Source organism: Melospiza melodia, chromosome 2, assembly GCF_035770615.1.
Source record: "Melospiza melodia melodia isolate bMelMel2 chromosome 2, bMelMel2.pri, whole genome shotgun sequence".
Classification (NCBI taxonomy): domain Eukaryota; kingdom Metazoa; phylum Chordata; class Aves; order Passeriformes; family Passerellidae; genus Melospiza; species Melospiza melodia.
The window spans coordinates 79,318,472-79,440,700 of record NC_086195.1 but is presented as its reverse complement, the minus strand read 5'-3'; the positions used below and the strand labels follow the sequence as shown (position 1 = coordinate 79,440,700).

General features: G+C 40.5%; 2 protein-coding genes across 4 annotated transcripts; one reads left to right on the top strand and one right to left on the bottom strand.

The window, feature by feature from the left end:
• The first annotated feature begins 17,571 nt into the window (after nt 1-17,571).
• Nucleotides 17,572-62,167, top strand: RDX (radixin). 3 transcript variants are annotated; one of them, XR_010026725.1, is made up of 16 exons: nt 17,572-17,667; nt 25,744-25,815; nt 34,532-34,615; nt 39,509-39,604; nt 40,894-41,168; nt 42,417-42,500; nt 42,946-43,092; nt 44,551-44,647; nt 45,259-45,422; nt 46,039-46,169; nt 48,263-48,423; nt 49,383-49,475; nt 50,323-50,565; nt 51,536-51,696; nt 56,502-56,658; nt 61,472-62,167. XR_010026725.1 is itself a non-coding variant. In XM_063148981.1 (15 exons), the coding sequence occupies exons 2-15, from the start codon at nt 25,804-25,806 to the stop codon at nt 61,506-61,508; spliced, it is 1,785 nt and encodes a 594-aa protein (XP_063005051.1). In that variant the 5' UTR covers nt 17,572-17,667; nt 25,744-25,803; the 3' UTR covers nt 61,509-62,167. The 3 variants fall into 3 exon arrangements, 2 of the variants coding, with proteins under 2 accessions (XP_063005051.1, XP_063005052.1); XM_063148981.1 differs by lacking the exon at nt 56,502-56,658; XM_063148982.1 differs by lacking the exons at nt 17,572-17,667; nt 25,744-25,815; nt 39,509-39,604; ... (1 more) ...; nt 56,502-56,658; nt 61,472-62,167 and having other exon boundaries at nt 34,557-34,615; nt 51,536-53,968.
• A 7,409-nt stretch (nt 62,168-69,576) lies between these two features.
• ZC3H12C (zinc finger CCCH-type containing 12C) lies at nt 69,577-112,822 on the bottom strand. Its single transcript, XM_063148979.1, has 6 exons — nt 112,739-112,822; nt 92,839-93,605; nt 81,349-81,488; nt 78,438-78,672; nt 77,455-77,561; nt 69,577-76,706 (listed from the first exon to the last, which is right to left on the bottom strand). The coding sequence occupies exons 2-6, from the start codon at nt 93,531-93,533 to the stop codon at nt 75,307-75,309; spliced, it is 2,577 nt and encodes an 858-aa protein (XP_063005049.1). The 5' UTR covers nt 93,534-93,605; nt 112,739-112,822; the 3' UTR covers nt 69,577-75,306.
• Between the last annotated feature and the right edge of the window lie 9,407 nt (nt 112,823-122,229).

The following is a 122,229-nucleotide window of genomic DNA, read 5'->3' as shown; positions in this document are numbered from 1 at the left end:
GAACTTTGCTTCGGTCTACTTTCATGTGGGGTTTTCACTCATGCTCCATTTTAACACAAAAGGCCAATTCCATGAACCTGCTTCCCCTGTGCTGGGTATGTTCCACAGCTCTGTTCTAGCCCTCTGACTGCCGTGGCCCCGAGCACGTTGCCCCTTTGCAGAAGTTTAGTTGGCAGAGTCCAAGGTCAGTTTCTTCACTGATAAGAGCAGCTGTGAAAAAAGCCAGCAGCAGGGCCTGGCTGTCCCTCGAGAGCCACTTTTAAGCTGTGGCTTTGTGCCAGCCCTCACCTGTGCCACAGGGCAGCTGTGCAGCAGCTCTGCTCGCACCAGCTTGCACCTCCATGGGTCTGGCCCCCATCCAGACTTGCTGGCTTGGCATCCTGGCTTGGCCTCGCACCTGCCTTGCCACTGCAGCCCTGCTGGGTGACCATATGGGCTGTGTCTGACCCTGACCACTGTCTGTCAACCTAATCTTGGCCCTGGATTGCTGCTCTACATCCTGGCTCCTTGTTGATGAAGTGACTGCTTTCACCTGCCTTGGTATTGTCCTTAGTTGCAAAGCAGCCAAATCTTGCTGCTTCCTGACATCCACCACCCCTAAACACAGACACCGCCCCCCAATTTTCTCATAATTTCTATATAATTTTGCCCACACTATAATAATTGCCCACAATTTTGGGTGGGCAAGCTTGAAGAAAATGGTGGAGCAATTTAGGTCAGGACTTTTCAATGAAATAAGAGTAGCAGAGTGAAATAAAGAGGAAAATTAAGAACCATGTGTACCTATTGTCTCTGTGAATCTCAGTTGTGTGCAAGTCTCTTTTCCTTGTTTCTGTGGGGTATTCATTCTAATGGCAAACACTTTGCAAGAGGCACTTCATAATTTCTTGTAATTTTTTTGTTTTGGCATAAGTTCTTGCACATTGGGGAACTTTTTTTATTTGCAATTATATCCTCCAAGTCTTCACCATTTTTAAGATTTTATTTATAGGAGGCAAACAAACCACTAGATGGCAAACAGTTTCAGCAAGAGAATTAATGCATGGGTATTGATACAACCTTCTGTTCTCAGCCTCATCATTCCTTTTCTTATCCAGCTTTGTGAGTTGGACCTGGGAAATCTGGGTTGATACTGACATAGTCCTTCTTCTCCCTGCCTATCCCTCTCTTTTGCTGTTGTAGGATTCATGAGTCAGGTGTGTGGAGGATTCATACAGGTGATTTTTGCAGAGACTAAAAAGAATAAAAAAAAAACCTGTCCAGGTAGGACTATGGAGAAATTCACAGTTCCTCATTATGTTAGGAAAAGAAGGAAAAAGACGAAAGCAAGCAGTTTCCAGGCATTTCACTTCCATCAGCCAGCCTGGAGATCCACTGAACAAGATGTATCCTGGGAGAAAATCAGTCCCAGCTTGGGTTGTTTTATGCTGCTAAGCAAAGTACCCCATATTCTTTTTTTTTTTGGACATAGAATTTCAAGATTCAGGATGATACAAACATTAAACATGTGTATCATTATCAGTAGATAATTTGCATAAATTACAACAGAGGGTCTCTCTGAGTGCTGTTTTTCTATCTGAAAGAAACATGGCAGGAATGCATATTTACAAAATAGAAATCCAACTTTTTTTTTTTTTTAGAGATTTTGAAAATGAAAAATAATCCACCAAGTAATCAGACTTCTATATACCATTAGCTTTCCTGGTCGCTATCAAGTTCTCTGTGAACATGTATTTTAACCAGGATTTTCTTGGAAGTAAAATTGTGTCAAATTATTCCTTTCACTTAAAATATTCAGGGAGATCCAGAGAAAGGAAAGAATCCATCCAACTGTAAACCCGTGGAGTGTCCATCTGTAGCTGAATGAGTGGGACGCAGGCTCTGTTACCCTCAACCCAAGAGCACAGGACTTTAAAGCTGTGAGGTCTGAAGTAACCCATGCTTGAGAAAAGGCAGGAATGTGAAGGAGAGATCATCAACCAAAGAAAGATTAATGGACAAGCACAATGCTTACGGGGTGGTTGTTTTTAATTTGAGAATTATTGTGGCTTGTAAGCCTTTCTGTAAAGGGCAGGGAGTCCAAGGATCAGGAAAGTGTCTGTAGCTGCCAAGTGATTCTGGAGCTAAAGGGAGATCTGGGAATTTTGGCACTTTGTTGTTGAGGATCTGGTAACTGCGATGCAGGAGGGTGGAAGCGTGTTCTGTTTGCAATTGCTTTATCTTTGCTGGTTTCTCTATAGCACCTGAAATACAGCTGGAAACAGATAGAAATGTTTGGAGTTTTGTCTTTCAAAGAGGTGGCACTCCAGGAATAAGCCAGAGAGCCTGCTGTTTGTTATCCACTCAGAGGGGAAAGCTGAGGAGGTGTGTCTATCTTATGACAGGAAGGTGAATTACTGCCAAGAAATTCTGCTAAACTGTAAATAATCCATTGCTTCAAAGCCATGGTTCTGTCATACATAATAGACTGTGAAATTTGTGTGAGAATTTGCATCTCTGATTTTAAAATTAGTTGCCTGAAAGTCTTGATACTCTTTAATAGAAAGATATGTGAGTTTTTCCATAGGAAAACTTTCTTTATGCTTTTGAATTTCTGAAATTCTTCAACATCATGTTACGCATAACATTTCATAGCAACAGTTTCTTCCTATGATAAGATGAAAAAGTACACGGACAGTGTAATGTGAAATTTTCAAAACAAACAAGAATTTATCGGCACTGAGCTAGAGCCACATTTCCATTGTGATTATTTGTCTCCATCAATAGGGGACCTTGAAGTGTGTTCAAAATGTAACCATACACTGTCATGGGAAGGGAAAACCACTATGAAATACAAGAGCACCATGTCTAGCTCATGTCTGAAATCCTTCACCTGCATGTTGTTGGTAGATGGGAAGGTATTCTGGGGAAACCAATGCTTGCTTCATTCTTAGTTTCTTTCTCAGGTGGCAACTTTTAGAGTTGCTGCAGACAAAATATGGGGCTTGAGGGACCTGGGTCTAACATAAAACAGACTGTTCTTTTGGTCTGATGCTTTCCTAATTTTCATATGTATAATAACACCCTGAAGTTGAACTTGTTGTTACTGGAGGACAGGACTTGAGGACAAAAATCCATGACAATTTCCCTAGTAAATTTTGGCTGGGCCAATCTTTTCCACTACTACCAATGTCATAAATCATGATCAGGACAGTAATTAGAGTCTCCAATTAAATAAAAAAAACCTTTCCAGCTGCCTAAGTTTGGTGTTGGCAATGAATTACAGCCTGACATGCAGTCCTCTTGTCTGCTGCTACCCATTTTTCTTCTCTGGATAATGCTGTTATGAATTCTCAGTTACACATTTCCACTCTCTTCCCAGCAGTCCATACAGTTGTTTTGTCAGAACATGTGTAACAAAGTGTTAGTAAAATCTCTCCATCAAGCAAGGATGTCAATTTCTCTAGATGCTGCAAGACCTGCTGTGCTAGTAGTAACAAGTGAATGAGTGATGTATAAGGTCCTGCAATGCTGATCTTTCCTACCTTTGGAAAATACCTCTTCGTATAAACCTCTGTGAAGGAGTTAATTTCCTCCTAGTGGCAGTCTGTTGGTTTGGAATGGGCAATTACACATGAGAAAGGCTTTAGTGTAATGTTCTTAGAGAAAGAGGCTGGTCAAAGGTGGCGAGTGCACTGAGGCAGGGGGTTGTGTGTCCACCAGGAGGCACAGCGAGCTCGGGCTCAGTTTCATTCGCAGTCCTGGACATGCAGCGCCTACCAGGAGTAAAGAGGAGCAAAAGTGTTCACCTGATTTTTACAGACGGAGGTAGAAAATGTGAAGAATTGGCAAGAGGCTGAATGAAATGCATACATGTAAAAATTTTGTCTGGTCAAAGGCTATAATTTCAAATAAACTTTGCTGCTGTTCACAGTCACTGGAAGTCATAAGCGATATGACAAAAATAAAAATGCTAATCAGTGTGTAAGGCAATATTGGGGCTGAGCTTCTTGAAGTACACACCAGCAGCTGTGTGAGAGGCCAGATTAGATACTTCCATGTATTTGATGGATACGTGGAGAAGGACAGGGTTAGAATTATTGAATCATAGAATATCTGGAGTTAGAAGAGACCCATAAGATCATTGATCCTGGCCCTCCACAGGACTGCCCCGGGAATCACACCATGTGATGATGCAAACATTTATGGGTGTGAATGGTCATATCTGTTACATCTTAACAATATAAAAGAGGTTGCAAAACCAGCTGGAAGTTCACCAGTAAGTACTTGTGCATTTGGGACTTCATGGGTAAACAGGCTGTGATAAGCTTATCAGTTATGTTTCTCCTCTGACAGTGTAACTGGAATTGCAAACAAAGATCCTTCTCTCTGATCCTAGAAGCATGTATAGCACATCAGGAATATAATCAGCAGTGTTTTCAAAGTTGCTAAATTTTGTGATTTTTAAAGTACTGTAGTAAAATTCTTTTCTGTATTTCAAAACCTGGTCATTAGCTAAGAATTGAAAATCTGAACCCAAGCAAGTAAGTTCTCTTCCCAGGGCCTGAAGAGAGACCTGAATATAAGAATGTCGAAAAGAAATAAAGAGAACCCCAAACTATTATTAAGGCCTCGTGAGTCTTGGTTTTATAATGCCAGCCTCATGACTTTCTGGGAAGCAACTTATTGAAAGCCTTGGTTTGACAATTCTGTACTTGGCTAGCTTGGGCTTGACCCAAGTTCCCTTTTTTCTTGGCAGCACTTAAAACAGTTGAGATGTAGCCTATGCCCCTTTGTAATCCAAGATTGCTGTGTGCAGTCAAGAACCTTTAAGCATGGGAAATGAATAAAATGATCCAAAGCCGTGGGGCCCAGCTGGTGGTGTGGGCCAGCAGGACTGGGATGAGGAGCCAAGGGCCACTCTGCTTCCATGAGACCAACTTCTATATGGATTCAGCCCTGCTGACACACTCTGGAGTAGAAATTCTGTTTGACTTTTAAATTGTGCTAGTTTAGCTGGCACTAGTCCAGCTGCTGGGAACTCGGTTGCATAGAGAGAACTCTGCTGATATTTCCAGTTCTTCAGCATTCACACGAGCTGCTGCTGCACTCCAAAGAGACGCAGTGTGCAGCCATCTCCTGCAGCAGGTCACGTCCTGCCGGAGCAGTGCGGCAGCAGCGCCAGGCCTTTTCGTGACCGCTCAGCAATCTCAGCAGTAAAGCAGCAATAAAACAATGCTTCCAATGTCCTCCACTGGCTTTGCCTGTCGGCTCTTATTTCAAGGCAGAGCGCTGTGCTGGCGTGTACACAGCATGCAGTAGGTTTCTCCCGCGCCGCTCCGAGGGCTGCTAGCCAAAGTGCAGGCACAAGGTTGGAGTCAGCAACCCATAGCTGTGGTACTGCTGTGGTTCCACACTGCTGAGGGAGTGTCCTACCCTGTCACTCTTTTATACACTTCTGCTCTCTGTGTGGGAGCAAGGGTAACAGAGCCATGCAGCTCTCAGGTCTTAAGCCAGGCCAAATTCTGTGATATTAACAGGCACGGCTGTGCAGTTAGCAGGGTCCTGCTGTGCTGCACCAGCTCGGAGCTAGGCTTACAGTCCTGCTGTGGAGGCCTCTGCAAAGACAAGTAAATGAGTGTCTAGCTCCAGATTTTATGCCCTCTGGAATTAATTGTGATACTTTTTTTAGTAACCTTAAAAGCAAATGCCTGTCAAAGTTTCCTTGTAACATCTTGGTCTCACTGAGTTGCTTGCAGTTGTGATTTCAGGATGGGTGTTTTTTGCACTTGTCAGCTTTTATTTGTAGACTGCTGTCTTGCTAAGGTGGGAGAAATTTGAACTATGCCATCATATAATGTAAAAGCAAGTGCTTTTCAGAAATTACTGTTTGTTTATTGAGGGAGGGTAGGAGTGCATGGGCTGTTTCCTGGGGCTCCGTTGTCGCAGCCATGTTTGTGTCTCTACTATTTTCTAGCTGGGACACCCAATTAATTGGACTGAATTTGTTTCCCTTTGTATCTACCTATTCTAGGTTAATAGTTTAGAGGTGAGAAAGATGGAAGTTTCTAAGACTAGTCTAACTGCATGAAAGACCAGGTTGTAGCACAACAGCTACAGGAAAAATACTTTTGTTTTTACATCTGTTTTATTACAAACACTCAGATTTTACTGACGCTAAAATACTTCAGTTCAAACACAAGGCTCCAGAGTTCCTTGCTTTTATTTGAGAGTATCATATTTTAGTGGGAGTAAACAGAAGTTAGCATTAGAACAGCACTCACCCTCCAGCACCACTCTGGAACACAACCTATATCAAGATGTGTCTGTCCTTCATGGAGATGTCAGCCCATGTGACACCTGCAGAAATGTTCACAGACAGCCCATGGGCATCCTGTCTCTCTACTGAGGCAGAGTGGTAGCCAAGGCTGAGCTGTACTTACTGAGAACCAGCCTCTGAGGTTCTCTGAGGCTCTCTCTCATGCTGCATGGCCAGGTTTATGCATGACAGAATACATTTCTTCTACAGGACAAGTGTGGAGCATGCCTCAAAAGGCAGCTGAGGTACAGCCCCCCAGATAAAATATGAAACCAGAATTACCCACTTCTTTCCCCACACGATCAATGTCTTAAGTTTATTTGCCTCCGCTTCACAAGGAAAAAACTCTAGGGAAAGTCCTGGGTTCTTTTCTCAGACTTTTGCTATAGCTCTGATATATTGTGTAAAGAAATATAACAGTCATAGCTAAATTTAGGATAAGCAATATCTTTTAATTAATCTTTCCTTGACTTGCTGAATTATCTTTTTTCCCCCAGAGATTTCTTTCTGGCTTTGCCTATTTTGTAGGAAAAATACCAGTCCAGTGGTTTAGATTTCACTAAAAATGGAAAAATTTACATCACGAGTTTTGCAAACCAAAATGCATATGAGCAGTTCTTTGACTAAAATGATCAGTACTATTAATGAGACTCATAGCTCCTTTGAGACATACTTTATTCTGTATTTTATCTTACTGCAATAGAACATAGTGGGCTTTTAAGTAATAGATACCATTCCTTATTACACAAATATTTTTGTAACTGATATATCTGAATATATTAAGATGCAGATGAGCACATTGAGTATCTTAAACTGGTGAACAAAAGTGTTAGCAATTAAAAATCTCTTCCAGGGATTTTGAAAATGTAATGCAAAGCAAATAGCATCTCATTATGCTAACATCTTGAAGAAGGCCTGAACCTTCTGTAAAGCATTGCTCTGAAGGCTTTAGCTTTGATGAAGAAATTTCAGCAGCCGTTCAGCAGAAGTGAAGAAGTGGGCAGAGAATGTGCCTACATGTGCATGTGACAGTACTGCTGCTGGTTTTACTCACAATATCTGGATTAAAAGCCCTTATGCAGACTTCAGGCATATCTTGATTTTGCTTGTAAAACCACCTTAACAATACAGCCTTCCTTGCTATATTTTGCAGGATGTGGTGTTTCTGTTTTATCATATAACTACTAATGAAAAAGATGCATAAGCAAAAATGTTGTGCTCTGCTCAGCTACCATTGGCACTAATATTGTGACCACACTGCTAACTGAAAGAAAAGCAGGTTACAGCGAGAGCTGGACTCTCTTCTTCCATACAGCTGTAAAGCAGGACTACTGCCATCAGATTTTGGATATCTGGGAGAATGAATATCAAAATGAGCCTTTGCAAATACTGTGAACTATAAAGAATCTTGGGTGGAACCACGATAAACGCTTCCACAGGGAATGGTAGCACTTTTGAGGATCTTAATAGTTGGCTATTGCAGTTTAACTTAAAAGTTTAAATTTCTTAGAAGAGCTATACCCAGAAATCCACCTCACCATTTTCATGGTCTGTTGCATTTGTGAACAAGGTTTTCCAAGCCCAAATAGTTGTATAGTAACATCTGAAATGGATCTCTGAATAAATGAATTTCCCAAAAGCCTAAGTAGCCTAAAAGAACTGACTTCCTACGGTAATGAAGGATTTTCTGAACAGTTCTGTAACATATATTTCTTACATTCCCCTAAAGGGTACATGCTCCTAAAGGGAACTGAAAAATGACCTTTCAGAAAAAGGGAGTTTGGAGCAATTACTTGCTCTTCAGCAGTCTCTTTGAAATTTTGCTTTACAGAATTAAACCTTAGAGATTCCTTCCTCTGCTTTTCCTTGAGGCATGTATAGTTTGATCACTGACATGCTCTCTCTGTGGGCTAAACCTAGTTTCATTTCTAAGAAAATGTTGAGCTCACTGAAGCATGTAACTTGCCATACTGCATTATGCTCATTTAGCCCAGCTGTGTATCCGTAACTGTTGTCGATTCCCAGTGCTTTTGAGAAGATGCAAAACCGAAGCAAACTCAAACATATTTTTGACAGAATTGGGGTGATGGAGACTTCATCCTAACTACTAACTTGTTTAAACTTTGTGTTTCAAGCTGCTTTTTTTCTTTTAGTACCTCTTATGTAAATAACAAGAATATCCAAAAATACAGTAATCCGGGACAAGAGAATATTGTCCTCCCTCTTAGACTCCTGCTGTGTGTTTTGACTTTAATAACATCCTGGAGCAGCGAGTTTTGCAGTGTATTTCATTATTTGATGAAAAGACAACACTCAGAGTTGTCAGCTATGCAGCCTGCCTCCTCTTGTACTACAAGACTGAGAAAATGAAAGCTCTCAGACCAGGTTCTCTATGCTATTTTTGTTTGCAATCTGTTTGCTAGACCTTGAAGAAGAATCTATAAGGGAATTTTACTAAAAAGTAACCTTAAAATACTGCATTTCCTATTCACAAACAGCTTAATCAAACAGGACTTAGAAAGGAGAAAAGTAAAGGAAGGGAACCAGGATAGCAATTACACTTTCCTTTAAAGACAGCAGTCGTAACTTAGAGTGGTACCCTGATTTCTTAGCGCAGGTGACAGCTACTTACCCCCTTAGGTAAATACTTTGTTCATTGACACTAAAGCTCAAGTCCAGTGTATCCACCACCAGCCTCAATCCAGGCTGGATTGTGTGTTGAAGCAACACCATGTAATTTGGGTTGGTTGATCCAAATCCTTTGCTGTCCTTTACTACTTACCATCCTGATGGCTGTTGCTTTCTCTTAGTCACTTGTTAGAGATTTTGTGTTTTTTCATAGGAGATAACACATAAAGACACAAATAACCCTTGTTGCTCCAGGAAGATTGTTTTTTAGTCTTCCCTTCTAGGAGCTGCTGCAACCCCAGGCCTAAAGCTAGGTTTTAGAGTCAGATGACTGCTAGCCCTGAGCACATTTACACTGACTTAGTTTGCCCAGGCTTTTCACACATTACTGCAATTACACCACAATTCTAAATTTATACCATGTTTTCTTGCAGTGTCTGACTTGTTAACAGAAATGCAACAAAGCATATCCTTCCAAAAGAAGGTTTCAAGCCTGCTCCTTTCTGCTCAGCTCCTATTGTATCCACAGAATGCAAATGGAGCACTCACCCCCTCTTGATTTTCCATTCCTCCACATTGCTCAGAGAAGGGTTGGCTTTGTTTTTTCAAGGGTTTTTGTTTGTTTGTTTTGTCCTCTCCTAAGCCTCAGGCCTGCATATTTGAATCTCTTCTTATTTATTTAATTTCTTAGGCAAAATATTCTGATTCAGTCACAGGCCTTTATTCCATGCCAATTCTGTATCCAAATATCTCCTAATTCTGTAGCCTTCCAGACTGCCACAGCTGAGATTATATCATTTGTTCATATTATGAATCTTAAACATTTTCTTGATCATAACTGAGTACTGCACTGTCTACATTGACAGCTCTGTCTTTTTCTGGAAACAATATTTTTAATATATAATGCACACAATTAATTTTTTTATCTTCTCTACCTTGTGCAAACTTAAGTTGACACGCTCCCTCTACACAAACACTGAAGAAATTTCCCCATTTAAGTTTCAGATTGACAACAGAAATGAAGTTTGCTGGCACCACTGAAGCAATGAAGGAAAAAAAAAATCTCAACTGTACTTAAATCAAAGGAATTATGTAAACAAACAAGAAAGGGCAGATCTTCAAGGTACTAAACCTTTATTTTCATGCAAAACCTCAATGATTTTGACTGGCTTCATGTAGAATAAACTCCATATAGAAGATGATGAGCAATCAGGAGGGCAGCCAGAGTAACTCTCCTCTTGATCTGTTAAGTGGGTGCAAGGAACATATTTTGTTTTAAAAGAAACAAAAAGTGAGCAAACCAGACATCTTTGCAGGAGAAATGCTCCATCTCATCTAATTAAACTCAAAAGATGAACAGTTGGGCTACAGAGATGCATGCACTAGACAGATGTTCAACTTATTCCCAGAATTCAAGTTTGGGATGTAACAAAATATTGAAGTTTCAGATGGAAAAGGGTGTAACCAAAGAATGTAGGCTGCAAGTAGCATGTAATGCCAAATATCAGATTTAATAATGTGTTATCTACAGTCTAATCAGACCATTAGTTCAGGGTATAGGAAAAAAACCTGTTCATTGTTTAACAAGGTAAATAGCTGGGATTGGTATTTCTTCTACCTTCATAGGGGATCTCAGTTTTATAACTTTATTTTCAGCCCAGATTTTGTCATCAAAGTAGGCTTCTCTGCAAGTTTACTTGATAACTTCAAAACCTGCTAGCCAAATTAAAACCAAATGCAATAAAGGTAGGAGCCTTGAAAAAAATTAATATCCTAGAAATGTTATGTAAATATACATCAGGAAAGAAGAAAAAGGCAACTGAGGTGTTGCCAGCTGGGAAGGACTGACTGAGCAATCCAGTAACTTGGCTCAGAGGGAATCCACACCAGGCAGAGCTCTCAAGTTTGCCTCAGCCACAGGACAGAATCACAGCTACTCCAAGTCAGTCAGTCACAGGGCTCTGTTTCCAAGCACACACAACCTAAGTCAGCCTAGTTTTGTGCAGAAACTTCAATATTTTGTAATTTCAACTTCAGCAGCACCTGCAGTCTCAAGTCTGCCCTTATGTACCATCCTTTCAATCTCTGTTCACCAGGTAACAGAAAACCATTAGCAGAATTTAAATTCTTAGGGGGATTAATTTCCTGTTTCTGTTTAATCATATGTCATAGTTTTGGTACTTGTTATATTGTAGCCCACCTAGTTCTTCAAATGCCTTTGAGGTATCCTTAAGGGTAGTCAAAGACTGCATCTTTTAGTATTTATTTCCTAAGGCAAATAAATACTCTAAAGTCTTTCAGACCTTTGTACACAGTGAAATGAAAAAGAAGCATCCTTTAAAAATACACTGGGAGACACAGCACATTGAAGATCTGAGCACCCTTATCTAGCATTATCTTACCTTTCTCCTTTTCCTGCCTTGTTTCTCTTTGATGAACTCCAGTGAAGGGTGATTTGATCTGATAAGTTTTGATGGCAACATAGCTGCTGCAAAAGCATGTGCCCTCTTAAGACTAAATTACCTTCATGCCTCCAAATTACATCTTTGTAGGTGTGCTGATGATAAAGTTCTGTGGTATTCTGGTTCAGCAAGTGAAGTGCCTTGATACATTCCTCGCTTTTTATGCTTGTGAGGTGGAAAAAATTAATCTGGGGGATATCTGCTTCAGCAATAGAGCTGTAGCTGGTTTTAATGACGCATGCTTTTGGTAATATCAGCTCAGCCTTCTTGTTCCTAAATTCCCTCAGAAGTGTAGAATGTCTGTGCAGTTAAAACCTTGTACTCAGTACTGGCAGATTAACTCTGAAATAAGCCAGTGATTTCGGTGGAGGCATAGAACATTTAAAATAAGAGAGGAATTGTATTCAGTCTCTTGCTATCTCTTTACATAATGTTAATGTTGAGACCTTTTTGGGGTTTTTGCTATTTTTTAAAGCAGTTTCATGACTAAGGTTTAGCTGAAAACAGCTTTGGCAAAAATGGGTTGAGGAAACTGTTGTGGAACATCCCCTTTAAAGAAGCAACGGAGTGTTTCCTCCAGGCCTTTTTGCATCTTTTGTGATGCTACTGGAATGCCATCAAAAATGTCCCATATCCGGAAAACACAAACCTATTTAAATTTTCACTATTCCCCCTCCCTCAATACATACAAGTATGTATGTACATACATACTTGTATTCAAATACAAGTATTCAAAAAAAAAATTCCCATACTTAAAAGAGGCTGGATTTGGGGAAAAAAAATGTACTTCTATTTTGAGGTTTTGACATCTATATTTTTGTAAAACTGGGAGATGACAAAACATTGAGAATATATTTTGCCTGAAAAGTTGTAACACTCCTTCTATGGTTTTGCTTATTTCTACTTGTTAATAAAGAAGCAAGCAAATGCAGTAAAATTAGAAGGGACTAGGACCTTAAAATAGTCCACTGATGGATTCCTAGTAAAAAGCTCTACTTTTTATTATGATTTTATTTATTCACAAAGTTTCTGGCTGTCTCTCAGAACAGTGTACACTCACGTTAGAAGAAACAAGCAAAAAACCCCACAAAACACAAACCCAACAATAACACAACCCCTGAAAGCATTTGCTTTGGCTCGAACAGGTGTATACATTTTTCAAGTTTTCAAACCCTTGCATTCAATTCCCTGGTAATCATATTAATTTTTTAGGTTTTTTTGCCCGCAGATATAGATTCTTCAAAAAAGTCATCTGGATTGGTGCCCTTAAGTGCTTAGTACCTTACATACTATTTTATTTTGTTATAACATTATTTTGCTGAAGTGCATATGGTTATCAATGACTTTGATTTGCAGTGCTATGGACATGACACAGCTCCTGCCACAATCTATCTAAATAAACACCACCACTAAAAAAACAGTGCTGTCACTACAGAACAACTTGTACTTGTCATAATAATTATAACTATGAATGAGATAAAAATATTAAGTGGACGCAAGCAGGAAGTGCAGCTAAGTGTCAGCTGTTAGATGACAACCTTATGTAGCAGTGAAGGCATGTTTGGGTGACCTGACACAAGAAATCAGACAGCTTGCCCCAGCCTTAACTGTAAGCAGCTTTATTTGTTAACCTGTCTCTTGTGCAATTACCGAGTTGCAAAAAACAAAAAAAAATCATAACATTATAAAGGTGATTGAAATAATAGATGGAATGTAAGTGCTGCATAATACACACTTTGTAATGAGCAAATTATTGCCAAGTGATATGAATACTGATTTACTTAGAATGAATTGCTGATTGCTGAGATCCATATTTGGCACTTAAATAAACACAGTCTTCTACAAGTGATTCTGCTACTCCCTGTGCATTAAGATTTGACTCTGTGATAGGTGGACACCACTATGTTATGTTTGCTGTAGTACCAGAGACTAAATACCAGGGAAAAGCCAAAAATCTCTTGGTGGAAGAAGTCACCACGTGTGACAGACCATCAGCGATAAAGCCTTTGGGCTTCTTACTCACCTGGGTCTTAGGCTTCTGGTGAGCACAGTCAGCAAGAGAAACAATGTTCTTAAATTGTACACCGGCAGGAATTGATTGGGCTGCTGGACAAAGCTTTTCAACAAACCCTTTGGATTTTCCATGGGAAAGGTGTGTGCTGGCCAGCCAGGCTTCACAGTCAATAATAGAGGCTGTCTCCTCAGCCAGGTGATCAGATCAATGGGTGAAAGACAGAGCCAGCTGCCAACACTGCAGTAGATTACCCTGCCCACTGTTGTCCACGTGCTTTGTCCAGGCTTTCAGGTGCTGATTTATCCTTTCTGTCCACTGAGTGTCTCCGAAGAGGGAGCATCCCCCTTCCATATGGCTTTTGGTACACTAGGTCTGTCCTCCCTCATTCCAACACTCGTGCAGGGGATTATCCTGGACATGGACTCCTGGACTTCTTCACTGGAGCTGAGGATTCTGGAGGTGCTGCCCAAGTGCAGGATCTTGGCCCTGGGGAACACCTAAATAAGCTTCACACCCCCATGGTATTTCAGAGAGAGAAAATCCAAATTCCCCAGGATCATGCCACATTTTGCCTTTTGAACTTGATCAAAGCTAACACTGTACATATGCATGCAACAAAGGCAATTTGGAATTCTCAGTGTTGCTACTGGAACCTTTTCATTCTTATTGAAATCTGGTATGTTAATACCATGCATGAAAAATATTTTTTGGAATTAGATACATTTAGTTTTAAATGACAGGCAAATTTAACAAGAGACATAAAAACTATTACTTTAGACATTTATTGTAATTTCACCAAATATTTGAAGTATCTGTGAACTGGATTCATCTGATGACCACAAAATGCTTTGAATTCCATTTGTTTCTAGCAAAGACTTTAAGGGGTAATCTTACATACCTTTTTGGAAAAATTATTACTATTAATGTCCATTAACGCAATGTATCCTTTTATTGTTATTCAAAAACTAGCAAAAGAAAAAGCAATTTGGTTTCAGACCATGCAATTAGTAAGAGTAAAATTACCCTGCAATAATTTTAGACAATGTCAGGTCTGCTTCTGTAAACATATTAATAGCTGAGTATGTGTGTGTGTTGAGTCATATGTATAATTATTCCCAGAATGGCTGCCTTCCAGGCGTGGAGGCTGAGTCCGTGTATAACGCTTCATGTTATGGGCATGGCATGGGCAGCACTACACTTCTGTCCAGGCTGCTGGCATAAATCATAATTGAATTAGGTAAGGTCAAGGTGTTTTGCATACTGTTTGAAAATAAAAAAAAAGAAAATCAGAAATTTCTCATGGTGGTTTTTTGTTTTAGTTCTCCTTTCCAAAAATGCCTTTTCTAGTAAATGTCCCTTAAACTGTACATTTGGCTTTAATAAAAGTAGAGTCTAACACACAACTGGGTATTTACTGACTGATGCTTTATGCTTTTGCAGGTGCACTGAAGAAGAGAAACCTTGGCCCAAAAAACATTACTTTCTAAAAGGATTCTAGGATTGATTGCTCAGATCAAGCAATAGAAGTTTAAAATCTGTTTTTTAATGAAGAGCTGGGTTTTGGCATTACTGCTGAAAGACAAACTTTTATGTCTTGCACTTAGGGCATTCTTATCATTAGCTTTATCTTTATAACCTACCTCTTAAAGAACTGTGTAATTTAAGTTGATACGGGTATCTGAAAGCTCTCTTTATTGCCTGTAGTTCTTTCTGTAGTTTCAGTTTCATGGCTACAAAGAATATGATCTCTAACTACACTTCTGTTTTTACTGCCCTGTTTTATCAGACAAACTGCAATTTTACACCTTGTTAAGGAAGCAAGGTGAGAAGAAAACCACATTATACTGTTGACAAGGAAGATAAGACTATTATTTACCTTGACATTTCTGAGCAATAATATTCTTCATGTAACAGGATAAGAGATAGAGCATATCCTGCAGTGATAATGCACAAACTGAAAGGAACTGGCTTCCACATGCTATCAACACCAGTAATGAAACTGAGCCCTAGTGCAATAATCCTACATTTGAGCCAGTTCAGAACGGACTATTTGAGAAGAAAGCAAGCCTTTAATTCGGTCAACTAAAGTAAACACATTTTATCTGTGCACTGCAGTGAATCATAGCCAATTTATTTAAGTGGCTGAATGAAACAGGGTTTGTTTTTCTGCATTTTGTTTGTTTGTTTCATTTGCCTTGCTCTGACCTGCAGGTAAAGGCCATCTGAAGGGGGAACAGTACAATGCACACTAACGGGGGCTCATCTGTGAAACTGTGTATCTGCAGACACTGCAAGATGCCTTAGAAGTTTAATGTACTGCAAGATACTGTTTCACACGAGGATGTTCTTCACAATGAAGAACAACAGAGACAACAAGGAATTAGCCACTGTCACTTCTTCGTTGGAGCAAAACGGCACAGACAAAGCTGGAAGTGAAATTTTAGCGCATGTGAGGAAATTAAACATACCTTTAATGGACTGAGATGTTCAGATTCTGTGATGATGACTTAAGATAAATGCCGGTTTGAAATAGTCAACAAAATGAATAAAAATGTCACCAAATTAAACTAAAGGTCTCCCAAAAAAGTAATTATGTTCAAGCTTCTATCAATATTTAATTTTACAATAGTTTGTATTATGTGGTCATTTACCTTATCAGAATGTTCTTTAAATTTTGTTAAAAAATTTTTAAAATATTTAGTCAGTGAGGCTCCCACAAATTCTCTGGGAGATTATTCCCTCTTTGCCAGGCTGCTTTCCTTCTCTTCCCCATCTCAACTTCACCACAGAATGTTCTTTTTATTCTTCTTGAAGCAGCTTTAAATTGAAAATTCCTCATAGTTCTTCCCCCAACCTCTCTTTATCAGACAGCCAGAGGGTGAGGTGTATTAATAGCAGCTGCATGACTCAGAGTTGGTAGCTCGAGTGGATCCCTTTGCACTGAGCTTTGCTGCTTGGCCTCCCTGCTTGGGTTGCCACTGAGCTCCGGGAGCACCTTCGCTTCCTTGCAAACAAAAATAAACTGAGAAAGCACAGTGGGGGCTGGGATTGCCTCAACCTCTCTGTCCTTCAAAAGGATTCTCCTCACTGCTATTTTCTTCTACATTCCCATTGTGACTGTATACAAAAAAAAGGAGAAAAATATCAAAAAAAAAAGGTGTGATCCGGTCCACCAGCGTGACTGTTTCACACGACTGAGTGATGGAAAAAAGAGAGAACGCCCATCACTGCGATGATACGAAGGAGATGAAGAGGGTCAGTGCTCTCCACTCAGACTGCATTCCACGCTCTTTCCCTGAAGGCATCCCTGTTCTCGTGAGCCATCACAGCCCGACCCTTCCCAGCCCTGGCTCACCGCTCACCCACCCCGGTGCTGCCCGCCGCACCGCGGGGCGGTGCCATCGCCAGCTCCGAGCCCCCCTATCTGCCGAGACACCCGGCCTCCCGCCGCGCCCGGAGCACACGCCTGCCTAAAAGGCGGCACGATGCCTGGCGGGGCTTTGGACGGAAAAAACCCCCAAACCACGCCGCCAACTCCCCCTCGCTGGCTGAAGCCTTTTTTGAGATTGTCCTTTCCCGCCCGCGCTAACGGGAGAGCGGCTCCTCCTCATGCCCTCCTCACTCGAGCGAGCAGGGGGTTTCTGGCGGGCGGCTCTGCCGCCGCAGCAGCTGCCACAGGCTCTCACGACACGGGCAGGGCTGCGCTCGGCTGGGCTGCGCGGGGTCCCCGAGCACCGGCTCCGCCGGAGCGCGCGGAGGGGCGCGTAACCCGTACGGAGAGGACTGCGGTCTCTGAAGCAAAGCGCTCGCCCCGCCGTCCCCTCACGGGAGCTCCGTCCCCCGCCGCCAGGAGCCGCGCTCCCCAAGCCATCCCCGAGCCGTCCCCGTCCCTCACGGGAGCCCCTCGCGGCCGCCGCCCCCGCGCCCCTCCGGGCAGCGGCTTCGCGCCGCGCGCCGCGCATGCCCGCCCGCCCGCGCCGCGCGTGCGCAGTGCTTGCGCCGGAGCCACATCTGATAGGGGGGAAAATCCGAACGGCGGCGGCGGCCGCCATATTGCGGAGCTGTCACAGAGCCCGCCGCGCTCCGCGCCGTATCCCCGGCGAGCAGCGCGGGGCGGCCCCGCAGCGCCTCCTGCCCCGCTGCGAGGGGGCGGCGGGGGGGACACACCGCCCCGCCAGGAGCGGAGAGCGCCGCGCCACGAGCACCCTGCCCCGGGGGCTCGGCGCCCCCCTCCGCTCGGCGCCGCGGAGGGAGCGGAGTCCCAGGTGAGGCGGGGGCGCTGGGGGTGCGCGGGCGGCCGCCGGCGGGGCCCCGGGAGGGCAGCGCGGGGGCGGCAACGAGAGGCGTGAGCCCGCCCGCAGCCCTCGCTGGGCGGGGGGCACCGGGCGACTTGTTGCGGCGGCGGGGGCGCGGCACCGCGCCGCTCGTGTGCGGGACACCACCTCCGGCCGGGAGCGGGACCCGGCTCGCCGAGCCCCGGCTCGCCCCGCTGTGTCGGGGGGCCCCGGGAGCGCGCCCCCGGCGTGCCCGCGCAGCCTCCGCTGCATTATTCATGTCCCCGAGCGGCGCGGCTCGGCAGGTTACACCGTAGTAGACATGTGGCAGTCGGGTCGGGCCAGCTGAGTGCGGCGGTGTGGGAGAATAATAAGGAATTACTTCATAAACAAGTGCTGTGGAGCATCTGTTGCTGTCTATTGTTTTCGACAAATGCGCGTTTTTAAGAGTCCTTAAGTACTGACCGACGTAATGGGCGCAGCGGCCCTGAATGAGCCTTTGTGCATTGTTTTTTTGAATGGATTAATGTTTTGTACAAGTCGTGGGCATTTGTAATTAACCTTGTCGCTTAAAGTTTAGCGCAGATAAGGGGTTTTAGTTTCAACTTTGTGGAATTCGCTTGTCTTTTGTCAGTTTCTTAATCTGAACGCGAAAAAAAAAAATCTCTTTGGACTCCATGCCAGCACAACTAATCACTTTGGTTGTAAGGTGCTGTTAAGCTGTCTTTTCCAGTCTGTCTAACACCCTAGACAAGTATTTCGTGTTCCTCTTTCTAGTACAGGCTTTTAAAAAAGATTCAGTTTTTCAAACTGAGTTACGGGAGTGGCATTTTCTGAGTTTCAAGGAGTTCAGCCTCTGTGGCCGGTTCGTGCCAGGCTTCAGGTGTCTCGCTGCAGTCGCTCCGGTTGGTTTCCCTCGGCGGTGCCTGTGCCACGGGAGCGGGTTTGGGGCCGCGTGTGCCTGCGCAGCGCCTGGCACATGGGGGAGATTGTGGAGATGCGGTTGTTGCTGTCAGCTCCGGGTGCGTTGGCACAGCGCTGCTGGGCAACGTGTGCTCCCGGGGAACATGCGGAGTTGGCGTACAGTAACGTGATGGCTACTGCCGTGAAGTTGTTTTTTAATCCTTAAAGATGGCACAAATAGCAACTGTTTGTTGGATTGTAAGACTTACCTCTACTGATCTATTGATTTAGCATGAGGGACTGTGAGAAAAATAAACTGCGAGTCAGTGCAGTGTTCCCAGATAAGCAGCCTCCCAGCAAATGGCAATTGCAAGGCAGTGGCGTATTTCCAAGCTTTGTACTCAAGTGACACAGTTGTTGTACTAGCTTGGGAAACTGGAAAAAGCGAAACATCTTTAGAAAATGCCTGAAAAAATGACTTGGTGTGACATGTCTGGAGCTGTCCAGAGAGTTTTTGTTGAATGCTGACTCAAAGAGAAGGGGTGAAAGTGTGTGTAGAGATGACAAAAAGAGTTCTGCTCTGACTGTTTCTGCCATTGCAGGGCTATGGTAATAGTACTGCCAGAAAAAGCTTGTTTCACAGAAAATTGGGTAAAGCTGTAAAGAGAGTGAGGATTTAGATCCACCTACGAGCTGCAAAACCAGGAGGGTAAGGCATGTAGATGTTATGACGTGAGAAGGCAGTTCCTGGCAGAGTTCCTGTAGCCTTTGCCAGGATAGGTGAACGGCCTTTCTTCTTCAGCAGCCTCGCTCCACTTTTTGAGAAGGGCTGCCTCTGTTGCCAGAGGTGAAGAGGAAAGTTGTTGTAGGCATGACGTCTATCTGTTGGATGTGTTAAATACATCAAAGCTGTCCTATCGCTTTATGTTGCATTAGAAGTCTGTGGGAGTAGAGGAGAGGGAGGATTTTCAAGTTTGTAAATGTAAACAAAGCTTTTATACAAACTGGAGAAAGAACTGATTGTGGAAAGATACTGATCCATTAAAGCAGCAGCCAGTGTATCCTGCATGCTCAGCAAGTTTACTCCAGAGCTGAAGGAGCCTAGGTGAATTCCTTCCTTTCAACACCAAAGAACTGCATTTATTTGTTGGCTAACTGTACCAATAGGCTAATACTTAGATGTACTTTGAATATAAAAAATGTTTTTTTCCTTTCTGCTTTAGATATTTATTAATCACTCTGTGAAGTGAAACCTTCAAGTCATGTAGTAAAAAGAAATATGACATTGACCCAAAAAGGCAGTTAATCTTTACATGAGTACATTGCAGTTTAAGAACTCTAGCTAGTTCATATGGGGAATGGTGAGTGGCCAGTTCATAGCTTTCCTTTATTTAATGGAACTGCTTGTGAGAGACTTAACAACATTATTCAGAAAATACAGTACTTTGAGATGAGATATAACCAAAATTCTGGGTACATGTCCTATTTCTTTGCTAACTGTATGTTTAGAGAGAGAAATATTGCTCTTGGAAGCTACAGTACTTCTTTCAGTTTCTATTCGTGATTTCCATTTTTGATGGTGCATTCAATGGTAAGATTGGCCTTTCTATCATTGTAGAACTCTTCAGAATCTTTGAATTATTTCCTGTAGTGCATTGGGGTACTTGAAGTTAAGGTTACTACACTTAATAAATATTAAGTTATGTAAATCGTGTATCATGTCTAAAACATACCAGTTTATGAACTGGCAAAACTGCAAGTAGTGCAGAGATATTCTTTGACTGGTATGAAGTTGCTTTTAATTGAATACTGTGTTGGCAACTGCCAGGTTTTCATTTTACTTTTCAAGTTGACAGGAAGTCCAGTTTAGAAGAACAGCTAACTCTTCAAAATGTATTTTCCTATAGATACATTGAATACATAAGTTGTACTAGTTCTATTGCAGTTATTTTTCAGACACAGCAAGCCTATTTTGGGTGTTTCAGGGAGGGGAGGGTTGGGGGAAATAGTGGGTTTAAGAAGGGAAAGATACAGTATATAAAAAAAAGTGTGTAAAACTCTGCATGTGGTGTCTGGCACTGATCAAATCTCAATTTTTGCATATTAGGTGTACAATTCAGGATTGGATTTTTGGTTGAGTTTTTTTTTGTTTGTTTGGTTTTTTTTTTTTTTTTTTTTTTTGGGTGAGATAAATGTCTTGTTTTAGTTCCCGCCCTGGTTTGCTTATATTGCAGACAACTGTGTAGGCGGTCGCTCTGTCCGTCTGAAAAAGATGTATGCAGAAGTAAAGTCTGTGGCAAATGAACTTCTTTATTGGATTGCAGCAAGTGTGTCATTAGGGAGCTGTTAGTGTGAAAGATGATTGCCCTGCAGACATTCACAGACTGCTTTGGAGAGGAGAATCTGAGGAATTTTTGTAGGAATCTGAGACCAGTTAGTCAGGTCCAATGGTCTGTGACTTGCCTATTGCTTCCCCCGCAAAGATCTAACACTTTTAGGTACCACAAAAAATGGAATGGGATAAGACTTTGAAAAGAAAAAGTATATTAATTTTAAATAAGCTTCTGTTAATAAATGAGTGAATCATATTGCTGTGAGTAAAGCTCTGTGGTCCCTGACATCTATCTGTATTTAGGGAAACAGATGGCAAACCTCTTGCTCAAGCTTAGGAGGGATGCTGCTGGAGGGGCTGCTTCAGAGAGAGGGCCCTAAGCTTTCAGACAGGGATCCTGCTTTTGAGTGTTGCTTCCCTACCAGCCAAGCATCCTGCTCGAGCTTTCTGCCTGCTGTCCCATCCTCACCTGACCTCAGAGCCACGGCTGTGTCTATGAATGTTTCTTTTGAAAACAGCTGCTGCATAAATTATTTGACAGAATTTTGGCATCAGGCATTTTATGCACCATCATTTTTTGAAGAAAGCTTTCATTGTCATCTTTCAACAATTGCTTTATTTGTTGCTTTCTGTGGCATAACTCAAAACTTGAATAATACTGATTTAAAAATCTCAACTGCCTTGTGGTAAAACTAATTGAAATCACAGCTTTTCATTTCAAGAGAGTTCTTGACATTCTGGATGACTTTATCTGTTTGTGCTGTGGAGCCTGCAGATACTTTTGTTGTTTTGGTCCAGAGTCCAGATTACTGCATATACTTCTGAAGGTCCTGAGTGTTATAGCAGTAGGAAGTCTGCAGAGTCACAGCCCACTTAATCCTGACTTGGAAGAGGGACCTTTAGGATTTTAAATGCTGAAGTGGTGAGCCTTTATGCCTTGTAGGTCACAAGCTGCTTTCAGAATGCAGGAATCAAAAGGAATATCATTCCCAATCCCAGCTGGCTGGGGTCTTTTTTGCTAGGGCTTTTTTTCCCCCCACTATTTGCAATGCCATTTCCCATGAGTGTTAAGATTAAAGTAAGTGTAAGTAATTAGTTGCTTCAAAGTTAAGAATTTGGCATCTGCTAAATATAAATTTATCTGAACTAGCATTAGTAGCAAAAGTGAACTGCCACTCCAGTAATAACAGTGGAGATACACAATATTTTGCCTGGCTGCAATTTTTGGTTTCTTTTGGCCCAGTGTTTCCCTCATGTTTGTTTTGTTTTTAATGTTAGCTGGTGCCAATGCTTGGGAAAGATAGGGTGATTTTCAGTTTTTATTCAGTGCTTATTTGATGTCAATGTTTGCATTTTTAAGATCTGTGAACTTCTTGATTTGTACATAAATATAATAGTTACAATGCATTTGTGTGATTGCAATTTTTTCAAAATTGCACAGTGTTTTGAATATGAAAGCATATTCAGGCTGACACAGGCTGTTTTTTGTATTATATATTGTAAGACTGACACAGGTTGGTTTTTTGTGTTATATATAAAATGAAAACAATGGAAATAAGTTCAGCACAGTTGGCTATAAATTTATACTTGGCTAAATTTTTAAAAAAGAAATTATAGATTTTTTTTACATTTATAAAAGATACTGCAAGCAGACACTTCAACAAAAATACATGGGATGCTGTTTGTTTTGCAGAGTTTTTATTTTTTTCTGTTGCTTTTATACTGTAATAAAAATTTCTCAGGCCCATGAGGTCTGTGGGACTAACAGTGAGACTTTATTTCTATTGAGTTTTACTTAAGAGGATTCTTGCTTTTTGCTGATAACTTTGTTCTCTTGCATGTGAAAACATGTCTCCAGTTGTGGTTTGATGAGAGGATTAACCTGTAAAACTTTGTACTCACATTTCTGATTTTAAAAGTTACCTTAAGGTTTTAAAGTAAGTTTTCAAATAAATAATTTTTGGTTTGTTGGTAGTATTATAGCAAAATGTTTGAGTAAATCCCAAAGCAAAAATCTGGGACATGTTTATGAATGAATTTGTGGTGATACAATGTATGAGGGCTTGACGGTCATTGTAGAAATTGCTAGACACGTTGTCTCTTAGAAAGACCTCAGAAAGGAATCATTTGATAACACAGATCTTGGTCCTGTGCCATGTGCTGTCGTTGCTCTCCTGGAGACTGGACTCCCTTATCAGTCATCTTACCATAGCCCTTCTTTTCAGTGCTCTGTAACTAAAGGCACAGGAAGGTAGCTGTGCTACTTTCTGTTCCTTTTGGTACTGTCGAGTTGGCACGCTCTCAAAATGGTGGATGAGAATCTAATTTAGCTTTTGCATCCTTAATTAACTGAGTGTGACTCTAGGGCTTCAATCTGCCTTCATTTTTTCAAGCATTGAGCCTCTGCTGTCAGAGGTGAGCACAGGGATTACTGCGGCTTGGAATCCTCCTAACTGTTAGCAGATATCGGAGCCAAGCTTGTTTTGGTTTCTGTTATTCTCTTGAATTTTTCCAAGGTGTACATTAGGGAAAGAAGGGAGAACAGGAGGCAGTCTCTTCTCTGAAAGGGAAACATGCTGTTGAATTTTTATCAAAAGCCAGAGTTTATCAAAAGCCAATCTTTTCTTCCTCCCCAGGAAACTTTTGTGTTTAAAAGCAGAGGGGGGGAATAGAGGAAAAGTCTGTTCTTAATGTTCAAGGATATACTTAACAGTATCTTAGAACAGTAGTCTTACTGCTGATGTCCAGGTGTTAGAAAGATAAATGACTTGTCAGTAGAATTGCCTTGTTAAAGTTTGGGGCCTGACACTCTTCAGCCATCTCAGACCCAGGGGAAAGTTAGCAAAGTTTGGAAGAAGGATGTTCCATTGACAGTGGGCACAGGGAATGTAGAATTCACGAGCCACAAGGACGTTTGGCAGAACTTCCAAGATAAGGAAAAAACAAACAAAGCCAACTCAGCAACTGTGCTGAATCACCTCCAAGTGGAGAAAAAGTAATTCTGGCAGGTGTGACTGTGACCACAGCTCAGGGCCCGCTGGCTCCCTAAGCCCATGACTCCAGAGGGAATGGCTGAGCATGTGGAGTGATTGGCAGAAGTGAGAGAATCATTGAACCAGTAGAAGGTAAAATGTTGATCAAGAAGAGAGCCATGTGACCTGTAACCAATAAAATGTGACTTCTTTGCTTGCTAAAATGTATGAAAGGCATGAAGTTTGGATGATGGGGTGCCAGCCTTTGGTGGGTTCGTGCCCAGCTCCCTGCTCTGAGCAGATCAGAATCAAGCGATGGAAATGCCTTGGCTCAGTGCGTGAATTGGCACTGCGCATCAGGCAGCGAGCCTGCATTTGGGACATGGCTGATACTGTCCAGTTCTCTAGAGTATCTTCTGTAATTAAAAAAATCTACTAGAATGTAATTGTCTTTATGCTAGGCAAACAGAGTATTATTATACCTTTAGAGTTGGGCTGGATTGGTTATAGCGGAGTTAATGCAACTTCAGATAGTGTTTTTATGTTTCCAGGACGATTTTTCATTAAACACCAGTTTTGTTCCATATCTGAATTATGCCATTAGATCTGTTTCTGTAATCTTTAGTCTTAACGTTTATTTTCTTTACCAGCCAACAGCAATTATGCTTCTTAAATTCTGTTTTCATCCTTTATCTGTTTTTTTTAGTCCATTTTCAAACGTATCTCTACAGATTAGAAGAAGAAATAAAAAATAAAGGGCTAATGCACCTTAAATTGCTGTGCAAATGTTTCTAATATTAACTGTATTTTTATTGCCAAGAAGCAGGGAAAATTTTCTTCTTTAATTTTTTTGTAAAAATACTTTATTTTTTTCATTTTTCCTTATGAATGAAAGATCAGTTATACAAAAGCTTGGTTTTGATAACTGGATCGCTCTCAAGTATTCTGTTTTTCTCTTGCTTTCTTTTAAGCACTTCTAAAGATTTTATTCATCTGTTATAGCTGTGGAGTTACAATACTGAAATCTCAGATTATTCTGACTAGCATGTCACAGTCATTTTTCTTAGTATAAGAGTAATTCCAGTTAATATTATTTTTGAAGACAATGCAGTCTGTGATGCTCCTTGCAAACCAGCAACAGTCTGATTTGTGGAGGTCATTACTGTAAATGTGTGCAGGAAGGTGACTAGCTGCTTGCTCAAATTTAGGAGTTGAAAAGGAGGTAGGATGATATGTCCCAATAACTTTGCAAACATATTTTTTCAAGGCATAAAAACTTTTTTTGGAACGGAAAATAATAGTGAATACTTTCATCACCACATAGATATAACTTATAGCCTTCTGCTTAAAAAGAAAAAATCAGTGTTATTTTAAGCACAGCAGAATTACTTCCTTTTTTTACCGTTGGTGTATTTGCATTTATTTTCATTTGGAAAAAATTACTGTTGTTCTTCTGCTGAGAGAAGCAAAGTATTTTATAGGCAGGAAATAAAAGTTTTGATTCTTTAAAATTATTAGAGCGGATTTTTTTTGTCTTTATGATGTTTCTTGTAAATAATGTTAGAGGTTTTTAATAGTCAATGATGTATGATAACAACCTTTAAAAGAATTTGTAGCACTTGGGGAAACTGTTGTCTCTTTATGGTAACATTACTGTGGAAATGTTCTACAGAACCTAGGAAGGATGTTACTGCTTAGAGACGTGTACATTCTGACTCTGGCTAAATTAGTTGCTCTTTCTAGGTGTCACCTACTGAGAAGTGTATTTTGTACATGTAGAGCACTTGTATAGGAATTTGTACTATTTACTGTGATTATTCATTCATTTAAAAACAACCCTCTTAATTTTATTTTTGGCAGAAGGGGGCAAAGAGTTTTTGGAAGATTTAAGTGGACAGGAGACTACAGAAAACAACAAAAATGCCGAAACCAGTAAGTAGCAGATTTATATTCATCTCAAATCTAGGAAGGTTTTTATGTTTTAGAGAGATAATCTTAACTGTTCTAATTGTTTTGACGTTGCCTTTTCTAGATTTTGTAAGATTTGATCTTGTACAATTGAAGTTGAGACAGTTTAGTACCAACATGTGGAAAAAAAGATCAAGAAAGCTTGGTACTGCAAATTGCATGGAGGACAATTGGAAATGGGAGCAGTACCTGAAGCCCGCTTGGCTGGCAGGAGGAATGACTCTTCAGGAATTGTTGACTTTGCAATGAACTACTTACAGTAGTTATTTGAGGTATAATTTGAGCCTGACTCAGTATCTATGAGAATCAGTGGAAGGGTTTGGTGCAGGATTTGGCAGGGGAAGATAGAACAGGTGTAAAGTGTCTGCACCAAGTTAATAATTTTACCATGGTAGAGGTATCACATAGAAAGTAAGTTTGAATGGAGGAAATAAGCAGAGTTTATGCTTTCCTGTTCTGCTCATTTCAGCTAAGATAAAGGTTCATCCACGTTCTACCAGGGGGAAAAAAAGATCATCATCTTCTGTTTTGATAATAATTCTAGAAGTCTTTGAGGAGATTATTATTCAGTAGGTTGATTCTTTTTCTGGTAATGTTATATTGCTACCTTAGGGTTTCATCTGCCATGTGTTAAATGACTTTTGCTTGTCTCTTCCACTTGTATCCAGTGAGAAAAGCATTCAGAAAGGGAACTGAATTGTCAGATTGTTTCTACTCAACTCGGTTGGTTTATGTAATAGCCTTCGGGCTTTCTTTGTTTACTGATGTTTCATTTTGGTAGCAGATTAGGAGCAGGGCAGGTCTGTTGCTAAGAATAAATGTGTCTATGTGCATGTGTATACACATACATCCTGATATGTAGATGCATAAAAGGTTTTTGCTATTAATAAGAAATTACCCCTGTAAATAATCAGTTTTGTGTGCTGGTATTTGGAGCTAGTACAGCTCAATGAATAATGTGAGCGTGGGGCTAAGGGCTCAAAGTTCTGTTCTGAGCTTTGCAGTTGGTCTGATGACTAACTGGTCATACCTTGTTTCTGTAATTTCTTCTTTTCCTGCCAGTGGATTAGGGGCAGTTTCTTGGCACTTTTTCGAGCTGGAAGTAGCTGTCTCTATCGTGCTCATTGGTGGGAGAAAGCTGCACTATAAAGGGCAGGAAAATGTATTAGCAGCATACTATTTTCTGACCTGTTTAAATGCTGGCTATGAGAATTGACTATACTGCCTTTGCAGCTTCTCAACTGGAAAGCTTTGTTTTAAGAATGAGGCAAAAAGTCATTGTGAGCTCATGCAGTTTGTGAGGCCTTTGGCTCCATGCAGCTGGAGACCCATGGAGCCACAGAGGTTGTGACTAGGAAAAAAAAAAAGCCTGGGTGAGGTAACTTCTTTTTAAATTCTGGGACTGGAACCATGAAATTTAGGCAGGCAGGGTTCTCGCTATTTTAAGGACCAGAGAAAATTGAAGGAAATAAGAATTTTAGGGTTGCTCACGAGGAGAGCAATATCCTTAGAACTGAGATTGCAGTGGTGTTGAAAGAGTGCATAATCCACCCTAATAATGGATATTAGCTACCAGATCTTGGCAAAGAAGCTGGCCTTGTGTCAAAGAGATTTTTTTTTATAAGGGACTTTTTATGAAGTGTTCATGTGTCTTTTGATGTGGGTGCATGTGAAATCCTAGAAGGAAGCAAAGTGAAAGGAGCCATTATAAATGAAATGAAATTGATTACATTTCTCAGTGTCTTCCTGTAAACTGCAGGTTGCTGTAATTATATTTGGTAATCAGTGAATGAAGAAATAGCACACTTGCCAAAGGTTAAATAGTATTACCTGTAAAAGTCAAGCCTCAGATTTTGTTCTGGTTGCTTCTTAAATGATAGGTGGCTTTGGAGCTCTCTTCCTCCCTCCTCCTCTCTTTTTTTTCCACCTTCTTTCTTCTTTGGAGACTGTAAGAGCCTAGCCATGGTTATGTTTAATGAATCTGATGTTGTTCTTTGAAGAGTTTTGCTGTTCTGCTCAGATTTGATAGTACTGGACAGTAGGACGTCTCTTGCTATGGGTATTTACTGGAGCTCTTGGGAGCTGTCTTTATGGACAATCCACAATAACCAAATGCACTTCTAGTCCAGAAACTATTTATGCTTTAACTCCTTGTTGATTATTTTTGACAGCTGTTGCAATAAGGCAGTCAGTGTTCTGTCGCTTTATTGCTGGAAATCATTTAACCTGAAAACTAATGAAATATCATGGGTAAAAGCTAAGAAAACCCAGTTAACATAAGTGGTGAGATTTTTGACAATGTTATTTTATCTCTTCTGTGTTACTGTGACCTATTTAGGTTTTCTTTTTTCAGACTCTGCTGTGATGATCCAATTGATAGTTTTCAGAAACGTCTGGTATTTCTTGTAAATATGCAAACCTGTTCAGTACAACTATAAATTCTTCCCAGGTTTCTGGGATTAATTTTTTTGTTGAGAAAATAACAAATAAATAAGCCATAAATCAATTTAAATGAAATCAGTACCCACAGAAAAGGCAATTAAATAGATTTTGGTTTCACTTTTTTTGGTTTCACATTGTAATGTTATGTAGTATTCCAGACAAAATTAAGTAAATGAAGACCAGTAGAAAGTCTTGGAGTATTGGAATTTTATAGCAAACATCTTTCATTTTTCTTGGAAGTCTCAGTCTGAAATAAGTTTCATGCCACTGTGAATGATTCTTATACATGGCAGTAAAAGGGCATGTGTTTCGGATTTTCTTTTTTAGAGGATAGTAGGGTAAATAGTTTGGGCGAAAAGGCTGTTTTGAAAGGGTAAAAGCAACTTTAATATGTTGTCCTGGGATACAAGGTAATATGTGATTGAAAAATATACAGAATTGAAACATTTTCATTTTTGATTGCTTCAGTAGAAAGTCTGCTCCTTCCTTTTGCCTGGGTTTGTGACAAAGTGGCTTTCCAGCTTTTCAACTGTTACTCAGCATCTACTCTGATTTTACAGCCAAATAGTTTGTTTCTAAAAGAGACTTACTGTTCTCAGTTCTACCTAGCAGTGTGAATTTTAGTTGCATGTAGCATGATGTGATCCACCTGAATAAAACTGATGACTTCTTTGTTTAATTACGTCTTTGCTGCTGTAATCAAAATTTGAGCTGTTGCAAGTGCCGTTCTCAGTATGCTTAGTTCTCAGCTTGCTGAAGAACAGAATATTTGTTGACTCTTATTTTCAGTGCTTTCTTCCTAAAAGAATAGATACAAAATGTTTCTCAGCTTTAGGCATTCTCACAGATCTGCACTGAAAATAGAAACATAGAAGCTAAAATTAGACATCACGGGTTACGTAACTGTTAATCATTTCATATGCTAAGAAGATTAGATTTAATTGACTGAAATATTGTATTTATAGGGTGTAGAAAGAGTTAAATTATCAGCTGGTTTTGGTGATAATTTGCAGCACTTTTGTACAAGACTGCAAGGCATGAAAGAAAGCATTACACTAGGGAATAACAGAGATAGATGTCAAAGTTACTAAGACTAAAAAGGATTTTTTGTTTAGATTTATTCAACGTTTTATGATATTGTGTATTCAGAAGGAATAAATAACAAATTCTGGAATTGTGTTGTGGTTTAAAATTCTAATATTTGCAAGCTCAAACTAATTTCTGTAAGGTGTTTGAACTGAAATAGTGTATTAGTGTATTAGTGTAATAGTGTAAATTTTTTTTACTACAGTGCTGTTGTTACACGGGAAAATCTTTGAGTCTGTGTAATGTAATATTTGAATTATGGCTTGAATTTTTGATTTATTTCTGTAGTATAAATAGACAACTGATGTCAGCTTGGAGGACTGCTTTCTTGTAAAATCTGTTTGGCATTATTCTGTAGCCTTCTGTTCTTAATGCTGTTTAATCCTTACCTTTTTACCTTACCTTCTTCATAAAGTTTTTTTCTTTCATCTCTTCCTATATCTACTTTGATGTTAGTATTGAGAGAGTGCTGTGCAGTCTGAAGCAGTGGGACTAATGCTACTCTTAACACAATTTAATATGAAAACTTGAGAGTGTAAATGGCTGAACTGGTGTGAGGGAGCCCTTTGAACATACTTTTTTTTGCCATATGCAATTCTCTTATAAATCAGACTGGTTTTTGTGGCTTTTGCAAATGACTAATTTGTATTGCATCCATTAAGCCAAAGCAAAACTTCTGGAAACCATTTCCATGTTATTTTAAATGGCCTTTTTTTCCTCAGTATTGGTATCAACTCAGTTTTGGAGTTCATGATGAAGTGCCATAACTAATATTTGCAAAGGATGGCTGAATTACAGTAAGATAAAATTTTAGATTGTTAAGCTTACAGCAAGTTTTTGTGCGTGTTTGATGGACTATATCTGTTTGAGGAGAGGTTCAAAGGTTAATGCGGTGACGGTGTAATAGTCCCATAAATTGTGGAGGGTTGAAGTTAGGTACTACAAGAAAATGCAGACATACTTTTTCAAGTCCTTAAAGGTGAAAGAATGCATGCAATAAAAATATAATTCCCTTATGAAGTGCAGGCTTTTATTAAGTGCACATCTGTGCTTGTTATTCCAGATATTTTCAATGACTGTACTCTTTATTGGTTTTGATAAATTATTTAATAGATTATTTTATATGCTGGGGAATATTTTCTATAAATAGTGTTTTGTAAGCTGTGGCAAATATCTTCATAACCCATTAGCAACATTTGTTACCAAAACATCAGTTGCTCCCTTGGCAAAGAATAATCAACGTGTAATTCTTTAGTGTGTGTTCTTCCCTTTCCTTTGGCCGTGTTTAATCATTCTGAAACAAGTCTGGTAAAATACAGATAAACTCAGTCTGCTGTTGCTGCCAAGGACCTGGACAAGCTCGAGAAGTGGGACAGTGTGAACCTCCTGAGGTTCAACGAGGCCAAGTACAAGGTGCTGCGCCTGGGTTGGGCATCCCCCCATGTCAACGCAGGCTGGGGGTGAACAGAGGGAGAGCAGCCCTGCTGAGAAGGACCTGGGGGTGCTGGAGGATGAGAGGCTGGCCGTGAGCTGTCAGTGTGCTCCCACAGCCCAGAGAGCCAAACGTGTCCTGGGCTGCATCCAGTGGTGGGCAGCAGGGCCAGGGAGGGGATTCTGCCCCTCTGCTCTGCTCAGAGCCCACTGCAGGGCTGCATCAGCTCTGGGGCACCAGCGCAGGGAGGACATGGTGCTGATGAAACAGGTCTAGAGGAGGATCACTAAAATGGTTTGCAGAATGGAGCATCCCTCCTTATGAGGAAAGGCTGAGAGAATTTGGGGTTGTTCTGCCTGGGGGAGAGAAAGGTGCAGGTGCTTATTATGACCTTTCAGTACTTGAAGGGAGCTTATAAGAAAGGTGGGGACAAACATTTTATCAGAGCCTGTTGTATTAGGACAAGGCTAACGGTTTCAAGCTAAAAGGATATAAAAGAATCAAACTACATAAAAGTAAGTAAATTTTTATGATGCAGGAGGTGAAACTAACAATTGCCTAGAGAGATGGTAGATGTCCCGTCCCATCTTTGGAAAGGTTCAAGGTCAGGTTGGATGGGTCTCTGGGCAACCTGATGTAGGGGAAGGTGTCTGTGCTCGTTGCAGGGGGTTTGAACTAGATGACCTTTAAAGGTCCCTTCCAAGCCAAACTATTCTGTGATTCTATTTAATATGTGAACTTGAGATAGTAATTGGCTGAACTGTGTGAGGAAGGGACCTGTCAGATTCTGTAACAAAGATGTGGGATCCTGGTGAGAGCAAGTTTGAAAAGCAGGCACTGAATGGATCTTGTGGTATGTGTAGTGGTAGCCTCCCAATACTTGCTACAGGAAGCCTTCATGCATTTCTCTTGTCACCATTGCAAGAGCTCCTTCCTGTTTCTGTATTTGTGTGGTAAAGTTGGTTCAGATTAGCGACTGTCCTCGTAATTTGTGGTTCAGATAATTTCCCCACCTAAAGAGCATTGTGTCAAAGTAGCCAGATAAGCAGCAAAGGTTCTGTGAGTGACAGATCATTGCTGAAGCTCCTGGACCTTCTCTCTCTGCTTGTGTTTTCTCAACTCCCTGCCATATTTATGATGTGGAAATTTCCCCAATGACTCTTGTTAATGTAGTTTGCCAGCTTTATTTTACAGGCAATGCCACTGGTACCAGAGGTTTGATTTTTGATGAGAGGGTGCTCTGTTATCAAGGTTTGAATTGGATAAGTAGACCTTCAGGGCTCTTCAGATTTTGACAAAAGTAACTTTCTTATGTTCCGTGCCCAGAAATAATTGAAGTTGTGAAACAATGTTACAAGTTTGTAGAAGCCTGGTATTTGTATGCCAAAAATCAAAGTCAGTCCAAATTCCTTCAGAAAGAAAATGAACTGTAGTGTTAACTTTTGTCTCTGCTTCAATAATTCATATCACAAAAGGTAATTTTTTAACATTACCATAATTTAATTTGAAACTTTTTTATTAGAACTGAATGTGTAAATATTGATTAGCAGCTGAGTGATTGTTAATTGGAAGTACAAAGATAAACAGAAATGCTGCAGTCTTAAGCAGTTACTGTAATGTGTAGAAGTGGCTAGGTACTCTTTGTGTTTGTACCTGTTGGAGGTGTAGAAGCTCTGTACTCTTAGAGCACTCACATTTTTTTGGGCAGTAATATCCAGAAGCAAACAGAATTTAGAGCTGTATTGAGTTTGTCTCTGTATTACAGCTATTATTTTACTGTTAGGGTATCCTAGTTCTTGTGAAGGATAAACTCTCAGGTAGTATTTCTTGCATTTGTAGATGACATTTGTAGTAAGGATATTTATATAAGAAGTTTTTGCTGCTGCAATTAGTTTTGAACTTGCTGTGCTTTGTAGATCTGTGATGCTTCTTGTTTTGGCAACGGTGCTGTTATATAACAGAGCACTTTGGCATTTAATAAAATTATTTTTTGGCCTTATTCTTTGTAACTTGCTTACTTGTGACTGCCCTAAAGAAGGCTTCATTTTTTAAGTAAAAAACTGGTTTCAAAAGTTAATCTTTTGTAATTAAGGGGCAATCCCTCATGCTTAAACTAGTGTAACTGGCAGAGTGAGTTAAAGTGAGTTAGAACTACCATTTAAAATTAGTTATTTTGTTAGATGAATTATATTCCATAAGGGTTTTTTTTCTTCTCTTGAAATAGAGAGACTGAGAATTTACAGAAAACATCTTTTTCCCTCTTCCTGACACACACCCTCTATTTTTTTTTAATTTTTTTTTTTGCAGTAAAACTAAACTGTCTTTTACTCCAAAGTCTTCAACTCTTGTTCTTTATCAGTGCTTGCACACACAATAAAGTTGGCTAAGCCCCCTCTATCATTCTTGTTTGCAGGTCTGTAACCTTGATGTCCTCAGGCTCCTGAAATTCTTGTCTTGTATATCCCCCTCGTGTTTACCTTGACAATGAAGGCAGCAGTGATCAAGCTTCATCTGTTGCATGAAGACAAACTGCTCTGGAGTTTTATTTTCCCTATCTTAGATCTCCCTTCCATGTGTTGTCTTTCCTTCTTTTCCAGACAGTCGCTTCTCAAAGTATTCCACCTGGTGGCAAAATTAGGGAAATAGTTAATGGAAATGGTTTGCACATGAATAGATCAAGTAGTGTAAGAACCTGTAATACAAGTCCTAATTTATTCCTCTGCCCTTTTTTACAGTAGAGAGAAATTAGAATATATCTGTGCGAATTTGGGTTTTCTGCATTTATAGGAGAGTATATTTGACCTTTTAATACTTCTATTCTTATGCACTAAAGATGAATAAAATGTGATTGATACCCTGGCAGTAGGAGTTGGAGGACTGTTCTAACACTGAGAAGACAGTGCTGTGGATTTAATACTTTGTTCTGTTTCATGGAAATTCTCACGTCTGTATGTACCAGCTGAAGAGAAATTGGCAAAGACTGTTGTACTTCCAAGTATGCCTTCCAATTATCTCCTGCAGTATTTGACTTCTTGTTTTATTACAAATAAACCCAGTGATTGTCAGGAGTCATCTGGAAAATGATCCTGCCTTTCAGGAGAAGGAGGTTCATTGAATGGTGGTGAATTCTTAATCTTGTAGTAAGGGAGTTGAAGGAGGTTGGCACTAAGGAGAGCTAACTGCTGCAGTTTTTCTTTCCATTGGTGAAAACCTGCTTCTAGTCTGTCCTGAGATGTACAAGGTCTAGTGCTAGAGCTGGGTGAAAGTGCCTACTTTGACCCCCAAACTGCTTGATTTTAGAAATGGTAAGCAGGAGGCTGCTTGTCTTTTTATATTGCTAGACATAAATACCTTAAAATGACATAAATGTGACCAAGAACTTTTGCATGCATTTGAGAGGCCCTCTGAAAGATAGTGCCCGGTAGCTCAATATCCCAGTGTTCTTCAGCTGTTCAGTAGTGATGTCAGCTTTCCCATAAAATTAATTTTGAGCTTTGTTCTCTAATTTAACCTTCCAGCCTAGGGGTAAGTACTATGCTGATAATGCTTTTAGACTAAATAACGATGAGAAATTTTTTAGATTCAAATTTTCTGTTTTTCTTACTGCTATGTTCTGTGTGTACACAAGACCATTAAAATTGTTGAACGTATTGTTTCTTACAGGCAATGGAAGGATTACACTGCTACAGTATGATTTAAATGTTTCCTTTTATTCTGTAGATCAATGTCAGAGTAACCACAATGGATGCAGAGTTGGAATTTGCCATCCAGCCCAATACAACAGGCAAGCAGCTCTTTGACCAGGTAACTTCCATGTCTCTATGTGTGTAAGTGCAAGCACATAGGAGTATTGTGGTTATTAAGGCATAGTCTGAAAAAGTGGTGGTGTTCTCATGTACAGACTGCTTTCCTTATGTTATCTAAGCTAGGCTCTGAGTTAGTGTGAATTTCCTCATTACTTCTCCTGGAACACATTGAATTCAAAGACAACTCTCTAAATATGTTACCAGTGAGGCTTTGGTTAAATTGTGTATGGAACTGCTTTGAAGTTAATTGTGCTTTTTATGTCTAATAATATTCTAGCTGCTACTGCAATATAATTGTTAGAATTGTGTATTTTAGAAATATGTATGTAACAGTAAGTTCATTAATGAAAGCTAACACAATTGCTTTCCAGCAATAAATACTGTAAGATGGTTTTTCACTTCCCAAATGGTAGAACTAAATACTGTTGTCCTATGAACCAGTTTGGAATTTATGTTTAAAACAAAAAGAAAAGGAAGAAAGGTTTGCAGACCACAAGCACATTAAGGTCATCATTTTCAACTATTCTATCACAGTTACACACTGTCACTTGATGGTGTGTTATACATCAGTCAAATGGACCAAGTGAACAATTTCTTGAACAGGGCTGTTCTTGCACTCATGTGATGTTAGTCTTTAGAATCTTGGAACAAGTTTTTTGACCTGTGTTGTGGGGTGTTTGAGGAAACCTTAAAAATAGTCATGACCTGTCAATGTGTTATGTTGTTTTCCAACAAGATAGCAATAAATATGTTTTATTATCTAAATCCAAAATGTGTGCCTTTATTTAGGAAATCTGGAAATATCTGAAATTACCCTTCAAAAATAGTTTAAGTAGATCAACGGTTCTGCCTAGTAGTTGTTTCTGTCCATTCCACTATAGATGTTTGAAATATGTAATGATGAGTACTAAGAGAAAGCAACACATCAAAAAAGGTCTTTAAACTTTCAGTTGACCTTTTAGAGTCAATTAAATGTCTTATTATACAAATTGAAAAGAAGAGAATGTTTATTTATTGTTTTAATACTGAACTTTTAGATGAATGAAATCGCCTTTGCAGTTTTTGTTTGAAATGACTGACTCTTAACACTTACAGCCTGCCCTTTTCTCTAACATCAGTAGCAGTATATGGGTACGCCTATGAAATAGGTCTTCAGCCCCTACATAAGAATAAACGTCATGACTCTTAAAAAGACTTCTTGAACAAAGAGGCTGTCTTGCTTTTTGTCTAACCAGCATCACCATCATCAAGTAAAAGTATGGTATTCTGTGGCATAGAAGGCTCAAGCTGTTACTTGTCTTTTGCCAGCCTTTGCTATCTTATGCCATTCACTGTTGGGTGGGGTGACATTCTGCTGTGTAATGTCTTGTGCCCAGGTAATCAGGCTCATCCAAATTGGGGCATTTGCAAACAGCAAACAAAGATACAGTTTGGAATTTGTTGTCCTGCCTCTTCTTTGTTCCTCAGTTCTCTGTGTGGTGTTTGACATCACACCAACTCTTACCTCTGGAATTTTAAACTGAAAAAAAAAATTTAGGTCAAGAAAAATCAACCAGGGTAGTTGTGTATGAGAAACACTTTTTAGTCTGATCTTAAATTCATCTGTGAGTTCCACCATGTAACATCAAGAGCTGAACTGTATTGTGAAACCAGCATGAAATTTCCAGACAAAAAGTTATCTTATTTCTCTATAGAAAGAGAATTGAATAGCACTGTTACTGAAAGAATTGGCCCTCAAGGTTTATGCAGAAGTGGTGAACATGACAAACAGGTTGGTTATTGTTTGCAGAAAATAACCTCTCCATGGATTCCATGTTATTTAGTGCTCCCTTACATTATTGGTGAATGACCTTTCAATCTTTTACTGGCCAGTGTTCTTTAGGCTTTTAATTGGCATTTTCTGGAGTTGTTGATTTGTTTCTCATTCCTTATGTACATTCTCATCATCTTCATCTGCTAGCAGGCAAGAATGCAGCTTTTGAAATCTGTGGCTATCTCTTTTCTCTTCCATTGTCAAACTCAGTAAACTTATTTATTGCACGAGCTTTTTTTTTTTTAATTACTCGCATTTCAGAAGGTGTACTAACATACTTATCATTGGTCCCTCTGTCTATCCTGTCACTGGTCAGAATAGGCAAGAGGGGATCTGTCCTCCTCTAGTCAACCAGTTAAGCATCTGTAGCTTCCCTGAGAGAGGAAGAGCCCTGTGAGGGATGTTTCCACACACTGGTGGTAATTGTGGGGGAGCTGTTTTGTTTCGTTAGCACTGTGCATTAGTAGCTTTTCGTTGACTGTAGCTGCCATTCAGAAGGAATGTGAGGGTTGTCTCCTTTATTTAATGCCGTGATTTTCCTTTATCCTTTTTCCGTTGTCCTTTCCAGATGTCTCCAAAGCCTTCTTTACAATCTTGTGGAAGGTGATGATATGAAATCCTGTTAAGTTGTCTTATGTATATGTTGTGATTTGCCCAAACATACATTGTTCAGGTTGCTTTTCTTCTCCAAGAAGTTTTTATTGCCTATTAATAGTCAAGTTGTAGGATGTGATGGTGGATAAATCTGTTTTACGGATGGGATGAACACTTGCCTGAAGCTACTTAATAGAATTTTGGGCCAGAATCAAACTCCCAAGTTTTTCATTCTCTACTTACTTTTCTTTAACACACTACTGCAGTGCAGAAGTTCATGTATTATCTCGGTATAAAGTTTCAGAAGGGTTGTATCTCTTTCCTTTGAGCTGAGAGGCAGTGTAGGCAATGCTTTTTCCTTATTTGTGGATTCTGCTGGTTTAAGTGTTGATTTTGCAAACTTGTGTGGCTGTGCATTGCTGTACCCAGGTTGTATGTACTTAAATCATGTGCATCTTGGGGCCATAGTGGATTGAGAGCAGAATGTTGTGATGTGAGCATAAGCACTTGTCTCCTTATGCCTTACGGGCAGAGCTGTTGAGCATCTGCAGTTCTGTGCAGCTCAGAGAGCTGATAAGGTACAAGGGCTCAGCTTGGACAGCTGCTGGGAAAAGAGCATTCTCAGTCATCTGATAAAGCCATAAGTAGTTTGATCAGTGTTGTATAGGAGATCTGTGCCAAAAGAAGTAGCAGGTCTGAAATTCCTAAGTTGGGGCGCCAAATTTAATGCTGCTTGGGACCATACTAGTAATATAGACCTGTTCTAAGCATTTCTTATGGTCTGAAGTAAATGATGTGGACATTCTAGAGGAAATAACCATGCTCAGTCAAGGCATCAATCACGTTGGATCCACAAACATTGTCTGCTTTGTGCTTTGGAGTTTGATGGTGAAATGATAAAGGAGGAAAAAAGATGCACACTCGAATGGTTGTTAAGTGATTATTCAAATATGCAAGGCAGCAGAAGTAAGTTTGCATAGCTATCTTATGACATTTTCTAATTTTCAAAATCTTAATTTTGCAACCCGATAGTACTACTTTAAAGTGGAGGAGGATCTATGTGTAAAATTCTATTTACTTCACATGCATCTGAATGCTTCCATAAAACAGCCTTCAGTAAAGCAGCTTGGCACCATGGTCCAGCCTGAGGACATATGTAAGTACTACTATACATGATCTTTGGAGCCAGAGTTTACAGTCATTTAATAATCTTTGCTGGACCTTTCTGATTAATTGCTTATTAAATCCAGATATGCTTTTGCTGTGCAAAAGACTTGTAAACAGTTCCACAGTTTCATTATACTCTGTAGTAAAAGTGCTTCTTTTGTTTGCTTTGAGCCTGCTATGTCATGATTTCTGTTGATTCTCTTGATTCTTACCTTATAAGAAATAATGAACAATCATTCCCTATTTTCCTTCTACATGCCATGCAAATTTTATAGACCTTTATCATAGGCTTCCTTATTTCTCTGTCAGTAGCCCTAGTTTGTCTTAGCTATGCCAAAAATATTCCAAGTCACTGGTCATTCTTTTCAACATTTGTGAAACATTTCCATTGCTGCAGCATCCTTTTTTTAAAGTTGATGTGATCAGTCCTTATGTAGAATTAGAGATTTGTGAATACCATACATGTGTATAGTAATGTAATAGCTTTCTTGCCTTTTGCTTTACAACTAGAACTTTGTTCACATAATTTAAATTATCTTTTATGTACAGTGTTTTGCTTTTATTAAATATGATTTTTATTGAGGTTCATCTTTTTACTGTAACTCACAGATCTTTCTGTAAGGTTTTTTTGCATCAGATTTTTGTCACATCATTTTCATCCTTTTTTGAAGTCCTGGGAGACTTCCCTTGTGGTTACACTACAATTCTGTTGTGAAAACAGCTTGTGATTTTCATGCATCTTTTTAAGCAGTGTATCCATAAAACAGCCTTTCCTCTAGTCAAGGACAATTTTGCTTTTTAGTAGCTTTTGGTGGTAGACCTGATCTGAAATCTTACAGGAAAGTCGTGTATGTTAAATTAGGAGATCATCCTTACCCCTTTTATCATTAATTCTTAGAAGATTTAGCAGAACTATTTGAAGGAAGCAGTTCATCCTCATTACATCATACTTGTTCACAAATATTACTCTTTATTATCGTTTTACCAGTTGTCTTCTGCTGAGTGTACTCACTTCCCCATAGGGCTGCAGGTTCCCAGATGTGCTTTATAACCTCAGGGTCCTGTTACTACCTTCTGTTCCTCAGGTGCTGATCTACACAGTGGGCTGCAAGCTCCAGCTGACAGCTTGGAGCATTTGAGTTTATTTAGAACTCTGGGGTTGTCTGAACTTGATGTTTTGCTACTATTTCATCTTTTTTTGTTCTTGTAAGACTTGATTACATTTCAGTTTCTTCACGTAGCTTTATTAAGCTACACAATGCCAGTTAGAAAATGTATTGTAGTGATGACTGATGATTATGGCTCATTTATCTTTAGGTGGTGAAAACTGTTGGTCTTCGTGAAGTCTGGTTTTTTGGGCTGCAGTATGTGGACAGCAAAGGCTACTCAACTTGGCTGAAGCTAAATAAAAAGGTAACAATTCCCTCATATTGAGCCAAGTGTACAGTTTGAATATATTGTATAAGTTTTGCTGAGTTAATATCTTAAGTGAGGTATGGCTGGCTTCAAATTTAGTTGAAAAATTGCTTTTCGTGTGCTTTAAATGACAAAATAGTGTTAAGTTAGATTAGTTATAAAGAATATGCAAAGCTGCATCAATATTTAATTTGAGCAGATAGTTTCCAGTACTGTGGAATGGATGCATGCATGCATTAAGAGAAGTTGAATTCATATGATTGTCTCATTTTCATGTAGCAGAACATAATAGAATTATTGTTTTACAGTTTGGGCATGTTTATGAAAGTATTTGAGCTTCAGGAATTTGTATGCATACAGCTATGAATCATGAAATAAGGCAAAATAATCTGTTTCTAAAATTTAAGTGTCTGATAGGTAGATTGTAGGATAATATTTTTTTTTCCCAAACGACATGGAGTACCTTGTATCTCCGAGTTACTGGGAACTGGTTCTGTTTACTTTAAATTGTATTTGTGAATTTGAATAGTCACTTCTTATTTTAATATTGGCTGTCAGATTATTTGTTAATGCCACTGATTAGAATGGAGATACTTGTTTTTTATTTCAAACTAATCAAGAATAGCTTTTTAATCTTCAATATTAAGAGGCAAATTGGGTGGGTTTTAGGAGCAAGTCCTACTCTCTGCACTTATGTAATCTTTGCTTCTCCTCTGGGGAAAATCCAGTCAGTTAAGCCTGCCAACCACCAAATCTGTCTCCTAGAATTTCATATGTGTCTTGTTTCAAGCACAATAAACATTGTAGTGCTAGAGATACAAGAGACAGGAGCAAAGTGCATATATTTATTTCAATAGTTGAAACACTTTTAGAAGAATCCAACTCCTTACTCACATTGAAGTAATGTGCTGTAGTTCTTGCTGAAGAACCATTGTTAGGCCCTAATTTATTGCTTCCTGCAAATCATCCTTGGATATAGTTTGATCTTTTTAATTTCTTGCAGCTTCTTAGTTTCCAGATCTTTATTGTGATAAATAAAAATACACACAAGCCTACCAAAAAAACAACCCAAAAACCAACTTAATCAGCCTTTAAGTAGTATTTCAGAATTGTCTGGTTTATTCAAATTGACAAACTTGTTTGCGCCTTTCAGTGGGTTCCACAGTGGGCTTGTGTGGAAACTGTGGGTTTCAGTGTAGAGAAGCTAAAGACTTAAGTACTATTAAATCACATTTAATTTACCATGTAGTGCTCTGTTTATTTTTCTCTTTATTCCTCTCCCTCAGGTAACACAGCAAGATGTACGGAAAGAAAATCCTTTGCAGTTTAAGTTCAGGGCCAAGTTTTTTCCAGAGGATGTATCTGAAGAATTAATTCAGGAAATAACTCAGAGACTTTTCTTCCTGCAAGTCAAAGAGTCAATCTTAAATGATGAAATATATTGCCCACCAGAAACTGCAGTTCTTCTGGCTTCCTATGCTGTCCAGTCCAAGTATGGAGATTACAGTAAGGAGATCCATAAGCTGGGCTACCTAGCCAATGACAGGCTTCTCCCCCAGCGGTGAGTGAGATGGGTTTTGCACCAAATGGTGCACATAAACTTAACTAAAGCACATTTTTTATTAATAAAATATTAAGTGATAACATGCATTTAAGAGTGGCTTTCTTAGAGGTCCTCTTTTTGCTAGTAAAATTTAGAGATCCTGATTTAGACTTTAATGAAGAAGCATCACAGCCACATGTTTCTTGACATGCATTTCCTGTCCTGTCCACAAACATCTGTGCAGATTTAATTTTACACACTTCCCAAGTATTCCAAAGTAATGTAATGTTAGTGTAGGCCTGCTTCTGCCAAATTAAAATCAAAATACTCCAACTCAGAAGTAACTAAAATTAATTTGATACTCTCTCCTTTTCTTCAGTTTTTGTGTTTTTACACACTTAAATGACAGTAATTTCCTGAAAGTAAGTGTGCTGCAAATAAAATATATTGCAGTGCTTGAGTACAACACAAATTTGTATACTTAAGGTGTTCCTTTTCAGTAGACAAATGCTCAGATGATCTTTTAATTGTCCTTTAAAACAGCTTCTCCACGAACACCTGAAATGCTGGGTGCGTGGAATGAAAGCATAATAACGTTATCATATGCATTTGATTTCTTACTGCAGTACTACGCTGAAAGTTCCAGTAGGCCAAAATATAATTCCATCATTGCAGCCTCTTGTAGATTAAACATTAAATAACTTTCTGAAGCTGCTTCCCTATTGATTTTATTCATAAAGGAAAAATAAAAAGAACCCAAAACCACAAAAAAACCCCTCAACAATGTTGTCTGCTAATTTGTTGTAATGTCTTACCTTTTCTTTCAAATGACAGCAGAATGAAAGCTTGGGTGTATCTTTGTACACCTAGAGATTATTTGCAGCATTGTTGCCAGAAGATTCTATAGGTGTGCATTTTCAGCTGTTGTAAACATTACATTTTATGACTTGGCTGAGGTATGCAATGGTGTGACTTTTATATTACAAAGAATATAGAATACCAAGAAAAAAGAGGTGACTTTTATTGACAGTATTTTAGTGTGGGAATTTGGAAGTACAAATTCAACAAATTCCCTTCTAATTTTGAAATAGAATTTAGAAGGCAATTTGTTGAAATACAAAGTTTCTGTTTCTGTGCTGAAAATATGAGCAGTATATAGGAAGTCATCTTTTAAGTTTATTCAGTTAAAGCATATGTTGTGCTATGCAACAAAAGAGGTTGAGTTTGTTGTCAGTGTCGTTTAAGAGCAACAATTTCTATTCACAGTGTGTTAGAACAGCACAAACTGACAAAAGAACAGTGGGAAGAAAGAATACAGAACTGGCATGAAGAGCACAGGGGAATGTTAAGGTAATTATGTAAAAAATGTTCACGACACCTTTCATTATTATTAGGGTGTATTTTGGGAGGTATTTGTTTGGGAAATGTTTCTTTTATACTGACCAAGGTAGGTAGTTATGAAGGACTTCCATGAGAGTTGAGTTTCCAGCTAGGTTGTTGGTTTACCTACATGATTTCTGGTAACGCTGTCAACTGCCTTCATCCACAGTTGCCTGCCTCTAAAATACATTTATTATTTGCTTAACTCATGGGGCAGAAAGACAAAGTGCAATGATTATACTCTACTTGGATATTAGGGTGTAGAGCTCTTAAAAGTATCTGAGTCAAACTATTTTAGAGAGAGATTTAATTCATAACTAATTTTACCCCAGTTGTTTTTTTCTGTAGTTCCCTTATTCTTACATTGTACTTATGATTTGTTGTCTAAACTATACCAATTTTTCTTCTTCATCAGGGAAGATTCTATGATGGAATACCTTAAGATAGCACAAGACTTGGAAATGTATGGAGTCAACTATTTTGAAATAAAGAATAAAAAAGGAACTGAATTGTGGCTAGGAGTTGATGCTTTGGGTCTGAATATTTATGAGCACGATGATAAGTAAGTGGGAAATACTCATTTTGCAGTTCTGTGCTGGGAGTTGCTATCTGAGATTGTACAACCCCCACCTTACTGTGTGTTCAGTAAGATCTGGCAAAACAGGTTCTCCTTCTAATCTATGTAAGAGATAGGAAAAGAGAGAGAGAGAAGTTAACTGCCAGAATGTTTGAATTTTAAAGATTAGGGAAGCAAAAGGAGGGGAAGGAAGAGCAGCTCAATGGAAGTTTAAATTTACATTGCTTTATATGGATTACTGCACTAGATCATCTTTGTATGATTTCTTCCTATTCTTTTCACTCAAAACACTCCCTTGGGTCAGGATGAAAAGGACATTTTAAAGCTAAGCAATGTATTTAATGAGAAACATTTGTAAGAGCCATAACAAGGAGTATAGATGTTGGAGCATGAAAGACTTAGATATTTAAAAGTGAAACCTTTTAGACACCAAAGAAAATAGATCATTCATGTGTCCTGATAAAGAGATCAAATCATCTCTTCTACTTGAAGAGGGAAGAGCTGAAATGTGGGAAATATGAAGAATTTGGAAATAGAACAACAGACTTGCTCTTTTCTTTCTTTACAAGCACTTGTTAGTAGGATCTCATGTCAGACTGTTCACAGTGATTTGAAGTTACACATGATAGGTCAAATTCCAGATGGGAGCAGTCAACTTCAGATGTATATACTCTGTAACAAAATTCTGTAAGCCTTAATTGCCATTAGATGGCAATATAACTCCTGAAAGCAGGAAATATTCAAAATGTTCAGATGAGATTGAGCTATGAGGCAATTTTTTGGTATTTCCTGTCTCCTGATGTTAGCAATCAAATACTTAAATATTTTCTGATATTTATAATTACGATAATATGAATTGAAAAAAAGTCTGTGCTGACAGAAAAATATTTACTGTTATGCCGTTGATGCGTAACATTGTAACAATTTCTGAATTTAGTGTGTTTTGCTTAAGATGCAAGGGAGATAAATTTAACTTGAATTCTGAAAATGTAAGATGACAAATCTGAGCTAAAAGGAAGTACAGCATGGCTTAAAGTTACTTTAATTTCAGCACTTGGAATGGCAATTTCTCACATTTCAGTAGTTACTCTTTCAAGTGAAAATACACTTACTAATGCCATATAAGGAATGAGTACATGATCATGATGTTTAGCATCTAGGTAGTAGTAGAATAAGTCACAAATCAAAATTTCTATTGTTACAATGCCATGTAATTTATTAAAATGTAATTAATTTGATGGAATATTTGTAAAAAGAAAAATCTACCAAAATATGCTTGAACTGTTGTTAATGTTCACATTAAAACATAATGTTGTAAATGTGATATTCTAAATGCAGCTAAGTGTAGTAGTGAGAGTGGTACAGACAAAAGCCCTATTGAATTCATGTGTATATAGAGTGCACATCCTTGCTGCTTCTAATGAGAACTTCTTCTCTCTGAAGGCTGACACCCAAGATTGGTTTTCCTTGGAGCGAAATAAGAAACATCTCTTTTAACGACAAAAAATTTGTCATAAAGCCAATTGACAAAAAGGCCCCTGTAAGTAGTGTATACAATAGCATCACTTGATATATGAAGAGATTTAAGTCTGCAGGGACTTGCTCTGGCATTAAGGCACGAGCAAATATTGGTGACATTTATTACTTTTACTGATAGAATAGTCAGTAATCAAAAGAAAATGTTCATTTTGAAATATGGTATGTTTATTTTCTCACTTTTCCTTCTCATTGATACTCCTGAATTGTTGTGAAGTTTTATATCAATTAATACTCTGTGATGCATTGAAAAGACAGCATAAGATGGTAAATTCTCTACCTTTTCTTTTTGCCTTTTTTTTTTATTCCAACAGCAAATTTCATGAGACTTTCTAGGTCATATGACTTCAGAATAGAGAATAGTATCCTTAAAAAAAGAAATTAATATTTTATATAAACCAGCTAATTCCTGGTGTATTCAATTTTGTATTTAAGTCTCCTACAGTAACTAGGTTTATAGATTATAGGTTTATAGATTATGGTGTTCACTTGCTCAAAATATCAAAATACTTGTAAGTTTTCATTTAAGCAATGCAAGAATGCAGTAATGCTTTGAATCCCGTCTAAGGGTGTTTTTTTAGGTTAATGAATATACTGGAATAACTTTTTTCCTAGGATTTTGTTTTTTATGCACCCCGTCTGAGAATTAACAAGCGAATTTTGGCACTGTGTATGGGAAATCATGAATTGTACATGAGAAGGAGGAAACCTGATACAATTGAAGTGCAACAGATGAAGGCCCAAGCTAGAGAAGAGAAACATCAGAAACAATTGGAAAGGTAATTAAAAAACTTCCATGAAACAGAAAAAAAATTCTACCTTTCTAAGAAGTCATAGAATATAGTATATCTTAGAATTCTAGAAAAGAGAGAACTGCTTTTCTTTCTGCACTGTGTAAGCTGGTTTGTGAATTGGCATGGCTCCCCTGTCTTAATATAAAAGCGTATCTTTTTTAAGCTTCCAGCACAGTAATAGTAGTTGTACTTTTGTTCCTGTTATGTATTTTGTGGAAGTCTTACCTCTCTGTTGCTTGATTCATAGTGAGTTTTATACTCTATGAGTGAACCCTTTAAGCAAGTTCAGTGAAGAATGTCCTGGCTTACCTTTAATGTATTTAAAAAGTACTGTTGCTATTTCTAGCCCAGGTGAAACATAATGCCTAAAATGCAGATATAATTCTAGATTTACCTGACTGAACCATAACCAAGGTTGATTATCAGTCCTCTTTATAAATTGTTCTTCTCTACAGTATTTTAAAGCAGAAAAAGGATTAGAAGTATTTAAAATTGTCCTTCCTGCTTGCTGAGTAAACTGAAAAATTGGCTACCTGCACCCAAAGAGTGTCATTTAATATGTTGGAGAGTAAAAAAAAACCTTTTCACTATTTTTTTTCAGAGCACAGTTAGAAAATGAGAAGAAAAAAAGGGAGATAGCAGAAAAGGAAAAGGAAAGAATAGAGCGTGAAAAGGAGGAATTAATGGAGCGCTTAAGACAAATTGAGGAGCAAACAATGAAAGCTCAGAAAGGTGAGGTCATAGATTTCTTAAATCTAGTGACAGTGTTTAGTTTAGCTGGGTACTTCAATTCCACAATTCTTTTTCTGTGTCAAAGGTGTGTTTTGGTACTTTGGTGGGGGGTTGGGGGGGGCTAAGTTTATTTTACTAAGAGCGGCAAGAATTTAGTGGTGTTCTATTTGTTATGAGAGATACTCTTTTTCAGTGTTTAAATGACTGAGTTCTTTTGTCTGCATCTTTTTAGTATAAAACTAATTTCTAATGTAGCAAAAGTTTTGATTTAGTAAAAAAAAAATTAATGCATACACACTTCAACTCAGAATTATGAAATGCTCAAAGTGCTGAACACCTGGAGTTGAAGGGAGCAGGGAAATTAGAGGGGAAGATTCAAAGTACTTTCTCTAGGATTTTGTTGAATTTAGCTTTTCATCTGGAAATTCCTTGTTCCTCCTCCTTTCCTATTCCCTTGTAAGATTTGAGAAATTGTCAGACATGAGTGACAAAACATGTTGTTTCACCAATCACAGTTCTTTGTGTTTATTCACCCCGCAGAGTCCCTACCTCCGTGATTTCCAGTCCCTCTTCTCAATGTTCTTTTTTTTTTTTTTCCCTGCTTCAGGTGTGGTTCACATTCATAAAAGTTTTGTCGCTCCTTTCTTTTCCTAACCCTTGGTTTCAAGCATCATAGAGAGAATCTCTTATTAACTCTATGCAGATAAATTGCATATGCCTGGCACTGCTCTCCAGCTGTACACCTGTATTTTTCAGTCTTTCAATGCAGAACAGGTTGGATACATCCAGACAAGTAACACTCTAATTGTGCTGTGGAATTGTTTAGGGAGAGCTATTTTGCCCAGGACAGGACAGTGTCAGAGTAATTCTGGAGGTTTGACAACACACATTTTCTCATAACTTTGTGAGCAATATAGCCTAATTTCTGATGCAATACAAAATGTTCATGTGTTGCTGATCTTTTTAGCCTTCTATGCACACATGGCAAAGTCTTTATATAAATGGTCTGTGTTAGTTTTGTGTTCTCCATCTTCATAGGAAGATTTGTTTGAGGAGTGTTTTGAAATAGTTTTGTTTTATTAAATTTCCAGGTACTGGATTTGTAGAACCCCACATACTTGTGATGCTGTTAATTTAATTTTATAACTGTAGTAGTAGGCCTGGGAAACCAACTGAAGAATAATGGTCACGTTACTGTGTAACACTAGAAGTACAAAGATGAAGCATGTGTCAGCATATCTGGAGAGGTGCTTTTATAGTATTAAAGCTTATGGTGAAGGCAAATGGATTGTTGGAAAAAAAGAATAGTTCTTTAGCTTTTCTATTGGAGGAGTCTATGAAAGCTCTGCCTAGCCAAGATCATAGCAGAAATCTTATTAGAACCAGCAAAGAACTTTAGAAAGACTTTTTTTCATAGTCGCCTAGTTTTTCTCATTGGGGAGCAGTATAATTTTGTCTGTGTAAATGTAACCTTGCAGTACTTCTAGATTATTACTTCTTCCTATTTCACTTAAGGGTTCCGTCCTTTAGATTTCAATATTTTGCTATGCACGCAGCTGGACAGCTATTATCTCTCCCTTGATTTAAAATTTTCCTCCTCTGATATACAAAGAATTTTTCTGACCCTTCCAGTGAGTCTTAAGTCATTTTGCTGGAGGCATGTGCTTAAATTTTCACCTGCAATTAAGGAATCTGTCAGGCATTTCAATATGAAGAGGTTTTTTGCTTTCTTTAAGAGAGTGATTAAATGTACATGAAGTATCCTCACGGTAGGAGCACGTGCATGTATATGTACCTGTATTTAAGTTTTTACTTTTATCAGTGGAGTGACACTTTTCTGAAACACTAGGCTGTCAGAAATGTCAGGTGAGATGAAGTACATCCAAAGAATATCTTAAAGTGGGAGAGAAACCAGACATGGAACGGAGCTCTGGGTAACGTGCTCAACAGCTTTTCTTAGCTTGAGATGGTCTTGTAAATCTTGGTTAGTGTTCTAGGTTACTTTATTTCGGGCATATTACAGCTGGTATCTGTGATACATTGGAGGAAGAGCTAGGTGGTGATACCTTGTCTGCAAACCTTCCTCTTGGCAGAGCTAGAGGAGCAGACCCGAAAGGCTCTAGAACTGGATCAAGAACGGAAGCGTGCAAAAGAGGAAGCAGAACGCCTGGAAAAAGAGCGTCGAGCAGCTGAAGTAGCCAAAGCTGCTCTAGCCAAGCAGGCAGCTGATCAAATGAAGAACCAGGAGCAGCTAGTAAGAAACTTTATTATTTTCTTCAAAATAGGATTAAGATTGGAAAAGACAGTTGAAAATTTTGCCTTTACCCTTGATTATGTCAAATGAGGAAGTACATTGAAACACAAAAGTACTTGGGATACTGTTACAGAGTGTTGTGGGAACTGTTTTAGAAAACTGTGGTAGACTTGCCACTACGTTGCAAGGCAAAAATAAAACTCTGGATCTGTAGGAGATGAAAAGATGACCAACCACATTTCAGAGTGACAACACTTATTACATTCTCTTTCTAATAGTCTTAGGCTTATCCAGTTGAGAACCAGAGTAGCTTCCTTCTGCAGCCCTTTGGGAAGCTTGTTCTTTGAGGCAGGTTTGTTCTGAAGCTTGATGGTGATGGTGGAGAGTTGGTGACACTGGGATTTGTTGAGTTATTTTTGTTGCTTTTCCTCTCCTGTTGCCAGTATTTGCAGTGTCTTCTCACATTTTGTTAGACTACTTGTAATTCAAGATTTGTGCATAATAATCAAGAAAGGCGTGAAAATAGAAGAAATTATTTCTCAACTATAAATGAGCTCTTGATCTTCTGTAAACTTGGCACATAATTCTGATGGCAAGATTTAGTTTAATAGTACTGAGGTTATGATCCAGAATCATAATCTTAATGGTGGGACCATTAAAGTTGTATTAGACTAAAACAGCCTGAAATGCTGGTTTGTAATGACAGCTTGCTGTTTCCCAGCAAGCTTTGGAAGTGCAGAAGAGAAATATTTTTTTTCCTGGATGTATCTCTGTTAGGCAAGAGTACTCCAATTCATTCCCTCTGTCATGTGCACTTAAAATTTCTATTTTTCACAGAGAAGTGGTGGATGATAACTAACTTTTCAAGCTGGATCATAGCAAAGGCTCTGCTTTCTTCTACTGCAAAGCCAGACTGATACCAAATTAAAACTTCTTCCTTGTTCTTTTGTTTGTTTCAGGCAGCAGAAATTGCTGAATTCACAGCCAAGATTGCACTTCTAGAGGAGGCCAAGAAAAAGAAAGAAGAGGAAGCTTCAGAATGGCAGCACAAAGTAATGAACCCATGCTGTGTGAAGTCAGAACTTCAAAAGGGCTAAGGGAAATGAGTGCGGAAATCTCACTAGAAGTCCATGGGGTCAAATCTCTCCCTTTCTGTTAGGCTTCAGAAAAGTCTTTCTTAAAGGTTTTTGTCCTCCAGTCTACTGAAGCCAGCCCATGCTTCTGTTTAACTCATTTCTTGATATTACATAGTCAAGAAGGGGGGGCAGACTCATTACAAAGGTATGGTCAAAGATTAGAAATTGCTTCCTTTTGTGTGATGGTGAAATAGATTGGAGCTTTGTGTTAGAAAGGAAAACACCTCAGGAGGTGTGTAAAATCATGAGGTTTGATGGAAAGCTGAACCAGAACAGTTAACAAAGGCACGTGAAATGCAGCTGGGCAAAATTTTAAAGCAAAATAGTATCTCTTCATAAAATCTGTAATCAGCTATGGAATGTGAGTAGTTGCTGTGCGTGAGTTCCAAGAGGGTTTGAACAAATTTTCATAAGTTCTGTTTAAGTATGAAATTTGAAGTCATCACCTTTGATCTAGGAAATTCCTGAGTCTTAAATTTCAGGAGGCTAGGAAAGTTGGAAAATAATTGGTATGGTTGCTCTATTCCTTCGCTCTTCTCTTGTCTACTGCTGGAAATAGCTGGACCCCCTAGTACAGCTTATTTTGAGTCATGTCTGGTTTTTACTGTGTCTCTATTTGAAACAGTTTTCAGTGTGTAAGCTTGTCATTGTCATGTCAGTCATAAAGAACAGTTTCATGTGTCTGAGAACATCTCAAATTTTTATTTTCCTGACTCTTGATAAATCATTTAAAAAGACACTAAGTGCTATTTACTGTATTTAGGCTTTTGCAGCCCAAGAGGACTTGGAAAAGACCAAAGAAGAACTGAAATCTGTGATGTCTGCTCCTCCTCCACCTCCCCCCCCACCAGTTATTCCTCCAACAGAGAATGAACACGATGAACATGATGAGAACAATGCTGAAGCCAGTGCAGAACTGTCTTCTGATGGTGTCATGAATCACAGGAGTGAGGAAGAACGGGTAACAGAAACACAGAAAAATGAACGTGTTAAGAAACAGCTCCAGGTAATGAAGATTCATAGTTGTATCAGCACAATTCAGGCTTTGGGGTTTCATCCTCCTTTTGTGAGAAATTTCACTGATGTTATGGTCTGCCAAGGAAACAGCTTCTTTATCATTTGATAGGTTTACTACCAGTTTACCAACCAATATCATTCACAGTGTTCTAGAAATGGAGTATATAGCAAAATTGTGCTTTATAGCTTTAAAGTGTAACTATGCTGTTGCATTAGCCAGTAAATGTTTCTAATAATTATATAGTTTCCAGAACTCTGCATGTTAAAACATACTGCTTTCATTTTTCAATACCAAAACTAATTAAGTGGTATGAACAGATGCTTGCTTGGTAGTATTTATGTTTGTTTGTAGTCACTCATAGCTGTTGTAAATGCGAAAACTCAAATTACACCCATTTTGGATTATTTATTTCCCTAAAACTGAGCAATTCCTCCCAGGCTAAATCTTATTCCTTGAAGCATAATCATCTATAGTACTGGTAGCCCTTTTCCTGGTTACAAGATGTTTATATGGGAAGAAAACAGAAGAAAAGGAAAGCTGCTACTTTGTCTGGCAGCATTGTCTTGGTAGCATGCATGTGTAGTATTCTTGCTTGGTCAGTCACTGACCAGATGAGGGAGATAAGTCTTTAGTTACAGAAAAATTTAAAAATAAGGTGATTTTCCTGCTTTATCCTGCTGGTTCCCTTCTTCTTGGATTTTATGGTGTATGAGGCTTTTTTTAAATATAGTTTGATGTTTACACTCATGTAAGGAAAGAATCCTATGCTCTCCTTATCTTTCCTTCTACATTCCTTCTGATAGACCTCACAACTTGAGTTACTGAGGAGCACAACAAGCATTCCATAGGTTGGCATTCAAGAAATTCTTATCCAGATTGCAGAATAGTTATTATGAGAAACTCCAGAACTGTTAAAGGATTAGTCAAAGCACTTAAATTCAAATATTTTATTCAACAGGCTTTAAGTTCAGAGTTGGCTCAAGCCAGAGATGAAACCAAGAAAACACAAAATGATGTCCTTCATGCTGAGAATGTAAAAGCAGGCCGCGATAAGTACAAGACTCTCCGGCAAATCCGACAAGGCAATACAAAGCAGCGTATTGATGAGTTTGAAGCAATGTGAGAGCTGGTATTTTGCATATATGTTCCTCGTAAAGCTGAACCACCAACAGAGAAAAAAAGCAGGCCTTTGCAGATTTGATGGATTGCACCCCACTTTGCCAAAGCACTTAATACCAGGTTGACTACAGTGACTAGAAGACAAATTTAGGGGAAGCTATTCAACAGTAAGGCAGTCTGTTAACCCTAGGTTTTGGGTGGGGGAGGGTGTGGAGGTTAAGAGCAGGTTTTTCCCTATTGTGTTTTCAGTTTCATTGTTTGTTTGGGTTCCCACCCCCCCCGCCCCCCCCCCCGCCTTTGGAAACAGTGAAGTATTTAATGACTGACAAGTGTATATATTGCTTAAACATTAAGAAATAGAGAGAAGAATGGAACTGTACCTAAACTGGATAGGTCCTATTTCAGTATGAAGTTTGAAATTGGTTTTCAATGTAGCTACTCCATTAAGAGTTTAACACTTTCAGTTTTGGTTGTTTTTTTCTTGCTTTGTTTTGGGGGTTTTTGTGTTTGTTTGTTTTTTTTTTTTCCCAAGTGAAATTCTTTGGTGTTTCATGTCCTGTCATCATTGATGGTTTTCTTTGCCTACCTGTTCACAAAGGTCTGGATGGCAGGTGGTAGTTCCAGGAAATGTTTTTAAGTGGAACACTACCTGTGGGCAGCACATGGCTGCTGATAGGCTTGAGTAAATATTACTTTTCCTAGCTGATTCTTTTAGATGTGCAAAATGTTCCAATGGATCAAAGAGGGAAAAAAATAAACAAAGCTTAATGTGCTATTTGCTTGTAATTATTTTATTTGCAGTAGGGAGACCTGGACCTTTCTGGCAAGGGAGCATATGAAAACATCAGTCCCAGGAAGGGGACAGTATCCTACCTCACTACTATGTACATGATGACTGGTCCTTCAAACACCATGAAAATAACTGTTTAAATTTACTGTCACTACACAGTAACATCAAAGATTGCTAGGAGACCTTACTCCTATAATTTTATTTTACTTTATTATGGATTTATAATGTTAAGTACTGTCTAACTGCCTTCTGTTGAGTTTAAATTGTAAAAGCATCTGGTGTATTTTAAAGCTGTAACCTGTCACTGGTATACTATATTCTGGGAGGGGTGTAGAATGTGTGTGTCAGTCAGTTTGGGTTTCAAATACAAAATGAAATTTCCCAGAATCGGAGTAAAAGTGTTTGTAGCTTCAGTTTTCAGTGAAGCTAGTATTGTAATTGTCATATCTGATGTCAGATTATTAAGTCCTTTCCCTCTTGAAAAGGAAACCTGCTCTTTTAAGAAATTTGCTTAGAAATTGAACTTTAGTAATAACTTTACAGTTAATGTGGACTTCAGTTATTCCCTTTGTTAGAGTACCCTAGTAAATATTGACAGTGGAAGAACCTCGGTTTCTCTGAGGATGGTTCAGCTTTTTTTCTGTTTGATATTATGCACTCATAAATTTACACTCATCTATTAAAATTTGCCATTTTATTAAACATTTTTTTCATGCACAATAGGTCTAAATTTCTCATGAACAGTCCGACTAAGTTTGTTTTTTTTATTTTGCGGAGTAAAAGTTTGGCTATGTGGGGTGACATCATGAAAATTAAATAAAGATGCATTAATATATTTTTGGTTTGTGGGGCTAAACATATCTGCTTGACCTTGAAGACTGATGTGCAGATGCTGTGCACATGCTTTAAAATGCTGCTTGGTGGAAGTTGGTGTTTCAACTTGCAGTGCATTGTAAGAACAGTTTTTGTTTCACAGGCTTCATACACTGAAGCTTAAGCAAATTTCTCAAGTATTTGAACAGTTTGGCATGGCAGGTGAAATACTGTGCTTCCAGTGAGTTTTCATTTTTCCCTGGAAAGTGTGCACTAACACTGATCCATCAGTTTCAGTGTTTGGAGAAAACACCAGTAAAGATTGTTGTTCATAAATCTACAACATGTAGAGTAAGACTGAACGGATTCGATCCATTTATAAAGCTGTGTGATTTTTTTTTTTTTTTTTTAATTCAAACAACCAGGAACAACCATTTGTAATACAGGTTTTCACAATCAACAAAGTGGTAATAGCTGCTGTCACCAGCAGTTGGGAACACTTACTGGTGCAGAAATACTAAGAATACATCTAATGATTACTCAGTGAAGTAATTTACCACATGCTTTTTCCTTTAGCATCATGTTTTGTGTTGTACAATTAAGCTACAATTACATCTACTATTTTGGATAACATTCATTGGTTAACAATAAAGAGATACAGTTAATTTCTCTGAGGTCCACTGTTGTTATTTAATGCCCTTTTTTTTCTGACCACTTTACTGAGCACAGTCCAATAGCTTCTCTTTCCAGAGCAGTGTAGAAATTTTGATCTTTTTGTTTCACACTCTGGTCAGAATGAAATTTTAAAAAATCAAATTGTACCCCTAGAGAATGGTATATTATAAGTTAGGAGGAAGCATTGGTGTTTGTCGATTCAAAACAGGATGTGAATCATCAGAGCAAATTTGCTCTCTTGAGAACAGAGGGTAATTTGGCCATAGAAGAGCTCTGTGGGTAATGTAAGAACTTTCAATCACTGCCTACATATTGCTTAGCCCCAGGTTAAGTGAAGTTTAGTTTAATGGGTCAATATCTTAATTATTGTTAAACCTTGGTCTCTTTGTTTTTTGTTGTTTTTTTTTTCTTTTTTTTTTTTCTTTTGATACTGTGCCTTATAGTATACAGTGCTGTCAAACACATGCATGGCCATGTGCTTTAAACAATGGCAAGTTAATGGGCTTTTTCATTTCTCTAATACACTTGATAAAGACAGGAACAGTCCCATGTAGATAGGTGTACAAATAATCTGCTAAAATGTTCTCGCATGAATTAGACCTCTCAGGTGCCATTCCATTCTCTCTTGAATTTGTTTGGCCTTGCACTCAGTGCAAGCACATGACCCTATTTATTGCTCCATAGGGCAGAATTGCCATGAGGAATTAAAACTTGGTGCTTGTAAACATGCATATTTCTAGTTTGATACTTCCCTCTTGTTGGGGCCCCTGCTGCTAAAGCCTTAGCTCTGAGGTTTCTCACTTGTAGAGAGGTTACAGAGCTTCTGCATAGGTATGTGGCTTCCCAGCAGTGTGGTTGAAAGGGGAGGCAAGTGTTTTGAAAGATTATTTTTCAAAAATATGCTCTTGAGTTGGAGAGAAAAAGATGCAAAATAGAGCCACTATTTACAGACTATTACAATCAAACAGAATGCTTCATTGTGCAAGAAGATGTTCTGTCTTCTTGAAGTAGTCTGTTCTACAAATCCAAACCTACATCTTCTGTCACTTGTACCAGTTTGGAAAGCATTATAGTGCTTTTGCGTTTTTCTTAAAACATGTTCTTTAGGGTTTTTCTATTTACCTACTTTGAGCACCTCTGAGGAAAAAAGAATTTTGTTCTAAATGAGGTATTTCAAACTTCTGAATAAAAAGTACCACAAATATTTTCTCTAAATTTTTAAAGAAAATCTGGAGATTAAAATAATTAATTAAACCGTTTTGCTTTTGAAGAGGAACTTTTATGCAAGCATTTTCCATGTCTGTTTACTTGTGGATAATCTAAAAAGTTGTTCTGCCCAAGACGTCAGGGTTTTTAACAATGATGATGTATCTAAGTGGGCTGAGGTATTTGATCCTGGTGTTTGTAAATATATTTAGAGTAAAAGTGGCAACATGAAATTGAAAGCTTCCTTACAAAAGAGTAAAGTTCACTTATTAATAGAAGTTGTCTCATACACATAATTCAGTTTTTCTTGGCTGGGAGATAAGATTTGCCTGGAAAATGTATTACATGTCAATGTGTCAGCATACAAACTGTGGTTATTTCTTTGACCCCCTTGGGGCATGTTCCACTGTTTGTGCTTGTAGGTGGAGGGTACCTGCTTCCCAGTGGGAATGCTCTGCTGCCTGGCTGGCTGAGGAGGTGCTTCTGGCTGGTGGCCATGGGCACCTGCCCAGCACTGTGTCCCACTGCTCCGTTCCCAAGCAGCACAGTCCAGTGCCTTTCCTCCCCGCAAATTGGTCTGCAGGCAGGGGAGTTCTGCCTGGCTGCTCCTTCTCCCACTTTGGGGGCCCAGTCAGCAGCAAGGGGCAACTTAAAGCTGAAGGGCTGGTGTGATGGTAGAGGGCTCAGTGAGGGGAGAGAACCCCCAATGCAAATGTGCACTAGATGCCCTTACTGGCTCATTTATTTACTTGTGTGGAGGACTCCTTTTCAGTATAGTCCTATGGCAGGTGTGTGACCAATAATCTGCTTAGCAAATTTAGCAGTCAATTTCTGGAGTAAGTTGTACTTTTCATTTCACTAAGCTGAGTCTTGATCCATAGGTATAGGCCAGTTGCCTAATTTTGTTTTGATTCATGGAGTTTGTCACTTGTGTTCGCTTTACTGTCTGAGTTGATGAACTGCCACTTTGGAGTGCTATTAAAGAAGCTTTGCTTTGCTTGGCTTTTTTTTTTTTTTTTTTTTTTCCTTCCACCCAAGAGATTGCTGCCATATCAAATGTGTATGTTTTGTTCAGTGTGAATGAAGTGGACTCACCAGGCCCAAAAGACTTTCTCACCAAGCTATCAAAATTTCTTCAGAAGGGATCACAATACTTGCAGCAGTACCTCAGGAAGAGACAGATTATGCCCACATCGCTCACAGTTTAGGGAAAGACAAAGTTAGCAGGAGGAAACAGAGCATTTTGAATTGCTGGTATTCCATGAGGTGTCTATATTGGCTTTTGTAAATAATATGTCAAGAGTGTTTCTGTTCACAGCAGTAGGCTTTAGGCAGCAGAAGAAACAAGGGGAGATGGAAGTGCACATCAAAGGAGGCGGCCTGCTTGGTGCAAGTGTTCCTAATGCACGAGTGCATAAGAGTTAATGTTTCCTGTGGTCTGGATAAGTGGATCAGGTGAAAAGAGATCAAGCTCAGAGGTAGGACAATTGCACTGCTTTTTGTGCTTATTTGTTTTTCTTTTGTGTGTTTTTTTTTTGTTTTTGTTTTTTTTTTGTTTCTTGGTTTGCTTTTAAGGTACCTTATTTACAGAGGAGGAGTTGCCATTATTTGAAGACTTTCAGAAAGCCTCCTGCCCAGCACTAAAAGGTCTTGGAGTTCTTAAGGCCACATGCTCCCAGCCTGGCCTCTGTGTTACAGTTATAACTTCCTCTGCAGTGTGGTAGTTTTGCCCCAGCACGTTTCTGCAGGGCCAGGAGCTGTGCACATGCAGGGTTCTGCTGCCCCACTGCTTGGTGAAGCAACACGAAACCCATGTGTGCCCCTGTGAAACAGTAATCGCTCCACAGCCCTGCGGCTGCCTGCGCTCAGCTCAGTGGGATCTTGTATCCACAGCTCCCTACAGCCTCAGCTTTCACGCCTCTTATTCACCCTCCTTTTCTTCTCTAAACTTGATACAGTATTTAACTTCTTCATCTGTGGCTTCAGTAACGTTCTGCTAAACTAAGCTTATGGTGAATGGTTGACTACTGTGTCAAATGCTTTCTTAGAATATATCAATGAGCCACACTTTTATTCAAATAGCACTTCTGATTAATTAATAATCTCTGTGGATATGGTAATTGCAGTTGTGTTGCCAGAAAGATTCATTTGCATTGAGACTGAGGTGCAAAACTTTTCTGCCAAGTGCATTTCAGTCTTCAGCAAAGCTGAGAAATAACATCCAGAATACACAGATGAGTGGATCCTGATCACGACTGCCTTTCTTGCTGGGAACAAATTCATTTACATCCAAGTGAGCAGGTTCAGTTTGAGATTCAGGTAACCTTGTTCACACATCAGAAAAAACTCTAAAAAATTTAAGAAATCTTCACACCATTAATCAGCACTCCACTGTTTTGTTTCATGTCCTTGATAGTGTTTCTTAAGTTTAATTCACCTTTTGAATTCTTGGATCTCTTCTCTTGTCAACAGTGTTTTGGGCATCTGTCTCACTGCTCAGTGCCAGTTGTACTTTTCCATACCATTTGGAAATGCAGCTCTTTCTCCTTTTGCATTTGGGATCTTAGTGTTGTTTTCAGCAAAGCCAGTGAACTCATCATCTTCAAATTTAGAACTATTACTGCTGCTTCTCAAAATAGTCTTTGGATTAATTTTGCATGCATGTTCACTTACCAGACATGCATGGCATATGCCACCTTATAGCATAAATAATTGTATTGACTAGTTAATAATTGCTGGTAGCTTTCTGGAGAAAATGTCAGAAAACAAATATGTTAATGTAGAATCTGAATCATGGTGTTTATACCCATGAGGTTCAGCTTTGAGCCTAGCTCTGCTCACATGCACAAGGGATTATGTAGGAGAGAGAGAAATTCTGTGCTTTCTGTGCTATGTAGCACAGAAAGAAATTTCTGTGCTATGTAGCTCATCTGGCTGTCTGGACTAGGCAGGAGAAGGCATTGGAGCAGGTGGTTATTCCTGCTCAAACAGCAGAGCTGTCAGGTACAACTGCCTGGTGCTGCAGCTTTGCTTTTCTGCACAACAGGTGTCCTGGATGTAAAAATAAAAAAAGAAAAAAGAAGCAGCCATGAAATAGTTGGCTTTTCCTGTGGAGTCCTAAATAAGGCTTATTTATTGTTATATTCCTGTCTGGCTTGAACCTTCTCTGCTTCTCTGCAGGTCACTCTTGTAAAAGCTGAACTCCTCTATAGCATAGGCACAGATACCTGAGAGCAGGAGTCAGGGATCCCATGGTTCTTCAGCCTGCCCTGTTGTCCTGATTTAGGGCAAATTTGGGAGAAAACCTCCCAAGGGGTTCCTCTAGAAAGCAAATAGTGGCCCCTCCCCCAGCTGGTTTGGGGAAATATTTCCTTGGAGAAAAGTGGAAAAAACTGTTTATTTAACAGGCAAAGCACTCGCCAGCACAAAAATAAAAAAGAACAGTATTAAACAATAAAACCTCTTGCCACTCCAAAGAGATGACAAACTCAGAATGTCCCCTTTGTGGGCTGTAGCTCACTAGCTAAAACTAACTAAAAAGCAAAAGGAGAGCTCTGTCCTGCTGTCTGTCCATCTGTCTGCAGACAATCCAGTCCAGGATCAGGAATGTGGAGTGAGTGCAGCTTCTGCAAACAAACTGCACACTTCTTCTCTCCCCCCGCTTCACTCTCAGAACAGCCTTAAAGGTGCACAACTTATTTCTGGGCCAAACAGACAAGTGGGGATACGAGCATCATAAAGTCACCCCAGGACACCTCTCTGTAAAAAACAGTGGCAGGTGTGGGGGAAAAATACCTGTCTCTATTCCTTGTAATAGAGGGCCACGAAAAAAGAAATTCTGGAATTCTACTTCTTTCTAACAGTGGCTTCTGTATGCTTTGGGATGATCCTTTCATATGTGCTTCTCCCTGTCTTCTTTGAACTGGTTCTTGCATCTTGCTTCTCTTTGCTGCTTTACTGCTTGGCTTTGGTTTTGGTTTGGGCTTGTCTTTGTTATGTTGTTTTCTTTTTCTTCTTGCTAACGTGTCATGTCTTTTATTTCATCTGAAGAACAGATTTCAGTTTACATCACTGACAGTTTCAATGCAATTAAATAACTTTGTTTCAATATGAGAATGCAAATTAAGATAGGTATGGAAGATGTTGCATAATTATGAATTCAAAAACATTGTGAGGGTAAGTTTAAGCTTGCAGTCCTAGCAAAAAAATAGGGTGCACTGAGCTAACTAATTAGACCTAAGGTGTAAAATAGAGGCAGACAGCTAGGTATGACAAGGTAGACTTCTCAAACTAAATTCATGATAGAAAAGTACTTTGGTAAAACTCATATGGTTTTTTATTTATTTGCACTTGCTGGATTATTTTGAGAGCACTGGAGAAGAAAATATTGCATCTTTCTTGAGTCATATTTCACTTAATTGCTTCTGTTGTGTCTTGTTTTATTCCACCAATTTAAGAGTAAAAATGCTTTTTTTTTCCTCTCCAGCAATTTGGTAAAATTATATTTTGCCTATGACACTGAAATTATCTTTGCAATCTGGAGCTTAATGGAAGAAACTATTTTCTGAGGGAGAGGTATCATGATTTGTTTTGTGTTTACTGAGCTTGATAATTTATATATGTACATGCACATATATATATTTAAAAATATATAGATAGCATGGTTAAACTGGAGATTTCTAATATAGCTTGTGGCATCAGGCCTTGTAATGGTTGTATTAAAGTGAGTGAAATGTAGCAGTTGCTACTTATAGGAACTTCAGTCTTGAATAGCTTTAAAAATTAGACTTTTAAAAACTGTGTTTAAAATACAATTTTAAAAATATCACATCAGACAGAGTGAATATGATTCAGTTCTGTTCTTGATCTCAAATCAATCTACTTATCTGCATGTTTGATTTTAGCCACCTGTGAAGGCCAGCTGTTCTGGGGATCTCTTGGTACCAGGAAACATCTCACTGGTTTCAGTGGTGCCTTCCCAGCCTATGGTTTCACTCACTGACAGAAACCTGTTTCTTCTCCCCACCCATGTCCAGGAATTGCTGTCAGACTTTTAAAGCACCAGTCTTAACCACATGCCTTATTTGCTTATGGTCAAGCCCTGGAAGTTCTTGCTGACTTTCTGTGCCAGAAAATGATCTGTGAGGGAAACAGTCTGTGGTATAGAATTTTGATGTTCCTACAGGTTATATACTGTACCTGCACTCATAAATGAAAAAAAAAAATCCTATTTAAGGCTTCTTTGTTTTGAATAGATGCTTATTCTCCATTCTTACTAATATCAAAGAAAATTTGGTTATTTACTGTTTTTCCTGATTAATTTTGAAGAGTATTATGATATATTGCTACTTACAGCTGAAGTGTTTCTTGCTCTAAAACAACCAGAATGAGATATTCGCAACAAAGGAAGGTTCACATAGAAAGGCTGAATATAAAATACTGGTTATTCTTTGCCTAGTCATAATACATTTAAGGGAATCATTCTCTGAAAGGAAAACAATTTTCAAGCCACTTCAACAATGTTTTTCTCTACATGGAAAATATAAATTTTTGAAATGTGTCTCCACTCAAGTAAGTTTTGACTCATTGTGAAGATTTCCAGCAGAAAACTTTAAACTTTAGGAGAGAAATAAATTTGAGAGAGATTCTTTATGCTGTCCTTACCTTTTTTTCCAAAAGGCACATGCAAAGGAGCAAATGGAGTAAAGTAAATGCCAGAGCTTACGCAGCAAACAGCACGTGTGCTGTGCTAAAACAAAAATATGTCTGAAATACTGGCTGTGATTGAATGTTCTACAAATATGTCCTATATTTGGTGTATTTGTGCACAAGGCATTTATTTCAGCCATCTTTGGGAGCAGTTTTAACAGAATCTGTGTTGCACTCACATGGGGTTTTTGTTACCTGCAAGAGTGGATTGGTCATTTATAACTACCCCCTGGGTGGATTTTTTTTTAGGTTCTTTGTAATGCTGAAATTTGATAGCAAAACTGAACTGCCATGTGCAAAAATTTGGCATAGAGGAGTACATAGAGAGTTGGACCTGCTCTTCAAGCTGAAAGCCTGTGAAGTTGGGTTCTGGGTGCTGTGGGTGCCTTGGCCATAAGAATCGTGTGTTTCTGATGCTCCCTTGTTCTGCTGACACCTTAGGAAAAAGCTTCAGCCAGAAGTTATATATGGAATAGCTGCAGGAAGTGAAGTATGGCTCATATGATGTTGCTGTATATTTCTGTCTATTGTTTAGTATCCTTTTGCTAAATCTGTTTGATCTCTCTGTGTCTTTCTGTGCAGGTTACAAAAGTACGATCTCTTGCAACCCTTAGGATAGGAGCAAGGTAAAGATCTGCAGAGGACCCGGGGTCTGCCAAGGCCTGCTATTGCACTTCTGTAAATCTGGACAGTGTACAGTGCTTTAACTTAGGTGCCTGGTCTGTGAAGAGTTTTTGGAAGGACCAGGAAATGCTGTTACAACATTTCATTAGTGTTTGATTCTCTCGTGGTCTCTAAATCTTTCCTTTGTTGTCTTTTCCCAGGAGAAAATTAGCTATTTGAATTTTTAAGCTGTTGTTATTTCCAGGAAAACAGGAAATAAGACTAATGTGTTAATCTTTAACTTGTAATGGGATGTGCTAGAGTAATGTGACCCTCCAGAGTGCTTGGGCCATCCTATAGGCTTTGTCCACAAGTGATGTAGTGTGGGAAGCCTGACTTATATCCAGCCTGGGTAAAGTGAAATGACAGTAGATACTTTCCAAGTTTTATTGGTTTTCTACACAATTTCTTATACCCTTGATGATACCTGAACAGTGTCAGATAATTTTCTAATGTAAAAATCCCAGTTTAATATGTCTGTATATACTTTCCCAGTGTAAGCACCCCGTTGCTCCTTGCCTTTTTGTATGCTGTCAGGATGTGCATACTGTGTATACGTAATTGCTGGACTGTGCACCCTGCACAAAAGCCTGAATAAATGGGTTTTAACATTCATCCAGAGAATCACTATTCATTTGATGATCAGTGGTGCTAGTGGATTTTCTTTCACTTCTCGGAGAAGGTTTAATTGATTTTGTAGCACCAATCCGAAGTGGAGTTTCCAGGTAAATATCTGGTGCTATGACCAGGTAAGCCAATGAGAGGCTTTATTTACAAAGAATGGATTACTGTTGAAGGAAAAGACAGCTGGTAATTGAGGAGCTGTTAAATGAGTAGATGGACACCCAAATTATTCTCAAATCCAGCTAGCAGCCCTGGGAATATACCAAACCTTGGTATATTCCTCAGTAAGAATTTTGTGTTCCTTGCAGTGCCTTCTTGCACAGTGGCACTGGGAACTGTGCTGGTAGGTTCCCCAGAAGACTTGGATCTGAAGCAGCAGCTGCCAAAGCCTCTGGCACGTGCCCTAAATCATTGGATGATAACTGCCCAAGGAGGAAGCTGCCCTGGGGCCCTGCAAGCATCCCACGGGGCTGGGACCTGCCTTGGAGCTGCTGCTGTGCCTCCTGCAGACAGCGCCTCTGGCAGAGCCCTCCAGCCTGGCTGAAGGAGGAGGGGCTGTGTGCCCTGGGCCCTCCATCCTGCCAGGGCTGGGAGCCACATCCCCCACACCTCAGGGCTGCAGGGGCGTAGGGTGGGCAGTGGGTTGTGGCCAGGCTCCTGCTGAAACCCTTGCAGAGACAGGGGCTGTCGAGAAGGAAGCCTCCCCTGCCTCTGACTGGGACACCAGCACACCACCAGCTTAAACAAGGCCCTGGCTCAGCCCTTGGAAGACAAGCTTTGGGTTTAAGATGCCAAGAGGAACATAAAATCCAAAGCTGTGGAGTTTTCAGGGTCTGATTTGCACACATAGGCCAGCGCTGGGGTCTTGGGACTGCCTTGCTCAGCATGTGAGTGATTATTTAAAATTGTTTCTGCGGCCTCCCTCTCCCTGCATGACCCATGCAGGGGCTTAGAGGTGTTCCTGCTGCTCAGGGGACCAAGGTACAGAGGCCACCATGAGTTTCATGTCTAGCAAGTGTTTCTGCAATAGCTGCTGCTTGGAGGAGCCTTCGTTAGGACTGTGCTTGCTTCAGGTACCGACAGTTAAACGTAGTAAAACCCTTTTGTGCAAATATTTCTTTAGTACCACCACAAAATATTCCTGAGAATTTTGTCTAGTGCTGCCCTGGCTGCCTAGGATGCTTTTTAACTTCTCTACTCAGTGCTGAAGTTCTCTGGTGGATGCACTGCAGAGGGGGAATTGGGCAAGATGAAGTGTACCTTAGCAGCCAGGTTTAAAACCAGAAGCATGAAAATAGAGTTTCTGGTACAAGGAAAGCTCTGGGCTCCTCTCACTGTTGGTTGTAGCGTTGCTCAAGCTGGCCTGGTCCGGCTCTGACAGGTGGCATTGGCAGCTCATTAGCTGGAACGTGCAGGTTCACATCTGCTGCCAGCAGCCAGCAGGAGCTGCTCTGGGAAAGGATGGCAGCTCCCCCAGCAGCTGCTGAAGGAGCCAGCCCGGGAACAGCGCTTGCCCTGCTGCGGCAGCCGCTTTGGGTGGGCCTGAATGGCCGGGAATGGCCGCAGTCTGCCCTGCGAGGGAAGGGGACGGGGGCGCGGCCCTGCCTCTGGGCAGACGCAGGAGCTTTCTCAGCCACCTCCGCGGCAGGCGGGATTTTGCCCTGGTGAGGATGTTGTTGGAATTGCAGATTGGTATTTACCTGTAGGTAAAGGTCTGTCTGAAATGTTGTAGCAGAGTTGCACGATGAAAAATGCTATCCAGCAGGGCAGGAGAGAGTGAATTCAGTTGTGCCTGTGAATGTCTGGCATCAAAGAGCGGTGCTTGGTCTGTAAGGCAGGAAGCTGCTTGATTGCCACTTGAAATGGTGATGTTTTTGTCCCTCTCTCCTCCATGCTGTTTCCACCCTTGATGGCTGGCCAGCAGCTTTGCTTCTCCTTGTAGTTCATCCTGGGTCTTTTCTCTAAATTCACTAGTGATCTTTGCATCTGTGCCTGCAGCAGGGTGTGGATTTGGAAGCAGCCGGGCTGCAGGTGGCCCTGGCCGGGTGGGCAAGCAATCGATGGAGTGCAGGCACCCTGAGTCTCACAGCTGAGCCACCTCACTGCCCTCACTGCAGAGGGCAATGTTGTAAACCTGCAGCCATTTGGGGGTTTCTTCCCAGTTTTTGTCGTGGTCTGACTGAAGTTCTGCTGCCACGTGGCTTTCCATGGTTTTTGTGCACTGAGGAGTTAGAGGTTAGCCTGCCTGCCTCCTATGGCAGCACTTGCTGGCCCTCAGCTGGGGGCGGGTGTTCCATTCAATTCCTTTCAAATGGTAAAAGCTGGGGTGAGCAAGTTAACTTTATTAGAAGTCTGATCCAGGTTCAGAATAGGGTAGCAGCCCCATTTCCAGGCAGCACGTGGCACACTAACACTTTCCATTTTTATCATGCTGATGTTTTCCTTTTTCCCAAATCATTCTATAGATGTAGCCCGTGCCAACCGTGCGCAGCTTTGCCGCATCCCGTGTGCGCAGTTTCAGCATTAATTAAATTGCTTTGTCGCAGAGGAACCAAGGGGAGCTCATCTAATCAGGTATTAAATAAATGAACAAACAAACTAACATCATCCCTCTCTGCAGTTCCTGGAGTGCTCCTTGCCATCATGACCATGATGAGACCAGGGCAGAACATTGGGGGCAGCTCAGTACTCAGGATTACCATGGTCTGCACCTCCCAAAAAGCCCAAAATGTTTAACTGGGTTTGAGTCCCAGCAGCTCTGTGCTTATAGGCACTCTGCAAACATGTGTCTCATGCCAGAGTCCCCAACAACTGCTGGAGGTGGCTGCAGTGGGAGAACAGGTAGCAAAACACTGCCTGAGACAGGCACTTCTGTCACTGAATTTAGTTCACTTTCTTTCTCCCCCACCAGGGAAAATAGACTTTCTATTCCTGAAACTGGTAAGACGTAAGTTAAAATCCAGGTTTGTGCATGCCTGAAAGTTTTGTAGAGCTGGATGAAACCCGAAAATTCCTTCTCCCAGGCACCCTGGCCAGACCCCAAAGCAATTTTCCCCCTTTCAGGCCACTTCCCGAGGGCTGGAATGTTGGGTCACCCAAAGCACTGCTGCAGTTCTTGTTCCAAGGTGCAGTTGGGGATCTCTGTAAGGTGAGCCTGGCTGGCGTAAGGAACCTGCCTGGAGAACATTGCCAGCTCCTTATCCCCCACACTCCTCTTGCTTACGCTTCACCCAGCTCATGTAAATTAATAGCAGCGTTGAATTTCTGTCATATCTACCTGCTGCTCCTGGCAGATCAGCTGGGAAAGAAAAAGCCTGACTGTTGCTATAGAGACCATCAGATGGAGTGGCACCAGAACATCTTCAGCACCACTGCCACCGACTGCTCACCTGTGTCCCAGCACCCGACTGGTGACCATGCTGGGAGTGGGACACCCCTGCTCCTCAAGCCACCCCCGTCCTGCCCTGCAGAACTCCAGGGAGGACTGATCTCTGGGTCTCCTACAAGCTGGATTTATGCAGGTTTTCCTCAGCAGGAAGCTTCTCCCAAGCTCTCCTTGAACAGGCTTGTGGGTTGGACATGTCCCCAGGGATGGGCAGGGAAATGCAGGGCAGCAGCTCCTTCCTGGTGCTGGTTGTAGGACTGTGGGAGCCTGCTGGGAAGGCTGAGTGAGACAGGGTGTGTGACAGAGCTGGCTGGTGGAGGCAGCTTCAAACCTTTCCAACACTTGTGCTGCTGGCTCTGCCAGGCCAGGTGTCCCAGGGGTGGGTGCTGAGGTTACTGAGCACAGGTCCTCTGTGTGACACTGAGGAGCAGGGTGATGCTGGTGTTTAATGCATGTGCTCCTAATGGGCCCAGTTCTGCGCCAGCTTTTCCTTCACTGTTACAGCAAAGGGGGCACTTTATGCAGCAGGACACCAAATCTCTAAATGTCCATTCCATTTCTTCAGCACAGAATGAGCTCAAAGATCCTGTGAGGCTGGAGGATGCTGCCCAGAGCAGCTCAGTGACATTTTGTCCAGCTTGGAAATGGTCTTTCATGGAGCATCCCTGTGTGTTTGTACAGCAGCCTCTCCCTAGCTTCTCCAGGCAAGGTCGTGCAGGTTGCCAAGTTCAGGTTTCAGCTCCAGGATGAGTGACAGAGCCCTTTCATCTCCAGTGTCACAACACTTCAGCCTGCATCAGCGGCTGCTGTGATGCCTGCCAGGCTCACGGGCATTTTGTTATAGCTTTTGCAAGAGAAATTTGTAAACTGGTGACAGGGTCTCTAGGCCCGCCCTGCAGGTGATGTGGGCAGATCTCATGGCATTTAGAGAATTGACTGAATTGGGGAAACTCAGGGTCCTTGATCAGCCCAAGGGAGAAAGCAGAGCTACAGAGGGGAAGCCTCAGGTGGTGGTAGAAGCACCATCCAAACAGACCATACCAGATTATACAAACACCAGCAGCTTGATGTTTTGAGGAAGGAAAAAAAAAAAAAAAGACAGTAGTTTAGCTGGTATTCTTGAAACAATCTGAAAAACTGAAATCCATCCTGTGCCAGTAAATCACCAATGAAGAAACCAGCAAGTTTAGGGACATGGCAAATCACAATTGTGGCTTTGTAACTCCTAATTATCCAGCACATCAGTTTCTTCCAAAATGAGGAATGAGTGTAAGTGTGGTTGTGGCTGTGAGGTCTCACTGAAGACAAGAGTTACAGCTGGAATAGGGATGTTTAAAGCAGTTCCTCGGTCAAGCTCAGCCACAGCACTTCTACTGCCCTTCCCTCAGGGTTTAACACTGCTGCTGCTGCTGCTGAACACCCTGTGTGGAACAGAGTGGGTGATCTTTACAACCACTTGTGGCTGGAAGCTGGGCTCTGGGGGTGCTTGGCCCCCTTGCAGGAGAGAGAAGCATGATGGTCAGCCAGCATCCCACAGCTCAGGAACTGGAGCCTCCTACAGCTGAGAGTCAGGGAAGTGAGCAGCTATTTTTTAGAAAATAGCTTCAGTGTGCCAAAAAACTTAGTAACAGAGAATATAATATCAGATGATAATCTGTCCATTCCATTTTATACTGGTCTTACAGTCCAAACTCTGGACATGCCCCGGGCCCTGCTACCTCTCACTCTTTGCAGGGACCATGAGCTGATGGCTGTTGTTGGTTATCCACCCAACCCCACCATCTGCTCCTCAGCTCTCAGGAGTCACAGCTCTGAGCTTTGGAACAGCACAGTGTCAGCAGCACTGTCAGTTTCTTCTGCATCTGAAACTGATGATGTGGCTTTTCCTTTTCTTTTGCCCTAAGCAATGCCTTTGAGAGAATAGGGACTTGCAGGGAAAGCAACACATCTTCTGAACTTGCTGGAGTGGAGGCTGCAGAGCAAGTGGAGCAGGACAGAGCATCATGAGACGTGTAGGATCTTGGGACAGCTCTGCTCAGACTGGAAATGCAGCAGAAGTAATTCATAGCTCTGATCCCATGAAGTGAACGCTTCCTTTCCTTGTGCTTTGAGGGATTTTTGCCCTATGAAATTGCATTTTCTTGCCAGGTGAATAATATGACTTTTAAAAATAATAAGGAATTACAAAGGATACACAGGAGACGTTATTTGATTTTTCTCTTCTACTGCAAATAGAAGGTTTCTGGATCCATCATGTAAAGACACAACAAAAATACTTTAGAGACTTTAAGCACCTGGCCAAAGGAACCAGTAACTCTGGGCTGTGCAGATCAGCAGCCAAGGAAACTTCACCTCGGACCGTGGATCCATCTCTTTCCACCAGAGATGTGATCATCCACTCAGATTCCTTTCAGCTGAAGCTCCAAGCACTGATTTAATGAAAAGTAGCTGTGACAATTCAAACAGCGTAATTCAGAAAAAATTATGTGTTTCTATGTGGAGAATATAAGGGCTCAGCTGAGCTGGAGGCAATGGGAGCACCTGGGCCAGCACTGCCCCAGCCTGAGTTCTGACAAGAGGGCAACAGAAGTACTCAGTGTCCAGCAGCAGATCAGAAAAATGCAGTCTTTGCACTCACTAGAATAGTTCTTAACCATTCTATTCTAAATTCTATCCTGCTCTATTTACCCCTGCACTATCCAGAGCTAGGCCGCACTAACAATTATGCAATGGAAGACAAATAAATATGGAGGAGTACCTAAGAGGAGAGTAGGTCCACGGGCACAATGTCTAAGTCCAAAATTTGCCACTATAAATGAGTGATGTGTCTTCTTGACTCCAGAGCCTTTTTTCTTGGCAAGCAAAATGAAGGGAAAGAGCCTAGCAAGTACAAATTACTACATTAAAAATGAACTGATAATCTATAATCATACATGTTTATGTATGGTCCCATGTGACACCCTTCTCTCTCAGTTAGAGAGATGTGTATTGGATGGCTGGTCTGTTCAGGAGATAAAGAATTGGCTGGATTGGTGCAGCCAGAGTGGTCAGTGCCTTAATGTCCAGGTGGAGGCTGGTGATGGATGGTGTCCCTCACAGCTCGGTCCTGGGACTGCTGCTCTTTAAGATCTTGGCAGCATCCTCAGCAAGTTTACATGTGGCACCACACTGGGTGGTGCAGCTGACATCCCTGGAGGGTAGGAAGCCTCCAGAGGGAAATTCAACAAGTCCAGGTGCAAGGTAGGTCCAAGCAACCTTAGACACGAGTACAGACCAGGAGAACTTACTGAAAGAAGCCCTGTGGAGATCAGGGGTTGTTTGTGGATGAAGAGCTGGACACGAGTCAACAACGTGGCCTCATAGGCCAGAATGCCACTTGTATCCTGTCTGTGGGCAGCAGGGCAAGGGAGGGGATTGTGAGAACCCACCTGCAATGCTGCTGCATCCACCTCTGGGTCCTCAGCTCACCTGTATGAGCAGGTGCAGAGGGGCACAGAGATGATCAGAGGGCGTGGAGCAGCTCCCTGTGAAGACAACCCAGAAGGTTGGGTTCGTTCAGCCTGGAGAAGAGAGGCTCCTGGGAGGCCTTACAGCACCTTCTAGGGTCTTAAGGGAGATTACAGATAGGAGGGATTGCACTCTTTGTATGGGCAGACAGGACAAGGGACAATGGTTTAGATTAGATGTTAGGAAGAAATTCTTCACTGTGACAGTGGTGAGGCACTAGAATGGGCTGCCCAGGGAAGCTGTGGGTGCTCCATCCCTGGTGATGTCCAAGGCCAGGCTGACCAGGTCCAGTGAAAGGTGTCTCTGCCCATGGCAAGGGGGCTGGGACTGGATGATCTCTGTGGTCCCATCTAAACCAAACCTTTCTATGATTCTATTTCTGAAACTGTTCCAGTTTACTCAAAGTGAGCAGTTTTGTTGCAGGTTTTGTGCACCTAAGAACACAAAGCTGTCTATAACTCACTGCTAACTGCTCTAGAGATTTTTTTTATGAAACAAAACCAGCCCATCAATGAGGAAAATTAATCTTTATTTTTTTCTCTAAAAGCAGAATCCATTTACATGGTTATTTGTATGGTTTAGAGGTGGTTTTAAGATGTGATAGTCACATCAGAAACAGTACAGAACAACCAGTGAGGGAATGAAGAGCCAGTTTGACAACTGCTTTCTCAAGTAGCCCCAACATTACTTTTAGCTAATGGTTTTGCCACAGTAGACTTCAGGACAATATTAAAATCTCACCTACTCAACACAAATACAGAGATAATGACTTGGAAAAGAGCTACAAAATACAATTATTGCTGCTGTATCTGCATTGCTTCCTCACAGGATACTCTACTGTATGCTGGGAAAGCAGTTCTTAAATTTCAGTTTCATTAAGAATGTCATTTAGATAAATAAAAAGTAATGAACCAGCCAATCTCACATGGTTAATTTATCTGAGAGAAAATCTCACAGGGTTAATTTATCTGAGAAAAAACCCAAAAGAAAATGGGTTGTTCTACAAAAAAACAAAAAAAGCAGAGAGGTTTTGTTTTATAAGGCAAAGAGTAGATTGTTATAGTTTGAAAAAGAGAGGATGGATGTGCTTAAACATCTAAGTAAATTTGGTTTGTAGGTGTTCCCAAAGCCTGCAAAGGGCAATCCTGGCTGAATGACCTGTCAGCACCAGTGAGGTCTCCCCTGTGCTTGGCAGGAGGCAGCTCTCAGCTGTGCTCCTCAAGGTCCCAGCCCAGCTGCACTTACACACACAGCTCTGACTCAGCTTCTCTCACACCACTGAACCAGCCCACACCTCTGCTTCTGCTGCAGTCAGGTGCAGGTGTTGGTGTTGGGGAGTCTGGGCCCTCCCATGTGTGTGAGGGAACGAGAACTATTGCAATCATTTAGCTTAAAGGGTAGACAGAGCGATGAACACTCCAAGCACAAGTTATGACAACCCTTTAAGACCTGAAAATGGAAGGTAGAAAATTATTTTAAGCACACTGATAACTATGAACCACACATGGTATTTGGTAGTGCCTCTATAAGCATCTATGAGAGACTTGATATGCACCAGCACATCTCCCTGTACTGCATGGCAAGGAAAACCCAGCACTCTGCAGGATGCTTCCCATGCAAATGTGCATTTCCTAGGTGATTGGGTGCCTAGGTCTGTAGCTTCTGATGAAGCCTTAAGAAATGTATTCTAGAACATCTAAAGATGAAATATGAACATCTCTTGTGTTACTGAGCAAAAGGTTAGCTGGAAAAACCATTTAATACAGATGATTCTAGGTTCAGTTACATGATTAGCCTAAACAATGTGCCCAAACATTTTTAATTTGAACAAAATTCTTAAACTATGCCTCTCTAAAATTTACAAAGTATATAAAACATGTGATTTGACATTTAGAAAACCTCAGCCCTTTTACAGAAAACAAAACAAGGCCATAGAATTTTAAGTTTAAATCTATTGGTTTGTCTTCTCAGCAGTTTTAGTTCCTATGATAAAAAAACTTCAACAAACAGCATTTCACCATGGCCTTATAATGCAAGGAATAAATTAGCGAGTCACACTGTAAATAAAAATAAATAATTTCTAAGGGTTTTTTTTAACCATCTTTTTAATTGCACAGTATTTTAAATTTTCAGTAGCAATGAAAAGTCAGTTGGGTATTTTTCTAAATGCCCCAGAGAGCAGGAAAACATTGTGTCTCATTTTTCAAGCTCTACACATTGAAAACACCTTGGTCAAGCCATCAACTGATAAAGCTGGTAAATGTTTTGGTAGTCTCTTACTGTGGCAAGACGCTGCAGCATCTCTCCCCCAAGGCATTCAGTCCTCCGGCGCTCACCCTGCTGGGGCAAAGGCCCCCAGGGTCCCCTTCCAAGTGAGGTACTCTGGTTTACACTGGCAGCTTGGGTATTTCTGGGAAGGTGTTCCCCATCAGCTACAACTTTCACAGCAGAAGTTCATCAACATCTCAGCTACATCCGCCCCTGCCGAGGCTGCAGGAGTCTCCTTCGAGGGCTTCCCCGGCCCCCCTCGCCTTCTCTCTTCAGTGTCACATGAACACATCAGAGCTGCAATGCAGGACCAAGCTACAATTCAGACATACCAAAGAAAATGGGACACCTGGAAAGGTATGACCTTACCTCAGACCATTAGCAGTGTCTTAAACCCACTTGCCAAATATATGTGTGTATATATACAAATATATATATATATTACACATATTTGAAAAAATAAAAAACAACAAAGTGATTAATACTGTCATAGCCTGGGTATATTTAGCTCAAAGTTAGTTACCTACAGGACATACTTAAAAACTCTTAAATACTTGCAACATGTTGTTGTATTGAAAACAGTTATGAGGAGATACCTAATGTATGTGCATTAAAAATACTGTATATCAATATACTAGTACTGATGCAGTTGTAACAGCTTGGGATTTTATCTATAAATACAGAGTTTCTGCTAAGTATCAAAACAACTCTCAAGTACCGAGGACAAAGGGAAGTTTTGCCCTCTTCTTAGCTGAGGGACAGCTCCAACTTGAAGGTACTAAATCCTTCATTGCATCTCTGGCACTCAGCTGGGGCCAAGAGAGCATCACTGAATTAGCTCTGCTATTTAAGGATCATGGGAGGTTACAGCTCAGTTATTTGCATCAATGCAAGTACATAGACAAAGGTAGTATTTGACCAGTATCAATCACTGCATCCATGTTTGTTACTGGTGTACTCTTCAGAAGTTGTTACAGATATAGACTGATCTCATTATGGAGATGTTCACACACAATTCCTCCGTTACCACAGCAAAACAAAAGGAAGTATCAAGGCAAATATTTTGTCCACAGTAAATTTCCTTTACCCAACATAAGCGAGTCTAAGGGGAACTAGCACATCATTGCACAACATTAAAATCCACCAAATTACTCCTGCTCTTGTATTTTTAAAGCATTTTCAGTGCTTGGGTGCAAAGCACAGAACCTATCACAAGAATTCCTAGGGATCACCACCCTCTGGGGATTCAGCACTGCCCTGGCTGTGTGCTGAGGCAATGGACACCGGTAACTCAGCCTGGGCAGCTCCTCACACGGATATCCCAGTGGCCAAGCCTGCTGAGCCCCTGCTCTAGGCCAGACTGTGACATGTGCATGGCAGGAGCAGCCTGGTGCCCACACCACAGGAAAAACCACAAAACACTTCTATTACATATGCACCTTTCAGTTCATGCTTAAAGGAATTGAACTTTTGGCAGAAGTAAATACCTACACAAAAAATAAACGTAGAAACCCATTAAAACCACAAACACAATAACTGCATTATTAAAACAGCTGCATCTACACTATGGTGTAGTACTTCAGTGTAATTCAGTTTAACCAAATCTTAGCATACAACTAAGATGAGACCTATTTCCCAGTCCGAACCTCAGCGTCAGCGCTGCATCAATCTCTACATTAAAACATGCTCTACGGATGGTGACCAACCAAATCCAGGGAAAAACTGTTGCCACAGGTGAAGAGGTCTTCTCCCTGAACTGACAACGCAGGACAGATGGTGTAGAGCCCCTCTGGCCATGCCATGGGGACAGGCAATGGCAGAACCTGCAGCACTCTGGCAGCGGAAGCTGCAGGAGCACCATGTCCTGAATTGGTTTGCTGAACATGGTTCAGATTATTGGATATGCCTATAGCACAATGCTCTTTAGAAGCATTTACTGTATACCCAAACCCTACTTGCTGCAACACACGGTGTCACACAAGTAGTGAAAATGTCTTCGTATTCAAAAGTGCTTGGACATCATTTTCAGGCAGCATTTTACCTTTATTTTAGTGAGTTCCCACTACAAAGATTTTAGAAGGAAGAAGATGCCAATAGTCTATTTTTTTGTTTTAGTATGTGAAATTGAGACAGACACCTAAATAAATACCTACTTTTACTTCCCTAAATCTATTCTATGTCTGAAATCTCTAATTTTTAAATAAGGGATAAAATGTTGCCCAAAAGACTAGTTATAATTTTACATTTGTGTTTCTAATCTACAAATCAAAATAGTTCTCAGTTAAAAAGATACAATTTGTATCAACAGTAAAAGGTACTTTCTGGTTCTTCAGGGCCTTACTTAAAACTCCAGCAAGTGTACCAAAATTATCAGCTGTAATAGTGTAAACGAGTGACATTTTTTTAACACTGAACATCATTGCAATGGATGGAAACCTAAAACTGTTGGCAACTGATCACGTCATGGAAGTATATCTGACATCAATTGCAAAAACTATTTCTATTTTTCATATATATATTAAAAAAAGCTTAAGAGGTGCTAGTAAAACCCATGACTTTAAACCAGAAATATCCCTTACTAATGCTAAAACAGACTTGGCTTGTCTGTTTCTAAAACTACACTATTTGTGGCAAGAATCAGGCCTACACAATGCAAAAAGCAAAAAACTAACTCCAGGAACACATATGGTATCTTCTCTCCCCACAACCCTCCCCTCCCCAGCCAAAAAAAAAAAAAAGTTTAAGTTATCATTTTGAGTTACAATATCATTACCATAGTGCAGATAATAAATGTTGCATATCCTGAACACACAAAACCTTTTCAGGCCATCCTTGATAAATAGCAAGAAAAATCAAACAGTATCTTAAATACAAAACTTGCATTGAGATAATTAAATTCATTTAAAAACAGGTAAATACTTTATGAAAAGCATATTTTATCCAGTACAGTTGTGCAGCAATACAAAAGAAAAACATATAAAACAACTAAACAGGGCCCTACTGTTTCAGGTCCCCATCTACTGACCAGAGATACACAGAGCTGGGTAACAACACACGGGAACTGAAACAGGGCAGCCTGGCTTGGGGTGGTTCTGAGCATTTGCAGTTTCTCTTAGCTCCCAAGGGGGCTGCAAATTCTCAGTACCTCTGAAAATCAGGCAATAAGGCTTTAAATATATCCATAAATAATTAAAAAAAAATCTTTTCCCCCTCTGTTTGCATCTGATCTTACTAATTGACTGCATCAACAAAAACATGTAACTATTTAGGCAAAACAAAGAAAGCAACGAAAAGTGCCATACTATAAATTACCAATATATTGTTACCCATTTCACTGTTAACTGTTAACTTAGTTATTTGTTTCAAAAAATGAAGTCAGTGCTGTAGGAAATCTTTGTTTTCTACAAACAGGTGATTACAGCACAAAAAAGCTCACAAAAACAAACAAACATACATCAGACATACTCGTGGCGGTTTAAAAAGTTCAGAAACTTGGCTTGAAAATTGGCTTGAAAATTCCCTGCCAGAAGTAGCAAAATCCTCATTCTGCAGGTTAATATCTCACAGCCCAAGGATAAGCATCCAGCAAGTTAAAAAATGAAACTAAAAATCCCAACAAAATGTAACAATGATAAGAAAGTGCTGCATATAAACCCCTGATGCACCAAAGATTATAACCAGAGACTACAGATTTTTTTTTTAATATATATATATATATTAATTTAAACTGGAACATCCTCCAGATGTGAAAATAGCCATTTAAAAATTTTCAAACTAGAACACAAAACTTATCTGGTACTTCCAATGCATGGGGCTATACATACAGACTCCATGATACAGTATTTCACATAAACGGATTACTATATAACCTCCTTGCTGAGAAGGAGATCCCAAATGCTATTGTAGCAAACCTCCCTCAGCCTTAGAGCTGAGCTGAAAACTACGAGACACCACAAAGATGCGTCATCTCTCAATAACCTAGCTGAGATTTCTCCACTAAGATGGCAGCAGCGAGCTGCTGAGCGTCCGTCACGTGAGGGTTCTTCTTCATCACCATGCGCACGAGATCGGGGGGGAAGATGTTGCAGAGGTTAATGTAAACCTTCTCCCGGGTGTCTTGGAGCCTTGGGGGGTCTTGCGGGGGGATTCCACAGTAAGGGACGCGCCAGGGCTGCTCCTGCTGCTCGGGAAGGCTTTGGAAGGCGAACTGCTCGTAGCACGGCTGCGTGGGGTTGCTGGGCAAGGAGTACGTCTGGCGGTAGCCGTAGGCATCCATGCCGTAACTCTGCCTATCCCAGCCTCCCAGCCCTTCCTGGCCAGAGTAAGGCTTCCTGTGTCTTAAGGGGGAGTTTTCGTACAGGCGCGAATCTGAGATGCTGTCTATCCTCGTGGACACCAGGGCTCTCCCCAGGTGCAGCGCCTTCGAATGAGGCGAGCTCTGAGGCGCGGAGTACTCGTTGGGACAGCTGGAGCGAGCCCCGACTGCTGCGTGCTGCAGATGCACAGCCATGTACGGGATGGGAGATTTGTGGTGGTGCTTTGGTTCTTCGTGACTGTAGCTCTGCACTCGAGCCAGGGGCTCGTGGTAGCTCTGCAGGAAGGGCTGAGCGTTAAGGCGGCCGTGGGCGTGCATGTGCTGGCACTTCAAGTTCTCCTCCAGCTGCGGGTCAGGAGAACTCATGTAGGAGCGGTCGCTGTAACCCACGTAGGAATCGCTGCTGCCACAGCTGACGCTCCCCTCGCTGCTGCAGTCGGAAGCTACGGAGCTAATCCGATAATCTGTGTCCAGGGAGAAGCGCCTCTCGGGACTACGCGGTCCCGATATGCTGAGATTTGAATATGCACTCAGCATAGAGTAATACCCTACGTCCACCGGAGACTCACATTTTGGATACTGGTCATAAGGCATTGGTGTTCCATGATTTTTGGTTGCCATCATCACTGTAGGATACTGTCCCTGTGGTCTTTGATCCTGAGGTGGGAAGTGAACTCCGGATGGAAGGCCGTTAGTTAAAGGTGCAGTACTTTGGGGTTTTCCAGCAGAGGAACTTGGTATGCTAACTAAAGAAGGTACAGACCTGGTTTCCAATTTGTTTTTGGTGGGAAGCTTTTCCTCCAAGTCCTGATAGACTTGAGTCCTTATACTAGGATCCGATTGCCTCTTTGGAGCAGCGCGCTTCAGCTCTGAAGTGCCCTCGCTTTTAGTGCTACAGGGAACGCTATTGCTTTTAACCAGTCCTCCTTCACTCGTAGTTTTGGCAGCTGTGCTTCTAGACATGGCACGGAGTTCATCAGCTACGGATCGCTGAGGCTGATTTCCTCTTTCTGGATGATAGTATTTGCATTTGTGTCCATAGGTACATTTCTTCCCTATTAATACAAATATAATCAGATTTTAAAAACTTCAAACAAAATCTGTTAGCCATCAAATAACAGAAATGCCCCTCATTTGAAGTTTTACTGTTGATTTGAAAGAACTTGCAAACAAGATTGGTTTTGTGCAACACAGGGTGTGCTCTAAGAGCTGCTCTCCTGTTTTGTGGGGAAAAAAGAGGCGGTGGCAGTGTCCTGCAGCTGGTGCTCTGGGAATGCAGACCAACTCTACCAGCCAAGTTTTGAGCTGGATGTGGCACTGCCAGGGAGGCTGTACCTGCTGTGTTGAGCCAAGGCAATATACAGAAAGAAAACTTAATTGGGAAGTCCCACAGCCATAAGGCCAGCAGGTTTCCGCTCAGTCAAGATGCCTGTAGGAATGCTCAGTAGCTAAACTTCAGATAACTCAATTAATTCTCTGGAAGAAAACCTCAATATTTCATGACACTAGAAACGGGCTTCTGGAACCTGCAGAATTTAGGTGCTGATTTGGATTTATTCTAATGAATGATTAATTAAGTTGCTTCTTTAGTTCAACTGGTAGACAGAAATGTTTTTTAAGTAACACATGAAAAAATCGCTCCAGTTTCCACCATCAGCTCAGCATTTCAACCCATCTCAGGCTACGATAACAATATTAAAACCAATGTTAAAGCATTTTAAACAGTTTTGGCAGTGTCAAAATAAAGCAGGATGTTGGTCCCCAGTCCCAGTCCATAAAATTTGATGGGTTAAATCAAATTACCATATGGACATGGTTGCTTCTTATGCTCTGGCACAATAGGCTTCTTCCTAAGAAAATTGTCCAGACTTGGACCATGGCGGCCAAGAGGATCATCAGGAGGCATAAATCTACAAAGAAAGAACAAAGTATTATGGAAGCAAACAAGCCTTTTCATATTTCTCATGCAATGACCAAGAACCTCATAACTGTGCTACACCATAACCTGCCATCTGATGTTTTTAAATCCGGGAACCTCAAGAGCAGTTTTGGAAAGCCACCTTTCTGCTGCAGGTACTGTCTTAGAGGTGGGTCACAGGAACAGACTGTGTGGACACCTCTAGACTGCTAAGGACACCTCTGGTCCAGCTCAGCTGATGCTTTGTGGCAAAGCAGGGCTGCAAATAACCCATCCCAAAATCAAAAGTAAGGGTGCAATACAGGCAGCCATTTCTTAAAACACCACTACTAGCTTTGCAAAACTCTGCCGATTCTTGCATCAGCATTCAGGCACCTTAACACAAGTGCCTGCTTAGGGGAGCACCGAGTGCCTCCCACTACACAAAGACACCAGCAGGAACTGCAGTGGATCTGTAGGCTGGGGTAGAGTTACTACAGATGGATCTAATCAGACAGTTGAACTACAGACCCCCTGAAGTTCATTCCAATTTGGGTTCTTCTATGACTCTAGGACTTAGGAGTCTAACCACAGGCACTCAGAAATGTTGGTTCAGTATATCAACAGAGCTCGAATATTACACCATAGCATACATCAAATATACATTGACATACACCAAAGAGGAAAAAATAGCATAAAAAGACATAAAAATGTTGCTACAAAAACAGTTTCAAATACTTCTGGTAAGAAGATCAAATTTATGATTGACTATTCCTCCTGTTTTCCTACATATACCTAATGATTTGGGTGTAAGATGAAAAATTTGTACAAATCTTCAAACTGTCCTTTCCTCTATTTCAGTGTCACAAGTAAAGACAGAATGACTTACTTGTCATTAACAAAAGAATACATCAACAAGCGTTCATCTATGAACTTCTTCCATTCTGGCTTTTCATTAGCTAGATCCCTGTAGTTGTCATTGGAGACAATGATGCCATCTGACTCGAAGGCCAACTTCACTATGAATCGGTCATCGTAGCACACCACCCTTCTCCCCTGCACGCGCCGCGACGGAGTGAACACAAGAATCTTTTCCTTCTCCAATTTACGCAAGATTTCTTGATCTACAAGGAATAAGAATCAAAAGCCAAACAAGAAAGAAAAGAAAAAAGTTTGTTTAGTCTCTAAAGATATTAGACTTGAGGAAGAAAATCCAAGCATTTAGGACTAAAAATGTTTTATATGTTATAGTCCACATATGATATCTAAACTTATAGTCAGAAGTCTTCTGCCAATACTTTCAAAAAACCCTAAAAGCAAATCAAAGCCTCCTGCTCCACACCATTTCTCTAAGACTAACACAGGGAATCTTGTTCATGTTCCTATGGCTCACAAGAAGAGCCATTTTATCGAAATGCCTGTGCAAAACTCCTCTGGCTAAAGGGGTCATTTTAAACACCACTGAATGCAAAGTCTATATCCAAGTACAGCCACAGTTTTCCTGTAACTAAGATCCTTGGTAGAACCCAGCAAGAAACATCTTTTGAAAGAATTCCAGTAGCTCATATTAATGTGACAGTCTCATGAAAGTCTCTGCCGATCAACAGAAGGGGGTACCCACAAGGACTAGAAAACCCATATTCTGTACAAGCAAGCTCTCCGCACATATTAACAGCATTCCCCAGAAAGGCATGTGATGTAATTTTGTAACCAACAGCAAAAATTGTGGTGGTTTGTTTTGGTTTGGTTTTTTTTTGTTAACACCAGAAATAGTTTAGATTGTATCTTTGCTTGGATGGCTTACACATGTATATTTAAGTACTTATCAAAGCCAGACAGATTTCTCTTCAACCTTCTAGATAAGCATATTTAGCATTTTATGTAGTTCCTTCTTGTTCTACACAATCTGTCACTCAAATATCCCAAAAGAATTTATTTTCCCTTTTTTCTCTATAGAACCTGGAGTTCCCAAGGAGCTTTGAAAGACAGACCTCAGGCTACAAAGGACATTGTATCAAGTACTGGGGCGCCTACCCCTTATGTTGATTCTCCTACCTATCACTCTCCTTGGAGCAGACAAACTATGAAGGAAAAATGCACAAATAAACTAGGCAACATCTAAAACAGCAGATGCTTGCATAGTGAATATGAGTCACTGCTATTAGCAATAGTTAAGATCTCAACTCAACTGTTTTGTAGCATAAGAAACTTGACAGGGAACATGCTCCATCTGAGAAAAAAAATTCCAACAGGGAGAAATACAGCATTAATATTACATATAAGCAATATATTTGATACAAGCATTTATTTGCTTAGTAGAAAAAGCACACGATTTTAAATGAAATACAACCTTTTTGATTTCAACCCCCCCAATGAGTGAGAATGAGATGGAAGGTGATTTTTTTTCCCTGCTAAGAAAGAATAAAAAAAAATCTGCCATGTGATTACTGGTGGGCATTGGTAAGAAAGATGAGGCTCTTGTTCAATCCAAGAGGCTTCTCAGGAATGCTGACAGTCTAGAACCATCCCCATGTTAGTCACCTAGGGCTTTTTCAGAACTCCAGCTGGCTGCGTATCTTAGGTGTGTATCTCCGGAAACAGAGTGTCAGCACCAGGTATTTTACACGCCTGGTGGCACACAGGCTTCCTGCATCCTTAGAGGAAAACAGAAGATGCAATATTTTTACAGAAGATACAATAACCTGCTCTGATCTTCCTCTCATTTCCAGGGATGACACATGGAAAACTGATTTCTAAGTCAATTCTAGCCTTGCTGCTTTCTTGAAACACCTTTTGGGGCACTTAGCCGTACACAAACTTCAAGCAGATGTCACAATTAGAAGTGGTCAAATTTTTATTTCTTAGCCAATGTTCTTCTCACACCCCAAACACCAGTACAGCAAAAGAGAAGGGCTTCAAGAGGAAGGCTCCACACTGCCAGTGCTGACAGGGTAACAGCAGCTTTCCAGATGTTTCCTTGTGTTAACATGCTTTATTCTAGCAGCAATCAAGCAAATGGAATGAAGTGTTGAGAGGATCTTTCCAGATATTTGAAAATGCACATGGCAGCCAAAACATGCTTCTGTATTCTTTTAGAAGCTATGGCTCTTAGTCTCAAAAACTTCCCCTCCTTTAATGGTAGTTGTGTAGCCTCCTCCTGCTAAAATAAACAAACCCTTCCTCCTCTCTAACTTCTAGGATTTTTTTAACCCCCAATTCCATTCTATTTCAACTTTAGGGCAGTTGGAGGATGTCTCTCCAGCCTTTACAAAGAACCTGTTAATTTGATGAAGGAATAAATACTTCCACATTAGATTTTTTTTTTCTAGGATAAACACATTCAAAATTAAAATTTTCAAAAATTGTTTATCTGCTAATAGTAATGACAAAGAGGAGTACCATTCCCTTTCTGTTTGGATAATTCCCATACCCCAAAGCATGGGCAGTGACAGGCCAGCCTGGCAGAATCTGCTCTCCACAAGAAATAATACTCAACAAATTACTAACTTCAAACCTCTTTGCTACTAATGCTGCACGGACATAGCAGATTTTAGAAAAGGCAACTACATTCTTTAAGAAGTAAGTAGCAATGGTATGGAAACTTCAGCAGATGATCAGAACAGAACAGGAGGACTTGGTGAGGGCATTGCTTTGTCTTTTCCCTGCCTATAGATCACAATGAAATTACTGCACCAAAGGTGCTCTCTGTTACAGCCTTTCATTGCTGAAGGTTTGCTCATTTGAGCAGTAGCACTTCTGCCAGGCAAAGCACTGAACAAACAAGCAAAGATGGAGCTTACCTGTTATAAGAGCATCTGGTCTTGACTGCTCTTTCCTCCACGCTGGCACAAACACAGTAACATCCTTGTGGCCTCTTTCCAAAAACCAATCTACTGCCAATTTGATTCCTCGACAAGAAAATACTTCTTTGTTCCCATGGCTGAAACACACACATGGAAAATCTTTATTAGATGACTTTTTCTATGACCATAAATGGAGCTCAGTAAAATGCAGATGTCATAGCCATGCTCTTCACTTGCTCCATGGTTTCTAAAGGCAGTTGGGAGTCTGTGTGAACCTTGCCCAAACACTGCCGTCATTTCCAAAACAGTGTGGGAGAGAGTTTCCGAACATGTTTATTACCTGTACACACATTTGACAAGCAAAGAAAAATATAAGTAGGGGTTTTTAAAAATCCTCATAGCCCAACCAAAAGTACGGGGTGTAACAGGCAGCTCAACGACTTGGTGAGGGAAAGCAGGAGGTCCAAAATACCAACATGAGAGTGCACTGTGCTTAGGAAATGGTAGCAGAGGAGCATAGGTGTGCACAGCAGCAGGGGATGGGACAGCAAAGCCAGCTGCTGCAGGAGCTCCACAAGGTCCTGTGTGAACAGGGAATGAGACAAGAGAAGGCCTCCAAGCCCAAGGGGATGGCAGGCACTCAACGGGACAAATTAGGCAAACTGGAGAGACTGTCCAAAATCAACATTGGCAAAACTAAGAATGTGCTTAGTATGTACTTCAGAAGGAGAAATTAACGTGTATTTAAAACACTGTGCAGAGACAATTAATTGTGATCAGACAAAAGCACAACAAAACATGTGTCTGTTGTGCAATAACTGTCTGCGGTAAGGCAGGAGACGCGATGATGTCATCTTCCAAAGGCAGACAAGTCCTTGCCCTACTTCTACATCTAGTTTCAGGCATGGCATTATAAAGACATAGATGAAATGGAAAAGATTCAAAAGAAAGTAAAAGGAGACCTATGGGGAAAGGCTGAAGGAAGCATATTTAGCTAATCTGGAGAAAAAAAGCAGCTTGTGGAAGAACAAACCAATCTTCCATGTATAGGAAATAACTGAAATGGAGGACAGCAATCAACCAATGGGTGTCTGTAGAAAGGTTCTGGGAGCAGGGAGCTGCACGGTGGTTGCTGTGAGAAAAATCTGAGATTGCCCCATGATGGGCACACCCAGCTCTAGCCAGCTCCACAGTGCAGGAGATGGGAATGAGAGAAAACCATGGCATGAGAATGAGGAGCTGCTTCATGAGGAGCAGGTACACCCCCAGAGGGACTTGGACACTAGAGAACAGGAAAAGCACAAGAAGGAAAGGAGCAGCAGAGAAAAACTGTGACATTCTGACCCCAGTCCCCTGCACTGCTCACAGCTGCTCCAAAAGGACTGACTGCCACCTGCAGCTGTGACAAGGTGTAAGAGTGATGCTGTGGTGAGGTAGTGAGGAGGACACATGCTTGGAGTGAAGCAAGCCTGGAAAAGAGGAGAGTCTTTCCCCTAAATATTTTAATGTTAGTCTTTTTTGTGTCCCAATACCTGATTTAGAATTAAATATTTATATTAACTGGCTATAAATTAAATTGAATTCCCCAAGCTGAGTCTGCCTGACATAAAAAATTACATGATGAGTGATCTCCCTGTCATTATTTTGAGCCATGGGTTTTCTTGCTTCTGCTCCTCCTGTTTTCTCTCCCATTCTGCTGGGAGGTGAGCCACAGCCAACCCACTACAGTCCCACTGGATAAGGACAGAAAAGTCCTTAACTAGAGCTAGGAACAGTTAAGCACTGTGTTAGTAAAAGCTTTCTCCCTGATCTGTGGGACAGTGTGGCCATGGATTTTGGGATCTCCTCATGGGACACTTTGCAGAACAAGGCAGACAGCTCCTCTGAGGTCTGTCTAGGTTCTCCATGCACAGAAGACAAACAACTTTTGTGACATCCCTCCCAATCTTGCAGCTCTGTGTAGCAGAAGAAACACAGGGGCATGGAAAGAAGCCATCACCTTTCACTTGGCTGGCTTGTCATGAATAGCAGGTATGCCACAGTCTGCTTTCCATAAGGGTAAAAGACAATGCTTTGTCTGTGATTAGTGAAAGGGACAATATCATGACAGACAGCCACAGGAATTTTAGAAGTCCCTTTCTCCTTGCATGTCTTCGGGTAAATAAAATACCAGAAACTTATTTTAAAACTTCTTCCCCCTCAGTAGGAAAGTAAGTACCTACTTTTTCCACCTTTCTAAAACATAGCACTGCTGTGTCTTCTTGACATTGTGAGAACTTGAGTAATTGTGCAATAGACAAAGTGCCAAAGAAAAAGTGAGAACACTTTTGCAAAAATGTTCTGATTTCAGAAGCCTGTGAAGGAGGTGGCGTACACTTGCCCCTGAGTCAAGAGAGAATGAGTCATGGCTAACACTTCTTACAAAGCATCATTCTCAGCAAAGGCTGGGTTGAACGTCATAGATCCCAAACAAAACGAGGAAAAAAAAAAAAGGAAAAAGGAAAATAAGAGCCCACTACCATTAACTGGATTTAAGTGAGAAAGTGTCCTACTTCCACTTGTAATGAAACTGGAGACACTATCTGCCAACATAAGCATGTACTCTGATACTGCAATTGTTGCCAGGCATAATGATTCGAGCTTGTAGATTTTAGCTGCCGTGGGGCACTCAAAGGATAGTTTAAGCCCATCCTCTGTGCCTTCAGGGCTACACTAGGAACACTGTCAGGAACAATACATCTATGTACCTCAATATCCTATTCAGCTATACTTATAGGCCTCAGCAGTAACACATCCCCTGTTTTCTATGATCACATCACACAATACTGTATTACATCATAACAACACTGTAATAATAGAACACAGACCAGAATATTTTTCTAGGCATTGTTTTATACTATACAACTATCCTTGTGCTTTTTTGGCTGCAAGAGTGGTATGTCTGTGTATTTCAAAACTTACCAGGAGTAGGAAACCAAACCACACACAGATGTGACACACTTAAAGTGCACATGCACACAATACATAGCAAAAATGGGCAATAGTATTTAATCCATGGTATAATTCCATCTTCCCTTGAAAACACAAGATTGGGACACTTGGTGCACATTCAGTGTCCAGGGGGCAGCCATAAGGCCTCCTTTGCAAAGCCTGAGACAAGAGGTTACTGCTCATGCTATCAGCAGGCTGGGTGCAATCATAAACATATTGTAATCCATTTTAAAACAGTCAGGAAGATCTTGTTCCAGCTATTAAATTCCACTGGAATCACTGTACTGTGATTACTCTAAACAATCTCCATGGTTTCAAGTGGATAAACCCACTTTTCATTCTTGACAATGAAAAAGTGGTGCATTAGACTACGTTTTAGCAGCTCTATGTTTCCTTCCGCAAATCTGAGAAATAATTTCAGGAAAAAAATCCTGGACTCTTGGAAAAAAAAGATGTTCTTGCTTGTTGCTTTCCATCAGGTTGTAGCTCAGGCCATGCTTTTAAAGGCAAAGGGAGAACCAGGCAGTTCAGCTGCTTAGTTTTCTATTGCATAGTACAGAGTATTAAAATTCTTTCATCCAGAATAGAAGTTTTAAATGCACTTAAACTGTATGAAACAGAAGTGGGGAATGCATTACAATGCATATCAGCTATTCTGCACTGCTGAGCAAGTGAATTTATAACTTGTATAAATCTTCACTGTTTTTTCTGCTCCTTTTCAGACACGTGCCTGAGCTCGGATCTGAGCGGATACAAATTCCAAGGAATTGAAATAATTAGTGAGAAAGTCTGTGAAAGAGATGTGCAATTAAAATTTGTTCTTTTGTTTTGTTGTCAGGCAGATTTGATGCTCTTCATTTAGTGATCTTTGTGCTTCGTCAGCTTTATGATACGTCATATGGTGAAAAGACTGAAATCCTACTGCTGCTTCTGACTTTTTTTCCTTCTTCTTAGTTGTGAAAAAGATGAGAAATGTTTGTACTTCTTTGTCAAGAAACTTTCTTTAAAAAAATCTCCTTCCAATCATTAGGAATATGAGAAAGCTCAGATCAGTCAGCTGTAGCCCTGGGTGAGATACTGGTTTATAGTACTTTGGTTCTGTTTGATGACTATATTTCATCTACCACTCTCAGTTGCAATATAAAGTTTATTCCTTTAGAAGTACCTATTTCTTTTTCATATCATATATGAATGATTCCTTTTACCATCATATTTATATTTGGTCTGTTGATAGTTGAAATTTTATTTTTAAATGAAAGAAAATAAAGTAGCATGTCTCCTGAGCAGAAAAATCAATCAAGCATTTTTTAAGCTAGGAGAATTAGTAAAAAGTGTAAAACTTCTGATGAGCACACTTCACTTTCATTTTCTGTTACCTTCCTAGACCCCAAGTTAGATTTCCTACTGACTGTCTTGGAAAGACTTGTGGTATACACACTTAAAAGACTATTTAGAATACTTGCAAGACTTCTAGTGTCCTCCAATACAATATCCAAACCAACACTCAGATTCTGAAAGCTACAGAAAATATGCCATTGATGACAAGAGGCAAGGTCTACAATAATGTCTGCTGCATACAGGTCTTTAAACAACTGAAATCTGGACACATCCACACACCTACCATGTAAAAGCATATTGATTGAAAGCAAGAACAAACCAAAACACATACCTGCCCATTACAAGTTATTACAGAGTTACCAACCTATTTTCTTCTATCATATCCTGGGAGGAAGACTGTTCAGTCCATAGTACAGACAGAGAGGAATTTCCATCCTGTATCATATTGGTGACTCATAACCCTGCAGCCTGATTTTGTAACTAGCCTCATCTCTTTTTAATTACTTTTTTTTTTGAGTTCTACTAATTCCCTAATCACATGAATCATTTGTCCCAAACCATTTCTCATTAACCTGAGCCTTCTATCAGTCCTGCAATTGCTCCCTCTATATATGTATATTTGGGTGCTGGCATGAAGCAGATAGAACAGGTGCCAAATGTTTTTTTTTTCCATTAGCCCAAATTACTTCAATTCTTTGAGGTGTTTTAAAGAAAAAAACCTTGGAAGCTGTTGCATATTACAAGATACCGTTTGCCTGTAGGGCTTCCAGTGCTGGAGCACTCTCCAAGTGCAGCAGGTGCTGTCTCCAGCCAGAACTGCACGCGGGTCTCTGTCAGAGCCCGAGCCACACACTCGGCACTTGGGGTCAAAACAGGCAAAGACAAGCTACACTCAAAGCTGCCAGTGACAAGCTCCTATCCATGTGATTGTTACTTGCTGGAAAAATATTTTTATCTATTCCTTATAGTGACTTCTCAAAATAAACTAAAAAAATAGATAGATAGTAGTACTGAAAGATGAATGTCTGAATCAAGGTACCAAGATACAACTACATCTACCAAACTCAGCAACACAATCTGAGGAGAGGCTAATGCAGCTATACTGTTAGTTTGTTAAAATAAATGAGCAATTAAATTGTCACGTGAAAACTCCATGTGGCATAGACAAGACAACTGAGCCATCGTCCTGCCACAAAGGATGCAGTTGTGGAGAACCTTCTGTGTTAGTAGGATATCAGTGAACCTTTTACTACAGCCAAATGACCTGCCTCAGGGTTAACACCGGGACCAAGGCTCAGTTGTCTGAACAGAGAGATGTAACACTGGTTAGACACCCCAGTGACACTTTCTCCAGCTGAATGCCACTCCTGAATGGCACTGGGGGCTCTGCCCATGACTGTCAGGCCTGGGTGTGTTTCTGGTGCCACCAAGCACATACAACATCCACAGCTGGCAGGATGGCTGGGCATGAAAGCTAGAAGAAAATTGTTAAATATCTGTCTTAAAACTGGGACTGTATTTAACTAAAAACCAACTCCTCAAATCAGCATCTTCCTCTTCCCAAACAAAAACGAGTACACTGTTTATCTCATGCTGTGCTTTCCCTTGTGCAATGATGCACAATCAAGGATCACTTAAATACACAGGCCAAGGTTTTCCAGAAAGGGAAGCTGAAATGCATCACCTCCATGGCCTGAGAATCCCAAGGGTAAAGTTTTCAGAGGAATCTAATTGACCAAAACAAGATCAATTGATTTCAATCTGCAAATCCAAACAACACGATCAAAATACTTTGATTTCTTTGCCCATAAACTTCTGAAAGTTGTCTAAAACTAATAATAAAGCAAGTAAAATAATAAAATAATTTTACATCAGTGTTGTCTTCATGTTGCACTCTCTGTAGGCAAAGCAAACTTATTTTCTGCCAGTAAGTTTTCAGCATAAATTTTTATATATATTTAAAACATTCTATCCACAGTCAGCAAATAAAGTCTGAAGGCACCCAGGACACCGAGTGAAAACTATCAAGGTCCACGATAGCTCTAGGGGATTATCCAATTTGCTGTTCAGCTCTGATTTTAAGTTTATATACACACAAAAATCAGTCTCATCTATAAGAGCATTCTAAAAAAAAACCTTGATGTTTAAGGCTTAAACTGTGGGCATCTTTCCTCTTCTGAAAAAAGATTAACTCAACACCAAGAAAGGTAGAATGACAAAACAAGACCAGACTTGAAGTATCCTATAGGAAGCTAAACAGCAATTCTTCAAGTCACAGCTTGCAAAACCTCCTTTCTGCTATTCAGTTGAAAGAGGATGTTTTCTTTGTTTTTAAAACTTCAGCCAATTTGTATTATTTAGACCATATTGTAGCTTTGAACTTGATATACACAAGATGCATTTGATGACTCATTTACAGTTTAATGCACAAATGACAAGCAGTGTCATATGAAAGTTTAAGGAAAGCTTTCTAAATGTTACCAAAAGGCAGAAAAAATGACTGTTGGGTTTTTCTGAATCTACAGTTTGCTAAAACAGCTTGTCTGTAACAGGAGTAGTCACCAGACGACTGGCATACATGTGGGCTCTGGCTTGCCAGAGTAAGTTGTTCTGACCCAAGCCTTTTTCTGTACTGCTCAAAAGAAATTCATGAATCCATCAGTTCATTAGATGCAACCAGTTCCACAAATATGAACATCCAGTCACATAATCAGACATAAACTTCCTCCTTTGTGTTGGATCGAGTTGTTCTCCCAATGACAAAAACATCAGGTTATGTTAACATGTCAAATGGAAAAATAATCTTTTCTGATCCTTCCCCCTGCTCTCTGATTTAGGAAGGTGAATCAACTCATTTTGCAGCCACCCAGTCACTAGGTGAGACATAGATAGGAAAGCATGCCTGGCTGTGGGATAGAGGCAAGGCTAAAAGTAAATCACTCTGTGTCACTCACCGGATGTTTTGTGAAACTGCATCCTTAATTAGTCATGGAATGGAGACACAGGGTAGCACAGTGTTTGAGCCTTCCAGAAGAGGACAGCTATCTCATCCTACTCGAATTATTGGACATCAGAATCCTTACCTTCTCCATAAAACTTTCCCTCCCCATCAAATACATCCTTTAAATGAAAATTAAAACTAGCTATTATCTAGAATAATTCTAAAAGTAAATGTTATCATCAAGTATGTGCATTACAACAATATGGGAGTAAGAATACAGATCACAGTTAAACTATTCCTGTGATAATGTGTGAGAAAGCTTCCAAGAACACCACTCAAAAGACTATCTACAGTCTTACTTAGGGCACAGGCCCATTTTCCTTTAGCAATTCCAGAGTGAACTCCTTGGCCACAGCTTGGAAGAGTGAAGACAAAACCATGACAATTTTTTGTAATGCTACACATGTGTAATGCTACACATAACAGGATCCTGGACATTTGCATACAGAAATCTGAAGAAGATTGAACTGCAAGTGAACTCCTGTCTTTCCTGCATGTAAAAGCTGAAATCTTTCCAGTTTTTGAAGTGCTTAGTTACTAGTACCTATTTTCTTGGAGGTGAAAGGGCAGATCCTGTGGGCAAACAACTGGTTGCACAACTGGTGTCAGCAGCTGAGACTCATCTTTTACATACATGGGACTGGCTTTCCTAATCAAGGACTGATTTCTAGAAAAAGGTGGGATGCACTGGATCCATCAGCCAGTTGGCAAAGATGCTTTTGTCCTGACCAACACAGCAAGGCATCAGTAATCCAGGAAGTTTCTGGAGTGCTTTTGCCGTAACTTCTTAACAAGGGTGACTGAGTACCTAACAAGTGCACCAGCTGGGCCTCATACTTAGAAACAAGGGAGAAAGAGACTGAGATGGGAAGGTCAGGGGCAGCCTCTTCTGCAGTGACCATGAGAGGCAGATCCTGTGAAGAAAGAGCAAGGCAAAAATCAGATTACAAAATCAGAATTCTGGAGAGCAGATTTTGGCCTACCAAGGAGAATCCCAGGCAGAAGAGTGCACAGGAGAGAAGGCAGATTTTTCAAGGATGAAAGCTTGCTCATGCCAAGCTCAAGACTGGCCCAAAGCAAAGTGCAGAAGTTGGGCAAAAGTAACAGGACAAGACTTTCTCTCAGGTGACTTTTGGGAACAGCGAAATGGGATATTGCCAGGCTTCTGGGCCCTGGCTGATGGGTGTTAAGGGGGCTGGCTAATGACATTGTATGGCCTCTCTTGGCAATTTTTGAAAGGTTGTGGTGATTGGGGATATTCCTAACGTCTAGAAAAGGGCAAATATCCCTTCCATTCTAAGGGGATAGAGAAGGGTAATTCAGGGACCTACAAAGCTGGTCAGCCTCACCCTGATCCCTGCAAAGGTGATGGAGTAAATTGTCTTGCAAACCATTTCTGCATGTAGATTGGATGAAGATGACTGGGAACAGTCAGCATGGATTTATGAAGAAATGTGCTTGAGCAGCCTCACAGCCTTTTATGGTGAGATGACTTCTTCAGTGGATGAGGAGAGCTGTGGACACACTGTTTATTGTGGCTTTAACAAAGCTTCTGACAGCTTTGTTCTTGTAGCAGCCTTCTCTTACCACAGCCTCACTGCTCCTACTTCCCTAGTCTGTCAAAGTTAGAGCAGAGATGGACTGAAATCTGACTGAACTGCTGCACCCAAAGGTGATCAGCGGTAAAAAGTCCAGTTGAAGGTCAATCAGTATCTGTGTACTCCAGGGACTGGCACAGGGGAATGCATTGCTTAACATCTTCATAATGACCTAGATAACAGAATAGAGTCCACCCTCAGCAAGTTTGCAGAGGATGCTCAGCTGGGAGGAGAACACCAGATGGGTGTACTCATTCAGAGGGACCCTGGTCAGGGTAGAGCAACAGTCCACGATGTACCTCGGCAAATCCAACAGAGGGAAATGCCAATCCTCCAGCTGCAGAGGTCTAACACAAATCATCACTACAGGCTGGGGGCTGATCACCTGGAGAGCAACTCTGAGGTGAAGTACATTGGGGTTCTGGCGAACACCAAGCTGATCATGAGGCACCAATGTGCATTTGCAGCACAGAAAGCCAAGAGCCTCCTGGGCTGCATTAGGAAAAGCACTGCCAGCAGGTCGAGGGAGGGGATCCTTCTCTACTCATGCATATGGAGCGCTGGGCTCAGTTCTGGGCTCCCGCATACAAGACAGGCATAGACAATGCTGGAGAAAGGCCAGTGAAGCACAGTAAAATTAATCAAGGGACTGGAGCACCTTTCATACAAGGAAGAGGGGCTGAGAGATCTAGGACTGTGTAGCCTAGAGAGGAGAAGGCTCGGGAAGATCTTACCCATGTGTCTAAACACTTGATGGGAAAAAATAAAGGGAACAGAAACTGATTTCTCACTGGTGGTCCAATGACAGAACAAGCGGCAATGGGCACAAAATAGAATACAAGAAATGTTGCTTTAACATAAAATAAGGAAACTTTCTTACAATAACAGCATTCAAACACTGGCCCAGAGAATACATTGAGTCTCCATCTCCTCAGAGACATTTAAAACCCAATTGGACATGGCCTTGAAATGACACAGCTCTGTGTATGGATCTGCAAAGGCCCCTTCCAAATGGAATGATTCTGTTATTACATTTGGTAGAAAACAAGTAAAGACTTGATAATTTGATTCTTAGATACAGAACAACCATTCTAAGAATAGATTTAATCTATTTATTAAGGTCCTGCAGCATGCATCACATACATTTATAGTTGGTTCATTTGATGTAGGTGGTCAAGAAAGTAAATTGAACATACGAAGGCAGATCCTAAATATTTATGCTAATAGCTGAATAAATATTAAGGAAAAATTACAGATCTGGAGCTAATTCTGGAATGTGTTCAGTATAGTTTGTAGGAGAAGTTGAACCTAAGTCCACTCACCGAGTCTGAGCTGCGCTAACTAGCTAACACACAACCATTTTGGATTTATGTGAAGTACAAAAAAACCCCATTTCAGAAGTCACTGGGTAACTTGGTTGAGTGCCACAATCGTGTTTGTTCAACTGGACATGCCTCCTCTACAGCTCAAGTTGAACCAAGAGATAAAGAATGACACTTCCAGCAAAAACAACTCACAGGAATATACCATATTAAATATGTAATATCTTTGCCTTATGTGCTAACTCCTCTACTTAAAAAACCAAACCCCATCATATTGGCATAAATAAGTGGTATATTTAAATTTCATTTTAAAAAGCTTCATTTAAAGAGTATTGACTTGATTAAAAGCTAAAAAAAAGTCCCATGGAAATGCCAGGGGTTTTCTTTAGCCCAGCAAAGTCTTGCATATTTCTAAGGTAATGAAAACCACATCAAGTCATCAGAAAACTGACCTCCTAAATCTTGCTGTTAGTAATCAGACAATCCTTATGACTTACTGAACCAGTTACCAATCAATTTATCATTTAATAATTTATATCTCCATGAAAACCTAATCTCTCAGCATGTCTCTCTGCCATTTCCTTCCCTCTTTAATCACCGATGAAGCATGAACCTCTCGCCTTCACAGGCAAGTTTCTTGTTATGCACCCAGATGACTGGGTCAGCATCAGTGAACACTGCAGCTAAATGTGCTAGCTGTGGGCATGTAAGTGAAAGTCATCTTTCACACACTAATCTCAACAATTAATGGCAATAAAACCTAACTTCAAAACTGAGAACCAAGATCAATCTTATGGGCAGATCAGTTCTCACAGATTAGCCAACTAAGAAGTATCCCTTAAGCTGCTTAATTCTACATCACTATTTTATACTCTTAAGGAATCTTACATTTGCTGTTACTTTCTGTACATAACTCCATCCAGAAATTACCTGTAGCAATGGTGACTACCAAAAATTAAGGACTAAAGTGGTAGTAAGAAGGAGAGATTTGCTATCTGCCTACAAAGGGACAATGGCATTAACCTCTGGCTGTTCTAACAGTGAGCAGCACACCAGTGAAGTCCTACAGAGAGTAGCCTGATTGCAATACCAGCACTCTGTGTGGTTTACAAAGACACTTAAAAGAGACCCTGCATACAGTTTAAGGAAGTCACACCAAACATCAGTGCTTGAACTGAGGGGGGAGAACCTTCTGTTTCCATTTAAATAGAAAAGCAAAACCTTCATGGTCACATACCTCATTGCAACATTGCTGCCATCAATAACTATTGGCCTCAGGTTGTCTCCATCCTCTGTCACATCCTCCTGCAGTGGAGACTCTGACCTCTGAGACTCTATGGAAGACGCTTCACGCATTACACTAGTGTTAGCATTAGTTACAGTCTGATCAGTCTCAGTTTTATTCCCAAGTTTGACAAGTTCTCCCAAAATATCATTTATTAAAGCATCAGTACCAAGTTTATTTAGTACAAGTTGAACCTGCTCTTCAGAGTAACCCAACTTAAGTGCAAACTCCAGTTTGGTTTGATATTCTTTCACCACATCAGGAGGCTTTTTGACTTCCTTAGGTACTATCTGAGCCTCTTCTATCCTAAAGTCTTGCAAGATCTCATTTCTTTTTAGTATATGAGGCTCTAAGCAAGGAGATCGGCACAGCTGTCGATGAGTCTTAGGCAATAAATGTGACTCCGATGCAGAATTATTCAGTCTCTCTGAATCATTATCAGAATTTGTGCTTTCTTCGGAGTCACAGCTGGAGCTTCCAGAAGTCTCTTCAGATGTCTCCTTTTCTCTGTCTTCTTTCCTAGAATTAACCTTATCCATCGTTGGCTTCTCCGCCATCGACCAAGGTACAATTGCATTTATTTGTGTGCCAGTGCTCCCCACATAAAGGTGGCCTAAGTCATGCCCCAGATGATCCTTCAAGCCCATGAAGCTGCTGCATGCACTTGACTCCACTTTGCTGTTTTTCTTGTATTCCTGAATATAAAGTGTTCCGTATTCCTAAAGAGAAAACAAAAATGTTGCAACTGGTTACACGCATTACTTGTTTTCTATTTTCTTGCTGCTTCCTCAGAACTGCATTTATTCTCTTGCAGCTGAGAAATAGAACTTCTTTCTTTTTTTAAACATGGAAGGCTTTTTGTGGAAAAAACTTTCTAAGGAATATCTCTACTAAGAGGATAAATAACTAACCACCTGTCTTCTGAATGTATCAAATGTTTTACTTATACATTTCTAGAAATGGATTTATGAAAGAATATGAAACCAAAGACTCCAAGTTTACCTACTGTAATGTAGAGACAGGAGTAAAGTAACTATTTAAAAATAATGAGATATTTCTTCTAGCATAAGACTATGCTATAACAACAACAACAACACAGAAGTGACTATAAAATACTCTAGAAAAGGTTTTCAAACTAAATACCTTACAGTATGTTGTACAGAAAGAAATTAGCATAGTGCAAGATTCTCTGGCTTATTAGTAACAGAAAGCATGATTAAATAAAAACTTATTGGCCCTGAAAGACACTATCAGCTCAACTGAATACACTCAAACTCTTTCTGAATTCCCTTATAAAGTGATAATTAAGTCAAGATAGACTAATTGCTCTCAACAGAGTGTTGTAGTACTAACACATACAGCATTTAGGGACGTGGACTGATCTAATGGCCAATAAAGCCAATGGAAGTCTTTGCACTAATTCCAACAGACCATTCATCAAGCCAACAAGGCAACAAAATCAAAAGCTGGTTTCATCTCCTGCATTAGATTTTTGCAAGCCTTTAGATAAATCAAAACTATGCATGTATAAATATGAGTCGTTTAGGAAGAATGGAAGAAAGAAGTTGAAATTTTCTGGACTTATATACTCGCCATATCAGATTTTCTTGAGGAATTTTGCATAGCCGTAGTTATACAGAAGTTAGTTACCCATTTCATCACAAACATTACTTCAACCTACATTTAAAGGCAGATTGCTACCTCTTTCCCTTACTTTGTTCTTTGAAACAGCAATCTTTGCTAACTGCTTCAATAAAGAAAATGAAACATAAATTATTTCTCATAAATAAAAATGGACCATATGGACCAATTGTACTGCAAGGTTACCATGAAAAAGAAGAATTTAAATTAAGGAAAGACTATGAAACAAAGAGTTCTTTCACACTTCCATCTTGTAAGACAGAATATAAAGCAAGATATAGAGACAAAGGACTTCACTTGAACTTAAAATTTCTGTCAGCAAATACATTAATTCTCCCCTCCTCTTACAGGTGAGAATTTAAGACTGGCGTGGTATTTTTAATATATAGTGTACTTTCCTCTTCTTGCAATAAAGATTTGAGAGTGCGCACCAGAGCAATTAATCCAGGTTTAAGATCAGAGAGAATCAAACAAACAATCCAATCCATGGCTCAGTAAAAGTTGATTCTATAGGCAGGGAGTACCAAGACATCACCATTGTGGTAGGGCATTCTGGGCCACAAAAATCTTACTTTACCTGAACATTTCTAGTTAACATAAAGAGATCATATCTATCATCAGTGCTTTCATCTCCAACACCTCAATCACAGCAAGGTCGATAAGGAAGAAAACAGTTTTATTTAGATCTTATCTTGTTAGAAGGCAGTAGGGTTGTAATTCTCAGGCACGGTATTAATGAATATTGCCTTCTCTTAATGTAAAGGATTTCTAGCAACCCAGAGATAAAACACAACAAGAATTTAGGAAATGGACCTTTTCACACGGTGATTTATTAACTAAGATAATACACTTGATAGCACAGAGGTAGTAACAAATCACAATATTCCAATAAAAAGATACAGTTAAAAAACCAACACTGTGGCCTTCACAGGACTGACACACACACCCCACACACAAAAATTAAAACAAATCGCAAACAAGCAGCCCCTATTGGAAGCCAGGCTGCCTAGCAACCAGCCTCTAGTTGCTAGGATGCGCTCCTTTAACATACCATCATGAATACTAGCACAGCCAAAGAATAATTTGGTATGAACAAAAGCCCATGAAAGAGAGCGGGACTTAAGTGCGTCTGGTTTCCCCTCGGAGAACAATGCAGCTGCCAAACCAATCTGGAAGCCCCGACATCATTGTTCCACCAACCCCACAATCTGCTCTGACTCGAGGAAGTCTAGTTAATGGGCAATACTTTTAAGCTGGACTGAAAAGTTGAGCTGGCTCATGTACCGCTGCTGCAGAATACAGGGAGATAATGGGTCACTGCCTAAATCCATGTACTGTGAAATGTCATTTTAGTATTGAACTAAAAGTGAAGGGAGGGTTTTTTTGGAAGGGGGGGAAGAAGAGTTTGCATATTAACAGCATCAAATACCAAAAGCCCAAAGTGCATAGATTAGAAAGAGGATTTTTTTTTTTTTTTAGTGTTAGTTAAAATAATACTTAAGTCACTCTCCAATCACTTCTTTCTTGAAGTTTAAGTGCTTTACAGGAACTACAATCATAACACCCTCCAGTGCAATTCAAAGAAGTCACTAGCATATGAATGCTAGTCTGAAGATCAGGCATTATACGAAACATACTTTAGATGATTTGCACATCAACTGCATATGAAAAATGACCGTAGCCTGAGCTTGGTCCATTGTTAGGAATATATACATAATCAGCCTCACATCTATCTGCTTTAATTTTCCTGTCAATCTCCATCATTCTTCAATTTATAATTGCTTGTTTTCCAAAGAACTCTACTGTTTTTCAGAAACTATTTAAAGAACAGAATAATAGAAGGAGCTTTAACATCTCCCACAGATAATATATAGTCATTATACTATCGCTTTAAAAGCATAGTTAAAATTGTATTTGTACTGTAAATTCAAAGCGAAATATTTCTGAAATAGTTTTGCATAAGCAGTACACTTTTCCTGGCATTTGGCCTAAAATCTGCATGCAAACTGGACTTATTTACAGAAAAATTTTTACAATGCCTGGAAACTTTGTATATCGTATTTGTGGTCAGTAGCACGTCTTAGAAACATTACACTTGGAGCTCCCATCATGATGTCCTTTATGAGATTCACTGACTAGAACCATGAAAATCAGATGTCACTATTGAATGCTGCTGATTATTTTGTCTTGGTTTGGTTAGTGAAGAGCAACATGCCAGGCAGTCAATTTGAATGAATTTGTATTCCAAATAAACACTATATACAGGACAATGGAGCTCATGAAAACCAGAAAAGATCACATTTATCTAACGAGCAACAGCAGCTAAGAATTCTTTATTTGCAAGGAGCTTTTATTACACACATATGGTTTTAAAGTATGCTGACTGATACAACTCAAAATAGCTAAGAAAAGCATCTACTATGAACTGATTTAAATGAAAAATAAACAAACAAAAATCATCCCAAAAATTCCAGTCATGAAAGTCTTTCCTTTTCTGTTATGCTCACCACAGCTCAGTAAAACAATTTGTATTTATGAAACAGTTAATCAAACGGGTAGCTCCCAATTTAGACATACCTATGATAACATAAGTTTTAAACTGTAGCCCATTTGAAATGACAGTATCTCACACTGTGTTCACTGTTAAAGGCTTAAAGTACTGCACGTACATTTATCAGGTATAAATATAGCAATCCAGATGAGCACTTCATTGTAGAAGTATAATATTTTATAATTTCTTAGAAGTTGTCACCATTTCCCACAAACCATTAGCAACAATCAGCCCATCAGTTAATCTCCACACAAAACAGAAATATTTCTCAAAGGGACGTGGACTAGTAGATCACCTAATCTTTTACTGTGTATTCAGAATACTTTCCACTTACAGTTGAGCATAAAAAGTCATTTTATGCAAATTTAGTTCACAGAGGAAAATAACAGAGTAAAGTAGTGTCACGTGGCACAGTATAACAGAAAATGTGTATTTGCAAAAGACCATCAACAAGTTTCTGAAGATACAGTTTACAAGGAAAGAGTTCAACGTGTTTTCACACAGGTAGACTTTTTCTAAGTCTCCTGAACACAAAATGTAAAATATTGAAATAATTTTGTTGAAACACTGCTTGTCACAAACAGAAGTGCAGAGTTGATCAGAAAAGAGAAAAAAAGAACTTATCTGTTATCCAAATGATAAAGATACTGCAACAATGCAAATAAAATAATGAATATGTAATAAATACCTACTGCTGTAGTTTCTATGTATTTAATTACCATTGTATTTGAGCGAGTGCTGTTGTCTGCATCATTCTATCCAACAAAGGAGGGATGTCCCATTGAACAGATTGGTTAATGCTCTGGGGCAACAGATGTCTACTGGAACTGCAGGAGACCAGCAACTGGTGGCCTGCCCATCTTCTGAAAACTTTCAATAGACTCATGCATATGTTCACACAATAGGGCATGTGGTAGAAATGCAAACCTCTTTTTAACCCTTTTATATGCTCTCTTTCCCTCTCAACTGATATATGAAGGTCTTTGTTTTGGACTTCTTTTTTTTACAGGACCCTTGGAACATAGGCTCATGGGTGAGCACACAGTGTTTGTTCTTCAGCCTAACATCTGAACTCAAAATATAAAACAAAACAGATTAGAAACTTTATAAAAACAGCTGGACTAGATCTGACATACTAATAACTGGTTTTAAAAACTTAAAACCTTTGACTGTATCTGAGAGCAATCTCATGCCCAATCTTACATGTCAGTCTCTTCAGATAGCCTATAATGGAGCTCTTCCTACTCCCACAAACATGGCAAATTTCACCCATGGTGTGGTATAATGGAAAAGGTGTCTAATTCTGGTTTTCTTTCTAAGAGCTTTTTCTACTACTTACAATTTAAATAACAGCTTATTTGCAAAAAAGGGTAAATACCTGTAACTTAGAAGTTGAAACTCTCCTTCTCCCCAATGGACTAGAGAATTCATTCTGCTGATGGCTACTCCTACCATTTTCAAATTCTGGGAAATGCACCATTACTGATGCTTTCAAAAGTTCCTTAACAGAATGCAGTGTGTCGATGCTCTTTAATATACTTAATCTTAGTGCATAGCTGTTTTTCTATCCCTCTTTTTCCAAGAGACACCCAAAGTGCGCAAATCTCAGCCGACACGCAGGCTAGCTTGCTGTCCAAAAGCAAAATGATAAGGCTGCAATGCCAGAAGGGTGAACCGTCCCGTTTGTGCAGAGAGAAGCCCCCATACTCACGTTGGCTGGAAAGCACACAGACATTGGTTTCTCTTAGCTGCTCCAGAAGCAACTCCTTAACACGATTTCAGCTGCAGACTTCAGGCAAGCAAGCAGAACAATGAATGGACGAACAGATGGACCCGCGATGTCTTTGCTTAACCTACTACTGAGCGGCCGCGGAGCCAATCACGGCCGGCAGAGCTCACAATTAGTTGGCTGGGCAGATGCAAGGCAACCTCCCCATCCTGCATCAGGTTCCGAGGTTTCTAAGATAAGCAAGTTGATGTCATTCTCAGGGTCTGCCCCGGGCAGCATGTGTATTAACGAGGGGTGTGCAGCAACAATAGGCCATACAAAAGAGACTAGCAGGCAGCTGCTGTATGAGAGCCAGAGTCATTAGGGAGCAGGCTGCCAACAAGAAACACCTGGCTTGGGCAGACTTCAGCTTCTCCTCATTGTTTCTAATTCATGAAACAAAGAAAAGAATTATTTTTTAAGTAGTAAAAATTGTGAGTTTCTATTAAAATATATCAGTCTGAAGGAATATAACCCCTTTTATTATGGAAACAAAATGTTCTTTGTCAGGAAAAATATTAAAGAAAAATAAATCTATCAGGAGCTATTGTAGTCCCCTTTTCTTGTTAGCAAAATTAATCATAGTGGTATAAAGCACAAGGAGGTATGAAAGGAGCCCACACTAAACACTGAAATGCATTCAGAAACTGCTTTCTGAATTTTCTGACCCTTTTCTACATTAGTCAATAATTGCAACAAACTTGCATTTACACACAACTGTAAGAGTACTTGTGGGTAATTTCAATGGAGTGGGTGAAAGCCTTTAAACTAAAACCACATAATATTAATATATGGAATAATGGATATTTTTAAGCAGTTGAAACATTAGAGCACTTGACAGAAAGGAACTACAAACCACTCTTTTGTTCTGGACTCCCTTACATTTGTTTGCAACACAACTGCTTTCCTCTTTTATTTTTTCACAGATCTGTTCTAGATGCCAAGATCCTTCCATCTCTTCTCGATGACAGAATATTTCAAGAGAAGTCTGGAGCTAGGCTATAGCCAACTCTTTATTGTTTTTATTTTCAACTGAAGTAATCCACACAGAAACACAAACTCCAGTCCACATCTCCCCTCACTGCCCAACATTTCCATTGCCGAGCACAAACATTTAGCAACATAATTGTAGCAAGGTTTGATGCTTGATAAAAAAAAAGGTAGTGCACTGTGGACTTTCAAATAAGAATTTGCCACTGCTGATAACTTCAGCTGAAGACAGGTCAACACACAGAAGGAAGAGATTCTGCATTTGCAAATGTTCATCTAAATGATTACTAGAAAAGCGTATTTACTGAACTTCAGCATCATTACATGACTAAAAGCAATAATGAGAACCACAGAGGCAGCTGTCCTCCTCTGCTTATCAGGACAGGCAAACTGCTGGGAAATATCTACTGTGATTTAACAGAAGGGAAGAATGAGAGTAGGTTTGTTAGAACTGTTTCAAGTAACTTTCCGAGCTCTATGTGAAATTAAAGCAATTCAACACAGTAAATGAAATTATATATTGTCATGCTATTGCACTGACGCACTTATCAGGTGCCCAGATATTAAACTTCAAAGAAGAAACCCCAACTATAGTTTCTCCACACTGTCCATTAAACACTCCTAAAAACAACTACTAACACCGCAATTTTGGAGCTTTTAAGTCGGAGACAGGAGGAGACTCCACACTAATTTCTGCCACTGTGAACACAAAGACTGAGAGAAAGCTACCCACGAGCACAGTGGGACGCCTGATCCCCAGCACTGGATTAAGCCTCTTTGCAAACAGCGAATAAAAGCAGTGATCTGAAAAAGCTAATCAGTCCCTGCTGTGGTATTTAGACTACCTCAGTTGCTGGTATTGGATAACGTTAAGCATATTAAAACTTCTGTAGGCAAAATTTGAAGCCAGTCCAGTTCACCTATGTCCAAGAACTGCACTTAAATGCAAACAGGATCACTTGGCTAGTCATTTGTTATCTCCCTGATGAGAGCCAGGCATTTCTTTTGCAATACAGAGATGCTTGCTTTGCAGAGACACATATGATACCCTTTATATACATCTATAACAGAGAACTCTCTGGCAGAGAAGTGCTGTACTTGTGGCTCTACAACCACGACTAGTGCCAGTGTATTACCCAGCTTAGAAAACTGCCTTAAAAATAATGCTGTAAGACATTCACTTGCGAAGACCTGCCCCCTCTACATCTTCTACAGAAGCAATAAGAATACCACCCTGTTTCATGTGCCCCCAAAATCTCCACACACCAAGTGCATGTCTTCAGGGAACCAGGGATAAACTTTAGTTGCAGATTAAGGTTCACACAAACACCATTCTGCAGCACTATGACCAAAATGAGAATGGATGTAATCTGAAGACTTACATTATATTGTTAAATTTACAAAAGATATTCTAGTAAGCTAGAGTTGGGTGAATTAGGAAGACCTTTTCTAATTCTATTGTGTGCGCAACATCAGTTACTTAAACCAGATGCCTCTTCTGGAAGCATCTTCTCAGCTCTTCCCTAAAAGAAGTTGGGTTCTTGAAGTTTACAAGGTCAGATCATCCTATTAAATCATGCTTGTGATGACAGAAAAGCATTCATACTAAAGCTTATCGAGTACATGAGGCTTCCCTGTGGGAATGATGAGCATACCTGCGGCGGTGCCATCACATCTGTGAAAGGCAGATGTGCCTAACAGCATCACCAGAAGGTACAAAGCAAGCACAAGGCACACAGCACAAAGGGACAAAGCAAGTTCCACTTTTTGTGCTAAAACCTCCAAATCCAATAATGAGTTCAACAGCTTCCTATTATGATACTCAAAATACAAAGAGGTAGTAAATTAAATCCAGTCACAGCAAATGTAACAGCTCCTTCAAATATCTGGTCTTGCAAGATGAGTAAGCTATAAAAACCTGTATTTGTGGCTGCTAGGTATGGGACATTTTGTACAGTGCTCATCAGGTCCTTAGTGCCACTTGATTAACAGCAGGCCAGCACAAAATCCTGAATTGCTTGGAGGTGATGGGTTTGAAGTCTCTGTGGTGGAAGGAGATTTCAGAATGGCATAGCAGAAGGGTATGGGATGCTACAGAGAGACACAGACCAGGCTGTCTCTTGGTTTGGGTGAGGGGTGGGAAGGAGAGCATCCCCTTTATCCTCCCCCCCCACTGCCCAGTGTGGTGTGAAAAGTACATATGGAAGGGCCAGAGAGACCAAAGGGGGGAGAGCTGGAGCAGCTGGGAAATTCAGACAGCAGAGGCTGAATATATTAGGGAAGCAATACTATAAGGCAGAAAAAACCCTCTAAAAACCCTCCAAAAAAGCTGCTAGCTCCAGCCAAATCTTGTTGTTTCAAACACATTGAAAGCAAAGCCTTATTTAAAGAGAAATTATTTTATGCAAGCATACAAAATGGTCATTCTGTCATTCTGTAACTCCAGTGGTATTATTGCAGTAATTAGAAAGACAATTTGTCCCATTAACATGTTTAATTTTCTTTTATTTTACAACTTTGTGCTAAGCCTCCTGTAATAAATTATGTTCTTTGCAAGAACACACTGCAGAAGTTAAATCAATCACATACCACTGCATTTATGAAGTAGAAATTAAGGTTATAGGCTACAGACAAAACACAGCCCCAAAAAAGGTGAAAAACTTATTTTTAATGTTGGACTTGGAAGCTGCAAGGGAGATGCTTATTTTTAAAATTACAAGGTGGCAATGCAAAAAAAAATATTCCTTTCAAGTTATACGAAGAGATAGACTATCTTAAATAGAACACTTGAAAGAAGATCACCTAGTTTTGAGGAGTGGTAAGTGGTGCTCTCAACTGGATCTACTCACAGTCAAAACCAGACAAAAAACCACCACTCTACAGCCATACAAAGGACTGAATTAAATGACCCATAAAGAATGCCTAGAATTCAGAAAAAGAACTGATATTATGATAAAGATGAGTAATGTTTTGCCTAGAGAATGACTAACCTTTCAAAACCACCATATTTTAAAATAAGGTTCAACCGTATTTTCAAATGCAGTGCAATTGCTCTGCAGAAAAATATGCACTTTCAAATGCATTAAAACAAAGTGGTGAAGAGTTCTTTCACTCTCTGAAAAAAGACTCATCTCTCTTTAGTTATCCTGAAAATTAAAAAAGCAGAGATGCATTTTCCAGCAGGGCATCATCTTAAAGAAGGCCAGAATGTCTACAGTTTCTGGGATAATCCCATTAGATCATTGGTATATTGGCTGCATGCAAGACCTGAGCAAACCATTGCAACATTTATCAGGATGTCCTCTGAGGTGTTGAAGTAGAAAACCCCAAGTGTTATCATACATAGCAATTACTTTTTTTTGCTAACCACGGGTGAAACAGATCCAGTCTTCATTTTTCTGTTGGCAGACAAAGGCAGTGACCATGAGTTGTTCATCACAACATGACAAAGCACCAGCCTGCAGCTGCACAGTGCGCCTACATAAGGAGCCCAAGAGGCTTGAGCCACACCAACCAGCTACACAGAAAGCATAAAGCAGCATTCTGTGATGCCAAAAAGCACTGGCATCACCCTCACTACCACACTGAGATGTAGCACCTGAAATGAAATACATTTTCTGAACCATATTTTAATTTTAAAATGAAATAGTTTTGATTGTGCGACAAAAAACCCCTCCACTGTTTACCTAAGAGGATGATGATTTCCTCAGTACTGTTACTTACAGATATTCACTGAAGGCATGGATTCCTAAGATGCATTCCTTTCACAGCGTCACAGAATCCCTGAAGTTGGAAGTGACCTCTGTAGGACATCAGGTCCAACTCCCCTGCTCCAGCAGGGCTACCAAGAGCCAGGTGCTGTCCCCAGACAGCATCTGAACACCTCCAAGAATAGACACTTTACAACCTCCCTGGGCAGCTGCCAGTGCTTGGTCATCCTCACAGAAAAAGTGCATTTCCTAATGTTCAGAAGGAATAGTCTGTGCCCACTGCTTCTGGTCCTGTCCATGGGCACCTCTGAAAAGAGGCTGGCTCTGTTTGCTTTGCACACATCCTTCAGGTATTTATATGCATTGATAAGAAACCCACAAGTCTCTTCTCCAGGCAGAACAGTCCCAGCTCTCTCAGCCTTCCCTCCTAGAGGAGATGCTCCACTCCCTTCATTAGACTTGCTCCATAACTCCTTGTCTCTCTTCTGCTGGAGGGCTCAGATTTATCTCACCAGTGCCAAGCAGAGGGGAAGGATCACTTCCCCTGCCCTGCTACACAACCCCTGCTCATACAACCAGGCTGCCTCCAGCACAATGACATACAGCAGGCTCAAGGATTTCCCATCTTTAAGTGGATGCTCCAACTCAAATGTGGTTAAACTCCAGCACAAACACACAAGCCACTGTAACCACACCTGCACAAGCACACCAGGGCATGCACACAGAGGGACAATCCCAGAAGTCTTGTTTCCAAGGGCAGTAAGTCACGTGGCCAGAAATTCTTGGGGGTTTTTTGGGAATAGACACAAAGCTCTGCTGGAAAGTATTCAGGGGTTTGCAAGCCAGAAAGCACTGAAACCCCTTTCTACACACTAAGGTGGCTGTTGGGCAACTGCTCTCATCAACACCATCTCATAAACTTCAAGTGTGAAATGCACTGTCTATTTCTGCAACAAATGGGGGAACAGTGCTCACTTAAAGATTGCAACTGCTTTTCTATTTTTTAGTTTTATTATTTATGAATTGAAGGAGACACAAAGCTACAAAGTGTTCAAGGGAAAAAAAGTTTCCACCAGTACATATATGACAGATTTGATCTCCTCCCACTTCCAGAAAGAGTCACGTTGTCTGGATGCTTTCTGAGCATGAAAATTTGAACTGTCTAATTAACTTTCCCTGTGACAATACTGGGTGGCCAGGCAATGCCTACAACTGTACAGAGTGTATACCATCATGCTTAACAAAGTACTTTTATTCAAATTCGTTCTGTCAGAAGAAAATCCTCTTACAAAACTAACATGGTAATGTGAAAAAAAGTATTCTCTTCATTTAAATACACTTAGCTAGTCAACTTAATATCTTTTATCTCTGCCACAGACTATTGTTAAGAATTTGAAAGGTTTGTCAGAGGAAAATAGGCTTCTCAAACTGTCTAGAGACATGGCCAGGTTATGTTTCAGGCCATGTTGCTGGCAATGGAGCCCCATAATCTCCAGGGTTCCTGGACACAGTTCAAGGTGTTGGTTGGACTCTGTGTCGCCCTAAATGGCTTCACAGTGTTATGCTTATTTGAGACACAATTCCTATGCCTGTACCACACGGCTGCAGTTGTCTTTTTGGCCTGGAGCCTTCTGCAAGAGAGCTGCCAGCAGCGGATTTTCTGCACGACTTTCAGCCTTGCCATTTACTCTCTACTGGGATGAAAGAGTCAGAGAACATGTTAAGGTTCGATGTTTTACCCAGATTTAGTAAGCTAAGAATCAGAGAAGACGGAGATGATCAGGTGGTTTGTAAAGACACACTTGGCACATAACTGTTTCTTACTTTCTAAGGAAGCTTTCAACAGATCTCACAAGTTGCAACAATAGCCACATCTTACAAAAAGTGGGTTACTGTAGCTGCAAATCAAAGTTCCAAATGAACTTGGGTTCTTGGAATGAAAGAAAAGAGCTGCACAGAGGTCTATCTTATTACCTGTCATTTAAGTATAGCTTTTCTTCAGATTTACTGTATTCCTGAACTCAGGAAAGACCATCAGAAAGTCTCCACACTGAGCTACATACAGGCTTTGAAATCCTAGTATCTTACACGTTAATAAAACAGCTTGCTCATGTTTAATAACCTAATACATCAGAAAGAGACAAACTGTGTCAGTGATTTCACATAATTTTTCCAGCTATTTGTAGTGTCAGAGTCATCCTGGGCTCAGAAGTTTGCAGCTTTTAAAGTAGTAATTAATACTGCTGACCAAATTTTCTTGTATTTGGTTGAAAAGCCAGCTAGATTTTAGACCTGTGAATTCATGCACACATTTCTTTAATTCGACTAACATTTTGCATTTTGAGCCCTTCTGAGCCCCCAGGGCTCATACTTAGTTTTTCCAAGTCCTTGTCATGAAGTTAGATCTGATAAAGACACGCAAATGGGAATACTTTATTCAGAACTGGTGATGCTTTAACATTTAGTATTAAATAATTTAGTTTGGAAGGAACCTCTGGAGGTCAACTAGTCAAACAAACCCCCACTTAATACAGGATCAGCTACAGTAGGTTGCTCTATGTCTTTTCCTTTTGAGCATTTCCAAGGCTGGAGACTCCACAACTTCCCCAAACACCTGCCCCAGTGTGTAAGTATTCTCATGGCGACATTTTTCTTCCTCTTCAGCCAGAATTTCTCACTATACCTTGCCAACTGCTGCCTCTTGTCCTTTTGCTACATGCCTCCACACAGAGTGCTCTGTCTTCTCCAAACAAGTTACAGAGCTGAAGATGGCAACAAGATGCCCCTTTGTCTTTTCTTAAATAAGGCTGAACAAACTCAGCTCTCTCGGTGTCTCTCCTTGTTACACAATGTACTCCAGCCCCCAATCAACCTGGTTGCCATCCACTAGACTGGCCCCTGTAAGGCAATGTTTTCTCTTGCCCTTTAGAGATCAAAACTGGGCTCAACGCTCCAAATACAACCTCACCAGTGCCAAAAAGGTTAATGATCACTACACTTAGCCCAATGGTGATCCTCTTGCTAATATGCCCTATTTAGCCTTATTATCTATTTCTGCAACATCATCTTACACTCATCAAGGGACGAGGCTTTACGGTCCACAAAAGGATCCCATGTCAGCAGATGAACTAAACCCTATTTACAATGCCCACTGGAGGTGTCTGTTTTCAGTCTGCCCACTACAAACATTTTCTCATCAGAGATCTCACAGGCATAATGATAAGTGCATTCAAGCTGCAGATGAACAATTCAAACTGCTCACAGAAGTAGCAACAAAGATCAACTTTAACATGATAATGCTTATTTCACACTAATGAGTTTGCTTATCTGAGGTCTCTCTTGCAACATATGTATTTATCAGAACCAAACTGATTTGTAACATACTAATGTCCAAAATTCACCAAGGCATTACATGTGAATTACAGTCCTACCACAGCCTTCTAAAACTTGGAGCGGCCAGTTTTATGAACAAATCAGACGGCAGACTACCACCAAATACTGTACAAAACTATAGGGAGAGACCATGCACTCCACCAACACCATTATAACTTATCAAAGAACAATTATTCTCACTCCTGAAAAAAACTGGCTGCATAATTTCACAATGCAAACACACACAAAATCTCAGTGAGATCTGTAGTTTAGCTTCTCCTAAATGATGAGGCAAGGGTGGTTTACCAAGTTTCACTTATACTACACAAAACTCATGACTTTGAATGAGTCCTGGCAGTAAGGTCAAGCTCCAGGAAGTGAGCACTACCTAAACACCATTAGCCACACAGACTCTTGCTAGAACCAGATGAAAATCCCATCAATGTATGCATGATACCAGGTGTTATTTTCTTCCACAGAACAGCTACAGTAAAAAGCTATGAAAAGAGAAGTGAGCAAGTGGCTGGGGAAACAGTAGCTGAAGCAGAAGACTCTGATTTTAATCTTTCACCAGAAAGCATGGGCTGTACATGCTCAACAACTTCAAGAAACCCAGACTGTAATCCCAACAGTGACAGTTCCAGTAACTCTAATGAGTCCAACTCCCAGCTCGTCAAGGATGGCAAAATCCTAGCTGGCAACGCAGCAAGAATGGCAGTGCAAACCTCAGAAGCAGCTGCTACAGAGACTTGTGAACCCAGCTGCACAGCCCTGGGCACTTGCACATCACAGTCCTTCCCTAGCCAGAACAAACCATTTCCAGAGGTGTATCTGGCATTACAATTAGCATGTATTAGAATTATTGCTGAAGCAAAAATTATCTGAGGTTTCCAAAGCAGTTGAATGTTTTAAGGTGGAAAAGCCTTAGGGGATGTTGCTGCAAGCTATGAGGCTCTAAGGCTCTCCACTAAGATAAAGTTGAGATCTCCGTGCAAATGTTTATGGCACTTCTTATAAGAGAATGGTCTCTCATCAATAATGAAGCCATGTATCTAATCTGGAAAGACAGATAACTCATCAATTCAAATATTAGCTTTACAGATAACAAAGGACTGAAGAGACCTGTTGAGACTCAAGGCACCAACTATAATGGTAACTATGAGAGCAGAGAGATGAAGAATGAGATACCAGCTACTTACGTTAACAGCTTAAAGAACAAAAGTAGACTTGGAAAGTAGCTTCTGCCAAGACAGGCAATCTGTCCCTTTTCCAGACAATCTCTGCCAAACCACCAAATTTCATTAATCCTAAGATAAAAGGTCTAAGTCATAGCAACACTGAAATTTTCAGTTCATCACAAAACTTCAAAGTTTCATGGGACTGATTCATTGATTTCACAACTTAGCACGTTACTTTTTACAGCTAATAGGAGAGCATGGCTCACACAAATGGTTATTTAGGAATTATCATGTGAGTTTCTGTCAAGCAGTAAAGGGCTCAAGGATTTTACTCTTTAAGATGCTCCCTAGACTCTGAACTTTACCTACTCAGAGCAAGCAAAATGCTTTTCAGGTATTTGCAATAACCTGTGTCACATTTACTGAACACCTCCAGCTTCTCCGATTCTCCAATCTCTGGCACTCCTCTGCAACTTTCAACCTCCTCCCAAGACATTCCTTTCATACCAAAAGAAGCTATTCTATTTCTTCCATTGGGAGGATTAATAACATCCATTAAACTTTTCTGCACTCCCATCCATTGAATGACTTGCCCCTCCCTCCTCTCTACCCACTCTTTTCTCAAAATACCAACCTCTCATAAAGTAAAATCCCTCCTTCTTAACAAAGCTTTCGTTTCCTCATTATCCACCCTGAAGAAAACTATAATTTTAAGCAAGAATACATTTTAAATACTTTGTATAATACTGCAGAAATTTTATGCAAAGAACACAAAGAATTTAGAACCAAATCACTTTGGTCTAAAACAGAGATATTGGGAGCTACATTTATGAGCACATAGAAAGTTTCTACATTTAAAGGACAGCAGAACCTGGGATGGTCTAGGATTCTATTCTGTATCCATCTACATGTGTGCACACACACATGCACATATAAATATATAAATAGACACCCACACTCCCAGGGAGGAGGATGATGTATGTCAAATTTTAAAGTGTTACACTGGTATCACAAATCAAGCAAATAATACCTTTAAATGGTCAGCTCATCAGGAGAGGTAGTCTGGTGCTCACTATGACATAAGCCTGGAAGAATGATGAATCTCACAGTTGCAGAGGGTGAACTATGTTACTCCTCAGGGGAAACTTTGAAAACATCTCGTCTGGACCTTTTGAGTTGGGAGAGTAGAGGTGCCAGTCTTAAACTTGAGGTATGCTCTCAAAGCATTCTCATTTTGCAGCTATAACTCAAGAATGAATGGTGCTTGAGTTTACCAAAGCCCTAAAATAATTCTTTAATGGGCAGTACAACACTCTAGCAGAATGTGAAAAGTCAGTGTCAAATGTTAAGCCCAGCACTCCATGCTAAGGAAAACACAATTTGGATTTTTGGCAGTGCAAGCTAAGCTTTTTACATAAGACATGTGATCTAACCTGAAGTAATCAATCCTGATAGGTAAAAGAGAAATGCCTGGTTCATCTAAGCAGAAATCCCCAAGGTTATGAAAACCTCTGTCAATTTCTACTCACTACTAAACAACTCGGTAAGGAACATGCTTTTTGACAGAGCCTCAAGCTGTTATACAAAAACATTTAAAGATGAAGACCTTTTCAGTGAAAAGTCCCCTCTAGCTCTGGAGATCTGCCTATTCCACAAGATACACAGAGGAAAAAATACAGTGAGAAAAAAAAATTAAAAATAAAAGAAGGATGAAGAAAAAGGAGTGGGGGAGAGGGGAAGAAGAGAGAGTGAAATGCTTCATAACTCTACCAGGAAAGCAATTATGAGCAGATTACAATTGATTTTCTATCTATTTTCTAACTGAAAATAACTACAGTTTGAGGCCAGGAAGTAAGAAAAATGATTCTTATTATACCATCTCACCTCTGGTTTTTTTATAGTTTACTTTTAACATATAATTTAGCAATTAAAATGAAGTGTCAATTCTTTCAAGCATAAAAATATGGGCTTGTTCAATTAATGGGTTTCTTGATTCAAACATATGGTAGAAGTAGTACATTTATTGTAAATATTTAGCAAGCTTGGAGACATGAGGCATTTCACACATAACTATATATGATAAGAGATATAAAGCATCACTCTACAACTTCAGTCCGAGGACAGAAATGGCTCAGTCTCTTCATAGAAACAACTCACTGCAGTTTTTGTACAACATCTGTTTCTTACAGTAGCTCAGACAGTTTTCAGTACCCCAAGTGAAAAAGCAAGGTGCAATCACCTTGATCACTAATAAGGCTGCTGGCTAGCTCCCATGGCAACAAACACTATGGAAATGACTGAATGATGAAATATCTCTTGAATAACTTAGAAAAACTCTTATCTATGGCTACCTAGCTACATGTGAGACATTGCTCCAGAGAACAGCAAAAGCAGCAGAATAATATTTACAGAAGAGGAAAAGCAGAAGTTTTACATCACACGTTTTCTACCCTTCCTCCTAATTACTATAAATCTCTCTCCTCATTATTTACTACTGTTGCTCTCTCTGAAGCATTTAAGTTTTTAAGAATTATTTAAAATAGAGATTATGAAGAGATTGATCATTGGATGCTGAGGCTACCAAAATCCAGATTATGATCTGTTTTAATTAAAAAATAAATAAAGGACAATTAGGGGGGGAAAAAATAACAGACTCTCTAGTTCTGGGCAGAAATTTTTTAAAAACTGGCTTAAGTCAGAAGTTAGGGAGATGATGCAGAAAATACTGAACAAGATTTTATTACTCCTGTAATGAAAGAAGTCAAACTAAATCACACATGTCTTTTCTACCAAATGGAGTTGCTTAGCTGTAGCCATTTCTAAGTACAACAAAAACTGACCTGAGCCAAATAAGTTCCTCATTTTACTTCACACTGACTTTGAACTGCTTTTTCTCCAGCTTGCTTAAAGAGTGCTTTCAACTGCATGTAGCATGTGTAAGACCTCACAAAATAAAATTTCCTAAGGTTTTTGATTTACCTATGTAAAACTGAGCAGTAAATATCTAGTCAATAGGTTTCATCTAATATCTAACTGCATCTCCAATATTTTCAAGTCTCACCAACTGCAAGCCTAGTCTTCCTCAAAAGTATCAACAGCTCTGGAACACCAACAGTGTTTTTAAAGGTTGGTACAACCCAGAGAAGCAGGCAGTGAAATCACTGCAGCAGTGTGTTGTTCAGCACAGCAGTCAGCATGAAATGCACAATCTGCACAGATGAGTCCAGTCTGGATAATCCCTTCATGCTCTGTCAGGTTGAGGGTATGAGGTTTGTTTTTAAATTGCATACCTTCAATAAACTCCACTTCTCTGCATTCACATTTTAAGGCAATATTTTTCAATGCGTGTTTTGATTTGCAGATGTGTAGAAATACTGTTAGTGGAGTTCTGTCTATTAGGATCTTATAAATAATAACTGCCTTTTAAAAAGGACTGCAAATGGTAATGGTAACTGCAGCTCCCCTGGGTGACTGCTGCCCAGAAGTCTGGTGTAGTAATAAAGGTGTAATAACCATGGTAAGATTTGCAGAGAGATGAAATACTTTGAATTGGTTCAACTACACCCATCAGGAAAAAACAAAAAGTAAGTTTTCGAATTTTCAAGACTAAGTGGTCTAATTAATAAAGAAGAGGGAGCAGGGAGAGAGAAAACATAAAATTTTCCTCCTAATTCCCTAAAATTGTTGCAAATGTGTTTTACACTGACATAACAAATTCTCTGTAAAATGCCAGCATGCTTCAGTTCAGATTCATTAATGACAGATTACACCCTGTTGAAGTGTAGTATCACCCTGGAGCACTACCAGTTAGAAAATTCAGTTCACTAAGATATATCTAATATAATCCTTCAAGAAGTCCTATTGTCAGCTCACTGGCTTGCTATATAGGCAAATGCTACATGGTAAGGAGACAGTGGAAGAGGAAGTACCCTGCCAGTTTGAAAACCCAGACATACTTCAATGGTTTATTTTCCTTCCAGATCAAAAGACCGTGCTACTGCTATCTTAAGTATGTTGTTAATTGCATAACCCTAAGAGCTGCAACTATGAGTTATGTCTCCGCTTTGCAAACACAGATCAAGAGGACAAGACACAGTAAACACGACATTTCAATACATCTGTTGTTCAAGAAACGTAGCCTGCCGTTCAGCGGGATGCATTTACTTAACCCAACTTTTGGCAACACCATCGCTTATTTCGCCCTGTCAGACGCACCAAGCCAGAGCCAGGCACGGGAGTGCGAGACAGGGCCAGGTCCGGCTGCAGAAGGAGCGGCACAAGCACAGCCCGGCGGAGTTTCCTCCCCCGGGGCATTATAAAACAGCGTCACCGCTCCACAAATACAACCCCACACGCCCGGCGCTACTCAGACATGCCTGCAGAATTACGCCCCAAACACACAGGTGATTGAAAATTAATTCTTACGAGAAATTACTGCTTAGAAGCCACAGCCAGATCTGAGAAGGGTGAAACCAACAGATATTGCGGTTCGGTTAGAGAAAGCCAAATTATGCAGCCTGTCCTCTCACACAAAGCGGAGGAAATAAATCGACACCCTCCTCACAGAATTATTAAAAACAAAACAGCCACAAAAACAACCTCAAAAGTTAGAAGCAGGGGAACGGCAGGGTAGGTAGAGTACCTGAAACAAGTTTAAAGTTCCTTGTCAGGCTCCCGGTGCGGGCGGGTACGCGTGTCCCCGGGCCGGCCGCAGCTCCGGCACGGCCGCGGGCGGGGCCAGCCCGGCGCTGCCAAGGGGGCACGGCCCCCCCCGCCGCCCCGGCCAGCGGCTCCTGCCGGGGTCGGCAGCGAACAGGTCGGGGAAAACTTTCCGGAGGGACGGGGCCTGCCGAGGCGAGGGGCGACCCCGCCGGCCCCTCGGGGCAGAGGGCCGGGACTGTCTCCTCCCTCACCGGGAAGCGCCGCCGCGCCGCGGCCTCCGCCGCCCGGGCGACCTCCACCGGGACGACCTCGGGGAGGCGCCGGGGGCAGGGCCGGCGCGTGTGTCAACACGGGGCCGCGACGCCCGGCCCCGGCAATGGGCGGCGCCGGGGCGGGAGCGCGGCAGCCTCGGCCCGGCGCTCCCCGCCGCCGTCACCGGGCCCGCCCGGTGCCGCCGATCCCCGCGGCCCCGCAGCCACCCGCCCACCCACCTGCGGCCCGCCGGCAGCCGCCGCTGCGGGCGGGAGGAGCGGCCGCAAGGTCGCCTTCACCTCGCCCGCTGCGGCGCCGCCGCTCGCATCCCCCGGGGCCCCGCCGGGCCGCCCCTCGCCGCCTCTCGCCGGCCACGGCCGGGGCGGACGGACGGGGGGCACTCGGTGCGGGGGAACCGCCCGGGCCGGCCTCGGGGGGTGAGAGACGCGGCTCACCCCACGCGCCGTGGGTTCCCGCCCGGAATTGCCAAGGTTGCCGCGGTGCCCCCCTCCCCAAACGCCGCTACCTTACCGGCTGGGGCCAGCGGGGAGGGCCTGGGCGGCGCGGCCTGGGCAGCTGGTCCTCCGGCCCCGCAAAGGTCCTGCCGCCATCGGAGAAAACCTCCCGGTGCTCACGGGCGCTCGCTGTGCAAGTGTCCCTGTGCCCCACCGCCCCGGCTGTGCAGGTGGAGAGAGGGCGGTCGGAAAGCTTTCCGCCAAGGATCACGAACTCCCTTTGTGACAGAGCTGGTAGAGACCTTAATTTCCGTCCCGTGTTCTAATTACGAGATGTTTCCTCCCACCCCGCAGTTACTTTTATGCAGTTGAAGTAATCTACCTCTCACCATCCCACCCAGCCTTCTGTGCTTCTGCCGAGGCGGCTGAGCGCCAGGAGCTGCTTAGAAGATATGAATGAAAGTCTGGTGTTGTGATTACGGCTTGTAGCTGATGGAGCATATCGTATACAAGATAAGACACACAGCCATTGCTACTCACAGGCTGCAAATGTGTCTCTGTGTGTGTGTATATATATATATATTTATATGTATATATATAATTGTTACCCACTGCTGTTCTACTATTGGAATTTATAAAAACCTCCTCCGGTAGTCACCAAAAAATGGGCTAATTTAAAAAAAAATTTACATCCAATTTACACAAATTCTACACAGAAATGTGAGCCCAACGTGCCACTTTGAAGGGATTATTTTTTCAAAACAATGTGATAGATTTGCCTCAACAAAAGACAGTGGAGGCACAGGGCTATGTTTCTTTCCTGTATGTTTCCACAAACCCTCCCTCTTAGAGCTGACATAGCCTGTAGAATGACGTCATGATTTTGTTTGTTTGAGTCATTCTTTACCAAGTCAGTTGAATTTTTCAGTGGATCTCATCCCAATCCTAGGCACGAGTTTGGAGGGTTCAGTTAATGATGCAAAAGGCCACCTCTCACCCCTGGTTAGTTTATTTAGCTGTATGAAAGGAATTTGAGGCCTCTACTTAAGAAATCAAAATGCTTGTTCCCTCAGTCCCATATGCTGATGCTGTTTCAGAGCCAGAGTGGTGTCCAAATGGGACTGTGAATATTAATTTAATAGGGGAAATTGGTGAAAGCAAGATGAAAGAATGAGACACTTGTAGTGTGACTTTGCTGCTTATTATGGAAGCCTTTGTTGGTGATTGAGAAGCATATGAGTCAGTTAAAAGCACTGCAGTGCTGGAGAAAATGGTTCCCAATTATCAGAATAAGAAAGAACAGAGCAATATGGAATTGATTTTGAAACTACTTAAAATCACGAGAATTTCACATTAACTTCTTTTTCTTAGTATACCATAGCTCCTCCTGAGTTTGTCTAAAGGGTCTTTTTGACCTCATCTCCTGTTTAGAAGATCTTGTGATTCTGTAAACCTACAGTGCATTGTGAGTGATGAAAACACCACACTCATAGCCATGAGTTACGTCTGCTCAAATGGGAGGGCTAATCAAAATGAAGAGAGCTGCTTGATGTCACTGCACTGCTCATTGGTAAAACCTCATTTCCTCCTTATTGCCTTAGGAAACAACTTGCTTCTCAATTAAAATAGAAACAGGATTCTGACTTGGGAGTCAGAAACCAGGATTTTTCTGTTCCGTGACCACACACCCACGATATGGTAATAGTTCTTATGAAGGAGGGATTGTAAGTGTTAAAAGACTTTCTCGGGGTAGGACAGTCAGAGGCTGGGGATTTATATGCCTTCAGAACTTCCCACATCTCTTTCTTCCTTCCCCATTGTATGTCCCCAGTCATTCCTACATCACTGTTCTTCAGGTTTTGCTAAAACTCAGGATTTCCGTGGCTTCTTTGGGACTTTCACAACACTTTCCTGGTCAGCTAATGAAATAAAAAGTTGTTAGTAAAGGAGAACATACTCACAGGATTAGTCAGTACTTAAAAGCAAGAAAAGGGAAAGCGGGAGCAGCTGCCCCCTTTGGAAACCAGAACCTCCTTTGTTTCCAGAATCTGTATTGGCATAACTACAATGTAATATAAACTAGCAAAAGTTTATAAATGATACTTTTTCTAAAACTGATCTCCTGTATGTGTTAACTCTGATTTCCCTTGTCTTCCTTGTCAATCTCTGTCAAGTCAAACTTCCATTAACAGCTCTACATCAGTTATTTTTCTTTTTAGTGTAAGAAATGCACATTCATCTTTTCAGAATTCCTTTGCCGTCTCAGTTGTTGTGCACCTTAGCTATTTTCCATTACTTGAATATTTTCTGCCTCAGACAGGGAATGGCTCTTTAATTCCTTCAGTTGTCCAGTGCACTGGCCAGCCCTTCTAATTGAACCTACTCCTCACCCTCTCAGGCTGGGAAACCTGTCTTTTGTGCTTCTATCCACAGCAACCTGCTTCTAAGGCAACCCCCCAAACTCTCTTGATCCACCTTGTGCTTGAGATATCAGATATGCCAGAGCAGATAACTGATTTCAGTATAATGTCATCAGTATCAGTGCCTGTTGCTTTTGTCTTCTTAAATAACTGCTGCTTTACTTGAAGATCCTGAACATTAAGTGTATTTTTTGTTGGCTTTCTGCATTGGTTGTTTGAATACCTTTGGTAGGTAGACACTTATCCTTTCCTTGCACTGAACCACCATTATGGTGCCTGAATCCAAACTGACATCCTTGAAATATCCAGGTGGTTTGTCAGCCCTTTGTTTAGCCTTCACCTGGCATTTTTTTACCTTTTTTACCTTTTTTATCCCGATATTTTTTCATCTGAGAATCTTGTGCTGCTTCTGCCATTATTTGTGTGGAAAAGCTTACGTACTTATATGACAAAGCTGCTACAACAATGTACATTTTGTTAATTTATGTTACCACAGCAACTGAGTCATGCAAAAATGTAGTGTTTCATTGTTTGGTGTTGCACTTTGGCATTCTGATAAAAAGCTAGGGGAACATAGTCTGTGTGCAGCTGCTATGGAGCTGGGTCTTAACTAGGTAGATAACCATGCCTGTTGACTAGGTATCAATAGCTGTTGTCAAAATGGGCTTACCAGGTAGGATCCTGTAGGAATCTCAATCCAGTTCTGTTCAGTTTTGTGAGAAATTGCAGGCATGCTGGAAGAGGGGTTTGGGATTTTGACATGTAGAAAACATAAGACACAGGCTGGGAGAACAAAAGCAGTGAGCATACGTAGGTATAAAAAATGGCACAAATTCAGGAAACAAACAAGGGGTTAAAAAGTAATCTCCCAGAAAGGAATCTGGAGTCTTCGGTAAGCCACAAGCTGAGTATGAGTCAGTGATGTGTTTTCCTGTCAAAAATGGTAAACATTCCAGAAAGGTATAGGTGTGGGGAGAAATCTGTGGGAGAAATCTGTGAGAAATCTCTATGCAATATTGGTAGGACATCAGTGGAAGGGCTAATTTTGTGCACCACAGCTCAAGTACTATATGAGCCAACAGGAGTCAGTGCAGGGTGGGCAGAGGGCTGGGAAGGCTGAGGAAGCTGGAGTTGTTCAGACTAGAGAAAAGGAGGCAGAAGACAGACATGCTAAGACTCTTCATAGACTTAAAAGGCCCTTGCAAAGAGAAGGGGAATCATCTATTCTTGGTAGGTAGGGTAAGATGTAATGGACTTAAATTGCATCAAGGAGGAAAAGCTTTTCTAATGGTAACATTAGTGAGGCACAGCTTTATATCGCAGGGTGTAATGGTGTCTCTGTTACCGGATGTCTTGAAGTACATACTGGACAAATATTAAGTACTATTGATCTGGCATTGGAGTTGGAGGATGGACTAAGTGACTAATCAAGCTCTGTTACAGACCTATTTTTCTGTGATTACATATAATCTGAGGCTTCTCATTAATCATTGTTTCTTTATCCAGTCCCATTGTACATTCTGTTTTCTTTTTAAGTCAGATCCCTGGTCGTCTCTCTGTTCTCTGAAGGACAAAAGGAATATTTTGTTCCGTTTTTCTTTCTGTGTAGTTAAAGGCCAAAGCTTTTCTTGTTTTTTTGGTAGCCCACAATAGACACGAACTGATGAGTTACATTGCATTTTACTGCTGAGATAACTATTATAATTACACCTGAGTCAAACATGCAATAAAAATTATTTAGATGTTGTCAATCTGTTCAGACATGTTGTACATAAACTATACAAAATTTTAACATAAATCTGAGATTCTCTAGTCATATTCTAGAAAAAAATTACTCAATTCTGTGTTCCAGACCGATCTAATGCATGTAATCTCAAATTCGCTGATCTGCGCTGACCATAAAAATTTTTAATGTAAACTGTACTATGTTATTTATTTTAAAGCATGATTTAGTTTTAAAAAATCTTATAAATTTAAAAATTTCCATTCAGTTCTACATTTCAGTTTAAAATAAATAGCTTATACCAAGAATAATTGGCATTTGTTTACTTGGCAGATCTGTTCAATGGCCAACATTCCTGATAGGTTTTCTGGGTTTTTTTCCTGATCATATTTTCTAAGTAGGTATTACTTTTTTCTAAAAACTTTGGTGTTTATAGCCTTAAAGCAGCATCTCTGTCAGAGTAGACTCCTGTGTGTTTTGGGCATAAAAACAGCTATTGCAATAGATGCCAATGCTAAATACTTTATTTGCTGAGCTTGTAAAGTGAATGCCCATCAAAAGTTTAAACCTACTCTTTTTCACCTTAAGGACAGCTTCTCAACTGTACAGTCATTTTATCCTGTCAGAGAATGAGAATTTTCTTTCTGTAATGATTTTTTTCTGAAAGATTAATAGTGTGCTTTTCTACACAGAGCATGTATTGCCCATGTACTGTACTGATGCACATATTCATTGGTGATGGGGAAGAAACAGGTGGGGAAAAAGGTGACAAAATTTCTCTATAATACTGGATTTCTCAAGGTCATAAAAATTAAATTCCAAAATGAAGAACCATTGACTTCATGTAAGGCCAAGGATATTTGAATTGTAATGAAAACATCAATGTGGCTGAAAGAAATACATATTAAGATAAGAATAGGAAACATACAGTACCATTATGCCCTTATTTATGGTGCTCCAGGTTTTAATGCCACAAGCAGTTCTTGCCTTCGCATCTCAGAAGAGATACAGTAGAACCAGCAAAAAGTAATATGGATAATCAGGGATTTGGGACATTTTTTCCATGAAGTGTGGCTGAACAGACAGATTTAGCCTGAAAAGGACACAGCCAAGAGAGGGTATGAAACAGATCTCTAAACCATGGATGGCACAAACCCCATGAAATGAGTATTTGTCACAACACAAGACTGCCACAACATGGCACCCTCCACACCGTTCTGCTTGACACCATGCTCAGCCCAGGGCTGCTTTTACAGCTCTGCCTAGGGTTAGGGTTCAGAAAACCACAAAACCCAGAGCTCCATGCCCACTTTGCCTGCAAAGGCATGCCAAGGAGAGCACAGGACTGCCGCAGCATGGCTCCCTCCACACCTTGCTGCTTGGCTCCAGTCTCTGCCCAAGGCTGTTTTTACTGCTTCTCCTAGGGTTAGGGTTAGGCCTAGGGCTAGGGTTCAACAAACCAGAAACATCAGAGCTCCAAGCACAATGCAGCTGCAAAGTCATGCAAAGGGGAACACACAACTGCCACAACATGGGTCCCTCCACACCCTTCTGCTTGGAACCAGCTTCAAGCCATGGCTGCTTTTACTGTTCAGCCTAGGTTTAGGGTTATGCCTTGGGTTAGGGTTCAGAAAACCACAAAGCCCAGGGCTCCAAGCACACTGCAGCTGGAAAAGGCATGCCAAGGGGAACACAGAACTGCCACAACATGGCTGCCTCCACACCTTTCTGCTTGGCCCCAGCCTCATCCCATCGCTGCTTTTACTGCTCTGCCCAGCGTTAGAGTTACATGTAGGTTTAGTGCTCAGAAAAGCACAAAGCCCAGTGCTCCAGGCTCCCTGCAACTGCAAAAAGTCATGTCAAGTGGAACATAGGTCTTCCACAACATATTTCCTCTGCCTTATATTGGAGCTCTGGAGCATAAAATAAAATTGTCGGATGCAGTTTTCACCCATAGAAAAGGGGAATTTCCCTGAAACTATCTTATTTTTCAGAATGCAGATGTATATGCCCATGGAATAAAAATCCAGCTAGATCTGTGAAAAGCTAAGGTGTAGGTATCTGTGTTTCAGTATGTCCCCAAGGCAGCCCCAACTTCCAGCCTTGCTTGAGCCTTTATACATTTATTTAATCCCTGTGTTTGGCAAAAGGAATCTTCATCTGGCCACTGTCAGAGAGAGATTGGGGGCTGGACTTAGACACGTGCCCCAGTGTGAGCATTCTTACTTTGTTGTTAATTTGCCTGCTGACTGAGAAGTGTCTGACACCCTTTGAATTTTGTGGGTCTGTGCTTCTACAACCTTACAGCACTGCAGGAGACACAGCCTGGGAAGTGATCAAAAGAATAAGCAGGAGGTGGGAAACTGCTTTTGATATGTAATTTTTTCAAAGTAAACTAAAAAAAAGAAAAAAAGAAAAAAAAAAAAAACAAAAAAAAGCAAAAAAAGAGATTGCTTCTCACATCCTTGGACACAGTCAAGCATGGACAGATGCCTGACTCCATTATCACCTTCTCCTGCATCCTGATAAAGCCAAGCAAACTCTTAAGGCACTTCAAGGCCACAAAAAGTGTTAATAATGCTGGGGGAGGGGGAGAAAGAGTGAAGAAATTCCCTTGCTGTGCCTTCTTAGGTGGATGCAAAACTACTTTCTGCAGCTGGGAGATATCACAGGGCATCCCTGAAGTGGGTCAGGACAGGGGTCATGCTCACTGTTATCAAAATTTTCAGAGCATCAGCAAGAAGGAGAAGTATCCATTGTTGTCATATCTAGTGGTATGAGTGAAAACTAACATGGGATTCTTCTTCACTGCAGAACACAGGAAAGTATGAATCTGATGCTTGAAAAAGACTGACTGACAGGAATATGAAACAGGCCTGCAATGAGCAGGGTGTGCATGTCTTGGCTTCTGGAGACCAGGCAGGGTATAAGTCACCTCAAGCAGCAGCTTGCTGGGAAACTGTGAGACTGTACAGACAGAGGGAGCATGCCAGGCATTCTTCATACCTGTGGAGAACACTGGTAGAGGGTGATGGAGTAACCCAGCAGTAAAAAAACAGTTAAGGAGGTCTTTATTTACCCCATATACTTCATCTGTTGTGACTGTCATGCTGTGGTTTAGTGAATAAGGAGAGAAGGATATGGGAGTGTAAAATGTACATACCATGTAGTTAGTATTGGTTACTTGTATTTTGAAGCAATGAAGTAGTTGCTGCAACATTTCATATTTTGAAACAAAAACCTTAAAATATTCAGCAGTTTAGTGTTCCTACGTTTTATAGAATTTTCGTTTACTAAAAAAAATTTGTGCTTCCATCTTTAATTGGGGTTTTGACTCCTTGACTAGGAAGAAATTTTCACTGAAATTTCCTTTAGTTTATCTGAAAATATTTTAAATGCTAAAGATTCAAATGAAAGAGCACTTGGGAGATAATTTTCAGATACCCAAATGTTTTATTTTCTTCACAACTGGCAAAAATTGGCAGAGAATTACAGAGGAATTTCTGTTCTTCTGCAACCAATATGGCTCTTAGTCCTGTTCTGCTGCTTCACCAGATAGTATTTTTATTATAAGTTTTATACTTCAGTATTGTGAGAAGTTAGTGTTTCTTTAAGGTGAAGTGATACCATTTTGTTTCCTTCATTCTGGTGAAATCTGATCTTACTGATGAAAAAACCCCCTCAAACACCAATGCTTGTGATTTTTTTTTTGTTTTCCTGGAGTGGGGTTAGTGTTATTTCCTATAAAGTTCTGTTTCATAATGGCTCAGAAATGAACATAACAGTTACCACAAATGAACAAAATGGCTTTTGGTTGCAGTGAAAATAAGTTTTTTTTTCAGGAACTGTGCAATTTGCTCAAAAGCTGCTAACAACATGCTACCATTTTCTTAGTGGATTTGCATATCATTAATAAGAAAGCAGTAATATCTTCTCTCATAATGATTGCTGTTCTTTAGACCTCATCTCCTTGGAGAAGAGAATCTCTACTTTCTTTATTCCCTCCATTTATATAATTTTCTGCCCTTTTGTTTTGAATGAAGACCTGAAAGCAAGCAAATTCAAGACAATTGAATTGTCTCCGTATTTATTAATTCATCGTATTTGAGATAGAAATGCTGTGATAGTTGGGGGTGAGCATCCATGTTGTCAGACTTTGTTTCACTTTGATTTCTTTAACAATTTTTGAACCAACAGAGGAGTTTCCAGTGTCTGTATTTTAGCTGGGGGGCAATATTGACTTTAGACACTTATCTTCACTCTGCTCCAGTCTTTGAGTCTCTTTTGGAGCCTTTTTCCCCCATTCCTGGCCTCCTTTGTGTGTTCTTTACTGTGACAGTGGTCAGGCAGTGGCACATGTTGCCCAGAGAATTTGTGGATGTCCCATCCTTGGAAGTGTTCAAGGTGAGGTTTGATGGAACCTGGTCTGGTGGAAGGTGTCCTTCGCACAGCAGAGGGATTTGAAGTAGATGGTGTTTAAGGTCCCTTCCCACCCAAACCGTTCTATGATTTTGTGATTATAAGCAGAATCACAGAAATCATAGAAAGTAATATGAGAAGAGATGTTATTTGGCCCATCATTATAGTCCACAGCAGGATCATCTCCATGTAAATTAGCAAT

What these genes read in the sequence shown, in the direction of transcription:
- RDX (XM_063148981.1), top strand. An exon ending in GCAAGCAGCTCTTTGACCAG is followed by an intron (nt 34,616 to 39,508) that starts GTAACTTCCATG and finishes ATTTATCTTTAG; the next exon opens with GTGGTGAAAACTGTTGGTCT. An exon ending in CAATTGACAAAAAGGCCCCT is followed by an intron (nt 44,648 to 45,258) that starts GTAAGTAGTGTA and finishes CTTTTTTCCTAG; the next exon opens with GATTTTGTTTTTTATGCACC.
- ZC3H12C (XM_063148979.1), bottom strand. Translation starts at nt 93,533, where the DNA reads ATGGGCTTGAAGGATCATCTGGGGCATGACTTAGGCCACCTTTATGTG. An exon ending in ACCAGATGCTCTTATAACAG is followed by an intron (nt 78,673 to 81,348) that starts GTAAGCTCCATC and finishes TATTCCTTGTAG; the next exon opens with ATCAAGAAATCTTGCGTAAA. An exon ending in TATTCTTTTGTTAATGACAA is followed by an intron (nt 77,562 to 78,437) that starts GTAAGTCATTCT and finishes CTTTCTTTGTAG; the next exon opens with ATTTATGCCTCCTGATGATC.